Source organism: Centruroides vittatus, unplaced genomic scaffold (assembly GCF_030686945.1).
Source record: "Centruroides vittatus isolate TY-2023 unplaced genomic scaffold, ASM3068694v2 contig_874, whole genome shotgun sequence".
In the NCBI taxonomy this organism is placed as follows: domain Eukaryota; kingdom Metazoa; phylum Arthropoda; class Arachnida; order Scorpiones; family Buthidae; genus Centruroides; species Centruroides vittatus.
Genome location: NW_027122566.1, coordinates 1915241 through 2045491, shown reverse-complemented (window position 1 = coordinate 2045491; position 130251 = coordinate 1915241). Strand labels below are relative to the sequence as shown.

Genomic DNA, 130251 nt, shown 5'->3' with positions numbered 1-130251 from the left:
CTCCCTTGTGGGACAGGCCGAATCTATGCCTTGATTAAAAGGCCCCATTGACAGAGCGTAAAGAGTAAAGAAAGGTTCTTCGTACTACCAGTATCATTTTCAGAAATCTTTAACATGCCTACATTTTTCTGTCCACTTGACGTAATGTAATCTGACTGTTACATTGTTTTCCGATCCACTGTTCAAATCAGACAAATTAACTCAATTGGATTCAAATCCGGGCGGATGGCCGAGTGGTCAAGGCACTCTGGGGGATCCGAGATCGAATCCGAACAGGTCGAAAAATTCCCATCTTCACACTCCTAGACGATCCCGGTCCGTTCCACTAAACGAACAATTTGGATCTCCCGTTTTGCAGTCTGCTCGCTCTGAACTCCTTACCAAGAATGACCGTTATTCGCCTATCTACGTGTCTCGGGGTCTTCGCTCTCTATTGTCTTTTCCTTTAGTTCCTGGAACAGGTCTGCCCCACCCGTAAGGAGAGTGAAGAATCGAAAGATCGAGAAACGGGGGAAATAAAGAACAAAAGACTGAGGAATTAATATTAGGCTTACAACTAGCGCGTATATACAAAATCATGGCGTATCGCTACAGTGCAGATGAGCGAATTACGTAATGTATACAGTATTTGTAGAATATTACAAAGAAAGAAATAAACTCAAAAACGAAATTCGGTACTTATGGCAAGTGTCAATATATATTTGTATTTTTAATGAAGAATACTGTGCAATAAGCTCTTAGCCATAAAAAATTAATTGCCAAAGTCTTGCGTAATGCCAAATTTTAAACCATAAAGGTGTGCTTGTTCGAACAAATAATTACAGTTTTCACTACATGCTGAAGCCTATTCTTCGTTTTTCATACTATATCACACACTACTCGACTAACCGAACTTCTTATTTACAACTAGAAATGTCTATTTCCCTTTTCTCTTTCCACTCTTTACACAGTATTCTCTTCTGAGCATGTCATGACAATTATGACGGACTGTATACCCATGTTGGTAACAAATAAATGTGCAGTGTCATAGAATACGTTATAATGACGGCCGGATGACTGCGAGATTAAGGTGACAGTCTACAGCTCGGGGGATCCGGAATTGAATTTGGATGGGTCGATAAACTGCAGAAATTTTTCGGGGTGTAGCACATTTCTCCCTACCTGTTCGAACTCATGATCGATTTGCTAAAACGATTTTCTTAGTGCCCATACGACGGAGAGAGTTTAAAAAAGCTTTCATATCGGGTCCAAATTCACAGCATTTCATCGATCTCCTTGAGTTCACACAGCTAGGTATTTCCAAATAGCTGAGCTTTGCCAAATAATACATTGAATTCGTATTACTATCAATAATACCGATACTAACTCATTTTGTCCATTTCCACCCGAATAAATTCTTATTAATATTAAAGAGTCAAATAAGAAATTTGGTCGGCAAGCGTCCTACTACCTATCTCGACTTTATAACCGATATTATTAGTTAACGCGTCTTATTCCAACACCGAAAATGGGAACGACACTTGAGAAATGTAATTTTATCTAAAGTAGGAGAAAATAATTCAATGCTAAAAATGATATCATTATTCTTAAAATCTATTTTTTCTATCAAAAAGATCATTTTAAACACAGTAAACCTCAACTAACTCGGACATTTTTTTTTCGAAAAATTGTACAGTAATTTAAAATTTCTTCACAATAAAAAAATGTAATTGATAATTATCGAGTATTTTCGATATCCAGATATCTTTGATATACCGTGCTTTACGTTACTGTAATCGGTAAGTTACTAAAGACAGTATATTGATTGTATGCTGCACTGTCACAATATGTTTTAAGTTCATTTGCTGTAATAACAAATTCAGCAGTTTAATCTACTAAAGCTCAGTAAAACTTCTGTATAGTGCTGATCGTAATAAATTGCTGTACTGTATATATCCATCTTCTCTTCTCCACGACGTCGGAGAAAACATCCCTCTAACTCGGACAACTTTCACCCCTATTAATCCGAGACAGGAAGTTTACTGTACACCCGAATAAATATATTTGTTTATATTATATATCAATGAATAAGTTAACTATAGATTACATGACAAAACATGAATTTAAACAATAATAATGGTTATCAATCAAAATTATATTTTGTTAACGGTTATTGCTATAAAATTCTATTATCCATTCTTTTGTCTTTATTGTTCAGATCTGAAAAACATAGCAGAGTAACAAAATACTTTTGTACATTATTCATACATGATAAACTCATACATTTGAGTCATTTAAATAATAAACTAAAAAATCTGAGTCACTGTAATTCGTATTTATGTTTTTGCAATATAATTTCGAAAAATATAACTTGATGTAATATAATCAGCAGCCTCAAAGTTTATTCATCTCCAAATTAACAAGATGAGCAATTATTTTTCTTTTCATATTGAAAAAATAATTAATAAAAATTCAAATCTTTTAATAGCAAATTTCCGCTATTTATTTCATATAAAAAGACAAGAAATCCAGCAACGAGTTGCGTAACTTTCCCGGCGAAAAATATTTAAGAAAAACGAACTCATTCTCACGAAGTTAAAATTGTGTATGACGCCATCCGTTGAGATTTTATTAAAAAATAACTTATTATAATTAATAATATTAAAGACATGGTTTCATTTTCAAGGAAGAAACGAGTTTAAAAAATTTGCAAGTGTCAATTATGAGTAAAATTTCAGTAAGTCCGACCCCACTCGATATTTGACCCCTCTATCTCTCACACGAACCACCAAAATTCAAGTGTCAATGCTCTTTATAAACACTTTATCATCTCAAATTTCATTTCTAAATCTTTATCCTATTCTGAGACATAAAACTACACACACAACAGACACACACAGTGTCAGTTTTTTTGTTTGTTTGTTGCTTTTTTTGCGGTTAGAGGGTCTCAAAACCAGTGTTGTGGAGTCAGAGTCGGAGTCGGTAAAATTCTTCCAATTCTGGCTTTAAGTTTTCTCTATTGGTAAAATATGAAGTATGAAAAGTACATAGCTTTTATTAATTTAATCGAATATATTCACATCGCCTAGAGAGCTAGTAGCCTCTATAACGTATGCCGGGATCGGTGTTTTTTTTTTTTATTACACAACCAAAAATCAAGAAACATTGCGCAATACTTGACTGACTTTGTAAAAAAATCTTAACCTTTATATATTATTATTGTATTGAGCAGTGATATACTACGCGAAAAGGAATTAGAACTAAGTAGCGTATTTATGACTATTTACTCTTGCTTCTATATAACATAATTTATCTTAATGAATTAAAAAAAATTAATCGAGAATCAATGAAAAATAAAATAAAACCAACAGCAGGATCTAACTGCAACAAACCAATGCCGATTCTCCACTTAGCGCTATTTTAATCGCCTTTTCACTGCTCATGTGCAGTAAAATCGCCTTCAAGTATTTTGGTGACAGAGTAATGGAACAACGCATGACGATTCTGTCGCAGCCAATCAGCATGCAGCACCTATAATTCCAAGTGTACGTATCATATTTTTACTCATCACCCTTAGCACTAAATACAACGTGCGGCCGGAAATGTCGAAAAGGTGCAAAAAAAAGAATAGCAACTACCGCTCTGGGGACCCGGATCGAATCCGAACGGGTCGAAAAAATCCCCAGGAATTTTTCGGGGGGTGGTCCGTTCGGATATGTCGAACCCCGTCCCTCACCACCCGGTCGCCCCATTGTGGGCTTGGCCGAACCCATAATGGGCCTACTAAAAGAGGCCCTCTTAGTGCCCACAGGGCGGAAAGAGTTAAAAAAAAAAAAAAAAACTAAATACAACGTGGTGTGGAAATTTCGAAAATGTGCAAAAAAAAAAAAAAAAAGCAAATATTAGATTTGAAAAATATAAAACTATTCTAAATTCTGTCGCCATTTAAAAATTTCCCATAATTCATTGCAAATCGCTTTCCATTTTGCGCGAAGTATGTAGGCACATAGAGCAGCAATTGAATTGCTCTGTGAATCATCGGGTGATGGTGACGCGTTTGCGCTATGTGAAGAGCCAGCATAAAAGGAAGAAAGGACTGCAAAATGTAATAAATAGAATGGTTCCAGCTTATTATTCACTAGCTTAAATTCTCAGGGCGCGAGTGTATGCCAGTGGTTTGGTTTGGTTAAGTTATGGCAACGCAACACTTGGGCGATCTGCTTAGAGGGAATGCCTTCCGGGAGGTCTTTCTAAGGGTAACGAGCCCTATTCAGGAGTTAGACGTGGAAAATACCCGGAAAACGCCACGTGGCTAGCCCGTCCGAGCGAGAAGTGAACCCACGACCGAACTTCCAGTGTTTAGGAAACGGAACCGCTTGGCCGCTGATGGGCTGTATGCCAGTGGCGCAACCAGAGGGAGACCCAAGGGGCTTTGGCACCCACAAAGGAAAAAGAAGAGAGAACAAAATAGTAGAAAATTTTCCAAAAATCTTTTCCTAATTAAAATTCTTTTTATTTATTTATATTGCGTCGTGTCTTCTATTTCTATGTTACCTATGAATTAGCAGTCACATTAGGTGAAATTTTTTATTGAATTCGCATTAAAATTTTTTTTATCCGTTCAACTCGGCTCCTCCAAGACAAGAAACCGAGTGCGCCACTGTTGTACCCATTGGTTCATGATTGATATATATATATATATATACTTTTTTTTTCCAAAATTCATACTTTAAAATTCTATTGTGTACTTGAGTTTAGTCAATTATTCCCGTAGTAGCTTTTTCTTTTGTTTTTTTTTAAACTCTTTCCGCCCTGTGGGCACTAAGAGGGCCTCTTTTAGTAGGCCCATTATGGGTTCGGCCAAGCCCACAATGGGGCGACCGGGTGGTGAGGGACGGGGTTCGACATATCCGAACGGACCACCCCCCCGAAAAATTCCTGGGGATTTTTTCGACCCGTGTTCGGCATATATATACTTTTTTTTTCCAAAATTCATACTTTAAAATTCTATTGTGTACTTGAGTTTAGTCAATTATTCCCGTAGTAGCTGGAGCGGGAGAAATTATTTTACAGGCCAATTTATTACGCCATCCAAATCGTTATTTTTGCGTTTTATTGTATTTAGGCCTAATTTTTTTCTTTAAAATGATTAAATTTAAAAAATTTTTTTGACAAAGCAATAAAAGTTGAATTCTTTTGGCTGATGATGATGATGTAGTAAGCTTATTTATGTACTCGAAAATTTTTCCAAGTTAAATTCGTTATATCCGTTCTTTGATTCCCACCATAAATTTTAGTACAACTTTTTATATAAAAATTTTAGGTAAAAATATTCAGGTACCAAGTGGAATCTTTATTATAAAAGGAAAGGTCAGAGTCGGACTACTTGTTTTCCCGATTCCACCACGCTGCAAAAGTAAACATTTAAAACAATTATAAAAATAATTATATTAGTCGATCCGAGTTATTTACATTTTATTCATAGTTTTATACTTTCCCGGCTGGTGTTGTAAAACAGAGGGAAAATAGAGAGATCGGCCAAAGAATGACTCTCCTAACATTTTTAATTTTAGAGGACCTCCGACCTTGAAACGTCGAGAAAAGAAAAACTGGGATTTTTTTTCTGTATGTATGATGTTAGTGTGGGGGCATTAACTTTATTCATCTCTTGAAACTTAACTCCTGTGCCTTTAGTCGAAAATTTCTGAGTTTTGCAGGGAGGTTTGTGTATTAGTAGGCTGACCATAGCATTTACAATCCAACCGGAAACATATTTCAGAATTAGTGAAAATAGAATCTAAAACTGATTTCTTTGGTAATTTTTTACAATTTATTTATTTATTGATCTATAAATTCGTGCTATTATATTGGGGTGTTAATCAAATCTATTTAAAGATTGATTAATACAATCAAATATTAAAAACAGGCAAATCCGGGGACGTCTAGTCACCTTAGTATTAAGGGCATTGATGCTATTAAATTTTGGTTGTTAAAGGTCGAGGGAGCGGAGAGATAGAGGGGAAAACGTGTCATATTTCGAGTGGGGTCGAACTTAAGATTTTACTCGTTATTAGCATTTCCAATGTTTTAATAAAACTCATCTATTTAAAAAAATCCTCAAAATTAAACTTTGTTGTAATTTTTATAATAATTAATAATATAAAATATGATAACAGAGATATCACACACAATTTTATTTTCTTTTTTTTATTTTGTCGGGAAAGTTACGCAACTCGTGGCTTGATTTTTCTTGTTCTGTTGCTGTAATTGAAAATTATAGAAAACAAAAAGCACTTCTGATTATTTATATATTTTGATAACACTACTAATTTATAAGTTGTATTTAAATCAAACATCTTGACCTGTCCGAAGTAGTGGACAAACTTTTCTGTTTTCACTGCAACGGATTTCCCCCCCCTTTTCATTCCTTCTTCAAATATACTGTATCTTTATGCCAAATATAAAACATGGCATAAATACTTATATGAAAAATTAATTGAAAGAATGACGTATTCATGTGGTTCTAGAAATAACTGCAGCATGAATATCTGGTTTTTAAATTAATCTTTTTAATTATTAACCTGGAATTTTATATTGATTATTTATTCAGTTTGAAATTTAACTTCCATAATTTTAAAAATGTAGAAAATTATTTAAAAAAATAAAATACAGTACGTAAAGTAAGTAAATTTATTTGCCATCATAACACTATGACAGTCTCAGCAAAAGGCACAATGGAATAATCTACTATAATTTATAAATTTTGAAAATTTTCTAAACAATCTAATGATGTATAGTGTTAAAAATATATAATTAATGGAAAAAAATTAGATATTTAATTGCTGTTCCTCCTGAGTATAACTAAAAAATGAGAACATTTAAAATTTTTTATTTTAAATTTTATGAGAAAGTTCAGATCACTAAACAATTAATACATAAACATAATATTTTAACTGTTAAGAAATTTAGTTTAATTTATTTATTATTTTTTTTAAATACCAGAGAGAAATATAGCTAATTGAAGAATAAGCAATTATTTATTATGACATCGTCACAATAAATGTCGATGTCACACTGCAATTTTTAATAATATTTTAAATTTAGTTAGTTTAAAATATTTGCTCTCCACCTCAAATTAATAGTGTCTTGTCCCTGTACATTATACTTTTCCTGTTAGCAATACAGTCGTGCCTATCATCTATTTAACTCCTTTCAGGAGAAAATTTCTGAATTAAAATAACGTGGCTTTCGGTGCATACCAGAAGTTCGATAAATAGTTAATCGGGGTCTCCTGCCCCCAAGCTTTCCATATCTGCTTTCAATTATCATCTATCTAACTCCGTTCTGGAGATTAAGAAAGAGCAGACAACAGTAGGACAACAGTGAAAATTTATGTCTACAATTTTTTTCAAATTGCACCCCAATAGTAATAATACAATCTTACGTAATTGTATTGTAGAAAAATACAGGAAAATTCAAATTTTCTTCCTTTTCTGACTTACGGAGGATAAACAACTTCCAAATTCTAAAACATTATGTTAATGATGAGATAAAATTAAAGTTAAAAAAAGTAAAACAAACCAACTTTGCAGAGAGAAACACTAATTACTTTGACATGTCCCCTAAATGCATTTCTCCAGTAATGTTGGCCTCTTCAGAAGGGTTATTTTGTACACAGCTCAAATTCCGACAATTATTCATCATGGGATTCCATTTTAAGTTACCACTTACATATCCCACAAAAGTTTCCCAGCATGCTGCTGTTAACACGCTGGTATTTAAATTAACAGTATTATTTTGCATAATTATAGCAAAGTGTTCTTTAAATAGTTTATTTAGAATAATAACACAGTTTATTTTGTGTAAGATTTGATTAAACAAAGTTATATTCTGCTTTACTATTTTAGATATTTCATACAGATTATTTAAAAATGGGAATCATATTCAATTTCTGTGTTATACAAGGAAAAATGTATTTCAGATTTCAGATATTTCATTATTTCCTTCAGTGTTAAGCAAAATTTTCTCCTCTTTTTTCCACAGCTAAATATAACACATTTTAAAACTACTAGTTTTTACCTTATTTCATATTCTTTTATCATTAGTTAAAATGTTTACACTTTAAAACAATTTTATATTTCATAAAAGTAAAGAGATTTACTTTTATGAAATTTAAAATTGTTTTACTTTAGATTATAACTATCTGTTTCTCAAATTACTGGAGTAATCAAATAAAAATAAAAACAAAACCTGGAATGTTAGAACATTATTGTTCTAACATTCCAGTTGGAATTCTGTTTTGATAAAAAAAAAAAACCTGAAGCAGGCCTTGGTGAAGGCAGAAAACATTCGAAATTTGTCATTAAAGTTCTGTTACTGGTTATTAAAGGCTTTGTTTTTATTTTTATTTATTTTAGAATTTCAAAAAATGAAGTCAGTATATTTAAAAATTATTACAAAAAACAGAAGTGTTATACTATAATTTATAGAAAATGACTCCTTTATTATATACAGTACAAGACTTTTAATTATATTTAAAAGGATAACAGAATAGCTTCTGTAAGTAAAAGTTAATAAAAATATTTAACCCCAAAATATGAAAAAATAAATAAACAACAGAAACATGCTTTTTACAAAGTAATAATTAAGAATTTTTTAGTTTTTAAGTTATCTAGTAAAAGTTAATGTTAATGCTATTAGTTTCTTATCTTTTTACAATAATTTTTATATAAATTGTCTTCACTTTTTAAAATATGAGGATATTTTAGTCTGGAAATTTACAATTTAAACCTGTTTAAACTAAAAGTTATCTTATATTTTAATATCCTTAAATACCTTTTCAACTAGATGCAAATACTTCTTTGTTCTTCTTACTTTAAGAAACAAGATGAATGAAATTCATACTTCTGAATATGTATTCTGTATGAACTTTCCAAAATAATAAAGTAGAATAAAGTTATTTAACCAAACAGTATGTAAAAAAAATAAGTTAAAGAAATACATGTATGTTTCATAACTGAATGCCTAGATCTAAAGTAAATAAATTTCAAATTTAGATAAATAATCATTTGGCTAGATTATTATGAAAAAATACATTTTAAGAAAATCAAATTTTAAAAATAAAGTATTTTACTACCTTTTCTTTAGTTAAAATTTAGTTAAAAATGTATAAATTTGCAATATCAATTTTTAATTATCCTGGGTTAATTATGATTATTCTAAAAATTTGTTGCTATTGTCAAAATATCAGTATATTTTTTAAACTATCTGCTATTAGAAAAATTTTTCAGGAAAAAATCAGAAATTTAAAAAATTCTTTCATTAAATGAGGCTGTGTATTCAGAGTTTTTAAACTCTCAAAAACATTTTCCATAAACTATCTTCAAAACTTAAAATAATACTAAAATAACTGTCTTCTAATAGCATATACTGCTACTGTTTATTACAAATCTAAATATATACAAAGTATTCAAATATTAAGTTCATTAAAATTTTATTTGTTATATATTAAAATATAATGCTTAAAATTTGAATGTATAATTTAAAATTGACTTCAATTTTTAACAAGTCTCAAAAATAACTTTTAATTATTATTGCAATTACATGGTATAATATTGAGACATACTATAAACAAGTAATTGTAATTTTGAACAAGCCCATTGTGATTAATTTTATTATTTTTTAATTAATTATGTTGCCATCAAACAATGTCTGTCAACACTTCATTATTTCTTATTTCATTCTCTTATCTTTTAATCCTGTGTTTTATTAAATATAGCTATCAATAAGTAATAATGTAGAAACAAAATATTTTCACAAATATTCATTCAAAGTATGTATAGACATTAGTTTTAACTTCAATAATAGATTTCATTCAAACAAAAGTTTGCTTGGAATTTAAATCCATTTTTAGTATTCCTTTTTCTTTTCCTATCATATTATTTTATAATAACTGAATGAGTTTTTTATATAAATTTCCTAAATTTGCAAAAGTTTCAATTTAATAGTAAAATAGTAATCTGAAAATTTTCCAATTTAATGGGATGATAAACCTAATTTTAACAATAACTAAATAAAATTCTGTAACTTTTATGGCTTTGGATTTTAAAGTTCTTATAAGTAAATTTGTAATAAAGATTATAAATTATTAAAAATAAAAGTTAACGTTATGTTAATAATAATAAACACGAGTCCATATTCTGCAAAGAAGCACTTCTTTACATTGTTAAAATTCAACCAAAAGTAGCTAAAAGAACGTGCACAGTTCGGGTTCCTGCTGCAATACTGAAAATATGGACTCGTGTTTATTATTAACGTAATGTAAATTTGTAATCTTTATATTCCAGATAATTATAAGTATTGTATTTCTTTTTCTTAAAATTTGACTTCAAAATTTCAAGAAAGTAGATATTTAACAGTCCAGAAAATAAATGAGGATGTTTAAATCTGTTACTTGAAATCTAATAACAGACCATAAATCAGAGCAAATAAAAATATTTCACCACCATAATAATGAAATATAAGACATGGTCCATGGATACAGTTCCTAACTAAAATATTGATTTTTTAAAATGGAACTTAAAGATTATCATGTCCAAACAAACATGGTAAATACTGAACTTTAACTACAACAATGTAATTCAACATTAGTATGTTTGAAATTCTGTGAAATAGGAGGGGATAAGAAAAATTAATAATTAAGAATTTAACCATTTAAAATTTTTAAAGAAAATGATTTTTCTAACTTTAAAACTTATGCTGTTGTTTTCTCATTATTGTATTAAAAAAATTAATAGTTTCATTGTTACATAAAATCTGAAATATGACAATAGTAGTAGATATATATCATCTTAAAATGTAAATTTAAAAAATTGTATAATTCAGTCTAATTTGAATATCTTTAAAGTAAATTTTTCATATGTTTAATTTGTTATAATATAAATTAATAGTTAAAGTTTTAAATCATATCTCATAAAACAAAATGTTCAAATTTTAGCATTAAAATTATCATCACCACTTCAAGATTTCTGAAATATTAGATAAGTTGTGTTATACAAGTATTCATCATAGAATGTTAAATTTCATAACGAAATCCAAACCTCATTTCATTACTATTTTAAAAATTTGGAAGGAAACAACTGAAAATAAAATATCAATAAAATAATTCAATTTTAACTTTTCTATATATATTACTTGCAAATTCAATTGAAAGAAACGAATGAAAATAATAAAAAATTTCAAGTTTTCTCTTTTTGTTTTCTCCAAGAGTTAATAACTGACATTTTAAAATATCTTTTTTTCCCTCTCTCATTATATGCAAATCCATGAATTATGATTTGCCTCCCTTATGATAATACTTTTTCCATAGTTGCATTCTACTTAAACAATCAAGTTGTAAATAAAAAAATATCTTAAGCTTTTATTTTTATTTTATATTGGAGACTGTCTTTTGGCACTTCATTATGCAATAAAAATTTGTTGTTGTTCATTCTAAGATTTTTCTGTATCAAAATATTGCAATATTTTAATTTTTAAAAATATCATTCTATGGTAAATACTTGAAGATAACATTCTGTTTATTTTTAAATAAACACTAAATAACTATGGACAAAAATATCTGAAATTAAAGAATCAAAAATATTGTTTCATCTAAGTGTTATAGAATAAAATGATTGATGCAAAACAACATCTAAACATTCTGCTGATCAAATCATATTAATAAAATATATGCAGGGAATGAGTAAAATTTAACCATAAAAATTGTATAAAATTATTTGTTCACTTCATAAGGTTATAACTTAACAACTAAGTTAAAAACATTCAAATGTTTACAACTTAATCAGGATTGTAATAAGAGTATTTTTCTTAATTAAAAAGTTTTTTCAAAATTACAAAATCTGGAATTATAACTTTTTTCATTTTATAATGTCTTACTTTTTCTTTTTATAAACAGAAAAAATATAATCAATCTTTAATATAATAATGTTTATAGATAAATTATTACTATAAATAATAAATGTCACAATACTAATCGGATGCAGATATAAATTATGTTAAACATTCTGATAATTTCATTCTTTTGAATGAAAAATCATAAATGTTAAGAACATTAATAAAAGAGAAAAATTAAAAATATTTGCAAATAATTACACTTACCTGTTACCACTTACATGTTGTAATGTTCAGTAAGAACATTACAACAAATTAAGAGTTCTAAAATTCCTGTGATCATAAAAGTATGAAAATTTGCATAACATGCCATAAGCTGATTTGATAACAAGGTTAAAAATTTCATTCATAAAAGAACTTTTTCTAATTCCTTGTTTTTTCTTCTTTCTATCTTTTTGAATAAAGATATTTTTATGAAATCATAGCTTAATTAGAGATTAGATAACAATTATTTAATAAATAGTAAATTAACAACAGTTTAATATTTTAAAATAAATCAAAATTTAATCTGCATTACAATATCTTATTTGCAACTGAATCAAGGTAATGAATTACAACATAATTATCTAATACGTTATATTTTAAAGATAAACTTTTATAGGAATAATTTAATTTTTAATTTTATTGTGTTTCTTCCTCATGTTTTGTACAGAATAATAAAAGCATACTAAACAAATTTAGATTAACATAAGTTATTCAACTAAATAGCTTAAACTAACTAAAAATGATTCATTTAGAATAGAAAATTGAAAATTTGGATCTATTGGAATTCATTACATAAATTTATACTGAAAATAGTTCCTTAAGAATATAATTACTTCTTCAGAAGCAGAAGTAATTATATTCTTAAATTACTATTTAATGTAAATCACTTATTGCTAACATCTTTACAAAGTTTGTGAAAATTTATTTGCATAAACTTAAAAATATGAATTAATATAAATTGATATAAATGTACTTTGTGCATCATACTGACTATTTGTTATTAGATATTAAAAGTTTCTTTTTTACATAACTGACACCCAAGAAATTAATTGATGTCATAAGCAACATTGTTATTTTTTAATCTCAAAGAATTTAATTATATTTTACTTAACTTGTATTACAATTGAATAAAAATAAGAAAAATTGTGTGATTAGTAATAAAGAATTTTGCTGAATCAATTGATTTGGTAAATAATAATAATAATAATAATAATAATCTCTTTACTGTTACTAATTTAAAAAAATAAAAGTAACAATCTGAAATCTTTGAATATCAGATTTTACTATTCATTTCATTTTATTCATATAATAAACAAGAGAATTTTCAATATAATAATACTAGAAAATTACTATTAGTTTTTTCATTCATACCTAACTTTATGCTTAGTATAAACTTTTTGCTATAAAACTTGAATTCAATATATAAAAGTTCTAAGTAGATATATCATAAATATATATATATAAAAATTAACGGCTCTTAAAATAGATTTTTATGCTTACTATTATATACACATATTTAAATATTTATAAGTATAGAAATACTCTTTTTTACAATCCTGGTTAAAGTTTCATATAAATTAAATATATCTTATATTTTTAACAGTGAAATAAAACTGGGTCACAATTCACATATTATCCTTAATAGCACCAATATGAGATTTTTTTCTTTCCTTTTTTTTTCATACAAGCTTCTTATACACACACATATATATATATATATATATATATATATATCATATCATAAAATAATTGATTTTTCTTTGAATATTGTTTTAAAAGAATTCTAATATATATCAATGCACAACATTATCACATAATACATAAATTATATATATATTTTCTTTCTTGCATACTTTCACAATTGCAATTGAAAATTCCCTAATGGCAAAAAATGTTTTCAATTTATTTTGGCATTTATAACTGTACTATAATACAAACATACATCTTTAAATATTTTCTTTAACAGTTTAACAAATTTCTAGTTTCCAATTAATCAAATACAACAATTAATTACTAAAACATTAGAATTATCCTGGTTGATTTAAATTATGTTAATAATTAAGATTTTGATTTTTTAATATTAAATGATTAAAAGAAAAAAAACTAAATTTTCAAAATTATAATACTTCATTATGAAAACTGAAAAATTTAAAAATTAAATGAAAACAAATAATTTTTCATTATAAACAAAAATATCAAATTAACTCATAAATCTATATAATAATTTAGACATTGATTTAAACTATTTCTAAGATATAAAATTATTTTGAAATAATATGAACATACATAGGAAAAATTGGAACTAGTTTTCTTTCATGAAAAAATACCATATATTTTAAAACTTTCTCACTACATTAAGTGCATTCCTTATTGCACCTAAAGTTTAATTTTTCAAATATTTTATCAACGTAAAGATATATAACAGTTTTCCAATCAAACATTTTCATAATGAGATAACAAATAACAGAATTTTCTTAGCTATAATGATAGTGTATTTCAAAATGACATTCATTTTTGGATGAATTATGGTTATTCTAAATCATCTAATGATCAATCCAATTACTTGCACATAGGATGAATATGAAGCATTTGAGGTAAGTACCTATACATAGACAAAAATCTACTGTTTAACATCTTTAAATGTTTTTACAGTAGTCTTTAAAATTTAACACAAAATTTTCACCTTTGTAATAATCTACCTGTCATTTAGTGTTTTCCATTTCACTTGGAAAACTGATTTGGGTGGAAGATGTTGATATTTTATCAAAAGGAACAGTGTAGAAAAGGAATATCTGTCCACGGGTGCATACAAAACTAGAGGAACTTCTATAACTGCTCTATGATTTATCACAAGATTTCTTCCAAGTATAATTTTATCATCTCACTGCTGTTTTCAGAAAGGCACAGCTTCAGCACAAATATTGGTGACAAGCAAACAGATGCAGAATACCACTCATAACATATATTTTGATTGAAAATTTGCAGACATTAAAACTGATGCAGAAAAAATGCATCAATATAGCCATTTTTTCAACTATTATTTACACTTTACATTTTTTTTTCACTTAAATAATGTTCTTCTATCCGGTTATGATATTTTCATTATTATTATTACGGATTGCACTGTTAGTCCAATGGATGTTCAGGACATGATCGATTCACTTCAAACCATGCATCAATGCAACTGTAAAAATATTTTAATAAATTTATTTAATTACAATTATTATATATTTAAATAATTGATATTTTCATAAATATAATTAAAGATTTTTTTATTTTCCAATTTTATTTTTTAAAAGCATTTTTAATTGCCATTATTTTAATAAAATATTAATATTTACATAGATGTCATTTGCATGGATGTTCAAACAAAACCAAGAAATTATTTAACATATTGACAAATAGACCAAATATCAATAATCACTATCAAATATTTGCTGTACTTATAAATTGAATTACCAGTTACATCTGTTTTTTATGAACATGCACATTTAGCAATGAATAATCATTAAATTACTGAATATGGAAAACACAAATCCATAGAAAACTTCAAACAGAAAAAAATATTTAGCAGATAAAATAAACTTAAAACTTAACAATTTCAATTTATATCTGTTTATATACTTTAACATTTAACAAATAAATCAACTATATCTTTATTATACCATGTTTCATAAGCCTGTTGAAAGAAAACTTTAAACAAATAATAATGCCAAAATAATTTTCAGGCTAAAGGACTAATTTGGACTGAAGTTAGGTGGTTAAGCTACTAACCTTTAGTCCAAACTATGTAGTATTTATTATATTAGCCAAAATTCTAATCCAAAAATTAATCCAGCATTACCATTTGACTATTAAAATAATTCAAGCTTGGTTATCTACCTCGTATATCTTTGAAAGCATTCAGTATTAGTGGTCCTGATATTAACATCCACATCTATAGTTCCAGATGATGTTTGAATAATAAAAAAGTCACTGCTTTACATTAAAATGAATGGTTATTCCTTTACAAAAATTTGAGCAAAATTTTATTGAAAATGAACAAATTTTTGTAAATTAAATAGAAATGATACAATACTAAATTCTGTCAATACAATCCAATACTGATATCTTTCAACCAATCTAATCAAATCCAATACTTGCTTCTACCCATATTCTTCAGTTGTTTGCAATAAATGAAAGACTGAAAGCTCATTAATTTAGAGAATACTCACTTTGTTCATTAACCACTTAAATTCAAATATAAAGAAATAAATGTTTACAAATCAATGTATGGGTGCCTTTCAGATCTGGACTTTGGGCAATTGTAATTGTCTAATTTGTCTAGATCTGACTCCAGCCCTAATTTTAGCCCAAATAAACTTTGATTAAATAAATGTATAATAGTATTTTAAAAAACTGCTAGATTGAAAAAGTCATTGCCAAATTTCCAATTGGCTGGAAATATCATATTGTCAAATCTGGCAATTTATTGCCATACCTGACACTATCACTCATACATTGTCCATCCATTGCTAAAAATGCATCTGAACTTCCATAAAACAGTGCCACCTACCTAGATAGTGCTTGCCAAAAGTGACAATAACCATACATCACATTGCCATCAGTGGCAAATCACTTGTGGAGAAGACACCATCTGCCATGGGTTAAGCTTTATAGTACAATATGTCCATAACAATGTTTGAATGCCTGCCATGGCAAAACAATGTAAAGAATGCATATTAGGGAAAAAAGATCAGAATATCAGTTTGTAAAATAAACTGATGCCAATATATTGGGAGCATTCTGAAATATTGATATATCACTATTGGTTACATTATCGAAGTTTGTAAATAGATTTCCAGGCTGCCAATAAAGTGTCCATATCTCTGTGGTTAATACATGTCTGTTTCTGATGTGCCTTATAAATTTCAAGGCACATCAGAAACTGGGGTACATCTCTAGTATTTAGCTAATAGATTAATGATAAAACATGAAACATTAACCTATTACTATATAAGTTATTTTATTCAAAGTTCACTAAATAAAAAAATATAGGGCAATTCAGATTAAAGTATCTTTATTCAAAACAATCTGTAGAGAAAAGCATTGGGCAAAATGCCATCATACTTGGTGTTGGATTAGGAAATGAACCATATTTGATGGAATATAAAGTTTAATTGATGAATTTTATCATGTTCTATGTACTTGATTAATGTAAGGAATAAAGTTATTAAAAATGATAACTACATAATATGTGAAAACTGGATTTAATTAAGTCCAAAGCATGTCATTGTATCAGAAATATCCAGCACAAATTAAAAAGTAATAAAACAAATATTTTTGGCATTTTTTTTATTATTTTTCTTTATATCTTTATTTTTATTGTTTACCTTTATATCATTTTGCATTAGCAACATTCGCATCCAAAAACAATATAAAGGTACTTCTCAATAAAACAAGTTTAATACACCACAGTAGGGACTGGACCAATCTGAAACATTTAGAGATACTTGAAATATACAAAGCTTATTTTTGGAACAAGGCCCTAAATTACAAAGATGCTGAAACATTCCATTTGGGTTGGTGTTCATGTGTTTTAAAAACTTCCCATATCAGGTTTTGACTCCACATGATAAAAATGTCATTGATATACCTTTTATATATGATTATATCTAGAATTTTTTAAAACACACAAACTGTACACTTTACCACTTAAGCAGTAACATAGAAATGCATTACTTAGACCTCGTCATTAAAGTTGTCAATAACAGCATAGAAACTGCAATATACAATAAGCTGGATTATTGCCCACTACACATCCCTGCTGACACCTACAATCCATTCCAGTACAAAACTGCGACATTCAAAACTCTCATGTGCAGGCAGGGCCGGAATTACCAATCCAGAGGCCCTGGGCACAAATTCGGTGGGGACCCCCTTTAAGAGTAGGCAAATTTGATGATTTAGAAAATTTACACAAAGTACTGTACTTTCAACTAGATTTCAACTAGGAAGTTGTAAATTTCATTCAAAAATAAGGTTATTGTAAACATACATGTATATTTTATTGTGTAAAACGAATTATTTTAATTTAATTGAAAAATACCTATGTAAAATTTTTTCCCGAAATTTTCCGATGCTTCATAGGTTTTTTCCCGGGTTTGGTTTTCTTTGCCTGTGGCCCTCATGATTAGGCCACACTAGCCTGTCGCAGTAATAGGAAAAAATTATGTTTAAACATAGTTTTGTGGGGGCCCTGGGCACAGGCCCCAAATGTCCTTATGTAAATCTGGCCCTGTGTGCAGGGCATATACACATTAAACGAGGATTGAGGACATGAATGCTTAACTGACACATATTACAGTAGAGCATCGATTATCGAGCATCAACCATCACATCGGTTGATCGGGGGTCCGCATTCAACCACATTCTAGTCGGCAAATTCAAATGTCTGCTAGTGATGTGGCACTACAATATTTGGCTATGTCTTGGCTACTTTAATATTATTTTTGTTAAATTTTTGTGTGTTTTAGCTGGCAACACTGGCTTGACCATGAAAGGGAGGCCAGTATTTAAATGAGGCTTAATCTGACTGTCAGATTGATTTAATCAGTTAAAATTTATCAGTAAAATTTTGTTAGGTTTAACATCGATGAAAATCCAACGCAAAGTAGGTTAATAGCGATATACTAATATACTAATTACATAGGATATACTAATATACTATACTAATAATGTATTTTTTCATACTTTTCGGTTATCCGCTTTTCAGTTATCTGACCAACCCCCGTCCCCGAGTCGGATAATCGCTGCTCGACTGTACTGTACTTCAATTACCAAGATGTGTAGTTTCTATGAAAAAGTGATTGAGGGCTTAGCTAGAAAATGCCTATCTTAACTTAAAGAGCTCCCCACTGCTAGTAACTGAAACATAAATGAAATGGAACAAATGTATGTTAACTGAATAGTGGTGAGGTATAAATGCTACATAGACACAATTTATACATAAATAGCCGCATGCAAAAGCACAAACAATATATACAAACAGAACCCAACTGTGCACACTACGTAAAAATGGGAAAGACCCACTAAACACAAAGTCCCAGGAATATATATGATACCCCTAAGGGATCACAGGATTGACAGTGATCTAATATACATTGGATCTACCACCAGATCCTTAAAACAGTGGTTAAGGGAACATCAATATGACTTGGATAAGGGAAAACTCCCTACTGCCCTGGCCACGTACACGTGATAAAGACACAGTGGCTTTATTCCACCAGGTGACACTGATACATACAGCCTGTAAAGACAAAGTCATCTGGAATATTGAGGCCCTTCAATTTTTAAAGCTGAAAGGAAGAGGACATGCTTTAATTATAAAGAAAAACAAATTTCACATGCTTGGCAAGCAATGTATGGACTGGCACTATCTACAGAAATCCAATCAACATAGACCACACCAAATTATGTCATGATTCAGCTTCATATGTCCATTGAACCATGTAGAATTTTAATTTTTAAATTTGAATGTTAGTTTCAATTTATGTTCCATTTAAGGGAAAGCAGAAAACTTGGAGTGCTCAGAAAGAGCCTGAAAACATTTGTTTACATTTACTCTTGAATTTTGTTGTTGGGCACCAGGAGGTTTTTTCGGGCTGCAATTTGAAAAAATTGTAGACCTATAAATTCCTGCTGTCATCCACCTGACTGTCTGTTGGTCTTTCCTTAATCTTAAGAATGAAGTTAGATAGATGAAATCCAAGATCAGATATGAAAACCTCAGGGACAGGAGGCCCCAATTAACTATATATCTTATTTACTCGCATATAGGACGAGGTGTGACTTTGAAGATCAAAATAAAGAAAATTAGATTTATTAATACAATTCTAATTTTATTTCGTTTAATCACAAGTAAAATATCAAATGAACATAAATGCACACATTGTCCTGCAAAAATTACTGGCATTTTAAACTTCAAGGAAAAATCTTGTAAAATTGACAACATAATTTGTTCATGTAAAGATTGACAATCAGGAACCTTTTTTTGCCAATTCTTAACAGTCAAATTCACTCTCCATCAACTACACTTACGAATTTCTTTGAATTCTGATTTCTGAATTATCATCTATTTTCACGTGGGAATGGATTAAAACTTATATCGGGTTTTCGTGTGATTTTGGAATTTGAATCTGGAATTCAATTCAAAAGCTTTGCTTTTTCTATTGCTATTCGTCTTTACTCCTGACAATACACAAGAACAATTCAAATGACTTAGATTGTACTTATGTTTTTAAATACACAAGGGTAAGCATCTGATAAAAAATGCAAATACATGGTTCACAAAAATTATTTGCAAAAACGAAAAGAATCTTTCGCTCGCGTATATAGGACAACCTAGGAATTTGAAGCTGTGATAAATGAATAAAAACCTTGTCTTATATGCAAGTAAATACAGTAAGAACTTCTGACATAAACCAGAAGTCTCTTTATTTCAATTCAAAACTTTTCCCCTGAAAGCAGTTCATAGATGACTGGCACAAGTCTATTGCTAATTGAAAAGTATGATGTACATAGGCAAGACACTACAGTACTAATTTGAGGTGGAGAGCATACATTTTAAATTAAATAAATTAAAAATATGAATAAAAATTGCAGTCTGGCATTGTGACAATGTCACAATAAATAGTTGCTTGTTGAGGTGTGTTATACTATTTTGGTTAATCCAGTGGGAATGTGTTCGAACTACTATAAGATAGTTTACATCTCATCAAGCTCCTTGAAAGATTTCCTGAATTATCAACATTTCACAACAAATAAGTAATTCATAATGCTGATTGAATAGGCAAATCTTTCTATGCTCTAACAATATCAATCTGTAAAAATGATTCCACATGCATTTCTGTACAAGAAAGTTATATTAAAAAATAAAAATATTTTTGAAACATATCAATTTTAATACAATATTTAAACAATTCTTGGTTTGATTTGGACATCCCTTGCAATTTATAACATTTTATCGTGTAATTGTTTAGATTCTAGTAAAAGTATATTATTTATTTAGTTGTTAAAATATTTATTATTATAATATAAATTATAGAAATTAAAATATTTATTCATGCAGAATAAATATTCAAAATAAATCAAAATAAATTTTCTGCTGGATTTTAAGTTTTTTGAATATTTATTTTAACGACTGATCTAGTAAAAAATATAAACTGATATAATATATCACAAATATTCATATTTACATAATATATATATAAATTAAAAAATATATAAATTTTCTAATTTATAAGTGATTATAAATATAATTTAAAAATTTTTAATGATGCCATGTCAAAATAAGTTACATAACATTCAGCATGCAATACAAAGAACAAACAGTCAGAATACACCTAATGCAGACAACATTCACAATTTTTGATACAAAACACTTACATCACTGCACCAGAAACTAGCCAAATGTTTTACTCAATCAATAATCCATAACACATGCCAAAATTTTTTTACACAGATTATCACATATATGAAACCAAAAAATAACAACACCAGAGATCCTATACAATTCACACCAATCACATGCCTTCCTACACTCTACAAAATACTTGTCTCAAGCATCAAAAACGAAATATATCATCATCACAAAGAACAATATATTCTCAAAGAACAACAAAAAAGCTGTAGTAGAAATCACATGGGTACAAAATCAAATCATGGAACAATAGATTCAATTCTGCAACAAGCACATAAACAACAGAGTAATATGTGTAGCATACACAAAATATAGGAAGGCATTCAACATCATCCCATACTCATGGTTATTGCATACACTACACCTATACAAATTGAATCAAACACTCATTATATTTTTAAAAAACAATGCAACACTGGAGAACTACACTACACCTCAGACTTCACAACACATACATCAAAACAAAATACAGAAGGCAAGGCATTTTCATTAAGAAGACCTCTTAAGTTTTTGTCTAGCCTTGAACCCATCTCCAATAGATTAAATATGGTTACAACATCAAAACACAACAAAACAAGTACAGTACATGGCTAACATAAAACTCTACACTTCCACACAAGCACATCTAAATCATCTATCAGATATTATACACACTCATCTGACATTCAAATGGAGTTTGGTCTAGATAAATGCAGATCACTTGACATAGAAAATGGAATCCTGAAGAAAAATAATATTAGACTTGGAAATGGAGACATCATTGAATCCATGGATGAGGGAGAAATCTACAAATATTTCCATATAATGATTCCAATAGATCAAACTTATAGAACAAAAACTTACACCTTTATAAATCCAGCAATGAATTTAATAAAAACTAAAAATGTATTAGAATTTGAGCTGAAGATGCATAACATCTACTTTAAAACTGCCAAAAATATAAACTGTAAAATAACCTACACTCGGCACTCTACTGTTTTCAAACTTTCAACAAATGGAAAAGATGCGACAAGCAAGTTAACAGCCTCTGAAGTTTGACAGCAGATTTAATACTCACCTGACCTAACTGGAGCTACATGTTGATCTCTGACATGTAGAATTAACAAGCACATGTAAGATATTGAGAAAAAGAAGCATGCAATGGCTTTGGCCCAATATGCATGTGAAACAGGTGTAATACCAAACTGGAATGTGGCTAAGCTTTTAAGAACAATTTTTGACAAATCTAAACTCAAAACATTGGAGGCCATAGAAATTTACAAGTAAGAACAAATAGGAGGCTGCATTAACAGTAAAGACAGATTAAGTCTTCCACAAGTCTGGAAGCCTTACTGAACATACTTAAGATATACAGTAGGAATAAGGAATTGGTTGTAATGTAATATAACCAACTCGTATATTCATTTTGTATATCATTTTCATTTGATCCAGTTTTGAATTCTATATGAAAAGTTTTTGAAGCTATTTTTAATCTATTTTTGAATCCAAAGAAATTAAAATATAAATACTTCAGATTTATATTCAAGTTTCTTTGAATATTGGCCAATTTAAATTTCTGAATATATAGAACATTCCAATTAGCTGAGTTAAAATGCCTTTGAACTTTTGAAAACTCATTCAAATTCTTTAATATATAAACATCTCTTTCAATAATAAATATCAGTACATATAATTATCTCTTCCAAAACCTTTAAATTTCTGGTACAATATGAATATAGTTACTGAAATAACATTTTTGATCTTTTACAAAGATCTTCATCAGGTTCGTTGTCGTTCCAAATACAGAATGTTAAGAATATAGAACGTTTTTGAATACAAAATTAATTTTTTCCAGGACATAATAAAGAGCCAAGATTATGAATCAATTTAATAGACAGAAGTCCTCCATATTAATGATGTGGTCTATCATCCAGGAATAATATAATTACCAATGCGGATGCTCTTCACAGCTGACTTAAATAACACCAGTCTCATAAAAAAATCATTCAAAACAGACCACATCAGGGCCTTAGAAACCCTCAAAATTTACAAAGCAACCACGCCGGGGAAATGAATAAATTTCAAGAATAGTAATGTAATATCTTATGCATGGCGTTATGCTTATGAAGAGCATCCACATTGGTAATTATATATTATTCCCTGGAGGATAGACCACATCATTAATATGGTGGACTTCTGTCTATTAAATTAATTCATAATCTTGGCTCTTTATTACGTGCTGGGAAAAATTAATTTTGTATTCAAAAACGTTCTATATTCTTAACATTCTATATTTGGAATGACAACAAACCTGATGAAGATCTTGGTAAAAGATCAAAAACATTAGTTCAGTAACTATATTTGTATCATACTGGAAATTTAAAGGTTTTGGAAAAGATAAATATAAACATCTAAAAATCTGACATTATCAGTCAGAGCCAAACAACCGCCATAATATATTGGGCTATTTTTCTGCCATTATTAAAAATTAAATTTTAAATAATTTGGTCTTAGAGGCAGGCATTAGGCACCATCTCTTATTAAATAATTTAGAACATGGCATTTAACTCAAATTCTTTCTTTTCTTTATTCTGCTGATATACCTAAAGAGGGTCATAAAGAGGCGATACTAAAAATTATGTCACATAGTCAAGAAATTCTTAAACACAGATATATACACAAACAGCATACAAGCAAAACCTTTGTTTCCTGTAGTTATGTCTTGACTTTGGTCTGGCATAGCAGTGGGCACTGGTATATATGCTGTGTAGGACACACTACCAACATTGTAATAATAATAAGTGATAATAAATGCTGTAATAATCTAAATAAACAGAAAAACTTTTAACGTCAATATCTGTAGTATGTTTTTGAAAAGTTTCTACAATCGAGACAAAGTCAATAGGCTACTGGTATGGCTTCTGGCAGGAATGATTACCTAATAGATATACAATAAGTAATTGTCATTATCATCCTCATTATTAATTTTACTAAGAAAACTGCACACCAACTCTACAATAACTAATGACAATTCAAGTAGCAATTGTTTACTTCTTATTCACTCTAGAAAATTAACATACACAAAATCTGACAGTCAACTTCTAAATAGTTCTCTGAGATTCATTATATGTAAAGGAAGAAAACCAGAAATTTATCAGTTTTCAAGATACAAGTTCAACTAAAAATGTCTAATATTATTAAAATGTAGATTGAAGTACAGAAAACGAGAGAAAACTAAAGGTGAAGCACACATACATGTCTGGTAATACCAAGAAAAATCACAACAGTAGATTAATAGACACATACAGAATTTTTTAATGTTTTTTAAAAGATATCCTTAGTAAGTTTATACAATGATAAAAATTGGATAACTTCATAATTGCAATTTAAAATCAACAGATAACATGAATCCACTTTAAAACACAGATAATCCATAGTTTATTTTCAAGAAATTACAGAAATGTATATCATACAGATTTTTTTTAATTTGTTAAAAAATATTGTTTAAAGTATTCAAAAAAATCAGAAAAAGTTTTATGAATTCACATATCTTGATAATTTAATCACTTAAATTAAAATGTGAATCCATATTGGTAAATATTTAAAAGCAATATTAGTAAATTAATATTTTTAATTCGTCTATTATCTATTACTTTTTTAATGTACCAAATTCTATTCAAATCAATATTTAATTTTATAACATTAAATGAGTAATTCTTCTGGGTTATTAAATGAAGATATTCAATAATACTTACGATTTATGATATATACACAAACAGGGTAGTCTTGCAATTGTATCTCCCTGAACTAATTCCTCTAAACATATAACACATTCACCTTTATCTTCAGTCAGAACATCCTCTAAAATTAATATTAAATTAATTAATCATCATAATTTTTACTATTTTCATGCAATAAAACAATTTTTATAAATTTCAATTATTCAATAAATAACATAACCATATGATTCTGGCAGGATTCAATTTAATAAAACTAACATTTTTCAACCATGTTTTAAAGATCATCTTCAGAACAAACAAATAGAACATAAATCAAAACAAAACTTTTAGGACATTTGAATGAAAAACAAATTTAAATAGTATTCCATGTGTACAGTGGTGATATTCGAAATATTTAACAAGGGGTTCGCTAGCAGAAAATTTTTCCCTGGCAATCACTGACAAACGAAATGGAAGTTTTGGCTAGAAATAAATACAATACCTTTTCTTGCAAACATTTATGTAACAATCAGTGGCGTATTTAGGAACGTAACGAGCCATTAGAGAAGGCCAGGTAACAATAGTATTTTAGAGTTGTTGACCTTTTTTTTTTCAAGGCAGAGAAATTCTTTACTGCAATATGGCGCTTCTAGAAATAGGCACATGTCATCATCTCTCGAGATACATTATACTTTTTCTTTCCCTGTCCATAGCCTGACACGTGTTCCACAGCCATCTTGTATTGTCTCGCGCGCATGGCATTCTGGGATCTCTCTTATGACTGGATCTACTTTCAAGAACACTCTTGAATCGATCGCGATTAAACCTCATTTCAGTCGAGATTAAAAACAGTCGAGAGAGATCGCATCAAGACATACACCCTGACCTTGCTCACAATCTAGATTGAAATGCTCGGTGCAAACGGGGTATAAGGCCCTAGTTTAGTAGTATTACAGAGTATAATACGCATATTTTAATATATTTAAAAAAAAAAAAACCCACTGAGAAATGTTCCGTGTGTTTAACAAGGTTCGGGAAACTGAAAATTTTAACAACAGGTTCGCCCGGACCCGTTCGGAAAACTTTAACAATGGGTTCGGGCGAACCCGCTTGGAAAACTGAAAATTTTAACAATGGGTTCGGCCGAACCTGTGCAAACCCGCCGAATATCACCACTGCATGTGTATACATAAATATAAACCTATTAAATGAGTGATCCGAACAAATATAGAGTAAGAGAAAAAATACAACACAATTAATAGAGTAAAATATATGCAGATCCATAACAAATAATAAAGGTAAAAATAAAATAGGTAAAAAGTTATGTACAGTGCCAAGTGGATGTGTTGTTTTAATGTAGTAGGGGGGAACAGTTTTGGAATGTTATAACAGGATGTCCATGCATTGGAGACATTTTCCATATCTTTTGTGTTAATTTTCTTGCAGAAATGTACATTTCTAGAACTTCAATCCCTCTTAACTCTGCATAATTGTGGTTGGTTTTATTAAGTGGGCTCCTTGTAGGTTAATATGGATATCTGGTTCCAATGCAAATTCTACCAATGAAATAAGTAGAAGTTTCTTTTTTGTGATGAATTCATGTTCTTTCAGTCAAGTCTTTAGGGACACTAGCAGGGGACTCTGGAAAATTTTTAAAAAATCACCAACCATTTCACCAGTTTTAAATTTTTTTTCACCACCACTTTTACTTACTAATTAATACAGGTGCTGGTAGCCTTATTGATTTGGAGTTTGGAAAGCAAAAGTAGCATGTTAAGCTGTCACCTAGAAATAGGAATCATTTTTGAATAATTTTTTAATGAATAATTCCAAATAGCACATTTGATCACAATGCTTAAACAATATTACACATGTTCTATCATGCCAAAATTCTTATGCCTTAGTCTCCTGAAGAAAGTTGAAAGTGAAAAAAATGTCATCCCAAAAATCCCCCATAATTTTCTATCAGTCTATAAAAAATCCCTGTCTGGAAACACTGGGTGGCATTGCATTAAAACTACCTTCAGTTCTCAACATCATTTCTTGCTTTCCTGTCTGAACTTGCAGCATGATGTGACATTGCTAGGTGTGTGATGCACAGACTCCTATTGCACAGGAGCTCAACATTCTGCTGTTTTTCATGAAGCATGCTGTGTGATTCAATTTCATGCCAAATGTTGAAAAATAAGCAGACTAGATTTTTTTATCACGAGTAGTATATTTTTTTATTAAAGTGGTAATAAAAATATCGCCAAATGGCAAATTTGGCACTATGCAGGCCTCCCTGCATTAGACCACAGTGATGTAGCTCCAATGTACTCTAAATCTTTGTTGAAGCCATTATCCCTGATAAGAATGCCACATACTCCAGGTGTAAGGAGTCAATTCTGGACCATTCTATTTTGTTTAGAGATTATTTTTAGTTTGTCATTCTATTTATTTTGGGGCATTTTATTTTGTTAAGGGTGGACTAATGCATCTCCCTAGACAAAATTCTAAAAGTTAAAAACTAACCTTACAACAACTGAGAATGGGAAAAATGATGTCATCATCTCAATACGACATCTCAGGGTTGGAGACTTTCACAGGAAGTTAAAAGAATGATCTCCCATCCCCCAAATTATTACTGGACAACATAAAAAAAGTATTATAAAATTGTGAGGGAAATGTGAGTAAAAAAACAGACTACTAGAACAAATAAATGTCACTGTGTAAGTATGTAAATAGGGCAAGTGGGTGATACATTGTAATGTCACCATGCCTGTCATATAAAAAGGAGACAAAGAGATGACTCAGATGAGGCAAAGCTTAGATTCGAATGAGGTGGTGCTAAGAATTGAGTAATCAACTAAAGGTTTCCAAGTTCCAGTTCCAATAACAGAGTTTTGGTGACATATAGTCAAATTTGTAAAATTCATTGCATTTTTTTGATAGAATTGATTCCTATCTTTCTTGTTGGTTGTGTGGAGATAGGATTAAGATAGTTCTAATTTGATTTAAGTTCCCAAATTGTTGGGAAGGTTTTGTACATATTTATTTTAGTTTGATAAAGTATCTTTTTTTATTTTACAAGATTTTCTAGCATTATTGAATGTATATATATGGGCTTTACTAATAAATATAATTTTTTATATTATAGTAATTCTTTCAATGTTTGATCTTTAGTAATGATATTTTATTTTTGCCCATGCAAGTCCAGGTCTGGCACACTAACAACAAACTTTAGTATGTAATGCATTGTTAACATATTTTTCCAGGCTTTTGCTTTACTTTCATATAATAAGACATTACACAGGAATTTGTCCATCACTTCCCTGTCATTTCTGAGGAGTCTGTAAATTGCTGGGTTTCTCCAATAACAAATTTAAGCACTGATGTTCCTTGTTATGCCTTTGTATATTTTGAAAATTCTTGTTGAGGTTTAAGACTGATCTTGTCTTCGCATTGGGTATGACAGCACTTATATGACAGTTGTCAAACTATTGAATATACACAAATTCAAATAAAAAAGAACATAAGATAAAATTTAAAACATAAAATAGAACACACAAAATTTAAATATAATGGAAAATAAAAAAATCAACACAAATTAGGAATAAACACAAAATCAATACATTGTAGTGATAAAATAATAAAAGCTTGACCAATTTTGAGTTCATAAATAGATTTCCATGTGATAGATAAAGTGTCGGTATCATAGTAGTTCATGCTGCCATATTTACTGTTAGCTTTATAAATTTCTAATATATCCAAGTATTTAAGAGAATTGAGGTCTGGCTGGTCTGATAATCTTAGCCTCATGCCAATTAACTTATACTTCCTGCTGGTTAGTGTAAGTTGCCAAACCTTTATTGCAGAGTTTCCTGCCAACAGTACATTTTTGCTTAATTCACTAAACACATCCTTTAAGCACTTTTCCAGCAGTTTTTTCCCTTTGACAAACATTTGCAGCTCACTTCATAAGACAACACTGCTCACTTTTAACAAACATTTGTAACTTTACTCACATATACTGCATAAGACACTCAGAATCACCTTGCAAAATACAGCCACAAAACTGCAAATCAAGCATGAGTGACTCTAAACCAGTGATTCTCAAACTTTTTCGATCCACCGCCCCTTTGTCTATAAAGTTATACCCAATGCCCCCTAACCCATTTTCTCTTGTGTGAGAAAGGATTGAAAACATTTTTAGGAAAACTTTTCTACGAATCTCACACTTTGTGCCCTTACCGTACATTGTTCTCAACATCTGGAAACCATTAAACACAATGTTTTCTCTTAGCCAGTTTAACAGAGAAAAGGGAATGGCTGTCAGTGACTCCAACTTTTGCCTTTGGTCACCGTTCAGTACCCTGCCTCCAGCGCTCTCCCTAGATTTACTCACCGCCCACAAGGGGGCGTTATCACCCACTTTGAGAAACGCTGCTCTAAACAATTGATGTATTTCAAATTTCTAAGGAGATAGTTTTTCTGATGACAACTAAATGGCATTAAGACGCACACACACATAATTCATCTATATCAGCGCTGTCCAACTTATCATAGCCCGCGGGCCATATTTTCTTCACCAAACATTTCGGGGGCCAAGAAGGTTGATAAATGAAAAGTCAGTTTATGTTAATTAAAAAAATATTTTATTTATACTAAAAAGAAAACTTTAAAATATTCGTAATATATTAATGAGAACATTGTGGCCGTAATTGTTTAGCAGCAATATCTTTTTTGTCCACATCAATATTTGTTGTGGCAAGTCTAATTATATCTTCAAGAGTGGAATCTTTCAAACTGTTTCTATATTTTGACTTCATATATTTCATATCGGAGTATGCACGCTCGCAGATATATGTACTTCCGAACATTGATACAATTTGAAGTCCAAAATCTCTCAATTTTGGATATTTCTCTTTATCTAAAAATTTGAATATTTCTATTCCAGTTACTCCACGAGATGTAAAAAATGGGTCAGTCTGCAAGTCGCATAATTCTATTTGATATTTAAGATCAACGGAGTTGATATCAATATTAATTGGATCACAAAATAAATCAATAGACTGTTTAAGATCATCAAATTGAGAAAATCTTTCATTGAAATCTGTAATTAGCATATCCAATTTTGGTAGAAATATTTTAAAATTCACTTCTATATTACATTCTTTCATTTCTTCATAGATCTCTTTGCAAGATTCAAAATGAAATAAATTATTTTGCTCCAAATTAAACCTTAACAATTTTAATTTGTTTCTAAATCCAGTAACATATTTATAAAGGCAACACACATTTTGATCTTGTCCTTGCAAGGATTTATTCAAAATATTTAAATAATTTGTAATGTCCATTAGGAAAGCAAGTGAATCCAACAACTGCCAAATTATCGGGCTAGCAAATGGCTATAGTAATATTAATAATTTAAGTTAATTTGGTACTAGAGTTAGGCGTTAGGCGCCATCTCTTGCTAAATTTAATAATTAGAAATTTAATTAAATAATTTAAATAAATTTAGGCTTAACTGGAAGAAAAGAATCGGCCCGAAGCGGGATTCGAACCCGCAACTTCTGCTATCCGTGCAGACACGTTACCAGTTACGCTACCCGGACCTTCGGTCCGATCTCCCCTTCCAGTACGGTATATCAACTGGAAGGGGAGATTGGACCGAAGGTCCGGGTAGCGTAACTGGTAACGTGTCTGCACGGATAGCAGAAGTTGCGGGTTCGAATCCCGCTTCGGGCCGATTCTTTTCTTCCAGTTAAGCCTAAATTTATTTAAATTATTTAATTAAATTTCTAATTATTAAATTTAGCAAGAGATGGCGCCTAACGCCTAACTCTAGTACCAAATTAACTTAAATTATTAATATTACTATAGCCATTTGCTAGCCCGATAATTCGGCATTTGTTGGTCTTTATATATAACGGGTTAGTTGTTGTTTATTTATATGGAAAGCAAGTGAATAAATAAAATTTTTATCAACTAAATTTGCTGTCAGATTTTCATCGACGGCAATTTCTGTGAGAAAAAGATGAACTTCTTTTCGAAGTGTAAAGAATCTCCTCAAGCACTTTCCAGCACTTAACCAACGAACGTTACACTATGTAAAAGCAGATCTCCATACTCAGTTTCCAATTCATCCAAAAATGTTTTAAATTTTCGGTGTGTAAGAGAATGATTTCCGCCATGAATTAAATTAGTAATTTTGCAAATCTTGTCCATTACGTCTTTTAGTTGTAGAGATAAACCACATAATGCTTCCTGATGGATAATACAGTGTAACATACAACATGTTATTCCTTCTTTTTGCAAAAGTCCCGCGAGCCCAATATTTTTGCCGTCATAGCTCTAGCACCGTCGGTTACAATAGCAGTGCACTTGTCAAATCCGCCATACTGCTCTACTGCACATTTTAATTGTTTGTAAATATCTTCACCTTTTGTTGTTCCGTGTAATGATTGTAATTTTAAAAGTTCTTCTGAATAATTATAGTTTTCATTTACAGTTCTTATAAAGATAAGCATTTGACTTGTATCGGAAATGTCTGTGCTTTCATCCAATGCTACCGAAAAATAGCAGCAACTATTGATTAGGTTTTCTAATTTATTAGTGACATGCATGCTAATCTCGTTTACACGTCGGCTTATAGTCTGGTGAGAAAGTGATACTGTTTGAAATTTTCTTACCATTTCGTTGTCATTAAATGCTTCAGCCATTTTTATGGCACATTTTTTAATTTTCCATCCAAAAATGGCTTCTTTGCCTTTACTATTTCTAAACAAACTTCAAACGATGCAGCTACAGATGCTTCTTGAAATTTTGGTTCTTGATTAAAATAATTCGTATGATGATCCAGCTGCTTTTTTATTTTTTTCACTAGTGGTATTTTCATGTCTCGCATGTACGAATGATACTTTTTTTCATGCATGGAAAGATAATGGCGCTTCAAGTTATATTCTTTACACACAGCTATGATTTGTAAACATTCCAAACACTGTGGTTTACCATTCTTGTTCAGAATAAATAAATAATCTATCTCCCAGCAATCTTGAAATTCTCGATTTTCGAGGTCTATTTTTCTTTTATTAGTAGCACTCATATTCAATAATTATTTTAATTAATAAATAAATATGAAATTAAGTTAATATTATAACACAGTCACCCCTCAACAAATTCTAGACAAGACTACACTCGCACGATTGCATGAATTAACCAAATAGCGCAGGGTAGTGCGCGCATCACGTGCGCCAACCATAGATAAACAACAACCAACCACAAATATAATATGTGGTGCCAATGTTGAGCCAACCATCATCAGACGTTAAACGAATTGCTGCTGTATTCAGCCAGGTTAAGTGAAGTTGCGCAAACTAAATAGTACCTACTTTAAATTCAAATTAGATTTAAATTTTTACATAGTAAAATAATTTTAATATTAATAATAATAATTTAGTAACATAAATTTATTCATAGTAAATGTCCTCGCAGGCCGTAAAAATAATTTGGCGGCCGTACACAGCCCGCGGGCCGCCAGTTGGACAGCCCTGATCTATATCATGCTACAAATGTAATGTTATGTTTTAAACTCAGGAATATCTTGATATATCGAGAAACAATATTACAGTTGTTGCAGTTTTTTAAAAATTCCTCAAAGCATAATATTACATTTGCTAAAAGTTGTATTAATGTAAAATTTGACTTGTTGTTTCTCTACAAGAACATTAGAGAATTACAATTCTCAATTACAGGGTGCATTTAAGCTGCTTCAGTTTTGTGAGTCTTTGCAAAAGATGGAATCTTAGGTGCCAGGATGACAGAATACTGCTTATGAAAAGATGCACCAAAAAGATGGAAAAGTTTTTAAAAGAATTCAAGCAGTTAGTAGGTGCAAGCTGACATTTTGTGCTTGTGATATATATCCTGTAACCTTTCAATGTATACTGAGCATTTGACTTATACAATGTTCTTGATAAATCATCTGCTCTCATGATAACAATGTTATGTTGTCTTAATCATAGTTTACAGCAACATAAAATATTCCAAAAATGCTTAGCCTTGATATCTATTCCTTATTACACCTCACTTGTGGAGCCATCCTCCAATGAAAAAAATCTCTGTGCATCCAAGTCCTCATTAATTGTCTCAATATTCAATAAAAAGACTTCTGATAGAAAAAAAATGAAGAAGGGGCATAAAGAGGACCAGACTGTAAGACCTTTAAAATGCATTGCAGAGGTGTTATGTTATCCCTTGCAATTACATGGGAAATATTATGTCATCATCTATAAGATGAAGACAACATAAATAACTATTTTGTGGTTATTAGTGTTTTTACTTTTATTTTCATTTCATTAACATTTGTATTTTAAGTTTGTATGTCATTTTTGTTTTAAATTTTGTGTATTCTTTTATCTTTAGATTTTTATCTCATGTTCCATTATATTTAAATTTTGTATATTTGATTTAGTGTTTAAATTTTTGTTCTTTTATGTCTGAACTTCGTATTCAATAGTTTGTTAACTGAAGAAGGCTAATTAATTTGGTCAAAAACATTATCTTCTACTCATCAAAACCAGTTAATGAACATTATTATTCAATTAAACTCATTACTGGAGTTTAAAAAGTGTGAATTTTTAACTACGAGTAGCATTTCCTCCAGTTGTTTATGATATTTTTGACTGGATCAAAGATTTTATTATTTTACCACTACAATGTATTCATTTCACATTTATTGCTAATCTATTGTTAATTTTTTATTTTCCATTGTATTTAAACTCTGTATGTTCTATTTTATGTTTTAAATTTTATCTTATGTTCTTTTTTGTTCAAATTTGTGTATATTTGATAATTTGACAATTGAAGAAGACCTATCAATTTAGGTCAAAAATGTTTTTGAGTTATTAAACTCGTTGCTGGAGTTTATAAGATGTAAAATTTGTCTTTCCCCCCATTATTTCCTCCAGTTTACACAACAGTTTCTTTAGTGCTTATGTCTTTTGTTGGTAAACTTGTTCATCAATTGATCTATGATCTTTTTAGGTAGCCATGCATAATGGCAATCTTTCTGATCTGGTCTAATTCTTTTTTGCATATCAAGGATGTTTGAACAGTGGGTGTATATACACCATATAAAAGAAATGAATGCAGTGATCTTGAAATGGTACAGATTATTTGAAACAGCTGGTATGAGTAAATGCTGGTATTGCAGTTTTCAATACACATTGGAGGTTATTAGTCCATCTTTAAAGTGTATCTTCAAGTTTAAAAAAATCCACCACATATCACTTTCTTGTTCCAAACTCAGTATTAGTCCATACTGGTTGTTCATATCATGAACAACCAGTATATATTAGTGTAAATATTTTAGTGTATATATTAATATAGTGTATATATGTTTAAGTTTAATTAGTTTAATTAGCAAAAATTAGTGTATATATGTTTTTTTTTTCATCATATAATGAGAATATCATCAGCATATCTGGAATAGATAGTAGGAGAGAATTGAGCATTCTGAAGTTCAATATAACAAGTTCACATAAGGCCCTTTAAAATAGAATGCTCCTTGGCACTCCTGTTTTGCAAAGTTTTACCATTATATCCTACTGAATATGATATTAAACTCCAGTAGGATGAAATATGATGCAGAGATTATATGCTATTCATAAAATTTTTTTGTTATGTAGGATGCAAAGATTATGTTCTATTTATTGGTTATGTCGTGTTATTTATTCAGTTGATCCCAGTTTTAATTTATTTGAATTCACATTTATTTATAAGAAAATTCAACCAATTAAACTGATATTGAAAATAATACAGTTTTAACAAAGTTTTACATTAAAAATGAAAAAACATTTACATTAGTAGTTAGAAATATTTTAAAATAAACAAGCAATTATTTATTATGACATAATCACAATGCAAGGTTGCAATTTTTAATCATATTTTTAATGTATTTAATTTAAAATATATGCTCTCCACCTCAAATTAGTAGTGGCTTGTCCCCGTACATCATACTTTTCCTTTAACAATAGAGTCATGCTGGTCATCTATCTAACACCTTTCAAGGGAAAATTTTTGAATTGAAATAACACAATTTCCAGTTTGCATCAGTTAGTTCATCTGGGCCTGCCTGTAAGGTTTCCATATCTGGTCTCGTCTTTCATCTATCTAACTCTGTTCTCGAGATTAAGGAAAAAAGACAGACAGATAGACAACAGTAGAAATTTATAGATCTACAATTTTTTCAAATTGCAATCAAATTATTCAGGTTGTGTTAGAAAATACAGAAATATAAAGAGATACTGAAAAAATTAATGTGGATAGTTAAATATTATAAAAAAGATATAATCAACTGAATAAATAAATTAATTCTAATAGTAAGAATTAGTAAATACATTATCAGTTATATAATCCTAAAACAAAGTAATGAAAAGTGATTAATCAAACTCAAGATTACTATTAAAACATAATATAAAGTATATTATATATTAGAAGATGCTATCATTAAATAAGACATCTAAATCTTTTTATAGTATTAAGATAACCTATTATACAAATGATTTATTATTCCCTATTATTTGATTTATTAACTGGACTTTGAAAGACTTCTGTAAATAATTTTCAACAATATCATTTCTACTTACATAAACAAAAAATATTTTTACAATCGCATTAATAAAAAATTTATCAATCATAAATATATCATAATGTTATTCAATAGATTATATTCCAATAAAAATAAAGAGAATTGAAATCAAAGGGAATAATTGTCTGAGTTAAGAATGCTTCCTATTTTTACTTTTATTAAATACTTTTGAATAAAAATAAACTAGAAAAGAATCAATAAATTATTGCAAAAATGTTAAATGAATTATTTAAAAATGATTTCCTTTTATTTTTTTAATCTATCTTCTGAAGTAATACAAGTCAACTTTAGCCATTTTAGCATATATTGGAAATCCAGGACTACTCAGTGGTATTGCCTGGGGTGAAAATTAAGAAGAAAGTTGTTGAAGATGAGGATGAAGGTGAAGTTATAAAGGAGTAGAATCTAAGCTTAAAAATATTATTTCTGTTTTCTCCTAAACAGGAACAGTATTAATTTGAATATTAACAAAACTTTCTAGTATTAAACTTAAACAAAAACTTCTAAACTCATTTGAAAATTTGTTATGAAAATTTACATATCATTAACACCGTCTTACTAGGAATTAACTTTTTAGTAATCTATATGTATATAAAATTGAATTCATGTCTGTGTGTTTGAATATCAATCACATGAGAATGGTTGAACCAATTTCTATGAAACTTTGTATATATATATATATATTCAAGATAGTATACATCATTTTCCTGTGCAAAGTTGGTTACTCAGCTAGTTGGTACACAATCACATGTTCTGACATACATCTGCCTCCTTTTCCAATATATGCTTCAGTTTTATTATAATTTTAAGAATCTCAAGAATTTAAGAATTTTAAAATTAGATTACTTTACATTTATAAGTCAAAGTTTGTGCATACCACTGCTGGATCTTTTTAATCATCTTGATTTTAGAAGATTATACATTTATTTCAGTGGTAGTGCTCAAATTGAAGATTCTTAACTCAAAATACTCTCTGCTAGTTTTAACTGCTAAATAACATATTTTTAAAAAAATTCTTTCTTCATCTAAAATTTCACAGGGCATAATGACAGAATGAAGAAAGAATATTAGTGCTAAATTAAAAACAAAAAAACAAAAAACCTTGATAATTCCAGCAAAAAATATTTAATAAAAACGTTTTCGACTGTTTTAAACAGCCTTCATCAGTTAAAACGAACTTAAAAACAAAAGAATGCAGAAAAAGAACTCAAGCAAATATTTAAAATTCAAATTAATTCTAAAGTAAAAATGCCGTTCTGAATAAGAAATTAACAAATTGCGCATGCGCAATATATCGCAGTGAGAATAAAAATAAAAAATAAAACAAATAACAAAATATTGCCGCAAAAACTATATTAGTGCTACTCAGAACAGTACTAGTGTAAATGATAATGAATTTTGAGCTGGTCTAGACAACCACTCAAGACATGATTTGTAGATTTCAACACAGAATCATCTTTTAAATGAGATGCATAAGTTCATATGATACTCATTTTTTACTCAGAGTTTTTATTTTGTTACTAATATTATTTCTATTATTTTTTTTCCACTATTCAAGAATTTTTTTCTTCTGTCATATTATTGTCTTCTTCTGTCTCTATGAACAATACATTGCAAGACCAGGTAGTTACATAAATAACACAGTTTAATTATTATACAGTATTAATATATAGCACATTGAAAAAAAAAAAAAATTACTTGTCTGCCATCTCAGATAAGAAGCATAGATTTAAATGAGTAACATCTTGCCATAATCTAAATAATGAACTTCTGTATTTTGATAAATAATGATGCCATCAATGAAACAAATCACTCTCTCTGAAATGTTTCAATAATAGTTGCATCATAAGCTGAAAAACAGCTTTGGCTGATTTTAGAGGTGAGCCAGAACAAACTCAATTAACTCAGAACAAGCCTCGATATGTAATAAATGTAGTTAATGCAGCTCTGTTCATGAATAGGTACTTGATAAAATACAGATTTGACATTAACAGAAAAATCTTTGATTCTACTTTATTCTGAATTTTCTCCCTTTATTCAGTAACATTTTCTCTTCTACAGTAACATTATTTACATTATGTAAATCAATAGCCAGTTTAATACCATCAGATTTGCATTACAACTGCAAAGCCCAATCCATGACTGCAGTTTTCACTTCTTTGTTGTCACTGAACCGTTGACCACCAAGGAACTCCTTTAATTATCGAAACAAGTGAAAATCACTGGGTGCAAGGTCTGGACTGTAGGGTGGATGATCCAGTTGTTCCCATCCAAAAGAACTGATTAGACCTTGCATTTGTGCAGAAACATGTGGCCTTGCATTGTCACGGAGCAACATCACACTGGAAGACAGTAGGCCACGCCACTTGTTTTATATGGCACGCCGGAGTTTTCTCAGTCACACAATACACATCAGAATTGATTGTTGTGCCTCTCGGCATAAAATCCATTAACAAAATCCTGTTCCTGTCCCAAAAGACAGTTGCCATGATCTTTCATGCTGAAATTGTCTGTTTGGCTTTCACTTTGGTTGGCAAAGATGTGTGTTGCCATTCCATTGACTGTTGCTTGAACTCAGGAGTCATGTGAGACACCCAAGTATCATCTCCTGTAACAATGTGGTTCAACAATTCATCTCCTTCCTGATCATATCAAGTCAAAAACGATAAAGCACTGCCCAATCTTTTTGTTTTGTGATCATCAGAAAGTAGTCTTGGAACCCACTGAGAACAGAATTTTCAATAATTCAGTTTCTCCAAAACAATGGTATACAAAACTGATCTTGAAACCTGTGGAAATTCAATTGATAACATTGAAATCATGAATCATTGGTCCTCTCAAATTTTGTTATCCACATCACAAACCAAATCTTCAGAAATCAGAGAAGGTCTGCCGGGGCATGCACATTAACCTGCCCATCTTTGAACATTCTCACCCACTTTCAAACTTTACTGTCACTCATAGCATTATCACTGTAAATTTTACAAATCTGACAGTGAATTTCCGCTGCTGCCAAGTTTCTTGCACTCAAGAATCGAATAACAGATCATATTTCACAGTCGGCGGGCAACTCAATTTTCTTAAACATTATAAACTTCTACAGCTCAGCACACAGACAGACGATACGGCTGCAAATGGCATCTAAATGTGTGCCAAGCATGCTCACAGCAGACAGGCATGAACACTGCTGCAATCGCGCATCATTCTCACTCTCATTCACAAATGAACCTTATTTAAAAAATAGCCCTTGTACTAATAAGAAATAAAATTAGAAACAGCAGTGATGCCAATCAAGTAACTTCCACAAAGTTTTTGCCAAACTGCATTCTAGATAAATATAACAATACTAGCAAATGTAGCAAATGAGCCCGGTTTGCTCAGGCAAACAATTTGGATGATTTGTTAAATATTGTAGGTTTGAAAATTAAGTTATTACTATCAAAAACAAAAAAATGCATCTAAAATAGCACAGTAAAAGCCATTCTTCAGGTTAAGCCTTAATCCTCTCCCTCTTCTCCATAGGGGAATTTCGAAAAATCCCTTCTTAGTGTGTACCAAATTTCACCTTGTTAGGTTCAGCGGTTTGCTCTGGGCGATGATGAATCAGTCAGTCAGTCAGGACATGTAATTTTATATATAGATTGATAGATGAAAACATATGAATTTGCAGGAAAAGTGTGAATAGTTTTGATTTTACAAGTTATTTTTTCCAAGTTTGATTTTGAATTTTAATGTATCATTGAGCCAGAGTGATTTAAAAATGGTTCTCAAATGACTGCAAATTATGAAAGAAGCTACACGAATTCTTAAACAGCATATTTAAATTAGTGATAGGACGATACCAAAATTTCTCCTGATTCTGCCAAAAACTCCCAATTCTGATTCTTTTGAATACTTTTCAAAGTTTATTTTAGGTTAGAAAAATTAATGATTTATATTACAAGCACAGTACATTCATTAATTAATAAACATCAAACTTAAAAATGGAAAATGATCAGAAAATCCAGAATCAATTTTTTGAAAGAAATGTGAAAATTCTTTATTTATATGTGGATACACATGCTTTTATTGTATATCATAAAACAAATTTGTAATCTTCTTTCAAATAAAGTTAATATTGCAACACTATCACAGCTAATTCCCTTTTACTCAACAAACTATCCCATCATGCCATGTAGGGTCGCCATATTTGAAAACTGCTTCGTTGGCTGATACAATGACCAAAGGAGAGGGTATAGTAAATGAGAGATGCACTTTTTTCACGCCTTTTGCAACAGGCATGTCTTGTAAATAATTTAACTCCACCGTATTCAATGCTAAATAAAGTTTGGCAAATTATGCAATGAGCTGAACAAATATCATCATCACAAGTTAACCGATTTTTAAATTCATTTGCTTGAGCCACAAATATCTAGACTGACTCTTCTTGAAAAATCAATTTTTAAAACTCAAAATGGCATTAAACTTGGCTGTATTTTTACGACTAAGTTTAATGTTGTAAAATACTCAAAAATAAAATATTTTTACTCAGAAATGCACAAATCGCATTTGAATATTTAACGTATTACAGTATCATCTGTGAATCATAACAAAAACTTTCCATAATTATAATGAGAAAGTCATTTTATCATTATAAGTAAACATACTAAATATTAAAAAATAATTTTATATAATATTTCTTTAATCAAAATACCATTTTGTTTATATTTTAAACTGTTTTGCCAACACTTAAAATATTTTTGCCAACCACTGGCCTTAATTTGAAATTAGATAGCCCAATAGTTCAATCAATGTTAACATGCTTATTAAAAAGCAGGCAAATTTATAAATCAAAAATTAATAAAAATTACTAAAAAATTAAAATAAATTTAAATTTAATTGTTTTGTGCAAAACAACACTAAAACAAATTTCTATAGTTGTATCGCAAAAGAAAAAAGTTTCAATTAATTTTAAAAATTGTAATTAAGAATTCAAAAAATGCATGCAAAAATAAAAATAAAATTATTAAAAAATAATAATTAAAACTCTGGCCTTTATACTGAAAGCAAAAGTAAAAATAAAATAAAATTAATTAAAATTAAAATCAAATCAATCGAAAATTAAAACAATGTTTTTGAAAACTGCTTAAATGTTTTTTGAAATTTTCAAATTGTAAACAAAATTAATTAAAAAATTTACATTATTTGTGTGCGGTGGCTTTTAATATTTATATAGATATATATTGTAGAATACAGATTGCTGGTAAAGCTGGCCCAATGCCAGCCAGATAGCAACCCTAAAATGGGAACAGTTAGAATCAACCAAGTGCCATCTCTTGTCACTGACTTCACAAGAAAAAGTCCACCGTGATAGACATCACTTCACGTATGGGCTGTTGTGTACTTTCAGCTTTATTGATGTGAAAGTTTTCAATAAACTAATATTTAATTGCTAATATTGCAATTTTAATCATTTTTAATCTTTGACCAAAACAAAAATTAATTTTCTTATAAAATGTGGAAGAATCATTTTTAAGAATTGGAAATTATGATAAGGTTTTCTTGACTCCAATTCCTGGAAAATATTAGATTTTTCTGATTCCCGATTTATCGTCCAATCACTAATTTAAATGAAATATTTCAATAATTATTTAAATACTACAATTAAAAAAAAAAAGAGGGAAATAGAAAAGATTACATTAAATAATAAGAATTTTATATAATTTTATTTTTCTCATTATACTGTAGGCATAATTCGCTTTACTTTTTAAACCATCTTTCAACTTAAAATAATTATAAAACAGTAATTATTCCTCCTTCCTTCTTCAAAAAAATGTATAAATAAATTTTATATAATTACCATAAAATTTTTTATTAGAATAATAAATACCATTATAGCTAATTCTAGGTTTAGTAAGACACATCACCAAATGGCACTCAACATCATCAGGTGGCACAAATTTGGAACATACTGGACATTTAATACCTGAAAGATATAAATTTAATTTAATAAACTATAATCAAATAATAAATTTAATAATCTATAAATGAAGATTTTAATCTTAATTTACTTTTTGAATATAGAGAATTATTATTACAATCATAATGTCTATTATTACTAAAATAATATGGTCAGTCTAAGAAACGAATATTCTTTTATCAACTAAAAATTTAAAAATAATAAAATTAGATTTAAATTTATTATTCAGTTCATCTCAATGTAAACATACTTATCTGACTTCATAAAATATTAAATATATATAATGAAAATAAAAATAACTAGATAAAATGAAAGCATTTTACATTAGTAAGAAAAATAGCAAGCCTATTCCAAAAAATTATATATATAAACTTAATTTTTTAATTGATAACTGATCAATAATAAATTAACAATTTAATCAGATTAAATAATAGATTGAAATGCATAAAATTATAATTTTATATAAAAATATTTTCATATGTAATTTATTTTTTTAAATATATAATCCAATATATATTAACTTTTTATCATACAACTAAAAATGTTTTTGGATTATTATCCATTTTCAAAGATTTAAATTCTCAAATATCATATTTTCATAAAATAATAATAATAATAAAAATAAATAAATCAATGACATCTGTGCATTTAAAGTTTAAATTAATTAAATAACCACCTATGTTTAATAAAATTAATATACATTAAAACAAAAAAAAACCCAATCAAAACAGCATTATTAACAATTTAATCGAACCAAAACTAATCAATTATTCATATGTAATGTGAAATTAAAAAAAGATCCTTGAAATTTTATGAATGTTGATGTTGCAGAGAACAGCTGATTTTGACAACAGCTTTGAGTAATGTCACTGATGAATAATGTCAGTGTCTCTAATCATATCATTTTGCAGATTAAGTGACATCAATATGTTTTAGAGCAGTTTGTTTTGCTAAGATTCTTTCCAAGAGAGCAAAACTTTTATGTATCATATCAGTTATAGTGAAATAAACTCTTGCTTTCTACAAGTGATCAAATCAAGGATGGAAATTTTCTGACTTGCTCTTCCCTGCTGGCATCCTATATCAATGTCACAAACAATGTAGGTTAACAAAAAGTATAACTTTAAATAGATTATTTTTACTTATTCAAAATCATTTAGTAAAAGTTGTTTTATAAATTCCAAAATATTAAAATCATTTATTAAAAAATAACAACAATAATCAATTAATATAGTCTTACCAGTATATAAATCTGTTTTTTTAATGTTCTTTTTATATGCTAAACAAGAATGTCATTAAAAATATGCTGTCAATGTAAGTCTATTATTACAATAGTTCTGTTAAGTCATATTTGCAAAAATAAGTTTCCTAAAAAAATGAAAAATTGAAACCTCATAATAGCAGTAAAGTTCAATAGACAAATGAATTTTAAATTTTCTTCATTGTTTCCTTTATTAAAAATATAAAGGCAATATTTTTAATAATGTTCTTGTTTACTATATAAAAATGATATAATAGAAATAGTAAATCTCTATTAGTTTTCATTTTTTAAAATATTTTTAAAGTAATGTTTATCATGAAAAAATTTCTATTATTATTGCAAAATCATTTACTGTATTTACTCGTGTATAAGACAATCTTACATACAGGACGAGGTGTGACTTTAAAGATCAAAATAAAGAAAATTAAATTTATTAATACAGTTCTAATTTTATTTTGTTTAATCACAAATAAAATATTATTAAATGCACATATTATGGCAGCACGAACTATACACGGTTCACAAAAAATGTTGCAAGAACAAAGAATCCTTCACTCACGCGTATAGGATGACCTAGGTTTTTGAAGCAGTGAAAAATGAATAAAAACCTCGTCTTATATGTGAGTAAATACAGTATAGCAGAAATTTTTATGAAAATTACAAAATTTAAAAAACCATTTGTAAATATCTTTAGAACATTCCAATATTCCAAAAATAGAACACAAAATAGTATATATGCCAACCTAAAGTTAACATGTAAAGAAGTTTGAAAACATTTGTCCAAACATTAAATAATTGTTGTGGAAAGTGAAAAGGTTATTTGTGTGATATATTCAAGTTATCAGATATTTCTATATTTGATGATAAAAGTTTTGTTGTTCACTGTCAATTTTGTATTTGACACTCAGGTATTAATTTTGGTATTCATTTTTCTGTTTCACTTATTTTATAGTTGCATTTATAATGAACTTCTAACAGGAATAAACATAAAAAGCAACATTTTAATGTTGCTTTTATACTATGTAGTTTAAACTTTTAACAACAATTAAGATGATAACTAAGTACTGAACAAATAGTCAAATCAAGTTTTTTAATTAATGAAACTAATATCAATGAAAATATTTATAGAAATAAAATGCAGTAAACTACACAACTGCATTAGACTGAATGGTAGTACTCTTAACAAATGAATATACACCGTGAATAAAGCAAAGAAAATGTAAAATGGAATCCATGAGTCATCTAATCAGTGTGTATCAAAATTTCAATTTTGTTATACTCGTTATTAGAATACTTTGTTCTTGTAAATACTGATCAATGCTCATTGTATTGAATATTTTGTCTAAAAAATTCAGAAGATAAAATAAAGTAGCTCACTGTATTGAATTCTTGTATATTGAGTATTCATAATTCCTGCAGTATACATTAACTGAAGCTATGGATGGTTAAAACTAACAACTGCAATTGTCAAATGTATATAAATTTTTTATACTCATTGAAAGAAGATTGACGATGCCAACAGCTATCAGATTATATTGGACTATTATATCACAATTATTTTAAATAAATTACTAAATAATTTGTCATTAATTTTCTAAATTATTTAATTTAATTATAATTATTAAATCTAATAAAAGATGGCATGTAATGCCTCCCTCTAGTGACTATGTCATAAATGTAAGAAAACTGAATATCTTCCTATACCTTATTCCTTACACTTTAAAATGGTCAGCAAATTGCCTTTGTAACACAATCTTTGAACTTTCACCAAATAAATGCTGTCGTCTTAATTAATCGTTCCATTACTGGTCTCTGTGGATTTTTTTAAAAACTTAAAGTTTTTGGCTTTTTTTTCTTAGTAACTTATACAGACAAGAAACTCTTATTAATATAAGGCTTTATTAATGACCCCTCTTCAGCCCTTATTTTTTGTACAGATCTTATCAAAAGAAATAATACATATAAATTACATCACACGTACTGTTTACAGATAATATTTAAAAAATCTTTTTTTTTTACTTAATAGATTGGTCAATGATTCTTCCAGAGTTTTAGATTTTATAGCTATCCCAAAAGACTGAGAACTCTTTTCAATGGTTAAAACTGTAGGGTAGATGTACCAGTTTTGGCCAGTGTAGTACCAGTTCTGGCCAGAAAACAAATTTAACTTAAAAATATAATCACAAATGAAACAAACTTTTATTGTTAACTGTGTGAATAGTTAACAATAAAAGTTTGTTTTGTTGGACAGATTTGAATATGTGGTGATTATATTTTTAAGTTAAATTCGTTTTCTGACCAAGAACTGGTACACTGGCCAAAACTGGTACATCTAAAACTGTACTAATATTTTTAATATATAAATATACAATAATATTTGTTGATTTGTTTTATAAAACTGTGTCTTGTTCTATAATTTAGACTTGATAAACACTAATGTTGTGTGTTTTTTCTTCAAAGACACTTGGCAAGTTTTCTATCAGATATCTTTATTTGTTCTCGTTGATATAATCTTGATGTTGACTTCTTCAAGTGTCCAAGAAACTGTCTTTGAAGACGCCAAGTGTCTTTGAAGAAAAAACACACAACATTAGTGTTTATCAAGTCTAAATTATAGAACAAGACACGGTTTTATAAAACAAATCAACAAATCAAAGGAAACTAGAAACGGCAAGATTCATCAAATAAAATGCAAAGAAGTCAACATCAAGATTATATCAACGAGAACGAATAAAGATATCTGATAGAAAACTTGCCAAGTGTCTTTGAAGAAAAATCACACAACATTAGTGTTTATCAAGTCTAAATACAATAATATATTTATATGCACAACTAAACTGATTCAGAACTGAACAAAAAATCTACAGTAAAACCTTTGATAAAATCAGCACGTTTTAGTTTCATAAGCTTCAGCTAACATTTTCAGCCATGCTCAATGGCCGTCATCAGGTTGTTCAAGTGGATCAAACAAATTTTAATTTAAGTTCAGTTTGCATTTAATGTTCCTTTTTTCCATTACATTTGTAAAATGTGCATGATTCAATCAAACAGTTGAACAACCTGATGGTGGCTAATGAATATGGTTGAAAGCATTAGCTGAAGCTTATTAAATCGAATCTGCTGATTTATCAAAGGTTGTATGTTTTCATGTTCAGATTTAATTACCAGTATATTTTATTTCTTTTGAATTATTAGTCATTAAATAATATAATATAATACAATAATGATCATATTATCATGTATTTTTTTTGTCTGTAACATGTGTTCATTTGCTTGTGTGCACATATTTACATGCATTCAATAGGTATAAGCATATATTTAATTAGATAAAATGCACTTTTGTTATTAATATCTTACTAAAAAATCCAACAGCAAGTTGCTTAACTTTCCTGGCAACATCTGGTGGCACCATCTGTTATGATATTTTATTTAAAAAACCATCTTATATTTTTATCTGCTATAAAATGGCAAAAACCTTAATTTTAAGGATAGGGATGGGTTTTATAAAAAATTGTAAATACAAATAACAAGTAAAATTGTCTGACTCTACTGGAAATATACATGACCCTCTTTATCGCCCTACCCTCTTAACCTTTAATTGCCAAAATTTAATAGCATCAATCCCCTAATAAACAAACCTCTCTGCAAAATTTACGACAAAAAACACAGGAGTTATTAAACTTCAAAGAGGGTAAACAAAATAGTGCCCCCCCAAAAACATCCATACATACAGAAAAAACACCCAAATTATATTTATGTTTCTCAACATTTCAAGGTCCTGAGTGTAAAAATGTAAAAATCTAGGTTATTTTTTAACCAATCACTATACTTTTTCTCTGTTATACATAACAGCCAGGAAAGTAATAAAATTTAATTTCTTGAAATAAGTAAATTCAAACAAAAATCATCTGAGATGTAAAAAAATTATGGTAAGTAAAAATTTATGACAATTTAGACAATGATCAAAATTTTTCTTAGCAGTTTTTTTTTTTTGGTAAAGATAAGCTTGCACTTAAAGGCAAAATGTACAGTAAATACAAGTAAAAATCTTGTGGGTATCACTTTCCAGTGCTGAGCTTATCTTTACCAAAGAAAAACAGCTGTCTAAATTGTTATAAATTTTTACTTGGCATATTTTTTTTACATTTCAAATGTTTTTGTTTAATAATCAAGACATACAATCAGCTGGCACCCCAAAAAATGCATCACTGACCAACATACACAAACCAAATGAACTGCCAACTGACACTTTCAATATTAATTTCAGTTTGCATCAACTGAACATGGATATAAAGCCAATTAAACATGGCTAATCAAACACGTCACCAACTGATGCTTTTGATATGCCATTTATAAAAATTTTTAAATCATTATAAAAAGTTTTAATTCACCTAAATTTTGAGCTTTTGTAATTCTGAAGAACATTTTGAAATAAAATTAATTTGTTTTCACACAATTTTATCTTTATACGCATAAAATCAAGCCATACAACTGAATTAGCACTATGGGAAATCCCCCGTGAACTTTGACCTATTGACTTGGAAGTTTCACCAGCACCTCATTCATAATGAGAAAGGCTTAAGTTTAAAATTTGAGCTTTCTAAACCCAGTGGTTTTTCTCTACGAGTGTCTGCAGTGCTGGATGGAGAAATAGAAGCAAAAGAAGAAAATACAGCTTTTTTGGCAATTTTTGTATTTTTTAATTCTTATATTTTGACAACTGCTTTAGAAAATATAGAAAATATTAAAATTTTGCACATTACCTAAGAAAACAATTTTCTTTCAAATGAAATATTCAGAATTACTTCAGATGTTTGGAAGCAGAGAAATTGACCTCCAAAAATTGGCAACTTTGATTACACTAATACAGTATTTAAAGATTTATATCACAAATCATATTGTATATGTCTGAGATTACTCTAATATTAAAATTTTAAATATCTTAACAGAAATCATTAATATCTTATCATCAGTAACATTCATTATCTCATTATTAGTTTTTCTGGTTTACAAATACAATAGACATTTATACATCTGAAGATAGATATCGTCTGAAAGTACTTATACACATTTTTTGTGTTGGTTTCATTTCATTAAAGCATTTCTTTTTGTTAAACATTTTGGTAGCATATTCTTTGAATACCTAACTAACTACTTTTCACTGCTTTGTCTTAGTCTCTTTGCACTTAAAGGCTTAAGTAATCCAATTCACCATGAATTATTCAAAAACAACTTTTAAATAATTATGTCCATCAACAGGAAAAACTACAAATAAAATCTAAAGATGACTTTATCTGAGAACTAAGACTCTTCTCATTTAGAATTTTTCCATTCTTTGCCTTTTTAAAACTTCTCAATGCTTGATTACCATAGTAGATGAACATTAACTTTCAGTAACTGGCACTCCCTGTAAAATGTTTTTTCTTTTTATTTTCTACTAGCAAACGAGCCTGGCGTTGCTCGGACAAACAATTTGGGTAATTGGTAAATATTGTACGTTTGGAAATTAAGTTATTACTATCAAAAACAAAAAAATTGCATCTAAAATAGTATAGTAGAAGCCATTCTTCAGGTTAAGCCTTAATCCTTTCCCTCTCCCTTGTGAGGGGAATTTTGAAAAATCCCAAAATCCCTTCTTAGTTTCACAATGTACCCTAACTGTGTACCAAATTTCACATCTTTAGTTTCAGCAGTTTGCTCTGGGCGATGATCAGTCAGTCAGTCAGGACATGTAAAAACAGGTTTGACTGTATATAGATTTTTTAATTTTTATTTTCTTAAACCATATCAAGTTCAATACCTTAATGATTAAAATTGTTTAAGACTATTCTTTAATCAAATTCCCTTCCTGAAAATCCATATCCATGATCTCAAAAACAATTCTGGGTTCCTATTATTAACTTATTTCTCAAACTCTTCTCATATATCCAAAACTTCTGTGTTCCAAATCTCTTCTCATTTCTAAAATCCTGACTTTCTCCAATTCCACTTTTACCCCCCTTTTCACATGTTAACTCAGTACTGTTGCAACTTTTTCTTGATATCTCTCATGATGAAAATCAAGAATATCTTATCTTGGAATTGAAGAACATACTGTAATAATGTTCTTCTCCAAAAGAAAAGAAGCAGAATAATGAAATTCTAAAATCGAATTCCATGATTACATTCTTCAATTCTGGTTTGCAGTGATCTCATCATGGTCCCAACATAAAAGTTTTTATACAATCACATTTTCTATCAACATTACAGTATGTACAATCCGACTATGTCTAGATCTCTTCTCTTTCGTTTTTCTTAAAAATAATCCCCATAATTTTTTCTAGCTTTCTACATATATGTTTACTACCCAAGTAAGTAATGCATGGGTGAGTTAAAAACTGTCATACACAGAAAAAACTGTATATTCTTTTTGTCTCCATATTTTCTTCATACTTCAAACCATGTCATCACATTCTTCCTAAAATCTTTTTTCATTTCCACTATCCAATGCCATTCATTCTCTGTTTATCATCTCCCAATCTGCAGACAATCTGAATGCTTCTGAATTTGAATAATCATGATTAACTGTGTAAGGTTATATCTAAAATTTAAATTGAAAGCAAAGACTTGCTTGAGGTTCAGGTGGCACAACTGGCAAACACACTGCACAGGAAGCAGAGGTTGCAGGTTCAAGCCTCTCCCCGAGTCAGTTGTTTTCTTCCAGATGGTTCTTAATTACAGTGGGTGATCGGTTAACGAACATGATCTGTTCCAAGATTGTGTTCACTATCCGAATTGTTCGTTAACTGATTATCAATTTACTATAGATTTTAATGGGAATTTGATTAATTCGTTCTGGAGACTCAAAAATAAAAAATTATATACAGTAGAGCATTGATTATCCGAAACAATTCAGGACTGGGGTTGTTTGAATAACTGATCATTTATGAAAAAATATATTAAACACAAAACTGTACTGTATATATTTTGTATCACATGTCTCACAAATACTTTACATAAAGTAGTACATTAAAGTAGGCCTACAGTTTAGGTTGGCAGGGAGGGGGAGAGTGCTGCAGTGCCACAGCACTAGCAGAAATTTGAATTTGCTGATTGGAATGTTTTCAGTTAACTGATTTTTCGGTTGATTGGTATTTGGATAATTGATGCTCTACTGTACTTTCTTACTATGTTTATTTATATGTAATAATAAAAATACATGTATACACAGTCTTGCATTTTTATCAGTCATGTTTTTTCTGTTTGTGAAAAGTTAAAGAATCTGTCCAATGTCGATTGCTTTTCTCTCTTCTTCAGGATTTTTTGGAAGTAATTAATAGCATTGTCGTTGTAGAGATCCCTAACCCTATTAACCTCAAACTGGTTTGGATGCCATTCTAAGACTGCTGTTCTGACATCCTCCCACTTTTTCAAAAGATGTTTAATAGCAAATGTCAGCATTAATCCTCTTTTTCAGAAGAAAACATATCTCACCGAGTTGCTTGGTGTTTTTCATTAAAGAGTTCTTGGCGTTCTGTCGTTAGATCAGTTTCAGATTCCATTATGACCTCTTCAATGTTCTTTATTTCTAAGATGTGATTTTTGTTACTCCTTCAGCTGCTTGAGTCTTCTTGATTATACAGTATCTTTCTTAGATAAGATTGAACTGTGGCCTACTATAGACCCATTCAAGCCATATTGCCCAGCAACATCAGAGATGATCTGCCCACTCTCTACCTTTGCTATTATACTCTCACCTTTCGAAAATAAAAACCAATGCAAAACTTAATGAATACCCACCCAACAGTCTCACAAATACTATAAAAAAATTCTTTCTGTCAGAAAAATAAAAGGCTGGAATTACAAGGGAGAGTTTCAAAATTTGGAGGAATACTATCCAATCAGTATATACTGAGTTGAGCGTCGATGTTGACATCTCCCACAGTCTGAAAAGTTTCTAGTTGTTGCCTGAAGACAAGGGAAGACCAATCAGTATTCATTATTTTACGTCGCTTCTTCTTGTGTTTGTTCTTGAGGTGTTCATTGTCCAAACATAAAAATCTTTTGCGAAAGTGTTTGTTATCCGATTTGTTCGTAGTCTGAACTGTTCGTTAACCAATCACCTACTGTATTTAATAAATTATTAAAATTATAATTATTAATTTAGTTAAAAGATGATGCCAATGTCTACCTCCAGTAGCAAATTACTTAGTATTAATCATTAAAATTAATGAAATTATAGTCCAATTATTTAGGTGATCATTTGGAGAAGCTCTCCCTATTAACATTCATGGAGAAGTCATGCTCCACAATCATTAATAGAGAGAGTTAAATGATTGTACAGTAGTCATGCTGCAATCTTGTACTAGTGGGGATCTGTTTTTAGAATCTTGTGATATATTATATATACAGATCTACATGTATCTTTCCTGTATTCTTTTTATTTGATAATGCTAGCCATGCAAACTTTGAGACTCAAGAAACTTAATGGTACAATTACACCTCTGAATGAGATGATCGGACCTTACCAGAGCTGTAGACCATAGGAACAAAAAAGTCAAAGAAACCGTGCCTCCACATGCAATCCTTTGTGAGATACAGCCCCACAAAATGAGCCTACTTATAGGTCACACGTGTTCAGGAGTCATGTTGCTCTGCTAAGACTATCACATTTAACTATTTAGCTCATGTGACTATGCCAGCTTTGAGTAGCCTACTTCACTGTTCATGAAGTATTTGATGTTATATAATTTAGGGGTGTGATGGAACACCCTTGTGCAGCACTGAAGTGCTTGTAAAGGGGTGACAGTGCAAGTGATAATAAGCATCAATGAACACAACTAATCTTCACAGTAAAAACTGATCTTTGGAGGCAAATATCTTGCAAAGGGTCACATGTACACGTATGCTTCCATTGACTTTTTGCTGGACAATTGTATAACTCTGGGTGTGGAAAATCCCTCATTCTGAGTTCACATCTTACCAACTTAACAGTGGTAGAAAGAAAATTCCTGCAAGCATGTAGATAGTTAATTTTGTTAGATTTGGTCACTATGAAAACAGTATTCTATGTTTCAATCATTTCTTTTGTTTATGTATCTGAAGATGGGCAATCAGTCCAAAAATATTTATACATATTTTCTTGTGTTGGTTGAGACTCCACCAATGCATTTTTATTTCTTTTAAACAAAATTATTTTGTCAACATTTATAATTTTCAATAATCCATAATTGAACAATATTCAAAAATATTTATCACTGTCATATATTCTATATATCACTAAATATCATAAACGATGAATAATGTTTAATCATTTTACAAACGTTTAAGTAATTATGAAATATAAATAATAATAATAAATTCAAAGTCAAAAATAGTTCTTAGAACTAACAAATAAGAAAACATTCTGTATCATATGAATCACTTTTATTTTAAGAAACATAAACAAAACAATGATTCATAAATGAAAAATTTTTTGTTATTGCTGTTTTAAAAGAAATTACGCTACAATCTTGTAAAACGGATTCAAGGCTAAATTACAATCCGCTTCCATTTGAAAATGTTAGAATTCTCTGCTAACTGGAAAGACATATCAAAAGCACTAAAGTTAACTTACAAATATAGAATACCGGACCAAAATCTGTTATATATTATCGTTATCATATTAAATCAATAGAAGTCGAAAGAAACAAGTTAAATATAGATCAATTATTTGATGTTACACGATAAACAGTAAGTAGCAGCTTTTAAGCAACTATTAGAGGAAAAAAGCATTAACATTAAAAATTTCAGATCCAATATAAAGCAGTTTTCTCTCAACTCGAAGATAATCAATCTGTGATTTTAATATAAACATCACGGTATCCAAATCTCGTAAACAAAAAACGAATCCATTCCAAAAATATCTCCGACGAACTCTCGGAAGCTATCTATTAAAACCGAAAAGTGACGAAATCGGCCGACATTCACTTTTACTGAAAACAAAATCAATCATTTTACTTATTATTTAGAATATAAAATTTAAAATCACTGAACAACAACTTATAATCAAATTTCAATGGGTAAATATCATATATTCATTATAATAATGTAAAAAGTAAAGAAAATAATGTTGTTAGAGATCATTCACAACTTGTTAAGTACATCCATTAAATCCAATGTAATTAGCTTGGAGTTAGTGATTATCAGCGTCATTAGGTAACACGGAATTTCGAAACTCACCATTTATTGAGACCAACTGGACAGGAAGCGAGTGAGCGGCAAAAACGCGTCCAATAGGTATCTCATCAGACGTACTTGTGTCAGACTCTGGCGAACCTGAAATACCAAAAGCACCATGGTTCGAATGAATTGTTATTGGCTGACCCGAATGCCCATTGAGTACGTTGGACAAACTTCTTGCTCTTTGCCTTGCATCCGTATTAGTATTGCTACTTCCAGCTCTATGTCCGATCAAGCTCAAATCAGCTGAATTGGCTGATGTCGTATCATTGTTCGAACTGGGGACTCGAGGGGGATTGCTGGTACTTTGTTTACCCCCCATTTGCAAGTCTGATATCGTCAAACAGCGATAAATATAACTGTAGACATGGATATAATTTTGGTAAATTAGACTCGCGTGACATCAGATAAAAATTTTATATCCAAATTATCGTCCTTGATTATGCTCTAACTACTAAATGACGTCTGACATCCATCTTTGAATCACAAACCAACTAACAACGTTGCCAGATTTTTTTACTCGTTTTTCAAAAATTTCTCTGCTAGATGTCGTCGAAATCATTTACTTCGTTGAAGGTCTTGTCTTTTCTTGTCTTATTCCTTTCCGGGTTACTAACCGTTTGCGTTAATAAACTGAGAAGGATTTTACTTAAATCTCAAGGGTCCTTGAAGCAACGATTAACACCTCCAATTCGGTTGTGTTACTGCCGATTTTTAGTAATTAGAATAATGTGGCCGTGTTTAGCTGAAGGACTAAGAGCGGAAATAAGTGATGAAGTTGGTACATAATAGAGAAGGTAAAGGAGGATGCGGAAGGATCGGATGGCGAATGGCTAGACTGGCAGTCCACCGCTTTGGAGGATCCAGGATCGAATCCCGATGAGTCGAAAAAACCACCCGGCCTGGCCGAATTCATAATGAGCTTGCTAAAAAGAAAGGACCTCTTAGTGCCCACAGTGCAGAAAGAGCTTCTAAAACGGGAAGGATGGCCGCCCCGGACGGCGCTTTTGATATACCGCAATGTTTTTTCGGAATAGTAGAAAGATACGAAACGCCAGACACAATTTTAGTTTTTCATGAACACATTGCTTATTGTTGAAAATTTCCTACAATGATATTCTCTTGAAGATGGCCTCGTTGACCCTCATGCCTATTTAATGGTCATGGATGAACAGAAATAAAGAAAAACCTAAAATGATATTGTACTGCGTGATTAAAAGGATAAAGATCTTTCAATCAATCTTGTATGGATTTTTGGTATTTACGTATCCATTCATTTTTATAAGGAAAAAATATATTTCCATGAAATAATTTAAATTGAAGATGATTAACAGCCAAAAGGTTGAGATGGCTAAAGCGAATATTTATCACCTGGCTTTGAATCCGGGTCTGATCCTTAAAAGATTTTGCACCTAATCCGAACATATCTATCTAATCCAGTTCCTCCTCATTTAGCTGTTTCTTTGCACAAGTTTCATTTGTGATGGGACAGTCACTGTTCCACCAAATACTTTTTATAAATGCAGAACGGAAAGAAAGAAAAAGAAAAATTGAATTAATTATCTAAACGATATTTTTTTAGTTACAACAACGCAACACTTGGGAGATCTGCCCAGAGGGATGCCTTCCAGGAAGTCTTTTAAGGGTAACTGGCCCCTATTTAGGCGTTAAAAACGTGGAGAAAGCCCAGAAAACTCCACGTGGCCAGCCCATCCTGGCGAGGCGCGAACTCACGACCGAACTACTAGTGTTCAAAGAATGGTTCCGTTCCTTGAACACTAGCTTGCCCATTGGTAGGCCAAAAAGCCGTTTGTGGCCGACCTTATCTTAAAAGCGAAAATATCGATGGTAGAAAGAAAAACACAAAATCTATAAAAATACATTTCACTACTTTAAAACGTGTTTTATTTTTAATTAAGTTTTAAAATCACTTAAATAATCCGTCGAAAACGAATTATCGAAATTGGAGAATGATACATTTTTTTTTTTTTTTTTTTTTTTGAAATTTTTCAAAAACTTTATATTATTATTAATTCTATAAATTTAAACATCTGTATATATTATCAAATACCAAAACATTTTAAAATTTAGCTGCTTTTGGGAAATTTTCGGCCGCCGAAAACTAAGAAGCCATTCAATTCAAATGTTCGAAACGAAGTCCGAACAATTCTTACCACGTGCGGTAGTATTCGACGACGAGTTTTTTACATATAAGTAATAAAGAATTATACTTCAATATCTCCGAGGATACGTAACCGTAACGAGAATCATGCCCAAGAATGGTATACCAAAGAGATGGGAAAGTTACACTCCTTTCGGTAAAGTGATCGGACAGACTCGATTTATCGCATTTAAAGTGCCTCTAAAGGAAAGTCTGTGTAGAATATTGCCTGCGACGATGAGATTTACGCCGTCCAACCTAATTTCGTCCGTCAACAAATTAGGAATGGTAATCGACCTGACCAACACCCGCAGATACTATAATTCCGCAGAAATCACCGACTGTGGAGTGGCCTATCTGAAAATTTTCTGTCGGGGAAAGGTTGTTCCCGACCGAAACGTCGTCCAGAAGTTCTTCGAGGCCGTCGACGACTTTTTAAGGAATAACGACGAAGATCTGATAGGAGTCCATTGTACGCACGGCGTCAACAGAACCGGGTATCTAATCTGTAAATACATGGTCGACAAATTACGGTACGACGCCAAAGACGCCATCCTCGAGTTTAATAATGCTCGGGGTCACGACATCGAAAGGGTGGAGTACATAAACCATTTGTGCGGAATAGAAAACGACGAGTCCAACGGAAAAGATTACGAAACTTGGAGAAAAAGTAGCGGTTGGCAAGCGGAGATTAAATCCGACAATAACTGTGGAAAAAATTACACCGGAAACGCAACGAATTACGGCAGAAATTACACGAGAGGCTATTGTTATGGAGAACTCTCAGTAAAATGATTTTAATTTTAGAGAAAGTAGTCTATGCGGTTATTTGTACGGACCACTTCAAACGACGACTGGTACCAACAGTGGTGAAACTCGAACCACGACGGTCAGAATTCCTTCTTCCGTTCTAGAAGTGAGGGCGGTTTCAGGACTTAATCGAGATTCGAATTATCGCCGGTCGTTGGACAATTTCCACACGAACCGTCAACCTGTTTCCGACAGAACTTTTTATTAAATTCCGATGCATATTCGCCTGTATTTGCATAAGTTCCTTCGAACATTCGTAAATAATTTCGAAAAAATTCAATTTTAAAAGTAGAATATGTTTAAAAATGAATTTCTTTCATAATTGAGGATAAACTATCTTTGAATTAAAATGTTATTATTGTAAATATGTAAAAATACGAAATTTTTTCAGAAATGTATTAAAACAGATTTTTTCGAAAATGTCGAAGTCCCTGCTTATTCGATTCGTGGTTCGAATAAACTTACCGTGCAACTTCATTTTGAAGGTAGAAGTTACCGGTAGTGGTATCGACTCGAATGAGTTTAATTCCTTACGTATCCGCCTGAAGAATATATGCCGTGCATATATACGGACGTGATTTACTTATAAGCAGTGGTGATATTCGAAATATTTAACAAGGTGTTCGCTAGCAGAAAATTTTTCCCTGGCAATCACTGACAAACGAAACGGAAGTTTTGGCTAGAAATAAATACAATACCTTTTCTTGCAAACATTTATGTAACAATCAGTGGCGTATTTGGAACGTAACGAGCCCTGGTGAAGAGCAGGTAACAATGGTATTTTGTTGCTATCGACCTATTTTTTTTTCTTTTTTTTTTAGGCAGAGAAATTCTTCACCGCGAAATGGCACTACTCGAAATAGACAGATGTCATCATCTCTCGAGATACATTATCCTTTTTCTTTCGCTGTCCGTAGCCCGACACGTGTTCCACAGCCATCTTTTATTATCTCGCGCACGTGGCATTTTGGGATCTCTCTTATGTCTGGATCTACTTTCAAGAACTCTCTTGAATCGATCGCGATTAAACCTCGTTTCGGTCGAGATTGAAACGGTCCAGAGAGATCGCACCAAGACATAGTCCCTGACCTTGCTCACAATCTAGATTGAAATGCTCGGTGCAAACGGGGTATAAGGCCCTAGTTTAGTAGTATTACAGAGTATAATACGCATATTTTAATATATTTTTTAAAAAAAAACAAACCCACTGAGAAATGTTCCGTGTGTTTAACAAGGTTCGAGAAACTGAAAATTTTAACAACGGGTTCGGTCGAACCTGTGCGAACCCGCCGAATATCACCACTGCTTATAAGTGACCATTTAGAGCCCGGTTCCCGAATGGTTCCGCAAATTTATACTTTTAGTAACTTTCATCATAAATAGAAAATAATACAAAATATTTATTTCTATATTTATTTTGTATATTTATCTCTGTCCTTGTGTCCCGCAACGCCTGACAATACAGTCTAGTCTTAAGACTAGACTGTATTTTGACTTAAAAAAAAAAAAGAAAGAAAAAAAAGGATAGTGCCGAGATATCGAAGCTTTCGAAGTTATCCTTCCGTTAATACAATACTGTAAAATAACTGTTTAGTAAGAGAATTTGTCGCCCTGGTTTAAGAGGAATTTAATACTACCAATATACAATGGTCGACGGCCGGATGGCCTAGCGGTAATTACTGGACCATTACCTATCATGCCAATGATTGAAAAAATATTCGAAAAGACATTTTATAACTTGCATAAAGTAACTCACTCCAGACAATTCGGGTTTAAGCAAAATACCTCGACGGAGATGCAATAGAACATTATTATACATTTCTGTCGGGCGAGTTAGATAAATGTGACATAGTATTAACAGTGTCTTTAGATTTAATAAATGAAGTTAATGAACCGTTGGATATACCAGCGGTTCCAATCTTTCCTGTAGTATTCCACCTTCATCGGAGCTTACGTGCAATGGCGTCTTTCCTCGCGCACAAGTGTTTATTGCTCTGTATTCAGTATTTATTTTCTTTTATTATAAATTAAATGATACCGATAAGATTTCATTGAAAATATGAAGCAAAATTACAATTTCACACTTAAAACCTACAGATATACCTACCTACACACTTTGCACAAATAAAATGGGTATTTTTTTAAAACTCTTTCCTCCCTGTGGACACTAAGAGAACCTCTTTTTAGCAAGCCTATTACGAGTTCAGCCAGGCTCATAATGGGGCGGCCGGATCAATGGAGCCCGATATATCCGGTCGGACCACCCCCGAAAAATTTTTGAGGATTTTTCGACCCGTCCGAATTCGGTTCGGACGGGTCGAAATACGATAGACTGTTACCTTGGCCGCTCGACCATCCAGCCACTTATAAAGAGAGGGTAGCATCTATACTTCTTCCTGTAGACTGGATGAAACTTAATTCTTTCTTACACGAAAAACCTTGACAATCCAGTGTTTTTATATACAACTGCTAACGTTTTCAACCCCTTCGGGGTCTTCTTCAGGCACAGCACAAAGGTAGTTTCAAATGCCCGTGAATGGAACCAAGAAACCAAAGCGAGTTCTATTCCAATTTTTGAAATCAAAGAAATTGGAAGATAAAAAATCAGAGTTTTGAGTTTGGAGAAATTGTGCTGTGCCTGAAGAAGACCCCGAAGGGGTTGAAAACGTTAGCAGTTGTATATAAAAACACTGGATTGTCAAGGTTTTTCGTGTAAGAAAGAGGGTAGCATATCGCAGCTTTTTTTTTTTAAATTGTTAATGTTATAGACAATTTTCTCGTGGCTCGTGTTTGTTACACTTCAAATATAAGAATGCAATCCTATCTAAAAATTAATATGAAGAAGTAAAAATTTTATTTAATGACATACGAGTTAAATCTAGACTTCGTTTTTGCTAAACAGGAAATGGCGTCACGTTTTTTAATCTCTTGTGTTATAAGCTTTAAACGCGAAGAATAACAATAGTAACAATAACGCTAATGATACAGCAAAATAATAAAATAATTGTGAGGTTTGCCGATTGGGTGAAAAGAATGTCACGGCGGTCGAGCGGTCAAACGGTCGTGTGGGAGTGGAAAAACTCACTAAGACAGGTTACCATCTAAAAAACCGTTTAATAAAAATATAAGGTTCTTACAATTCTCCTCAAACCTTGGACACAAACCAATTCAGGGAAAGAATAAAAAGTCTCTTTTCCTTCTTTTTGATGGAATGTCCCGCGTTCGGTTGAAGGCTCACTCGGTCCCACGTCGACCTACGTTTCAGTGGAAGCCCCGGGGCGTGTGGCACAGTCTCGAATTGAAGATTGGAGAGAAGGATGAATCGGATAGGAACCTGATGTCTCCGGTGGCGAAGGTAAATCCGGGCGCCGACTAGACGGTGGTGGTTATTTCGCACGGTAGCGAATTCAGATGACTCGCAATCACAACAAAAAACAGACAAGCACGAACTGCAAACCAAGAACCCGGATGTCCTTGAACGCGAGGTTTCTAAGCGTTTTGCATCAAAAATCGCCTCTCCATTGGTCTTTCCTTGTCACCTGGTGACAATTCGAAACCCGATGGAGGGTGCGGGAGAGGTCAACATCGCGACTGAATATGATGCCTTTCCAGCCGCGTTTTCCTCGACTTTATTCCTTTCTATTGTTTAGAATAATTTACACAAAAATCTATTGTTCGATCGAGACATCTAATCTCTCCCGTTCGTGTCGGGAAAGCTCTTTAAATTCTTGATTGATATTTTCCTTTCGGACCTCCCAGTCGATCCCCGTTCGGGTCCTCACATAATTTTGTTACACATTAAAAAAAAAAAAAAATCTGAAAGTGTGAAGGATCAAATCTATATCGCACAGCTCATGCACCTAGCGTTCTATCCACTCGGGTATATAAACTACCAGAATTGCACCTTCCAAAGACTTATAAACTCAATTTTCAGAGGCCCATTTTTCGGAAACGCTTGAGAAGTAAGTCCTATAATTTGGACAAGGATCTGTTTGTGTTTGGGCTACGTGCTAACCAAGTTTCGTTCGAATCAGACAACACGGCTCTGCTCCCGGGACTGAAGGCCGTTGCCACTTTCCACTTTTTACCACTGCGGCCGTCCGGCCGTCTTTTATACCGAACTATGTTTCTTGGCGTACTAAATATAAAATCAATCAATTGCAAAAATTCTATTACTACCTATTTAAAGTTAGCATTTTATTTCTAAAAATAAATATTTTGAACTTTACGAAAAATATTTAAAATTAAATTTGAAAATTTTTCTTCTTTCTTTTTTGTCTGAATCGATTGAATGTATCGGTGAAGAAAGCGTCCACCAGGGTGGGAGCACACGTGCGAAAATGGCAGTTTCGTCCAGAGAATCAGGTTGGCCGAAAGGAAATACACAATCGCAATATTCCGGAAGATACATTAGTAGTAATAACAATCGTAGCATGGCTTTAAGTCGAACTGTTCCACTGTAAGTAATGTATATGTATTTAAGAGGTTTTTCTAAATGTATACAAAGCTGTCATATCTTTGAAATGGTACAATAGTCGATGATAATAGTGCTTATTTGTGGTTGTTGTCATTCTTTAATATTGGTTATTTAGAACGGATATTTTTCAAGTTTTTTTGTTATTCTGTTGTAAGAAACCCAATTTTGACTACGACTGAAGAAAGAAATGGTTTTAATTTTCAGAAAATTGACATAAAAATTCCAGTTTTAAAAAATAATAATTATGGAAATTGCACGAAAAGATATGGTTAGACTGAAGCAAAAGGTATCCAGCTAAAAAAAGGGTCTTAAATTTAATATTAACGAATAGACATAGATACATCTAGATGTAATTTGACACGCTGAATAGATTGGTATTAAAAAAAATTATTTACGTTCAACCGTTTAAAAGTTACGATTTTTTATTTCCGGCTATTTGCTTCGTTTAAGAACAACTTTATTAAGAAATACGCAGGCACTCATCGATATTAACAAAACGAATTACTTTAATTCACCATAATAAATTCCGTCTACGAGAGAAAGCGATATTAAAAATGCTAAAATGGTGTCGTTAGCCCGCGAACACGCGTACTCACGACAAGAGTAGGGACAACTCGCGCAGGGAAATTTTCCCTGACCGGTGGGGAACATGTCTAGCGTGACGTCACTTCCACATTTACCTACACACACGTGTGCTGTAACAGAAATACTTGACACGAAAATATAATTATTATATATTATTTAAAACAAAACTGAAAATTTACTAACAAATTTAGTTTTCCACATGTTACTTTGTAACAACATTAACGTCTTTAGCTCTTTATCCCCAGATATAGGCTGCTCTGTACTACTACCATTAGAACTGAAGTAAAAGGTCTCCAGCTATAGTATATATTTTATACGCATTCTTTTCTCACTGTTTCTTGTATAGGAGTTCAAATAGTATACATATAGTACACACTCGTCATTAAAGCCTTCCGACGCCCATTTTATATCACTTATACTACTACGAACGCTTTTACCCTGGATGCTGGCTGCTCTGTACTACTAACATTAAAAAGAAGTGACAATTGTAAAGTACAAACATAGTATTACGTTATGTATGGATGATTTTGTTATAATGATTTTATAGAATTCGTAAAATTTATTATGAGCAATGTGGTAAGCTTAGGTTAATATATTACGAAAATGTTTGTGTTTGAGGCATGCCAACGTTTTGCTGATTTCTTTATTAATGGAACTTTGTCTGAGCTGTAATGAGTGATAGTTGCTATCAGGAAATGTGTAAATACTTTCTTCCACTGAGTAGAGCATAATGTTGACAACAAAAATGAGATGCATATTTATAAGCTCTTTGAAAATCCACATCTTGTGGAAATATGAATTTTATTTTTTGTGCCTGTTATAATTGATGTGTTTTGAAGACTATTTGTTATAGAAAATGCTAGACACTTTTCCTAAGCAAGGTTAATTTAAAAATAACTAATTCTACACAATTCGATTACGATGATGTTTTGTACTTGTTCATATCGTTTGATTTGAGACAGTCTTTTGTCTTCTACATTGTTAATTGTACTGTCATTTTTTATATTTTGATTTAATTCATATCACAATTAGACAGAAATGGCTACCAGTGGTCAGTGTTGTTATCCATTCAGCCACTGATAGAGCCGAGTTAATGATAACTTATTGCATACTTCATAATTTTGAATCACCTAAAGTTAGAAATAACTTGGTTGAATAAGTTAAAATCTCCCTCCTGTATTGTAGTGTATTAATAAGTTTAAGTGCAGGCTGCACATAATATGCAAAAAAAACCACAAAAACTTTCAAATGAAAACTTACTTGCCATAAACACTTTCAGTCTTTCTGGTTCATAATGAGATGTCATTAGTTTAACAGATAATTACAACTTCTAGTTCTGACAGAATACTACAAAGTTCTTAAACTCCAATATTTTGTTATTAAAAATATAAGTCAGAACCAAAAGTTTACACATCAGTGTTTTCTTTCATTAGATAATTGTTATATTTTATTTCTGTAAAAGTTTACATATTGTTATATCTAATAAATTTCAGTAATTTCATTTTATTTCATTTGTTGTAATTTCAGCAGATGATTATCTGTTAAACATTTTGTTGAAGATGTAGAATTTTTCATTGAATTTGTTAATATTTACCAGTAAGTTGCGAGATTGCACTAGAGACATCAAAATTCTCAATGTAGAATTTTGTTACAAAAGTATCACAATTCAATAATTTTAACTTTTGTTTAAAGAATATTTATTTCTTCTTAAACAACTTTTTAGGAATCAAAAAGTAACTAACAACTTTATGTACAATACACAACTTGATAATCAATATATATTATAAAAGTAAGTGTACGATGTGCGTGCCGCTAAAACTAAAAAACGAGTCCTGGTACGATTAAGGGAGTTATATGGTGTGGTAGCCCTCTATCCCTCATCCATAAAGAAGGTTCCCGTTTTTACCCGAAAGGCATGCTGTTAAAGATATAATGGCTGGAAGTTTCGCCCTCTAGAAATTTCTAGAACAGTCCAGAACATTCGAGAACATTCCAGAATGTTCTGAATGTTCGGGAACATTCCAGAACACTCCTGAATGTTCTGGACCCAACACAGAGCCCAAACAGTTAGATGCTGAAAGTTGAAATTTGGTACACAGGGTATGTCATGAGAATGTTTAGAAGGGATTTTTCGAAATTCCCCCACGGAGAGAGGGAGAGGATTATAGCTTATCCTGAAGAACTCTGCTTCTACTGTACTATTTTAGATGCAATTTTTTGTTTTTGACTGCATTTAATAGGGTATGCTACGAGAACACACACTAAAAAGGGATTTTTGGAAATTCCCTCGCGGGGAAGAGGGAAAGAATTAAGGCTTATCCTAAAGAACTCAGCTTCTACTGTACTATTTTAGATACAGTTTTTTGTTTTTAACTGCATTTTAGTAGAGTATCATGTGGGGATGAAAGAAGTTTATTCCTTAACAATGGAAGTGTTAAGAGAAAGCAGTGTGCAAGATTTACAGGCGTAGATGCGATTTTTTGCGGGAAATCGATCATATTTTTAGACCCATCTAAAAATTCTCTAATTAGTCTGGAAACAGGGGACCTAATTCTTGCATTCTGTGAAAATGGGTAAGATTGGCTATAATGTAATAATTTTAATCGTCGCTATTGTTACTTTTTGCCCGAACAACACCGGGCTTATCTGCTAGTATTTGAATAAATTTATGATGACTCCACTAAATATAGTAAATGTTCTGCAATATAACAAAGTTCATTTAAAATACTTCAACATTTATAATTTAGTTTTATATCATAAATATCTATCGCTCTGAAAAGTGTCCAAACAGCAGAACTTATTTGCTGCTTTAAACATTAGAAGAGACTTTAATCTCACAGTTATTGTTTTGAATTGTAAAACACCATCACCTCCCAGAAGTGAATCCAATTGAATATTCACATAAACACTATTAAAATTTTATTAAATTACTTAATACATTAATTAATGTTACACAAACAATCTACATTTAAATAGAAGTTATCTATACATATCTTAAGTTTACAAAAGGTTTTAAGAAATGAAGAGCTTAAAATCTATCTCAGTGTGATGCATCCACTATACTGACTCCTCCAGAAAAACCAAACCACCGGAGCAAAATTTATACATTAAAATTACTTTTATATTCGTACCTCGTTTTTATCATCCTCGTGAATGTTATTACTGTATTTCTGTTCTGTCTTGGTGTTTCAGTTAGACCAGGGGTCACCAAACTTTTTTTCACAGCAGGCCAGATAACTGAGAGAATGACGAGCATGGGCCGCATTAATTAATAATTCTACTTTCTTTCAATTGTATACTTTCTCTTCGTTCATATCTTAACCAAAAATGAGATATATTTTTTTATTTTATTATCTTCTAGCTTTTAAATGTTTGGAATTTTAAAATAACTTAAACATATTGTTCTACGCATTTCATATTCAAATTGTACTGGTCAAAAGCTTGAGGAAGATCATGATTATGGTCGAAATTTGGTAATGAAATCTGTTATTAACATTTGCTTCTGATATCTTGTTAGATCTTTATACACCTCCTCATATTGAGCCAAGCAGTGATTTAATATCACGGAATTGAAGAGCCCATTTAACATTTGAGTCATTTTGTACAAAATAAATTGGGAAAAAAATTGGGTAATTGAGTCCTTCGCGGATGATTTTTGCTGTAACTGCAACTGATTCAAATTCTTCTTCATCAGGATCATTGTCACAATCACTAGTTTCATTAAATCATTTTCACTTAGTTCTTTATCAGCTACTAGTTCTGCAATATCTCCTTCAGTAAAATCGTCAAAATCTTCTCCACCCAATAAATGTGCCAATTATACTATCTGAGAATATTCATCCTTTAATGGTGAAATAGAAGCTTCACCTTTTACTACATTTGGTCCAATCTTCCAACAGCCATTGAGCATTGATAGCTTAATCGTGGTATATGATAAAGCAATATGCTTAACACGTTCTAAGATTGTAAAATTTTTCCAAGCATTAATAACTGTTAAAGATTTGTTATTTTTCATTTATTCTAAAATGTGCATGATGGCTTGTTTTATGTACAGAGCCTTAAAAGTCAAAATTATTCCCTGATGTAATGGCTGTAATAATGAAGTCGTATTCTTTGGTAAAAAATATAACTTGGTCATTCTCATGCTGTAGATCTTGTGGATGACCCGGTGCATTGTCAATTAACAAATGCGCTTTAAAAGGCAGTCCCTTTTTATTTAAATATTTTTTGGCATCTGGATAAAACATTCATGAAACCATTCATTAAACATTGCGGCAGTAACCCGCATTTTCTTATTGGCCCTCCAATAAACAGGAAGATGGTTGATGTTTATTCCTTTAAATATGCATGACATTTTTGATTTGTTAATAACCAATGGTTTCATAATGTAATCTCCTGAAGCATTGCTACAGAAAAGAATTGTTATGCGATCTTTTGCTGCTTTATGACTGCTAGCTGATTTATGAATTTTAGACACATAGGTCTTCTCTGGCATCTTTTTCCAAAGTAACCCTGACTCATCAGCATTGAAAACCTGATCAGTAGTATATGAATTGTTGGCAACAACTTCAGCAAATTTTGTTGGATATTCTTGCACTGCACTTACATCTCCAGATGCCAGTTCACCTTTTAATTTTAAACTATATAAAGAGTGTCTTGATTTGAATCTTTCGAACCAACCATGACTTGCTGTAAAAGTCTACTTCTTTTCAGATAAAGAAGAGGATGGTAACTGCTCTTTAATTTTTTCGTAAATCTGCAAAGCTTTATTTGTAGTAGCATTGGCATCCATTTTTTGAGTTTGGTCCTCTATCCAAATCATTAATGCTTTCTCCATGTTTTCCATTGCAATATCTCTGACATATGAAATTGTGCTCGTACTAGTGCCAGCTGCTACACTCTTTCTAATTGAGTTTTCATTTTTTCTTATGGTTCTTATTGCAGCTTCATTCATGCTATATAATCTAGCAACATCTATTACTCTTTCTCCATATCGTAAACGATCCAAAATTTTTATTTTGGTTGCTAAAGATATAACTTTTCTTTTTACTTCTTCCTTATTTATAATTTCTTTCGACATAAAAAGCCTACAAACATTACTCAAGATATAAAATATGTAATTAAAAATAATGTAATCGTTTGTTACTTACGAATATGAAATATTAAAATTTTCTGGTTAAAAACGATGTGCAATGAATGCAACTTCACGCCTATGGGGGAATACCCTATATCGGTTTATCGGTTACTATTTGACAGATTGAAATAAAACCACCACCTAGTGTCATAAATATCAACTATATCTTATAATTAAGGTGGATTGGTATATAGATTGGAGTTAAAAATTGTTCCTTTTGGTCATAGCCAGTTTATTTTCAACATTTATTTTTAAATTTTTTTTTAAACCGTTTAAAAGCGAAAGCGTGTTATAAAAAAAGTACCGTGTAAAACGAGGGATAGGTGTACACGAAAATATAAATTAAAAAAATATTTTTACCATAACAAAAAATAATTTCACTTCTTGACGTTGCACAAATAAATATATTACTAAAATAAAATAATCTACCAACAACCATCCACATAAAGACCAATTCTTTGTGTGGATTAGTTTCCATATTTATCTTATACAGAGGTTCCAACTCTTAGGTAATAGCTAACAGTTCAAATAATTCTCCCTGAAAAATATGCATTTAATATTTATATGAAATTAAGAGTGTTTTTCGAGCCTTATTTTCTACGATCGATTTGTGGGTTACGGTTAAAACGTGCAGTACTGTACGTACTGTACATTTCGTGTATATTTTGATCATCAACCTTCTTATTACGGATCGACTTAAATAAAAAGTAACAATTATAAAAAAGTACCAGTTGCGTTTCCATTTTAATTTGCTATAAAAATTCAACTTGCGTATAAGAACAGCCAGCATCTAGGGTAAAAGCGTTCGTAGTAGTAAAAGCGATATAAAATGGGCGTCGGAAGGCTTTAATGACGAGTGTATACTATATGTATACTATGTAGGTATATATTTAAACTGCGTGACAAGAAACAGTGAGAAAAGAATGCGTATAAAATATATACTATAGCTGGAGACCTTTTACTTCAGTTCTAATGGTAGTAGTACAGAGCAGCCTATATCTGGGGATAAAGAGCTAAAGACGTTAATGTTGTTACAAAGTAACATGTGGAAAACTAAATTTGTTAGTAAATTTTCAGTTTTGTTTTAAATAATATATAATAATTATATTTTCGTGTCAAGTATTTCTGTTACAGCACACGTGTGTGTAGGGAAATGTGGAAGTGACGTCACGCTAGACATGTTCCCCACCGGTCAGGGAAAATTTCCCTGCGCGAGTTGTCCCTACTCTTGTCGTGAGTACGCGTGTTCGCGGGCTAACGACACCATTTTAGCATTTTTAATATCGCTTTCTCTCGTAGACGGAATTTATTATGGTGAATTAAAGTAATTCGTTTTGTTAATATCGATGAGTGCCTGCGTATTTCTTAATAAAGTTGTTCTTAAACGAAGCAAATAGCCGGAAATAAAAAATCGTTCGTAACTTTTAAACGGTTGATCGTAAATAATTTTTTTTAATACCAATCGATTCAACGTGTCAAATTACATCTAGATGTATCTACTATTCGTTAATATTAAATTTAAGACCCTTTTTTTAGCTGGATACCTTTTGCTTCAGTCTAACCCATTAATCATTACTGATTTTCTATGAAAAAGTAAAAATGAATTTCAGAGTAATGTACATGCACAATTGCATTTATAAACAATTTTTTTTTTTTTAACTTACAAGATATTCTAGTAAATTCTGAGGTAATTATACAGATTAAGGAAATATACAAATAAAGTAAGAAAAAACTCAGATTCCCTTATCTGTATAATTACTGATTTTGAATTATAATTAGAAAAATGATCGTTGTTTCCTGAAATACATCTTGCATAACTCCTGCAATATATTTAATTAACTGAAAATGTTTTTGATCTACTTTCAAGGCCTTTGGTCAGAATGTTAAACTTAAATGAATATTTAAGTTTGACGTTCTGACCAAAGGCCTTGGATGTACAGTACATTGGAACATTGGAACATCAATTGGAACATTGATGGAATATTTCGATTTAAGTTTGATGTTCCGACTGAGGTTTAAGTAGGTTGAAAATGTTTTTGGTTAATTAAATACACATATCCTTTGTATAATGCGGTAGATACATTCCGAAAAAGTGCTGTTATGCAAATTTGTGCTATACGAAACAAAGGATAGTGCAAAACATAGGATTACATTCCAGAAGTTAACAAAAGTGTAGTATTATTTTTCATTACTAAGAGAGATATGTTTATTAAAGCAATTGATAATTTATTCTCAATCAATAATTAACTAACAAGCACAATTAAAAGTACTGTGAATATTAATTGTAGTTAAACAAGGGCATTTTCTTTTTTCAGCTTCTGAGCTTTTTTGTTGACCTTGGTCAGAAATATTAGCAACATCATTATTTTTCTATTTTTATGATAATTTTCTATGAATGAAAAAATAAAAATGTTATTAATTGATAATTTGTTCTAGCAAGTCAAGTACTGAGAGCTTTCTTCCAGAATAACACTTACCTAAAAATGTTTAAATAAATTTTACTAAATATAAAAATTTATCTATAAAAACAAAATGCAGTGAGTCTTTTGAGCTAAAGTCTGAAATCAATGACAACACCTGGTTGATAGGAAAGCTAGGACAAGAAAGAAAACATTCTACTATCAGTTTTCATTAAACCTGACGAAAGGTACAAAACAAATTGAAAATTTCAATATTCTAAAATTCTTGGGCAAATTTGCTGCTTATTTAAATAAAAAATAATATTGAATAATGAAGTTTACACTTAAATATTATGAAATTTTGTACAGAGGATTTTCAAATTGTGTTAGAGCAAAACAGTGTCGTAGAAGTACCATGTTGTTGGATACCTGTATATTTCTGTAAGTTATACAAGGTGTACTTACTTCTTCATTTTGGTTACTTTTCCAGTTTTGTCAAATTATTTTAAAATATAATATAATAAAATAAGGGAATTCAAGTTTAAAAATATTAGTTCATTACATAATCTAAAGTTTCAAAAAATATATATATTTTTTACGTTTAATAACTAAAATTTTATTTTCAGTTTTGGTAAATTTTTTTTTTCATTAAACCAATATTTTTATTTTGGTTTAGTGAAGTAAATGGAAATAACTAAAATAAAAGAAAAAAGATTTTTGCACAACTATCAATCTCCCATCATGAATATACTAAAAAACAGAGCAATTAAGATGCACAATTGAATTATTCAGTTGTGAATCATCTTCAATGGGATTTTGCAAACTCTGCTAAGAATTTACAAAATCCAATTGAATTGGATTTTCAATTGAATTTCCAATTGAATTGTGAATTCCTTCTAAGAATTTACAAAACCTGATTAAAAATCCAATTCAATCAGATTTGTAATCTCTGCTAAAGATTACAGAATTTAATCGAAAGATATACAACAATGAAAGTTTTCTTTATTTTGAAGCATCTAAAAGAAATCGTAATGACAAAGAAAAAGAAAATACAAATAAACCTGAATAAAATGGAAACTTGTCTAAGTAGAAAAAAAATTCTTTAGAAGAGAGCAGTTTTCTATGTTAAATAAAACCTGTTCTACAGAAACATGGAAAAACTGTTCAATATCAGGTAATTCTGGCTTATACAAGTTTTACTGTATTAAGGACATTTCTGTAATAAATATAGGGTGTCTAAGGGTATACCCCTTTTAAAATGAAGGGAAGAGAGTTTCATTGAAAAAGCCTAAAATTTTGATAAGTAAATCAGATATGTCCTATAAAATGATGATATTTTCGACTTTATACACTGGCCAGAAATGGGCTATATGGGCCAAAAGTCAGTTTTGAAATGGTACAAGGTATTTTCTATTTTAGATTCAGATTAAACTTGAAAAATAAGACAATTATGTTTCAAACGTTTATTCTGAAATCACCTTCATTGACCATAAAATGATTCTGAAAGCATGAATTCTTCTTGGCAAAATGTTATTACAAGCCATTTTGTTGCAATATTTTTTAGGTAGCTGAATATTCATTTTCAATTACACATCTATTAAAGATGTCGTAGTGATCTGCATAGCTGTGTTCTATGAATTTTTTTGAGCAACAAATTCTTTTTTAGACAGAGTAGATGCTTGTATCAGTGAAAACAATGCTTAGGTTTGAACAACAGTTAAAATCAGCACCAAATAAATTACATCAGAAGAGTTTATATGAACAAAAATACCAAGTAGCACTAGTAATAATTTTTATTAGTTCAGCATTAATTACATATGATTATTGTGCCAATATTTTTATTATTTTTGCCTAACTTGACAGTACATTAATAAAGGTATTTTGTAACATACTGTATTTTCTGATTTTCACATTATTGTTTTTCTCCATGCATCACATGTCCAAGGTCATTTTATGGTCAATGAGGTGTTTACAGAAAACTTGTCTTAATTTGGAACAAAATTGTCTTATTTTTTTCAGTTTAATCTAAATCTATAATTAAAAATATGCCACATTTCATTTCAAAAATTTGACTTTTGGCCCATTTCCAACCAGTACCAGAAGTCAAAAATATTACCATTTGATAGAGTGTACTTGATTTACTTATAAAAATTTGTGAGATTTTTGATGAAACTCACTTTTCTTCATTGTAAATAGGGTGTACGGATGGTCTGAGACATTCTGTATATCATGTTCATTAATTAATAGAAACAGCACTAGCCAAGAATATTAAATGTAAAATAGGATATTAAGTGAAAAAAATCAAGAAAATTTGTCAGGATATAAGAAATGGATGAAAACTTCTATTTTTAATTTGTTCTATTCTAGCTTCTTGTTTCATTTCAATTTCAGTTTCAAATTTAAAGCTTAAGAGTTTTACTTTTTTATGGACTTATCATACAGTAAATGTTGGAGACAACAAGAATGAATTTAGACTTTATTGATATTAGCTACAAGAAAATGCATTTTAAGTGTCATACCAGTCATCAGTTCTTATCTCTTTAATACCTAGTATCATAAATATAAAAAGGTACCATATTACAGATTACAGTAGAGCATCGATTAACCGACTTCTCGGTTAACCAACCGCGTTCTAGTCGGCAAATTCAAATGTCCGCTGGTGATGTGGTGCTACAATATTTGGTTATGTCTTAGCTAATATTATTTTTGTTAAATTTTTGCATGTTTTAGCTGGCAGCACTGGCTCGACCATGAAAGGGAGTCTAGTATTTAAACCAGGCCTAATATGCTATACTAATAATGTATTTTTTCATACTTTTCGGTTATCTGACTTTTCAGTTATCCGAATAACCCCAGTCCCCAATTGAGTCGGATAATCGATGCTCTACTGTATTTTAGAGTTTATCACCACACAATTATAAATAACATTTACCTATATTCTTCAAAGATGTTTTTTAGTTGTATTATTTCTAAAACAAGCAGATTTTTTCTTAAACATATGTTATAATTTAAATACAAATTGTGATAAAATAGTAAATAACACCAAACAAAGCCTTCAAAATATTTTATCAAATATAATTTAATATAAAGACATTATGACAAATGTTTTCAATTTGAATTGGATCTACTTCAGGTCAAAATGTTTGATAGAATTAGAATGCAAAAGAACAATTTAAATTTGTGATAAAATATAATTTTTAAATAAGAGTTTTTGTATTTAGACTATAACATAACTAAAACAATCTGTCGTATGGTACCTTGTTATATTTATGATATTAGGTACTAAAGAGAGAAGAACTGATGAGGAGTATGACACCTGGAATGCATTTTCTTGTTGAGACAGAACATTAGCAAAGCCTCTTCTATGTGGCTTATAGAATTGTTTGTTCTCAAAATTTGTTTGATCAATTTTGATTAAACTTTGCCATTTTCTATAAATTGCAACAAGAAATTCAAAAATGCAATAAAAAATGGGAATACATGACTTTGTTTTCAATATATAAGGTCATTTTACAAGTGCATGCAACAAAGTGATATTGCACAACAAAGTCGTGCAATGTTTCACGGTCACTAGCATGTATTCTATGGGCTTCACTATAGAGTCAAGTTCATTCTCAAAATTTAATGGGCTGATTTTGATAAAACTTTACCATTATTTGAGACAAGGAATCCAAAAATGTAATGAGGCTCTATTTAAATGTAAAAATATTGAGAGAGGGACATTGTCAATTTAACTCCTATGTATATTAAAAAGAAAGTTCTAATGCCAATGAAGAACTCATTTGCCAATATCTCTGCATGTCTGGTTACATAATTGATGTTTTTTTATTTTTTACTACAATTGTCAGCAGTTATTTTGAACATAATGTATATTCTTTTAATACAAGCAAGTAGAACACATGTTATAAATATTTGTTTCTCATTTGAAACAACACATCAAAGATGGTAATGTGTGCTTAAAACATACAGCTGATTGCAGAGACAGAGTTTACATTAAACGATGTTTAATAGCTGAATGATGGCTAGACATTGGCTGGCTGAACCACGGTTTAAAATGCGTTGCAAAGACTACGATTGTCTATTTCCAAACATCGTCTAAACTAACCTCAACCAAATGTCGGCTATTACGTTCTTTGTCATTACTCCCTTCTTTTAGGAATCATTCAGCCAATCAGGCTATTTGTTTGGGATGTCAGAAAAAATTCTGATAAGGACACCAGCTATCTTTCATAAGCTTCTGGCAGCATAAAATCTTAAAGCCATCAACAACCATTGTTTGGCAGTTAACAATGATCCTTTTCCATTTCTATAGAATCATCTTTAGTTATAAAAAAAAACATAATTTATGAATTGTTATTATTTTTAATCTGAACATAATAAGCACATAAGAGTGTACTATATTATTAAGTAATATTCAAAAACATAAGCGATATGGTCATTCTTAAAATGATCTCATTTTTTACCCTCTTTGAAGCTTAATAACTCCTGTGCTTTTTGTCAAGAATTTCTGAAATTTTGCAGGGAGGCAAAATTTCAGAAATTCTTGTTTGTTAGTGGGATTGATGCTATTAAATTTTGGCAATTAAAGGTTGATGGGGTGGGGAGTTAGATGGACATGTGTATCTCCAGTTGAGTCAGACGTAATGACAATTTTACTCATTATTAGTATTTACAATTTTTCATAAAACCCATTTCTACCCTCAAAATTATGGTTTTTGCCATTTTATAATAATTAACCTGATGCAGGTCACTGAAGGTAACCGAAAACATTTGTTTTTAATCAGTGAATGCTGGAAAGTGAGAGGAAGATGTAAATTTTAGTATTTAGAAGGTAGTTTCATCTTTAAAATTAACAAATTAATTAAAAATATAAAGTTTTTTTTAATAAGATAACACTGGAAACATATATCTTCAGACCACTAAGCCTCTTCAGCTTCTAGCAAAACATTTTATAATGTTTTGCTGAAGAGGATTAAGAATTATGTATAAGAGAAACCTGATGACATTCTTAATACCGAGAAATAGGAGAGTAACCCAAACTGCCAAAAACTCCTGGGAGTGTATAGAGTTTCAGTAAGATATGAGAGGTTTGGCATGGATCTAGTCTAAAAGGTTATTACTACCCTGACGTTTTAGACTAGATCCTTAGTTCTAATGACCTTTTAGTACGTGGGTTGTATCAAAAGGTCACTAGAATTGAGATACATGAACACAATTATGATATAGCTTCTTTGGATACTACACTTGCATTAAATAACCACACCATGATAGAAACCGTAAAATCCACTGATGTTTGTAATTTTTGAACATTTTCAGTTGTTTTTGATCAATCTTCAGGATAAAATGGTGATTGAATGAACAAAATTTTGATTGTTTTGTTCAAAACAAACTAAACATAAACGTTTTTCTGATGCATGTAAGTGTGGGTACCGAGGAGGGTCGACGAGGTCAGACCTCTGGTTAATGTCGGCAACAAGTCGGAGTTGGACTTGCCCACTTGTCAGAAATGGCTTAATTTGTCGGTAGGGATCCCGTAGGGACGGGACTGCTTTTTATCGGGTCGAGTGTAGGAGGGAAAGTGGAGTCGTGGTAAGACGATAAGCGAATATTCGAGCAAACAAGACACCATTTAACAGGTTAACAAAGATTTAATGGAAAACAAAGTATACGTACAAAAATCTGCCATTTAAAAGGGGTGACATATATATATATATATATATATAGCTCTATATATCCCTATCACGCGACGGGAGAGAGAGAGTTCACATAAGTGGGTTCCATACCTCTGGGACAATCCGTGATTCAAATATGCTGTTCGTAACGATGGTCGAAGATTCCTTTCTTTGAAAGGTTCGATGGCACTTACGGCACAATAGTCAAATATTCTCGCGACTCGATCTTAATCGATGAAAGACTCTCCACCCAGAGGGAGGAAGGGAGCCTCTTATATATCTTTTTCTGCTGGGAATTTTTGTCACGTGCAGGTGCTTAGGCCATAGGTGTTCCCGGGATTGGAAACAATACGGCGAATTCGGACGCTAACTATAAACTTAAGTTGCAAGATGATCTGTACGCAGCATAAGAACAATGGATAGTTGACAGTTATACGGCCGGGGACGCATATTTTCTCGTCCGGGACCGTTTTTAGGCAGGATGTTTACATCCAAGTCAGTTTTAGACGGGCTGTTTATAATAGGAGAAATTTTCGATTCGATATAGGGATTCATTTTATTATAATTCGTATTATATTCGGATTATAACCGGATAGAGGAAAGGGGTAATTATTAATTCGAATATAATATATTACAACGTTCGTTCCAGGGGATTTCCAGATCTCACATAAGTTTTGTTGTATATTTTTCATTATAAAAGTTTGGCATTCATTCATTTTGAATTTTTTGTTCTAGAATTACAATATTTAAATTACATGCTTCAGAAATATGTTTGTGTTCTGTTTGTTTTGAACGAAAACAGCTCAGTGTTTCTGTGAATTTTAATTATATAAACTAATTGCTGTATAACGAAATTAAATAATAATGAACCTTTAATAACTTAATATAATATAATAAACCTTTTTGTTGCTGTTCAAGGTTGTATGTGATTGAGTGCATACTATAGTAGTTATGTTTTTAAATGATAATAATGAAGTTAAAAATTCTTAAAACCTTTTATTTAAAAAAATAGTTATTCATTTAACTCTAATTTAAATACTTAAAAAATTTTGTAATAATATAGTTGTGTAAATTATAGAATTTTAAGAACATATTAAATAGATAATGACAGAAATACATACAAAGATGTATTGAAATGTGAGTTTGAATCAGTGAAGATTAAACATTGTTAAATTACTAGTGTGAAATCTATTTTTGTATAATTTTTAATTCTGGATAATTTAAGTTCTAAGTCATCTTTTTCTCGTTTATATAACTAAATATGTAAGAATAACATTTTTAGATTTTTAAATAATTGATTATTAATTAGAAAAAACTTAAAAATGAAATATCTAAGCATTGAAAGATGAAAAAAAAAAAAACAAATTTGAAAAGAACATTAGTTTACTATTTTAACTGTTTCCTATTATTTGGTTTAAATATACAATAAAACTAACTATGCAATTTTTATTTTAGCTATCCTTTAACAAACTATACATTTGGAACAAAAGAACCATTATATGAAAGAGATAGTTCTGTTCCTGCAAGATTTCAAAGAATGAGGCGTGAATTTGATAAATTTGGAATGCGACATTCTGCAGAAAGTGTATTGTTGGTTCACGAACATGGTTTGCCACATGTGTTGTTACTTCAACTTGGAACAACATTTTTCAAATTGTAAGGGTCTCTAAGTTTTATTATTTTTTAAAAGTAGATCCTAACAAATGTAATTTAAATCTAATTTAGCATTTTAAGTTATAAAAAGCATATTAATTATTTTGGTTTCTACGTATTTGTGTGAATGAATTTACTGATAGTAATTTTAGTTTTGCAAATATATTATTGTCTTTGAAATAATAAAAATAATGTTTTTCCAGTATTTTGTGCTTTATTTTCTAGTACATGAAATATTTTACAAAGTAATAGAATCCATGTATGTAATCATAAATGTTTTATTGAATTATATGCTTAAATTTAAAAAAATTAAAATATATTAACTCAACAGTCTGTGTTACTGGCAAAGTTTGAAATTAACCTGTTTTATGAAATTTCTAGTAATTTAATACAAAAAAACCAGATAAAAGAATACAGGATAGATTGAATTGGATAGAAGAAAATAAAGTTGATATCAGAATTTGAAGGATATGAACTGATATAAAACTCCTCTAAAAACTAACACTTCTCCCACACCGGGTTGTATAAACAAAAAAATTAAATACCTTCTAAAACCGATAACCAAGTACGGAACACGTTCCATTTATTTATGCTGTTCGATTATCAAATCCAGAATTGGCCTGAGGAAGAGCCCAGGAGGGGCAGTGAAAACGTTCGCCATTTCGAAAAATAGTTCGCACCGGTTATCGGTTTTAGAAGGTATTTAATTTTTCCTCTAAAAACACCGGACTATAAGCATATCTTCAATTCCAAACCTAATAACCGGTGCAAACAATTATATTTCTGGCTAACGTTTTCGGTCCCTCCACTGAGACCTTCCTCAAGCCTATATTACTTCCTACACGATCTTTTTCAAAACGATTTTCGAACAATCGAACCTTTAAAATTTAAAATTTTAAAGGTTCGATTGTTTGAAAATCATTTTGAAAAAGATCGTGTAGGAAGTAATATAGGCTTGAGGAAGGTCTCAGTGGAGGGACCGAAAACGTTAGCCAGAAATATAATTGTTTGCACCGGTTATTAGGTTTGGAATGGAAGATATGGATATGAACTGCTTTAGCAGAATATTCTTCACAAAGAGATGTTATGATTGAATGGCTTAAAGTAGGCTCAATATAAAAAGAATGACCTTATTATTCTGTAAGGATAGAGAAGAATTGAAATTTGCTATAAAAATACATATTCTTCAAATTTTGTAATTTAATTAATTAAAAAGTAATGTAAATGAAGCTAAAAAAAATCTCACAGTTTGTTTTGTTTTTTATGACAAAAGGCCGAATGTTGAGTTTTTTACATTTCTTATAATTTCAAAAATTGTCTGAAATAGATTTGTTTAAAGTTTGCTTAGGCATTAAATATTTAATAATACCATAAAATACCAAAAATATTTAGATAAATCATTAATAAGAAAAATATAACAGATCAGTGATTACAATTATATTGAAAATAAGAAAAGACTATTATTTCAGATTTCTATTTTCAATATTTCAGTTGAAAATACAAATGGTGTGAATACAAGAAACTGCACCTATGAATTTGCTGAATGGAAATATTACAATATTTACTCATGTATAAGACAATCTCGCATATAGGATAAAGTGTGACTTTTAAAGATCAAAATAAAGAAAATTAAATTTATTAATACAATTATAATTTTATTTTGTTTAATCACAAGTAAGATATTATCAAATCGACAACATAATTTGGTTCATGTAAGAGCCGCCACAAACTACAGGAAGCGGGAGCTAGCGTATGCTCAGTCGCGCTCCCAAGCTCTGCCTTTCTTCCCATGAGGCTATGAGCCATTTTTGCTAGGTAAGCTATGCTGGTACGAAGCAGCCGCAAACTACACAATGTTTGCTCGTGTAATGTAGTCCACATGACATGGATTCCACACATGTGGATTGGCTATATTTTATTATAACCTATACTTGTAATCAGTCAGTTTTCGTTTCGAACTTTGAAACAGCATGGGAAAAACATGCCTACTAGTTAAGCCTGTTTAGGCTTAACTAGTAGGCATGTTTTTCCCATGCTATTTCAGCTAGTTAAGCCTAAATAGGCTTAACTAGCTGAAAACTATATATAATTATTTACTATTTATATACAACGTTTATACTATTTTCAGTACTGAATGTATTAATCATATAATTTACGTGCATCAATAAAATTCTATTATTTCGTTTTCGACATGTGATGTGTTCATGTCATCTATCTTCCCCGCTCTCTTGCTAGTGTGACTGCTCTCGCTGTTGAATTCTGTGAACAGCGAGCATACTCTTGTATTGCTGTGCTAGCAAAGGAACAACTGCGTGGGCAAAAAGAAAGGGACAGAACCTTTGATGTCAACCTTTAATGCATGTTTGCTAATGTTTTGCTCTCACAAAGCACTAGTTTGCAGCGACTCTAAAGCTGGATAATCGGGAACCTTTCTTTCCAATTCTTAAGTCCAATTCACTCTCTGTTGATTATACTTACAAGTTTCTCCGAATAATCATCATGGTAATGGATTAAAACTTATATTGGGCTCCTGTGTGATTTTGGAATTTTTGTTTGTTTTGTTAAGTTATGGCAAATGTAACACTTAGGCAATCTGCCTAGGGAATGCCTGTCGGGAGGTCTTTTTAAGAGTAACTGGCCCCTAGTCAAGTGTTAACATGTGGAGAAAATCTGGAAAACTGCATGTGGCCAACCCATCCTGGCAAGGTGCGAACTCATGATCGAACTCCCAATGTTTAGAGAACGGAACCACTTGGCCACTGGTGGGTCGATTTTGGAATATCAATTTGGAATTCAATTCAAAAGCTTTGCTTTTTCTTTTGTTATTTATCTTTATTCCTGACAATACATAAGAACAATTCAAACGACCCAGATAAAATAGTTGTTTTTAAACAGGAGGGCGAACATCTGGTAAAAATGCGAATACGCGATTGACAAAAATTATTGCAAAAAATCCTTTGCGTATAGGATGACCTAGGTTTTTGGAACAATGAAAAATAAATAAAATTTTCATCTTATATGCAAGTAAATAGTGTATTAATTTTTTTTTATACTATTTACAGTGGGTGATCAGTTAACAAACATAATCTGTTCAAAGACAATTGTTCATTAACCAATTATTGATTTACCATAGATTTTTATGGGAATTTGATTAATTCATTCTTGAGACCCCAAAAAATAAATAAATTATAATTTCTTACTATGTTTATTTACATGTAATAACAAACTAAAAGCAATTTCTCCATTTTTTCATGGATGGCACATGCTTTTTTCAGATGTGATTTTTGTTACTCCTTTATCTGCTTGCGTCTTTTTGATTATATCTTTCTTAGCTAAGATTGTATCTACTGTACATACATGTACTGCCTAGGAACATCAGACATCTGCCCACTCTCTACCTTGGCTATTGTGAAATTCTGAATTTTACATAAATAAAATATTCTAGAAAATTAATAGAAAATCTTTTAAACTAAATGTAATAATTCAAAATTTTTATCAAAGCTATAAATCAAAGAGAACAAGGAACAAATGTTTCTTGTGTTGACAGTCAGTTCCTGAGAGAGATTTTTATCTCCCATGACTAAAGGGCTGACTAAGCCAAAAAGACTCATTATGACATCCAGTCAAATGATCTTATTTCTTAATCTCTATTGGAGGTAAAAAAATAATATAAATAGAGGATATGTGCCAAACTTTGTACACAGCACAACACATCATTGTATTCTCCATAATGTGAACCTAGTGCCATACTTCTTCAGATTGAACTTCCACCCAAAGAAATTGATTTGCATAAGTCAAGTTATTACAGAAGTAATATAATATCATTTGTAAACTCTCTCATCTCCCATTTTAGGGATTATTGTATTGTTAATGCTCTCTAAATTAGATGGACTATTTGGTTATTTTATTTGTAATTTCTTTTATTTTTTGTTATTAAAATTTTGTTGTTTACTTGTTCAGTTAGTTTATGTCAACTTACCTATGCACTCCTCACTCACTTAAAACTTTAGCCCTCCTTTTTAATAATAATATACATGTGTTAGTCCGTGATAGATCGACTAACTGGTGTTAGTCCTGACTTGATCGGGATTTCACAATCTTGGTCATCCATTACCGCTCATAGAAAGGCTATCCTTTGATGCAGTGAACAGATCTAACGATTCGATAGGGTGAACGCATTACAAGGTCCCAGTAACAACCCCTGTATTCTCACACTATTATTTCTTGCTTAGTTTATGTAGTGAACACAGTTCTTGACACTCCACTTTTTTTAGGCTCCATAATCATATTAATTTTTTTAAATAAAAAGTTTAGAAAAGCACTTATGAAAAATTCAGAGAACAGAAATCAACTAGTGCAAAAAAGGTTATGTATACTGTACAACTGTGAAAGTCTCATTCCATAAACCATTCATAGATTCCAGTAAAATATAGTTTTACAAATCTTAAATGCAGTGTCTCTTCTTCTTGTGTTTGTTCTGTGAGGTATTCGTTATTCAAACATGTGTTTGTTGTCCAATTTGTTTGCAATCTGAACTGTTTGTTAACCAATCACCCACTGTATTATTATAATGCAATTTTGAATAATGTTTTGATTTATAAGGTTTATAAGGCTTTTTTCTTTCATATTTTATATTCTAATGCTTATTTTACATTTGCATCTTATAAATTCTTGCCTGATGTTCTGTATATTGTTGAGTTGTTACTGATTTCACAGTATATCTTTGTTTTCTAGTTTCCAACTAATAAATTTATCATTACTGCAATAAAAGCTTATCTCGTGCATTTTCATCTTTGTCTTTTATCAACCTCCGAAAAAAAGGAATCCTGATTGTTAGTTTCTAGATTAATAGCAGAAACCAGGGCTGTGGAGTCAGCCAGGAGGAATTTCTGGCCAGAGGAGTTTGAGTCGGGAAAAATGTGTCGACTCTGACTTCGACATTTTAAATTTATTTTAGTTTTTTTATTTAAATGAAAGAAAATTTATTTCGTATTTAATAATTTTTTAAAATGTTTTTGTATTTTGTTATAATTCATTTATTTTAAATACAAAATGCATCAATTTAATTTATGAAATATGTAGTATTCTTTGTAGTATTTGTGTTTAGTAGTTAAATTATTTTGACCCAATTGAATTTGAATATTTTTGAATCATTCCTTTATATCCCTGCTCTAAATAAGTATTCTATTTTTCTGAATGAGCCATACTAATTGATCAGAGTACATATTTTTCTTTTCTGAACAAGGGACTAAAGTAACTAGCTAGATCGCACACTTTTTAGTTGGACTAACTCTTCGGGAAGGGTGAAATTGAAGTGCAAATGCTGTGGAATATATGTAGATGTAGAATTTTAACGCTCTCATTCTCCTCTTATTATTAAATATTTGTTAAAAATTAATTTTTTTGTACAAATAAATATAAGTTAGATATTAAAAATACTAACTATAAAAGTATTTGGGTAAATGTCCCAGGCTCCTTTCAGAGTTCAGAGTAGGGTACTTTTACGAGCACCTCTGTCCCCCATAAAATGACTTGGTATTTAATTTTGCCGGAGTCGAGTGTTTTTTTACCAACTCTGCAGCCCTGGCAGAAACTTTTCATTTTTTAAATTTTTGTTACATTCATTAGATAGAATATCATCAGACACAAAAGGCATTTCTGTTAATATAAAATGCACAAAGAGCATGGAACTCTACATCTCCTTTTTTTCTTGACTGGAATGATTTTCAGAAGTTGTGTACATGATATCTAAAATCTGGATATTTGAGTCTCAATAGTAACTTTTATGCAAACATAATAGTTGTAGTTTTGTAAATCTACTTTAACAATTAATTATTGCCTTCCTATGTAATCTATTGTTATATTTTATGGACAAATAAAATACGATGATGTTCTAATAAGACACGCTTTTTATTTTTTTAAACAAATGTTTTAATGTGTATGCAAAACGTGAATATAGTAAATGAAGTTTGAATTTCTGGCAACACTATCGCATGATAGGAACACTTGTGTTGCCTGTTGGACATTTCTGACAAATGGAAAGAAAAGAACAGTGAAGTGTTATTCATTTTCTCTGGGCAAGGGGCAAGAAATGTTAACAAATTCATGCGGAAATGCAAAAAGTGTATGGTGATGAGTGCATGGACTATTCAAACGTTCATTGATGGTGGAAAATGTTTAAAGATAGTTGTCATGTATGATTGATAAGCACAGATCAGGTTGTCTGGTAAGTGCAGCTTTGCCTCAAACAATTGCTACTGTTGATCAAAGGATTCAAAGCAACTGCCACATTCGCTTGAAGATGCTGTCGTAAATATTGCTTAGTGTGGCTAGAGAGAGGTTTTATTTTGATGAGGAGGTTAAATTGGCTCTTTGCAGATGGTTGTATGGCCATGAAATGATGTTCTACAATGCAGGCATCTTCAAGCAGGGACACTGCTGGGACAAGTGTTTGAATCTGAATGGTTCCTATGTCAAGAAATAGCCTAATCCACATATTTCATTTTGTATATTCTGTATTTTCCATATGCATTAAAGCTTTTGCTTAAAAAAATAAAAGGTGTTACTTATTGAAACCCCCTCTTAATTACATTATACTAGTGTAAATAAGTAAATATGAGTTTATCAAATATTTGAAAATGGTTTATTTAATAATTATGATTAAAAAATTTCCTTGGTTTTTAGTGTTGGATGTAGAAATGTCTTTGTATTTATTATTTTAAAAATATATTGTTTAGTTATGTACATTAAAATAGTTTAAATAATAACTTTCTACAAAAATAGTGATAACATTTCAATAATGTGTGTGTTATATTTTAAATTTACTTAAAATTAAGTATTCTTTAAGAAACAGTTTAGCAAAACAATTATTTGTATTATTAAAAACAAATATTTTATTATTAGACCAGGAGGAGAGTTGGAAGCAGGTGAAGATGATGTTGAAGGCTTAAAACGATTGATGACTGAAGTTAGTATAAATTTTATATTGGAAATTTCAAAAAATAATAGTAATAAAAATTAAAATATTTGCAATAATATTAATATTAATATTTGTCTTTTAAATGTTAATGATTTATTTAAATTAATTGTTGCTTAATTACAGTTTTTTATCCTTTATTTTATATTGTACTTTGGTGATAGTTTTATTAAAATAAAACTCTTCTTTCGTGTTGAAAAAATAATGTCATTAATTTTTTTAATGACAAACAGAAGCAAAATTAATATGTTTATAATTTTAAAACATAACTTTGAAGAGTTACAGCACAAATTTTGAAAGTTCTAGAAAATGATTTTATATAATTAGAAATTTCTGAAAATAAACAAAGAATAAAATGTTTCAAATTTTCTGTTAACTGGCTATACATAAACTTCTAATTAAGTCACTCTTGAATGGCTGGTGATAAATAAGTTAGATAAATTTTATTATATATTTCTATTACATTAGCAAAGTTAAATAATCACTTCTAAACTATATATTTGAATTGAGATATTATTAAAACTGCTGAACAGTCTACATTAATATCTTAAAATTATTTCATGAATAGTTATAAAATTAATAGCTTTTTGTAGATTCATATAATTAAATTTTTAGAGGGTCATTAACTCTCTTGACCTAGATTATATTGATCCAGGCAACCATTTTTCCATGTTATTTTAGTTTTCTATTGCTACTTTTGTGTTTTTATGTATTTTTTACAAATGACCTTAAGAACAAATATACAATTTCAGGAAAAAATAAACTAAAATGTTATCACTGCTTTTTTAATGCATACTCTTCAAAATGTACAAGTCAAAATGATCCACATCCATGATGTGGATCATTTTGACTTGTACTCAAGAATGAACAATTTATATCTGCAGTACACTTTTTTTTTCCCCCAAATTGTTTTGATTTTGTAACATAATGTAAAAAGCTTTAATTTTCACAATTTGCATACACAGTTTTTTTCCATAGAATCTTCTGTTTGTTTCATCTTGATAATTTTTCTTCAAAGGTAAAGTGTAGAAAATTGCTTCCAATTTTCATATCAATACATACAATAAATTTCAAAATAATTAAAAAAGCAGATCTTGTAAATTGCTAGTATATCAAGGACAACTATAGGCCATGATCAAGTTTTTCAATGACTTGAAGATAGGCTTAGTGGAGGAAGTTCTGAAGAGGAATCACATGAGCTTTTTCAATAAAGAAATATGGAAATATAGATAACTTTTGAGATGAGGAAAGTCAGCAAAATCATAAGTTACTTGTATCATCAAGTTACATGAATGAATAGTACCCAGGCATGGAGTAGCAGCTAACATTCCTACACAATATTGAAATTTATTTATTTCACCTGATATATTGGTTCAATCATACTATGAACAAACTGTGAAGAAAGAATACTGTTCGTAGGAAAATGATTTTGAGTGGAAATATGTTGAATTAGATGAACTGATTGTATTCATGGAAATGTATTTGGTTGCCGAAATTGAGAGAAATAGAGATGTTCCAATTTGTAAACTTTTTCTTAGTAAGATTTCAAACCCAATATATCATGCAACCATATCTGTAAGAATATTTGAAAGAATTTGGGGATGAATGTCTGTAATTTGATAACAGAAGAACAAGATAATCTTCAATCTGATAAATTGGCAGCATCTTCATACATCTTTTAAAAAGTGGTCAAAATATTACAGGTGATGACTTCATTACAAGCATTACTATTGCCAAATGTTTAAAGGAATGGAAACTAATGATCTTTGGAACATTCAGTCAAAACAAACCATATATTCCACTGTGTTTTTAAGCCATCAAAGGATAGACCAGTTGATTTCTCATTAATGGTTTCAGTGATGGTAAGTTATGATGCTAGTTAGTTGTTTTTTTTTTCTTATGTAATACAGTTATTTTTCTGAGTACAAGGTATCAAATAGCTGAAATCAGTAGTAATAAAAAGAAAAAGTCAGAAATTATATTGTATTATAATAAAACAAAAGGTGGTTGATATGATAGATAAGTGTGTCAAAATATTTTTCTTATGGAACTTGCCAAAGAGCTCATGTTACCATGCAAAGGTCAAGAATACCAGGCTTGACAAAGCAAGTCTTACTCCAGCCATGAAACTGTCTGGAGTAAGAGCAGAAACAAACTTCCAAGCTGCATCTGTGTTTCTGATTGAAAGTATCAAAAAGAAAAGATATTTGCTAATATCAAACTACATTGGATACTGCACTTGCATTAAATAACTACACCATGAAATGCAGAAAATCTTAAAATGAAGTGATATTTTTTAATCTTTAACATTTTTGGTAGTTTTTTTATAAACATTTTTTAGTATAAAAAACAGCATTCAAGGGACTGTTTTCATTCAAAATGAACAGAACACAAATTTATTTCTGATGGATGTATTTAAATATTACTATTCTAGAACAAAAATTCAAAATGAAAGGATGCTGTGCTTTTGAATAATACATAAATGAAAAATGCAAAACAACCAGAATACCAAAAATGCATAAATAAACTAAAGAGATAACATTAAAAATGTAGAATAAATACTAAAAACAATGAAAATAAAATTAAAAATATACACAAATATGTGAAATAAGTGTCATTTCATACTTTTCACAAGTATCATTTGCTGATGTCAAAATACTGAAAATATTTAACTGTGTGCTTGAAATGCAATTGTTTTGATCATGCAGATCATTACACAATTATATGATGTATGACATAAAAATGATAACATTAATAGATTTCAACGTTAAAACCTTGCTTTTTTAATGTGTACTTAATTATCATTAAACCTACTTATAATTAAAATTTGTTGAAATTTCAATATATGGATCAAAATGACCAGTGTGCGAGTTAGTCAGAATTACTTCAGTGAATTCACAGTTCACATCAGTTCTTCTGAAACTGTGTGTTCATGGAGCATTTTTTTCCATTTCAACTTCCTTGCAAATCAGTATTTTTGTGAATTTAAATAAAAATAATTATTTTTATTTAATAATTTAGACTGAATTAGTAAGAAAAATATAATAACGAAAAAATGTTATAGGTGTCTTGAAAAAAATGAGTTTCTAGACCATTTTCAAGTAATATCCTGGGCTGATTTTAATCACTAGTCCATTCCTGGCACTAAGTGTTTAAATAATACCGTATTTTATGGACTATAAGATGCACTTTTTCTTCGAAAAATTGCTTCCAAAATTCAGGTGCGTCTTATAGTCTGTAAAATACGGTAATTAAAACAAAAGTTATAAAATAACATGTTTTTAAAAGAATTTTAAAGATGTTTTAATAAAAATTAAAATTTAAAGCAATTTTTTTCTTGTGTATTTGTAATTTCTGAGAAACTGTCTCTGATATTACAAATACACTTTATTTGTGAAAGAAAAATGCAAATTTTAGCAATTTTTTGTAATTTTATATATGATTTGAATAGTTAAATTTAAGAAAATAGTGCTATTCATAACTTTAATAATAATGATATAGTAGAGCATCGATTTTCCGAATCAATTGGGGACTGGGGTTGTTTGGAAAATCAATTTTTTGGATAATTAATTATATACGAAAAAATACATTATTAATATAGTATATTAGTATATCCTAATAATAGCATATTAATATATCCCATGTTGAAATTTTTTTCCGTTGCGTGTCACTTCGCATTGAATTTTTGTCGATGTTAAGCTTAACAAAAATTTTTATAATAATAATTGTAGCTATTGTATCGTTAAAAATTATTTCTTTATTTTGTACAAACAAAATTAATATATTGAAAAATATAAAAACAAAAAAAATTATACTTAAGAAGTTAATCTAGTATCAAAAACATTCAATTCAGCATGACACATCCTGACACAATCCAACTGGAACGCTTTTGGGTAATCAATGTTTCGGTTGATCGGTGTTCGGATAATTGATGCTCTACTGTACTTATAATAGTATGTGATAAATTCACTATGTAAACATATATAACTTATTATGATATAGTAATAAGATTACAAGTTACAAAGAGTTAAAACTACATTTGAATGAATGTTTTTGGCCATTCAAATATAAAGATATATGATTATAAAATGATTATGTTATGATTATAAAAAAGTTTTCAATTATACATCACAAATATAACAACTCTTTATATAAATTATCTTTTATTTATAATTGTGTTTGTGTGTGTGTGTGTGGTTTTTTTTTTTTGCAAGAATATATTAAGTTTTTTATTTAGAAATAAAATTACTTGAAAAAAAATTAAAAGTTATAACTGATATAATTTTAAATTATAATAAAAAATGATTTGAGATAAATTTTATTATTATTATAGATTTTAGGACGTCAAGATGGAGTACAGCAAGATTGGTTAATAGAAGATGTTGTTGGAAATTGGTGGAGACCAAATTTTGAGCCTCCTCAGGTAAATTTAATTTTAATGTGAGGAAAAGCTTAATGGATATTTTGCTGATTTTTTTGTCAATAATGTTATTAAAATTGTCTTTCAGAGTGAGATGCAAATAGTCTTAAAATATTTTATCAAATAATAAAAGGCCTTCTTGATATTTATTAGTGTTGGCGTATTATTGATGATATAAAATGGAATTACTTTTTAACAAACAATTTCCAAAGATAGAATAGTTAAATAGTAACATTCTTTCTGTGTCTAATATATCTCATCCTTTAACTAGAAGAATGGAAGATGCTTTATTAGCGAGGTTGAGGTCAAAGTTTTAAACGTGAAAACGTGTATGTCGGATGTTCAGTGCCGCTTTCCTGTAAGCCTAGAAGTTTGACAGTGGTGTTTGGAAAGTCAGTGGAATTATTCTTGACATTCCAAATGCCATTGTCAAACTTCTAGGCTTACAGGAAAGCAGCACTGAACATCCAATGTACACGTTTTCACATTTAAAACTTCGGCCTCAATCTCACTATTGTAATGTATGAGAGAGAGAGAGAACATAATAACTGGAAGGCATGGAACATTAATCTTTGATCCATGGATATTTGTACTAACATAAATATATGCTATCTTTTTGTGTTGTTTTCATTATTGCAGATGGGTGTAAAATATATCAGCTCTAAAAATAATTTTTAAAAAAGACATTTACAGTTATTCATGCTTATATGTTTCAGAATTTTGGAATCTTTTCTAATGCTTAAAGCAGTGATTCTTAACCACTGTGCTATGGCACTTTAGTATGCTGTGAGATTTTTGAAGTGTGCTGCCACTGCGAATATCCATACCTAAGCAATGTCAGACAAGTAGTTTAATCAGTTCTACCTTCCTAGAGTGCATTTAGAAATTGTAACCAGCGTAACCAGTAACTGCCGTTAGTTACCAAAGTGTTTAGAAAATGTGATCTAAATAACCAGTTGTGTTTAAAAATCACTATTATGATGTCACCGGTTGTCCTGCAGTACTTACTGAAGTAACCGTGTGTGCCGCCAAATTTTTAAATTATTAAAAGTGTACTGTGACAAAAAAAGGTCGAGAATCACTGGCTTAAAGAACTGATTTTTTTTTACTTTTTAAAAAGTGTTCAATTTTAGAGGTGAGGCTCTGAAACTAACAAAATCTCTCAAAACATTTATCCATTATTAACTACAAGACTTCTTTAAGGGAGTTATCTCAAATCTGTAAGTTATAAAAAGAAGAAACAAATCAACTTTTATTTGAATCCTGCAGTAAATTTTCACTAATGTTTCTGAGTTATTTCGCAACTTGACTTTAGGTTCAGAAGTATTTTTAAAATACACCACACGTGGGTGTTTGAAATAAAATACATACATGTGCGCTGTATTCTAAAAATATTTTTGAACCTGAAGAAGAGTTATGAAATAACTTGGAAAATGTTAGTTTAGTAAAAGTTTACTATTGGATCTTTTGTTTCCTTTTTTTACTAAAATTCAGTTGAAACTCCTTTAAGTTATTTCATTGGCTGAAGTTTTTCACTACATAATTTTTTGTATAATTTGAAAATTATTGATTAAGTATTGTAAATTAATTAGTGAATTGTAGAAAATTTTGGAAAAAATGGTTTATTGTGAAATTAAATAGTATGTGATAAAAATAATTATATACTTACATATAATTATACACTTTAATACTGGTAATATAGTAATTTAGAAATATTTTTGTAGTTTTCCAAGTTTTATTTATTATGTATAAGCTCATAATGTAATAGTTATTTAGATTAATAATGAAGTTATGATCTAGGCGATGAAAATACTAGATGTAGTAATTAATCATAAATATTAAATTTATTTGCTTACAGAAAAATGTAAGTGTATCATCAACTATTGAAACATTAATGTAGAAAATCTAGAAAAAAAACTGAAATGAATACATTATAAATCAGTATAGTATTCTAATTAAAATAAATGTAAATACTGTATCAGTGTTAATTAACTTCAATTGATAAGCAATTTCACAATATTTGCAAGTACTTTTGAGAGTTTATGACCATCATCTTCAGGTGAATTGTTTTTTTTTCTAACATTGCCCTGGTCAATAAGATGATTTTTTTTCATACCCATCATGAGTTTGGCAATGCTTACAATGGAGGAAACTGGGTGGAAGGGACAAGCCCTATATATTCAGGATAAACTGCTCACAAAAATTATTTGGAATTTCCCACTTGGATGCTCTTCATGGTCAAGTGAAGATGATGGCTGTAAATTGTCAAAAATGTTTATCAATTAAAGTTAATGTTGGTAAACAGTATTTATGATTAGTTTGTATTTTGATGTTGAGTCATCTTTGAATAAGACTAAGCATTCTAAGTTGGATTGTTAAAAGACATTGAAATTCAGGTGAAAATGTAACTATATAGTTTGACATAAAAGTAATTTATTATAAAATATTTATTTGCATATGCAAATCATTTGAGTGTAAATTCTACTTAATTATAAAAAGTTTTTATTTAAATGATATTTTAATGAAATATTATTGTTTATGTAAATAGTATTCTAACTATCCAAGTTAGTTTTTCATATAAAACTAGGAATTAAAATAAAACGTTAAGATTTTAAAAATTTATCTGTTTAAATATTCTAGAATTTATATTTTTGTAATAGACTTATAATAATACTGTTTTCTATTGATTTTTTAATATATACAGTAGAGCGTCGTTTATCCGAATCAATTGGGGACTAGGGTTGTTCAGATAACTTATTTTTTGGTTAACCGATTATGTACGAAAAAATATATTAACCATATCCCATGTTGAAATTTTTCTCTATTGCGTGTTGCTTCGCGTTGAATTTTCGTCAATTTTAATGAGAATTTTTATAATAATAATCGTGGCTACTATATTGTTAAAAATTATTTCTTTATTTTGTACAAACAAAATAAATATATTGAAAAATATAAAAACAAAAAAATTATACTTTAGAAGTTAATCTAGTATCAAAAACATTGTATTTGGCATGACGCTGACTGGAAAGCTTTCGGTTAACCGATGTTTTGGTTGATTGGCTTTTGGATAAACAACACACTACTGTACTTTCATTATGAATTTTTATGAAATGAATACACATTATTTGTTATTTCAGTATCCATATATTCCCCCACATGTAACAAAACCAAAGGAGCATAAGAAATTATTTTTTGTTCAACTCCCAGAGCGAGGTAAACATAAAATATTTATATTGTTTCTTTTGTTTTATAGATAATTTTTTATTAAAGATAAGAAGATTTCTTTTATTATGGAAAGAATGATTTTTGATTGTTATAGTTTTTTATATTTTATATAAAATATTTAATATTTTCTCCTTTCTATAGCTTATATATATAGTCCAAACATATGATTCAACAAAATAGGATGCTTCAATATTTACAAAAAGTTTTAAAGAATAGAAATGACATTTTTCTTGTGTGGATTTTCTATTGATATATAAATATAAAAAGTTTGCATAGCATTTGATACAATAAATATTAGTTGAAATGCTGGAAGCATTGCTGATAATGAATACTTGGCAATTTTTGTTTTGAGTCAGTTCTAATGAACTTTCCATTATTTTAAACAAAAATAAATAATTATTATTGTTGAATTTACATTATTTTGACAAACTGTTTTGTTGCATAAGTACAATAGAGCATTGATTATCCAAAATAATCAAAGTTGGACAATTTTGGATAACTGATTACGATTGGTTGGAAAAGAATGAAAAGACGAATACCTTAAACAAAGTTAGAATAGTAATTTTAATTTTAGTACAAAATTAAAAATAAGATTAGGGATGGATATTTAATACTTATGAATGATAAGAAAAAATTGTCTAATAAAAATAAGTAATAATCATTTATTGCAAAATACTGATAAAGCTTTGAATATAAAGTAAAAAATACATAATAATAAAATTAATATTAAATAATGTACAGTACTTACACAAAAACTAGTTATTACAGTTTTTTAAAGCAGTCACTTATTTTGCTTTGTTTTACATAATTTTTTTTAAAATTTTGCTAAATCCCTTTTTTGCTTGATTGTCATGAAAGCTGAAAAATCTGCTTTAGGTTGCATTTCTAAGCATGTCAATGCTGTTTCTAATGCATTAAACTGTTATTCATTAATCATGTTTTTCTGTTTGTACTGTAATAAATAAAATCTACACTACTGTTGATAACAAGAAATTTCAGTAGCAGGCCTACTAAAAGATCACCAACAATAGTTGTTACTAAAGCTAGGACATTTATATACTAAAAATCATACACAAAGAAAAGCCATTAATTAAAAGCAATTTTGGTATAATGGATATAAAACTGATGTTTTCCTAAAATTTGCTTGATGATATAACAAAGCAGTTATCTGGGCACACATTGATTTTTCATGTTGACAATCTTGCTATAAGCACATGCTCAGTGTCATATCAAAGATGGCTACCTCATTGTCAGAATGCACCATCAAGGAACAATAAAGTGTTACATGTTTTTATGATTGAAAAGTGTGAAAATGAGTGAAAATTTATCACAGGATGATGTCTCAGTATGGAAACAGTTACTTAAGTTAACATAAGGCATATGAGATTTAAGATTGCAGTCTTGAGATTTAAGGAGGGCAGGTGCTTTGTCTACAATGAGAAGCACCTGCTTCTCATTGTCTGCTGGTTGATTAACAACTGTCACAATGGACACAGAGCATAAATTGATATGAGAATTAAGGAGTTCTGGAGAATTACAATTGATGACATCTCTGCCAAATTCAACATGAGCATGGCTATGCATTTAACATTGTCCACAATGACCTTACATACAGAAAAGTTTGCAACAGGTGGGGGGTACCAAGTGAGCTAAAGCCAGATTACAATGTTGTTTTCACAACCATGACTCATGTTGAATTTAGCAGAGATGTCATCATTTGTGATTTTCCAGGACTCCCTAATTCACATCTCAGTTTGCACGTTGATTGTGTCTATCCGAATTGTTGTTGGTCAAGATGCCTGCTTCCTTAAGTATTTGGACCCAATCATACACCATGCATTGGCTTAACTATTTCCATACTGAGTCACCATCCTGTGATAAATTTTAACATCTCATTTTCACATCTTTTAATCACAAAAAAAATGTTACACATTTTTTTGTGAGGCAGCCATCTTTGATCAATAACATTTCTGGAATTAGCACTCTCTGAAATCAGTTTCTGTTAATTGACTTTTTGAATAATTTATTTTCAGGTGATTAATCTCTTGGTGTAAGTATAAATAATAGTAAATTAAGAAAAGTAAATCTCTATTTATTAATCTTGTAATGTAAATATGATAGTACAAATGATGTTATGATAGTGCAAATTTTTTGATATAAATATCTCATTAGATATGCAAAATAATTCAATGACAAAATGTTTTATGTATATAGTATACAGAATATCTATATAATATATATGTATATAAATATAATATATATCTATATTGCATTTATATGCATATACAGTAATACCCCGAACTTACGCGATAGGTGGGACTGAGCGATAACCGCATAAGTCAAATTCGCATAAGTTGGGGTATAACTTTGCATATAAATACATACAAATTATTTTTAATTGAGGCTGGAGACTAAAGAAAACAAATTTAGAAAAAAATGTTTAATAAAATCTTAGATAACATTGTTTTCCATCTCAGCGATAATACTGTGATTGAGTATACATAGCAATGCCGGCTAATAATTATCGCAAAGTAATACTGTGATGTTTACGAATGATGCTTGAATTTAAAGAATGAGCATTTTTCACAGCTTCAAGAATTTTTTCTTTACCTTTTATAATTGTTCTGACGGTTGATTCCGGTAGATCAAACTTCTTTGCCAATTCACAAATTTTCATTTTTGTATCAAAGTCTTTAATAATGTTAACTTTACATTCCAAAGATAAAGTTTTTCTTTTCTTGTTTGATGCAGAAGAATCAGTTCTACTTCATTTGGATGACACAATAGAGTCTGTCAAGTCTCCATAGATATAACAAACACAGTAATAAATAACACAAAATAAATTGTAGCTATTCATCGATTTTGCGTGACACGTCCGAACATGTTAGCTGAACAATAGTGTGAGGGGAGTGAGAAATCAACAGTTGCGTGGCACTCAAACAAAAGACGAATCATCGAGATTTGAAAATCGCATAACTCCGGGTTCACATAAGTTGGGGTAGCATAAGTCGAGGAATTACTGTACATGATAAATATTGAAATAGACTAATCTTGTTGTGGTTATTGACCAGTCAGGCAAGGCTATGACTTTAAAACATATTTGAACAGTGATTGCTCATAATGGAATTTAATTTTGAATTCTTCTGCAATGGACTGTTTGAGCAAGCTATTCCAGAGTTTTAAAGTATCTTGTTTATTTAACTTTCCTGACCAATGTATACGATGCATATAAATTTTTTCTATATTTTGTTTCTAATAATATAATGTTAATTTTATTCTAATAATGTAAAGTTTTATGGAATAGAATTTTATTTGTTATTTTGTGAATTATATAAATTAAAAGATTAGTAAGTACATGTAGAAACTTAAAAAATTTATATATTGAAATCTTATTTCTTTCAAATAAGAATATGTTATGCTTTTCATTAAATAAAAATGTAACTTTTTGTAATATCGAATTTTCTGTTTATTAACATTACATATCTATAAGTTATTAATAAACAAGGAATGATGATTATATAAATAACTGGTTGCTAGACCATTTTTTACAGATTCAGCATACTCTGATAAATTTATTTAACTATACATACATATATATTTACCAGAGTATGATGAATCTGTAAAAAATGATCTAGTAACCACATACACTCTTCAAAACTGAAATTGCAACACTATGAAGGAATGCATGTAGCTAAATGCAAATTGCTGAACAAAGATGCGCAAGTGATTAAATTTGCGTATGCATCGGATCATGTAGTATCCAGTCACGACCTCTAAAGACCAGCAGCCAGCTTGGGGTGTAAGTGCTATTAGCAATGTTTCATGGCAGCCAAACTTTCAATGAAGCATAAAGGCTTTGGAGATGACAGTGAACTGAATACTACTACTTAATGGATGGGGAATGAGACTGTATCCTAGAGCTGTATGACCTCAGTTTGTCAATGCACACAGTTGCCAAGTATTTTTTGAATAGTTTCAACACTTTGAGAATCGAAGAATGGGGATAGAGGAGTTACAGCGACAAATAAACCGATTGACGATAGATGTGAACTACTTCAAGTGCTTCTTACGAGAAGAACATACACCGGTAACCTTCCGTTTACCTGAGTCTATACGTTCTAGTATTCAACGGTATGCAGATAGATGCATGCTGGGAAAACATCACCCAGCATAAAAGGAACGGAGGTTACCAAAACTCAACTACCCACTGATGAGGCATGGCGAAATGCATTTGGGGAAATGAAATTAATAAAAATATGAAAGTATAGCATCTTTTTCGTCCTTATTTGTCTTCTTAACTCACTCGAAGTCGGATTTTAAAGAGTAGCTTTTTACTCGGATTTTAATTTAAAGTTTTTAGAATTGAAATTTTTTACCGATCCCATTGGTTTTTAAATTTTTTGAATAGTTGCCAAGTATGTTGGACACGATGAGAGTCCATCCAGCAATGTGTGACACAATGGATGCAGGAACATCTGCAAACATGCCAAAGAGGGAGTGGATCACACTGGTGCATGACAGAGCACACAGATGGCAGATTTGCTGAACAGCTTTTCAGGACCCATTTGCTACAGTACATGACATCCAAAACTTCCTGTCACAGTCAATGAGTGTATCTGTGTTTACCCAAACCATTCACAACAGGTTGCATGAAGTCAGGCTGTACACATGGCAACCAGCAATGGGTATGCCATTAACTGCTCAACACGACTGCATGCCTGGCAAGGTGGTGTTGTTATCGCAACTGGACTATTGAATGGCATTGGATATTGTTTATGGATGAATCCTGCTATGTCTATGGGGGAATGATGGCCATGGATGGATGTGGCGGTATCCCAGGGAATGCTATGTGCTAGCTGTTTTTGCCAAGTGTAACACCAGCCCCACATTGGGCATCATGTTTGATTAGTGGACAGTCCTAGTTATGTACCCTTTGTATTTCTTGGTACCTTACAATAAAAATAAATGAATGAAATGAAATGAATGAGTCCTAGTGCTCATTTCTGGTACTCTGATAGCAGATCAGTATGTAACATGAATTGTGGGGCCTGTGGTTTGGCCACTAGCGAAGATTTTACCAACCCAGTGTTCTAGCAAGACAATGCCTGACTGCACGTCACACGGCAAACTCTCACCAGCCTGAACAGAATTCACATCTTTTCCTGCAGGACTGTGGAGTTGGTAAAGAAGCATTTGACTCCAACTCCCGACTCTGGCAAAATTAAATACCAAGTCATTTTATGGGGGCAGAGGCACTCATTGGGGTACCTTACTCTAAAAGGAGCCTGGGGCATTTATTCAAATACTTTTATAGTTAGTACTTTTAATATTTAACTTACATTAATATTTATTTGTACAAAAAAATTAATTTTTAACAAATATTTAATAAGAGGAGAAAGGAACAATAAAATTTTACATCTACATATATTCCACAGCATTTGCACTTTAATTTCACCCTTCCTGAAGAGTTAATCCAACTAAAAAGTGTGCGATCTAGCTAGCTACTTCAGCCCTTTGTTCAGAAAAGAAAAATATGTACTCTGATCAATTAGTATGGCTCATTCAGAAAAATAGAATACTTATTTAGAGCAGGGATATAAAGGAATGATTCAAAAATATTCAAATTCAATTGGGTCAAAATAATTTAACTACTAAACACAAATACTACAAAGAATACTACATATTTCATAAATTAAATTGATGCATTTTGCATTTAAAATAAATGAATTATAAATTTTAAAAATTATTAAATATGAAATAAATTTAAATAAAAAAACTAAAGTAAATTTAAAATGTCTGAATCGGAGTTGACACATTTTTCCCGACTCAGACTCCTCTGGCCAGAAATTCCTTTTGACTCTGACTCCACATACCTGCTTTCCTGACTGATAACCTCACCAGATCTCACTTCCATTGAACAACTGTGAGACCTCGTCTGACATGAGGTGCACTGTGGACTATCGGCACATACCGTGGACAATATTTAAGACACAGAAGATGCGGCTTGGCAAGGGATATCTCAGGCAACCATTAAATGCTTCATTGATAGTATACCTCTGTTTAGCAGCCTGTTTTTAGCATTTTGTGAGGCCATATTTATTACTGAAAAAACAGGTGTCTGTTGCATATCGTTGTTTTTTTAATAATTTGTATATGTCTCTCACCTCTACCAGTCCTGCAATATGCATGTGGCTACATGCATTTTATTGTGGTGTTCTGATTTTACTTTTGAGGAGTGTATTTATATAATTGCATGAATACAGAAAACAGGAAGGTATTATTTTATAAGGAGTGATAAATTTTCTATAAATTCAGATGATTATAAATTGAAAATATTAATGCATTTTAAGTTAACTGATTTGAGATATCAAACTATGAAAATTTATTTTATTCTCTTATTATTACTACCATATTTTAAAATATGAATACAATGTTGTAAGTTTGAAATCAGGGCTGTTGAGTCATGTAAAAATCTACTGACTCCAACTCCAACTAGGGACAAACAAAATAAGGGGCCCAGGAATTCTGATATCATCATGTGACCTCAGAATAAAAACTTTAATAAATAGAGTTATAATAAAGATAGAACATAGAAACTTTTTTATTCCAAAGCTAAAAGACTTCTCTAAGTAATGACAGTCAATATATAAATATGTATTTTACTTTCCTGGCTGTTACATATAACAGAGAGGAAGTGTAGCGATTAGTCAAAAAAATGACCCCCTCCCAAATTTTACATTTTTGATTTGGGACACCTTGAAATGTTGAGATATGCAAAAGATTCAGTTTTTTTTCCCCCCTGTATGTATGGATGTTAAACTATGTGGGGGACATGATTTTGTTCATTCTGTTTGAAGCTTAATAACTTCTATGGTTTTTGAATCAGAGTTGGATGGTTTAACACAGGAGTGTTAAACCATCCAACTCTGACATCTGATCCAAACATCCAAAGCTTCAAATCGTGCCCCTACATACATTCTAACATCAGTGCATACAGAAAAAACCCCGAATGTTTTTGCACTTTTCTATGTTTCAAGGCTTCCCAAGTCTAAAAGAGTAAAAATCTGGGAAGGTCATTTTTTGACTGATCGTCATTCTTTTCCTTTATCAGCCTATACTGTATAACAGCCAGAAAAATAATAATGAAGACGATTCTGATTATTTTAAAAAAAAAATACAAAATAAAATTAATTAAACATTAAAATTTGACACATCTATTTAATATATAAATTCATATTTATTGATTTGTTTGATGATGGCAATGGTATTTGGTAAGCATGTATAAGTAAAAACAGTAAATACATTTATACACAAACACATTTGTAGTTTAATAAAAATGTTGTACATAATATATGAGTATATTAGGTAATATATAAGTATGCACATACATTAAACTAAGTCAAGAATAAGAAATATAACATTTAGACTGGTAAAGAAAAAGGTTGCTTATTTTGCCATTTTCCATCTTTGTTATCCAAATTTGAAGAATGATTAATGTGATTTACTTTTTCCAGTGCATTGTAAAAATCATCATTAAATTTTGTAAGATTTCCTTTTTTGTCTGTGCTCATATTAGAACTCAAGCTTAATTTTGAGGATAGAGATGAATTTTATAAAAAAATTGTGAACACTAATAATGAGTAAAATATTTATTGTTCGAACACACTGGAGATATGGCACATGACCCCTTCTATGACCCCTGTTAACCTTTAACTAAGAATCAAAATTTAATAGTATTAATGCCCCTTTATACTCAAGCTACCATGCCAAATTTTGTTTCTTGAACTTCACCCATTCTAAGATATTAAACAATATCTCAGAATGGGTAAAATCAAACAGAATAAAGAAATGAAACAAATTAGACACCAACAAGCACACACGTGTGAATTTTCCCTCTTCATTTGACATCTTTTGGGTTCAGGAGGTCTCCAAAAGTGTAGATTTGCAAAAAATTTGGAGGGTCAAATTTGACACAATTCCAATAGTTTTCTATTGTTATATATGTTACACAGTAAAAACCCATTTTTAGTTAAAACGCGTTTTAACTAGTTGAAATTAGTTTTTACTGGATGTCATTGTTAAAACCCGTTTTGTCTAGTTAAAACTAGAATTTACTGCTGTACATGTTTTGATTTTAGATAAAACTAGTTTTAACTTTTAACATTAGTTAAAACTAATTTTAGCTACATAAATATGTTTGGGAGAAATAAATAAAGTGATGATTGGGATTAAAACATTTGTATTATTTAATACAATATTTATTGAAAATATTGGTCACACATCTGTTATTAACATTAATTAACCTTTTGTCCCCGAAGGCACCAATCGATCGGTACCCTGGCTTTTTAAGCAAAACTTCGAAGGTACCGATTCATCGTTACTTTGGTAATTATCGATTTTTGTAAAATTTATTAACAACAGATATAATCTCGTTTGATATGAAGTGAATAAAGTATAATAATTCATTATATTAGTTGATAGCAGTATAAAATTTTGATTTCAAACAAATGTTTGATATAATGTGCGATAATTTCACAACGAATAAACATACATGCATAAGTGTTATATCAAATTGTACAAAACAATATTCTACGTCTTTCTGGCTCAGTGCCAGCAAACAACTATGTAACTAGACAATGTTAATTTTCACAAAATCTTACAAATTATCAAGTTTATGTGTCAGTTCTGATATATATTATTTTTTTTCTTATAAATTTTTCTAATAAAATGTATTGAAAAATATCATATTTAAAACTAAAGATATTAGTAAATGTAAGTGATTTTTTTCATATAGATATAATGATAATTTGATTTTTGGTGAATTTTTAAAATAATATTGCCTGACTGACCTGTATTGCCTTAGGAGGGATCGCAAAATAAACGTAAACAAGATGTCGGGGAAAAAGGGTTAAAGCGATACGAAATTCATCATACACTATAGGAACGTGTTAGCTGAATGACCTTGGTTGAAACAGTTTTTACTAAGCCATTTTGTTAAAACCTGTTTTGTCTAGTTAAAACTAGTTTTAACTCAAATTCATTTTTGACTAGCTGTAAATTCCAGTTATAACAATGACATCCAGTAAAAACTAGTTTCAACTAGTTAAAATGCATTTTTACTGTAACATATTATATATACTAATTATAACAGGTTAAAATTATACATTGTTTGATAAAATATTCTACATTAATTTTAATATTCATATTGATGGATTTTGACGACTTCAAACTCTGACTAAAACACCAGAAACTCCACGACTTTGACTCCACAGCCCTGTTTGAAATATTACATAATTGTAAAAAACAGCAGTATTTATTATGAATCATTCTGAAAATTTATGAACTTTCAAGATTTTTAATTTTATCTTTGTAAGATATATGACATTTATGAAATGAGAATATATAGTATATGTTTCATTGTAAGCAATTTTATTTACAGCTTTGTTTGCAGTTCCAAAAAATTACAAGTTAGTAGCTGCTCCTTTATTTGAATTATATGACAATTCACAAGGATATGGACCAATTATATCTAGTTTACCCCAGTCATTAAGCAGGTAAGAAACTTGTCACTATAATAATTATTTTAATTTTAATTTTCATATAGTATGTTGTTTATATCATTTTAAATCTTTGTTATTAAAATTTCTTATCAACTACTAAGTTTTCTGTACTGTATTTAAAATATGTTTCTAAAGCCAGACAAATTGCTGAATTTGATTATATGGGTTATAATATGATTATGTAATTAATTAAATAGTAAATAATTTGTTTAGAGTAAGCAGTTTGTTTAGTATTTAATAATGTAGCTATGTTATAGCTGAATAATTTGGCAGCTCTTTGGCTTTAACTATAAATCAAGTTTTTGAGTTTATGTTTATATGTACAGTATATACAAAGTCTGTTTCTTTTTCAACCTCTGATGGTCCATAAAACAAAGACAAATGTAAATAACAAAATGAATTTATTACCAAAAGTTAGGTACAAACATGGTTACTTTTTGACATAATTACTGTGTAGATTGAGGCATTTGTCGTATCTGTGAATGAGCTTTTCCATCCTTTCTTCATAGAATGATGCTGCCAGTGAATTGAGATGGCCTTAATGATGATGTTTTGAAGATCGTCATTAGTCTCAAACCTCTGCCCTTCTGGCCACATTTTCAGTTCAGGAAAGTGGTGGAAGTCTTCACACACAAAAAAGTTCCAAGCTGGGTAGAAGTCTGAAAGGTAGAAGTCTTCACCACCTTTAAACATCCAGTGTATAGCCCCGATTTAGCGCCGAGCAATTTCCACCTCTTTCCTGAACTGAAAACGTGGCTAGGAGGGCAGAGGTTCAAGACTAATGACGATCTTCAAAACAACATTAGGGCCCATCTCAATTCACTTGGTCATTGGCGACAACATTCTATGAAGAGGTGATTTCAAAGTTTGTCCACAGATAGACAAATGCCTCAATATTCACAGTGATTATGTTGAAAAGTAACCATGTTTGTATCTAACTTTTGGTAATAAATTTATTCTGTTATTTACACTTGTCTTTGTTTTTTGGACCATCGGAGGTTGAAAAAGAAACAGTCCTTGTATTTCTATATTGATTTTAACCAATAAGATATTGTGATAAAAAAAATGCTATTAAAAAGTAATAAACTATATTTCTTTAATTTTTTATCAATATTATTTTAGTAAGTAAAATTAATAATTGAATAATAATGATATTTTTAGTCATATAAAACAGGGGTGGCCAACAAATCGATCGCGATCGACCGGTCGATCGCCGAGCCAATTTTGGTCGATCGCTAGCGATGTCTTGACTTAATGTATTATATTTGTAACCGAACGCAACTGTATGCATGCAGTTATGACTCGACTCATAAGCAGTGAGTGCACTTCGTACTGAAACACAGTGTATAAACATAGTATGTATTTCACACTTCCCCCTCCCCACTTAGACTATGCCTATGACAACAAGTCGATCGCGACACATTTTTACGATAAAAAGTAGATCTTATGTGCACAAAAGTTGGCCACCCCTGATATAAAAGATTTAAGTCACGGGTGGTTAAACATTGGGGCAATACATTAGAATATTGTACTAATAAAAATAATACGTGGATAAGATTTTACTTTTTTTAAAAAAAAAGATTTTTTTGAAATACTTATTTAAGCTAATTTTTACTGTTAAAATTATACATTGTTTGATAAAATATTCTACATTAATTTTAATATTCATATTGATTCATAATAAATTTTAAACATCACTAAAAGATAACAGATATTTAAATAATGTCAAGAATTTTTTAAAAAATTATAAGATATAAATCACACAATTATATCTCTATTAAATCAACTACAATAGAAATTTTGTTATTTGAATTGATTGAGAATCCTGTTGCATTGGAAAATAAATTCAAACAATCAAAATTTTTGAGTGACAATCTGTTAGTTTTTTGTGTGAAAAAGAAAAGTTTTATATAAAATTATTTAACGAAATTAAATTTCAAATTTTATTGATTGGTGTAGTTTTTAAAAATAAATTATCTTTAATCAGTACTAATGTTAATGTCAGCAAACAATCCTTCTCTGTAATTCAGTTGTATTATTGATTACTATACTAGAGTATTCTCTAGTATAGAAGGTCGTTTAACATAACCAAAAACGTTCGTACCGAATAAACACGGCTGCATTTTATAAGGTGCCATGTGTGTAGTGTTTTAATACGATATGCAGTCTACGACGAGTTAGAGTATTCTCTGTTTTATTTTTATTTATTGCTTAAAATATGAACATTTGATTTCCTTAATTAATGCCTTTGTGTTCTTAACTTAAACGTATCTTGTCTACTAGTATTTCATCAATTAACAGGACTTATTATACTGGATTTATGGATGCAGCAATTAGGTCTTACAGATCAGAAATAATAATGTTTAAGTGAATGTGAACAATCAATGATGTAAGTTTTGGTGTAAGTTAAACCAAAAAATTTATTTAATTTAATTATTTATGTTTTTTAAAAAACAGGAATACATATGGAATTATTTGATTAATATTGATTTTGAATATGCTTGGAATCAGGAATGTGTTTAAAAAACCCAGAATTTGTAAGAATTTTATTGTTTTATTGTTGGGAATTTTATGTTTATTTATGGTTGTAACAAAATTTATTTTAATTGTAGAAAATGTCTTTTAAATGCCTGCTGATGAGGGACAAACAGGTCCAGAACACAATGTTAAAGTGTATGTGTCCAGGTGATTTAAATAAACAATATTATTTCTGATCTGCAAGACCTAATTGCTGCATCCATAAATCCAATATAATATAATCCCTGTTAATCGATAAAGTACTAGTAGATGAGATAAGTTTAAATTTGATTTCCTTTTTCATTCATTATGCATTTAGTAAATAACTATCTTATGTCTTACAATAGAATTGTTTATTCAGAAAAATGGACAAGAATAGAGACTTGTAAATGTTACTGTGCAGTTGCAAAGCTGTACAACAGAAGCTTGATATTTATGGGGATTACGTTTTTTAATAGATTCATTTATGATGATAAAACCAGCAATAATAGCTGTTGAATTTCCTCTATGCAAAAGATCTACCATTTCAGTTGTGTTTTTGAGAGAGACATTACTTGTGTGGTGTTTTTGCTGTTTTGTCACTAGAGTCTTTACATTTAAATACATTGTTAATTTGTAAGGATAAAAGAAATAATTATTAATATAAAACATATTTACTCTGTGTAAATGCTATGCTGAAATAATGCAAGAAACTACAAGATAATATCCACTAGCACAGTTTAACAGTAAACAATATGAATTACAATAGAAGTGAGTTTCAGACAATTAAATAATTTTTAATGTTTTTATTATATTTTTTTTTTGTTTGTTGTTTCATTATTATTGTTTATCCTTTCCTGAATTTTAACTTAATGAATATGAAAAATTGTTGCTAATAACAAACTGTGAATAAATGAAATGTGAAAATGAAAGTGTGTGCAAATATGAAGCTTTTATCACATCCATCCATTTTCTTGAATAAAATATATATAATATAAAATACAGCAGTAGAAGTTTGTTAATCTGATAACTACAGGACTAGAATGATGACAGATTATCAAAAACATTGGATGATTACTGAATGTTTTTGTATTTATACAAAATTTGATAAGTTGTATGTGATTTGAATGATGCAGACATTGCTGTACATTTTGTATTAGCACATGCTGCTGTATGCTTCAAATTTGTTTATGCACACACTAATCAGTCTGAAGATGATAAGTGCAGGATTGTACTGTGTTAAGATTGATTGAAAAACTCGCAAAAATGTCAATGACTACATTATTGCACAACATAAATATTCACATGATTCACAATGTTGTAATGATTATTTTTTAGACATTTATTGCACACACATGATTTGTAAAAGCTGCATAAGTTCTGATTATGATAAATCCAGCATGTAACAATGTGCATGACTGCACCCTTACATTTGCTTCATTTTCTGTCCAGGGTTTTCAGTCACCAAATGCCAAAACATATTCCAATTTGCAGAATACTAGCATGCTCGATTATCATCAGATAGTTCTGGATGATTATCAGCTACTTAGCACACCTACTTCATAAAGATCTTGTGGTCCCTGGTTATCATAGAACCATCATTGTTGTCATAAAAATTCTCATTTTGGTGACTGTTATTATTAATTGCATACTCCAGTGCATTGGTAGACTTTTCTCTGCCTATAAATAAAGGCACCACTATATTTGGAAAAATTACTACATCTTCTAAGGATAATAGACAATGTAACAAGGAGTATACAGCACATTGAACATTCATAATTTTTGGTTAATCACAAATATTTTTATTGTAATTTTGTCATTTGTATAAAAGTTTTCTATTTTAAAAATGAGTAACTGATTTAAAAATAAAATGAAACCTTAGAGCTGCCTATCTTTGTCGGACAAAAATTATCTTGATCCAATTTGTTTTTTCTTCACATAATGCATACAGAAAACAATCATCTTGTTGGTGACAAAACTAAGATTTTTAACAATTTCTTCCCGAAATTTCTCTTTTTCAACAGCTTTTGGGCATCTGGTATGTTTTATATGCTTTAGTTTAAAATTTCCCAAATAAAACTTTCCAAATCACACTTGACATTCCCAACATTTACACCCATACACTACAAGTATTTTTTTATTGTTTGTATAGTGTTATATGCTTTACGAAACTTAAAAAGCATATATGACATGTATTTTATCTGCAAACATATTGATCTGATATACACAGAAAGTGAAGCAAAGTTGTAAAATAAGCTTCTAAACAAAGAATACAATAACACATTAACAGTAATGTGTTAAATTTCACAACTATTGCAATTAAACTACATATCTACTGTATATCACAAATCACACTCAGCACAAAAATAGCAAATTCACCAACATCTTATTTGCTGGGAAAAAGATATCTATGTTAAGTAAAACTGCATTAACCCTCCACCTCTTCCCCACAGGGATTTTCAAAAATTTTTTTATTAGGGTGCATTCTCATTGCATACCCTACTAAAGTGTAGTTAAAAATAAAAAATTGCATTTAAAATGGTACAGTAGAAGCTGTTTCTTAGGATAAGCCTTAATCCTCTCCCTCTCCCCACGGGGAATTTCGAAAAATCCCTTCTTAGTGTACATTCCCGTGCTGTACCCTAACTGTGTACCAAATTTCAACTTTCAACTCCTAACTGTTTGGGTTCTGCGCTTATTATTATCATTGTCATCAACCCAACTCAATTATATTATAAGATTGGAAAGACAACATTAGCAAATAATATTCATTAGTTTTAAGATAATCATCCTTTCCAGAATAAAGCTGGCTAATTAAAAATTGAAAGTATAACTGTCTTTTGATGTTAATACACTTGAATTATCACAAAAATTTGATAGAATACATTACTTCCACAGACTGTCATTAGTATCTGAACACTTCCTTCACAATCTATAGAACTGGGTCATCAACTTTACCAAAATATCTCTTGCAAGACAATTAAATTTTTTTATTGTTGCTCTGCTCTCTGTTGCTACTCCAAGTTGTTCAGCTTTGCAAAGATCTGAAAGCCAAGAACGAAGTTAAGGCCAGTACTAGATAAATGTAGTTCTCCTGTTATCCTAATTAAAAGTACTCTCCAGAAGAGTCTTGAGAAGAAAATCATTGTCTACATATGTACAATAGCAAACCCATTGGAACTCGTTGATAGGTTATGTGACATTCACCTTGACAATGAAGAAGTGATCATGATCACCATTATGGACTTTATCTAACTTTACCTGTCTATTTATATAAAGCTATGTTTCTGCTGTCTCATGGACTTTCTCTTAAACCCTGAACTTACACACATGTCATAAGCAAGTGTTGGAGCTAGCTCACCTAATGTGCTATTTTTCTTCCTTTGATTTCAATGGTAACACCCATCTGCAGGGCCATAGCAAGCTTGCTTTCATGTATCCTTTGGGCACTAGTCATAAGAACTTTAGAGCAGGAGGTCATTTAGGACTAGAAATAACATATGTTTTTGTATACCAGAAATATAAATGACATCCTTATAATACAATGCAGAAACCTGGCATTCAGCAAATATTGGATAGCTTCTACAACAACTCTTATGGTCTTACTTTGCATCTAGAACAGATGTGCCACTTCCTGGAAATAAACATCACATTTAAGAAACATAGGATTGCCATCAAAGTATACAGGAAACCTGCACACAACCCTCTTTACATATCTAAAGAATTTCATGGCCCCTTTAATATAAATTGGCACTTTCCAATTGTCCATTAGAATGGTATTCACATATTGCTCTGAATCGAGAGAGAGAGAGAGGAGCTTATGTAAGCAAGCTCCAAAATTGTCCTTACATTACCAAAATTGTGATAGAACAAGGGTATGTGGCCTAATACTGTATGGAAATTAGTACAAAAAATATTCAAGTTCATAACATAAAGATAGTCAGCCTGAGGGCAACAATGAGTTTTAGTAGTGTCATACAACAAAGAACTTAATACAATATGCAAATGGATAATTATGACTGTCTATCAATTTTTAAACTCCTTAGAAACAGCAAATAATCACTTGACCTGAAAAGAGTCCATGGCATATACTATATCTCTGCTCTCAATCAGTTTCAACATCCATTGGAGTATACAGTATACCCTCCATTTCAATTAGAATAAATGAGCACCAACATAAGGAAAGGGAATCTGGCAGCTAGCAGCCTATGTGGTCAAAAATGATAGGGTCCACCTCCAAGGGGATGATGACGAAAGCACATGATACACGACCTTTATCTGCTTATAAGCATGGAACAACTAGAAATTTACAAGCTGGCACTAAAGAAAAAGCAATTAACCATAAGGATGCCAATTTAATATAGTGCATAGAGAATGTGTTATAAAAATGATCACGGCATTTTAAACATAAACTCCATTAGACGGATAAAGACTCCATTTTATTATATATTAAGTCAAATAAGAAATTACTTTGATAATATTAATTAGTCATATATCTCTTGTAATTTTGACAAATATTATTGGAGTATTTGGCCAATAGCACTATAAAAAATTTTTTGTTCATTCCAAACTTATGTTCAATTTTGTAATTTTAAGTTTGTCTTAAACTAGGCAATATTGAAGCAAACTGGTCAAAGGCAACATTGAACAAAATTCATTCAATTGTCACAGGACTGACCATTGATCGCCCAGTCATTAATTCAATACTACTATATATCATACTCTTCAACAGAAAGTAGGGTATAACATAGAACACCAAAGGGTATGACAGTTCCTATGTTTCCTATGTCATAGTGTTTGGCAACTCTCAGATCTAAGAAGTTGGATTTTTCAGGCGAAAATCGGTGATATTTGTGTGCATTTAAAAGTTCCTGAAAGGAGCATGTGCTATAGGCCACAAAGAAGTCCTTGCATGTTTGTACTGTAATTTTTTTTTTTTTTTTGTTTCAGCCATGTCTTCACTATGCTGGAATTATGAAACCAAAAACTGTTTGATAGATTTTCATAGATGTAAAAATATAAATTAATAAAAAAAAATTTCTCTTCCTATATCAGAAAAAAAATTTTAAATTTATATTTTTGATGAGACTATGTCTTGTCTATAAAATTGCACTGCTGTCAACAGCTGGACACCTTAAAGGTATGAAGGAGTACATGTCAAGAGTTGATATTTGGCACAGTGTTAGGTGCCCAAATAATGTTCGCATAAAAAAAACCAGACTTGTAGGTAGTCGGGGACCGAGAACTGAGCCAAAATAAAATACAAAATGGTGACACTGTTTCTGCAAACAGTACTAGTGCGAGATTTGTGCATGCATTGCTCATTGGAAATTTTGAAATGTGAATGTTGCAAAATCAAATTTTGACAAACATGACACACGTTACACGTGTATTCTTTTGCTCTCATCGTTTCGCCATCCTGTGAAATGATGAGAGCAACATCGGGACAATTTGGGTACAAATATCTTCCCGCTTACTGTAGCCAAGAACAGGCCTGTGACAACACAACCTTCTGTAACCACAGTAGCAACAAAGCTTGCCATAATCTATGCCAGGACCCTGAGTACTGGTGTCGGCTTTTCCTCATTTTTCTCTTTTCCTTAGAAAACAGTGCACAGTCGAGCCCTGAGTCTTTGAGACAGTCTTGTCCCAAAAATGGCCTTGCCGTTTTAATATTAAAGGAAAGAATACCAACTTCATTGGTAAAATCTTAAACTTAATTTTTATAATAAATTATTTCATTGATTTTATTGAAATTATAGAAGTTATGTACAGTGCATATCATGATCATAAATTCATTCTTCCTGGTCTCTGTTTTTGTTTTCATTTATTTATTAAATTTCTGCCAAATAGGCAATAAATGAAAGCAGTTGGAGCTAACATCAACAGATTGCATCACTGACTGTCACCATTTTACAAACTTTCTAGCAATAGTTTGTAAAGGTAGATGAAATGTTTATTGGTTCTTTAGAACTATGTCTTAAGTGATATCACAAGAGGTGACATCACCAGATCATTGAAGTACAACAGTCACATGACCATAAAAATTGCCTATGACATTACACTGAAAGCAACCACATCGACTAGTTTGTGGAGGATTTTAGAACATGTTTGAAGGTGGTCATTTAAAACAACTAAACACGACAGCAATTTTTTTTAAAGAAGTGTATTGCTAGAATTTAAAGATTATACAGTAGAACATCGATTATCTGAATCAATTGGGGACTGGGGTTGTTCGGAAAATCGATTTTTCGGATAACGGATTATGTGTGAAAAAATACATTATTAATATAGTATATTAGTATATCCCAATAATAGTATATTAATATATCCCATGTTGAAATTTTTCTCTGTTGCATGTCACTTTGTGTTGAATTTTCGTTGATGTTAAACCTAATGAAAATTTTTATAATAATAATCATGGCTATTGTATTATTAAAAATTATTTCTTTATTTTGTACAAACAAAATAAATATATTGAAAAATCAAAAACATTTGATTCAGCACGACAAACGTCCTGACACAGTCCAACTGGAACACTTTCGGTTAACTGATGTTTGGATAATCAATGCTCTACTATATATTTTCACTGCATTTACTCTTTGCCTGAAGATAATGAATTTGTACTTTCATTAAAAGTACTTGCTAATATAAATTCATTTTTTGTGTATTTTTGTATTAATTTAAGTATATTAGCACAGAAAGTAGTTACTCTCAGTTTTGAATTGTAAAGTTTGATGTGCATTGCTATATTTTTAGATATCTGGCTAATTTTGTTGTAGTGTTGTTAAAAAAGCTTACAGAATGTTGTTCTTTTAGATCAGAGGTCTGCATGTTGTTTGGTAAATTTTGTAAGCAAATATTATGCACAAATTTACTGTATATATACAATATATATGTTCACTTTATCAGTTATCCAGACTCAAAAGAGATTTTTTTCAACATTGCTTGAGTATGTTCATATGTTGCATTAGTTTCACCACAATGTTTAGATTTAAAAAAAGGGACAAGTGTAATTCATGCAATAGTTTCAAGGCCATCAAATTTTTTCAAATATAAAAACAAGATGCAAATTAAAAATGTAATCTTGACAAATCAAACAAATCACACATTACATCACTCCAGAAAGTAGATTTTAATAAGGTAAAAATATTTTTTATCTAGTTTAATGGATCATCTTCAGTTAAAAGATGATAATAGTAAAATAAAAACACAGAATTAGATGTTAACATTGAAGTAAAATAATAATGTAAACAAAACTATTTAAAATAAACTACATTTTGTATAACAGTTTCCAAATGGTGGACAAGAAGTCTACAACATGATAGTTAACACATGCCTAGTCTTTATTTGCTTTGTAAATTTCTAAAATTTCAACTGTTTTAGGATAATTGTGTTTTTAGGTCCAACTATCTTAGCATCAATCTAAGATGACTTTTTTGTTTGTTAACAAATGCCAATAGGGCAGTGTTGGTTAGACCTTCATTCCCAGACCATTTATGTTTCTTAATCCTTTTTTTTTCTTTAATACTAATTTTCTCATTCTGTTGTATTTTAATAGTGTTCCCTTTTCTTAAATTTTTTAAAATTTTAAGTTGTGTATGTTCTATTTCATTTATGTGTTTGAAAACTGAAGATGATCCATTAAACTGGATTGAAAAAATTTTTGGTCTATTAAATTTTACTTGCTGGACTGATACAATACTCAGCAAGTAAAATTTATAAGGTTTGATTTGTTTCTGAATTCTTTCTCTAGTTTCTATTGTTGTTTATTATATACTGATTCCCATGTTCGAGAATAATTGGGACCGAATCCTTCAAGAACATCAAATCCTTGAACTTTGAGTTCCATTTTCAATGTTAAATTCGTAATTTGTTTCCTGACTTTATGTATTACTGCTGTTTTAAAACATTTTCAGAAAAATGAATGGTTTCATTAAATAAATATACTGTGCAATAAAAATTAATCAATTCTAAGAAATTTTTCGTTTAAAAAAATCTCGAGAATTACAAGTGAAAACCCTCTTTAATTCCAATTTCGATAGACTTGAAACAAGAGAAAGACCAGTAAATTACTCTGTGATTCTTACTTTATTCTATCCATATATATTTCGCTTACACAGCCTCTTCAGTGGATATTACAATGTTGCATTGCCGGTACTTTTATAATTCATCAAGCAATCCCAGCATGCATCAATACATACGCCGGTATTTAAATTTATACAATTTGCATGTTGTTTTATACAATAATGTTCTATAATACGTCGTTTTTCGTGATTTTTTACTTTATACAGTATTTTAATATTATTTCGGTCAATAATACAATTTGTTATGCTGCAGTGCTGTTGCCACGGGATTCTATTCTGTTTAATCTAATTGCCGCCTCATGCTCTTTCAGCCTCACTTCCAGTTTTCTTCCTGTTTCTCCAACATAGTATTTCCGTTTTGTGCATGTACACATCAATTCATATACAACTTCAGCCATCTCCAAAATGTTTTTGGTTGTATCTCATTTGCTTTATTAATCAGACAAATACCTTTGTTTAACTTATTTCATTGTTCGCCTACTAAGTTAACAGAAAATAATTCTTTAATATACAGTTTATATTTTTCATAAAATTTTGAAATATATGGTATTTTAATATATAAATTTTCTAGTTTTTTATTCTTAACGTTATATCTATTATTAATATACATATTATGCCACTTATGTATAAGCTGTTGCGGATAATCATTTAATAGATATTTTTTAAAAAGGTTCTTAATCTCAATATCAATATATTCTTTTAAAGTTGTTCTATTAAGTATTTTCTTTAGTTCCATCAAAAAAACATTTTGTTTTATTCCTATAGAACAATATGATTTATAATTAATTACTTTGTTGTTATTGCATATTTTTTCGTACTTATGGAACAACAATGCTTCATTTTTTCTTGTAATTGTTACGTCTAAATAATTAATTTCGTAATTTCTTTCTTCTTTATAAGTAAATTTTATATTATTATTCAAACTATTTGCGTAATTCTTGATGTTTTCGGCTGTAACGTCATTTGAGTCGTACAAAATTAGTATGTCATCTACATATCTAGCATAAAAGACAATACCTTGAAACTGGAAGATTTTTTCGTCTACTGATGCCATGCAAATGTCTGCAAGTTTTGGGCCAATTACCAATCCCATTGCAATCCCGTCTCTTTGACGATAATATTCTGTAGAGATTTTAAAATAGTTATTTTTAAAAGTAAGATGAATAAATTCTAAAATATGACAAGGTAAATTATATTTACTTAAACTTTCTGTAATAAAATTCCAATTTACTGAAGGATACATAGATTTTACGTCTAAGGATAGAAGTCTATAAGATTCTCTACTTTGACCTTGCATTTTTTTAAACGAAAAATTTCTTAGAATTGATTAATTTTTAATGTCGTATTAACCAATCCCATTGCTTTTATTATTTATTTACTGTGCAATAGTTTATAGTGCTGCAAAAGTCATTTTATTTAAACTGTAGTGAGTAAGAATCGCCAAGATTCAGACCAAACGCTGGTAAGGAGTACAAGGGCCATACAAAAAAGAAATTGTACAAAATACAAATTAAAGGAATGAAAAACAATATTATATATCTTACAAAGATTCGATAATTAACACACTAGTACACTAATTACTAAGATTACAGTGACACTTAGCCTAATAACAATATTTACAATATATACATACAAGGCGAGTACATGTTGGGATCACTGACACATTCGTTGAATCTCGTACAATCCAAACACAAATAAAAAGGAAAGAAAAAGGCAAACTATACACAAGTATGAATTATTTCCTTAAATTTCCTTCCTTAACCAACAGTTCTTCCACTTTGGACACAATCTTCCTCTCGATGCAAACAGATTTTCCTCTCGTCCAAAAACAAAAAGTCCAGCGTCTTGTCACTACTCTTCTTCCTTTCTTGCTTACCCTTCCACTAAAGAACTCCTCGCCTTATCCCTCGAAGCCTTCCTCTGATGTGTTCTCAACAAGTCACAGGATGAAAAAAAGGTGCTTACACAAGTTTTTCACTCCTTTTTATAACCCCCACCATCCGGGGCTTCCACCTTAGTCACACGATGTCATTACAACCAACCCTAAGCCAATGAGTGGTTGCCGAAGATGGAGGTACTCAACAAACAGAACGTTTTACAAATAAACAAGTATTGCAACAAGGAAAAAAAAATCTGATGCAGAAACAACACCAATATATAAAATATATAATTACAAAAAACAAAAAATAAATAAATTAGTGATGGAGCACTACAAAACCAAATGAAAAAAATAAACAAAACAGTAACATAACTTATAAATTAATGGACACCATATGACTGAGTGAGTGCAGTAATATTTTAGCATTGCATCTACTCAAAAATCTAGTTCACACAGGCTCAAACTCCAGTTTACAGTGGTATGTAAACTGGAGTTTGAATGGAAGAAATGGAAGATTACACACAATCTTCCATTTCTTAATCTTCACGTTCAAGAAATGTAATCTTCCATTTCTTGAAAGCTCAAAACCTTTAATGAAAGTTGAAATTTTGGTGCATCCAATCTTGAATGATCAAATTCCTGAATGACGACTTCCATGAACATTGAGGTGTAGTGTACTTGACAAATCGTGTGATAACTCATGATGCTGTGATGCTCTTATGAAAGTGCCAACATCATGCTGTCTGTTAATTGGTAGAGCACTGCAACAATGTCTTATATTTATGAACATTACTATGAAATGATTATACTCTTAGGGTGCGACTATGCATATGCAAGTGAGCAAGACACGATAAATATCAAACCCTCTCAGATATGTGTGAGAACCAGAAATTTGCTCTTGCCAGCGAGATTTCTCAGTTGCGCATGGTTTTCTTTTGTGAGAACTATATTGCTCACAACCTCTCACTTGCAACTAAATTCGCATCTGCATAGTCACACCCTTATACTTCATGAAATTCAGGAAAACAGAGATTCCACGAGCACTTTCCAGCTGCAAGACCTATATATATGACAATTTTGAATGTAATATACATTACTTGATGCAAACCTGTAATGCAATTGGGGATCATGGCTTGTCTTCACAACATTGAAGTTTTTGTGTACTTTCGTACATATCTACATACAAGCATAGATGAAGCAGCAAGACAATGTGGACTGCAGCAGTCATAAATACTGTATATCAAATGTTACATTCATTGCCATGATGTACTCATTCAACTGCTATCTGCAACTGGCACAACATACAGTGGATGATGAATAGCAATTTGACTGATGGTGTAACATGAGCTTAAATTTATACCAGAACAAACCACAACTGCTTGAGCACATTTTGTTGACTGATGGGGCATTTTTTCCTGGTATGAAGTGTGTAGCTGTTATATGTACACCATTGGGCATAGCATGTCTCATGATGCATACAAAATATGTGACTAATAAGTTTTACATGAAACATCAAAAATACAAATATATGTGAAAGCAGTGTTTATGTGTTTAGTGAGATTTGTGTGTGCTCGGTGTAACCTTGGATCATGTTCGAGGATGATACATTTTCAATTTCTTGATCCTGGCCTTACTTTTTCATTCTTATATGGATATTTAATGTTATTTTCTACTTTACATGCTAAGCTGTTGAGTTTTGAGCAGTAGCCATACCTTATTGAGATGTTCTTTATATGCTCTAATTTTTCTAACGGGTCTTTAAAATTGAAGCAATTCTAAAAGCCACTGTTTTGTACAATTGCTGATTATTAGAGGTGGAAGGTATAAAGAATGAGTGATAAGAGGGTTTTTGATATATATATATATATATATGTGACTACTGATCCCTGTCTGAGTGTAATGATGAGGTCCAGGTAGTGGACCTTCTCATTACACTCAGAAAGGGATATTCTGTTATTTTGGCATAACAGAATGGAATCCAGTGGTTGTTTGGTGTAATACAAATTTATTTGAGATATGTTGTTTATAAGAGAATATTAAGCACCATAGAGAATTGATATAATTGAGATATTAAGAAATGTAGAGAATTGTAATATTAAGTACCAATGAGATTTTATTAAAACTCTTATGTTACTAGCAACTTTTATAATAGTATCATTAATAGAGTATTAAGTAAGAGATGCAGATACATTTGATCAGCAGTTAAGTAAAAAACTTGTAAATTACATATTAATCAAATTACCCTTGTCACTATTTTAATTACAGTATTTGATCTGTTTCTGAGTCAAAATCATTTAATGTTTTTTGTGACTACCTTCTCTGTCTTCAATTACATACAGAATGTGAAGTAACAATCAATGTTAGTTGTTCTCAGTATGGAAAGGTAGTCCTTGTAAACATTAAATTACTTAATTCCTTGAAAGAAAACTAAGTTTTGTTATTTATTGAATTTATACTTATTATTGAATATTTTGCTAAATTAAATTATATTAAATTCACAGTTTTAATTGATTTATGAAAACAATTTATGAGATTATTTCCAAAGGTTACTAATTTATTCACTTCAAAATTTTGAATTTATAGACTAATGACTATCAATACTTGCTTTGAGGTGCTTTGCTGATATGATTCTTCTCAATTATATTTTGTTTATTTTTGACACTAGCTTTGATCTTAAGAAGCTTTTGAAGGTTATTTTTATTTTGCATCTTTTTTTAGGTGTAGCACTATTTTGCACTTAATAAATGGTAGTGCAAATATATTTTTAGACTTTTATATGCATTGACAATTGGAGAAAAGACTGTATTTTGTTTTAAGGTAACATTTTCTTTATGGCGATGTCTGGAACTTACCACTGAAAAATATACTTGTATTTAAGTTAATGTTTTCCTACAGAAAAAAATATTAAAAATTGAAATATATCAGAGATGATGTATAGATATTTATTAGATATTCAAGGATATTAATGAGATGTGAATTTGCATTACATTTCAATTCTATATTTTTAGTTTGAGATCTCAGCAGATGTATTTAATTTATATAAATAAAGATGATCCTTATCTAATTTTGGGACTGCCTGTAACATATAACATGATTAAATTTTCATAAAAAAATAATTTGATTTGTTTCATAATGATACTAGATAATAATGCGTGCAATAATTAAGAAATGATATTGACAAAGTTATAGCTTAATGTAATATATTAAAATATATATTAAATAATATATAAAGTATATTTATTATATATTGGAAAGAAACATTTTTTCTTCATTCAGAATATTCACTTTCTACTCTTTCTAGTAAGAAAATTATTTTATTAATTTATGATTATTTAATGAACATTTTAAACCCAAATATTGTTACATCCAATTAAAATACGAGCACTATATTTTTTTTTTAACCTCCACTAATGCATGAAAAATTTGGAAGCATGTGAGACAGGCACAGGGTGCATACCTAGTGAGTAGTATATTCCCTCATCACTTAGCGTTGTGCCAAGCTATTTTAGACACAATCCAGTCTCTTGCCAACTGTGAAGTACGAGCAGTAATACAATTTCTACAGGCCAAAGAGCCTAATGGAGGTGAAATTCATCGAAGGATGTGTAATGTGTATGGTGAGAATCTCATGAGATACGGATGTGTGCATGAATGGTGCAGGAAATTCAAACAAGGACGTGACAACATTTGTGATGAGGGCAGTCAAGGGAGGAAGCGTGTGATGACCGACAGTTTGGTGGACAAAGTGGATCAATTGGTGTGAGAAAGGCGTCGGTTCACGATTTCTGAGTTCAGTGAGGAGTTTCCTCGAATTTCAAGGTCCACACTGTATACCGCTGACTGACAGTGTTAAAAATTGGCTGAATGGCCTGGCGTCAACGTTCTTCGACATGGGTATACAAAAGCTGGTGTCACATTATTATGTCTGGCTGAATTGACAAGGCAATTATGTGAAAAAATAAGTGAAGACTGTAACTACCTTCTACAAATAAAGTGGTTTTGTTCTTCACTCTAGTTTTTTTATTCTGGGTCGGTGGATGTTGAAAAAAAGAAAACCCTCGTCATTAGATGAAACAACATTTGGGTTGATTGATTTATTTTGTAGATACTTTTTCTAAACATTTTTTAAATATAATTTTATTATATTATTATATGCAATCAATAAATAATATATTTAATATGATTAACAATTTAATATTTTCTCTTAAAATTAATATAATGTAAAAAATTTCAAATATTTATTAAACTGTTATAAAATATTTTATTTTAAACAATAACAATTTTTATTTTGCAGATTTAATTTCATATATAAATGAAGTATATATTTTGTGTCACTAGACAGATATGCAATCATATGAATGTGGTTTGTGTATTTTTGTAAGAAAACAAAATGGAATTTTGTGTACCATTGACAAACTATTGAACATCTTTACATTATGAATAAATCATCATCATTGTTTACATCTTTAAGATATTTCATTTTACAATAAAATTTTATCAATATAGATCTGTTTTTTATCTGAAGAAAGCTGTTTCATAATATTGGTTTTTCAAATTGAGTATTTTAAACAAAATTTTGGTAAAATTTATTTATTCAAAAAATATTAACTGTTTTAATAGTTTTTACATACTGTAAATTACAAATTTTATAATATGCAGTTGAAATATAATTGTAAGCACGACTTAAAATTTTCAAATTTTTAACGAAATAAAAATTCAATTTTTCTAAAAATATAATCATATTTTAAGAAATTTTCCATAAAAAATTAGAGTAAATTGTTTCATTTATTTACTTCTACTACATTAATTATTATTTACATTACATTTAAATGAAATAATTTTAAATTTATATATATACATATTCCTACTTTTATTTTTGCTTATTAAAACTTCATTGTCTAAACATCAGAATCAAATAGCATTAAATGAATTAAGAAATAATAATTTTTTTTATAATAAAAATATTTTATTTAAATTAAACAGTTGTTAACTATTTACAATTAATAGTTTAACATTATTAATAATTAAATTTAATACAGTTTTACAATAAATATAAAGTGTTCTGACTTTCTACCTACTATCATTAAAAAATAAATTTTTTTTTTTTCAAAACTTGTTAAATAATTTTAATTATATTGTAATGTACAAATTTTTCCATTTTTGCTGTTTATAATTAACTATTTATTATTATTTTTAATATTTTATAAACAAAATCAATTATAATGAGCTTTTTACTTGGGTTTAACCAATATTACTAAATGTTAAGTTACTTGAGTTTATAGTATTACAGTATTTATATTTAAAAAAACAGTGAAATTTTTTGCAGATTTTTTAGAATTTTATTAATTATTTTGATGAAATAGGAATTTATTTTTCAGATATATGTCAAAAGCTATAATGTGAGTTCTTTAGTATTTATAAATTCTATATTCACTGAATTAGATATGTTGTGTAGATAATTGGTTTAGTTACTGAAATCTGAATGAAATTAATTTTTATTGTACTTATAAATATACTAGTTAACTTTTTAATACTCTATATATCAATTGGAGACAACTTTTAATTGCAAAAATGAACTACTTTATTCATAAAAATTGAAATCTTACATGTGAGAAATTGGTTTTGTTAGAAATTGCATCTAAAATATGAGATGATAATCTTCAAATAGATAATATTTCATTTGATGAAATGTATGAATCACTTTTTCTCCATTTTATTCAAAGACCAATTAGAAAATAACATAATAAAAGCAAATATTAAAAAATACCAATATCAATTTCCTTTTTACAAAAAACTAAATTGATAACAATAATTTTAAAAATAAATTTTTTGAGAATAAAATGAAAAATTTTCATTAAACCATGTTAACTATCATATATTGTAATTTCATTGAAATATCTTACCATTAACTTTGTATTCTCAGTATTGCAACAATTAACAAATACTTTTTTTTTTTACTTTTATTATATAACAGGAAGGGTGTTTTTTGAATAAGATTATAAATTTTTTACTGAGATAAAATTTTTTTAAAAATGTTTTGCTGTTTAATATACAATAGCTAGATAAATATGTTATATTTCAAATAGTATAAGTGGAGTGTTATAAAAATTTTTCTCTTGTATTATCATCTATTGATGAATCACCATCCGGGTGAATTTTGTATCTTACCAGATTGAATTAGCATATCCTATTGAAATTTCATAATATAATAACAACAAACATTTATCACAGAAGTAAAAAAATTATTGAACTGCATTTTTTTTTTTAATTTTTGCAAGTATGCTAAATTAAAAAATGAATATTTGAATTAAGTATATATTTTCTGAAATGACAAGAAGCATTAAGTAACTGTGAGATAAAAAAGTTTTAGGAAAGATTCCTAAATATTGGCATATTATGGGGGCATATCTCAACCGCCAGAGTTGCTGATGACTTGTTAAGCACTTCATTTGTGACATCAGTTCCTAGATTATCAATTCGACTTATCACGTTTTTCTTTCTGATTTGCTAAAGAAGACTAACAATTGGATATACTAATATGGCGTATTATTTATGATTTATATTTTAAAATATATTTTACTAAACTAATTTGGTAATAGATACAAGAAGAAAAATGTTTATAGTTTTATTAGAGGACAAGCTGTTGAAAATCTCTAAAAGTTGCAGCAAAATTTTCAAAATGAATAAGAAAGTCAAGATAAAATGATCTTTATCTTCATTTTGCAAGCTTACGAAACAGAGAAAAACTTGAATTTTTTCCATAAAATTGACTATGCTAGAAGTAAAAAAGCACTATGATCACTGAGAGAGTTTCTATTGTGAATGCTTTCAAAATTTAATTAAAAATAATGACAGTGATACATGTGATGAACATTCTTTGTAGACAAAGCATAATTTTATCTTTCAGAGTATATAAACTCACAAAACAAATTATTTATGGTTATCAGAAATTTTTTAGGAAATATTTTAAATGGTCAGAAAATTGATATTTGAACAAAGATATGAAGAACATGCATTACAGTTTTCAACAGCTTTCAGGAAACAATGTATTCTGAATGTTACTTTTTCAAAATTTTATAATTTTTATAGTGTAACTTACTGAGATTAATTGCAATGAATGCACATATTCATCAATATGTTATTACGACCTACATTATAAATTGTTTCATTGTCCTTCTTAGAAAATTATTTTAACAAATTTTCATAATCATATGACTTGTAGGCAATAAAATTCTTGTAGGCAATTAAAATTCATTTATGTAGATAAGCTGGTAGTTAAGATGTTAAAACTTCAATATTAAATTCATTGTTATTTCAATTACATTGGCAATGTTAATAAAAATATTCGAGAAAAAAATTAAAAATTAATACTCATAAAATAATCAGCACTTTCAATATAAAAGTAATTTTTAGTATCCATTTAATGTTGTAATAATATACAAATAAAATTACAATGTAATCCTGAAGTTTGTTTTCACTATACTGTACTTGTAATTTCACAATATAAAAATAGTTTTATTGTATAGAGACTCTTCTAATGCATTTAATATATTAATAAATTGCTGTCATAGGATTGATAGGAAAATACAAAAAAAATTTGTTACTACACAATACATAAGTTGTTTTTATGTTCATGCATTTAATGTAATTATATTTAATATTTATACACAATATTTTTAATTTATATCTCTGATTTAAATGAATTATTTTCATGAAGACCAAATCTTAAATCTACATTTTTATATAATCCAATACAGTCAAAAAATTTCATTTATTTTTCCTTTACTATCAATAAATTCTTGTCAAATTGATTGAAAACACAGTGTTTCTTGGTTTTTTTATATCTACTTTTCTTGACTTATCATCTAGTTCTGATGAATTTCTTCCTGATACATGCTTCTCATTTAATATTTTTAATTCAGTTCATTTTTGTTTAACAAAAATTCAAATTTAGGCTTAGTTTTATTGCCAGAACTTCTAGTTCTTGAAAGCATTTTGTGTCCATCCCAACTAAACTTGAATTTAAATCACAATGGTATTATGATTAGTTTTGTAAATGCTGTATTAATTTTTTACCAGATTATTTCCTAAATTTTTATCATAAATGGATTTTGTAAGTTATCAGCCAAGAATCGTTGCTTTCCAAATTGCAGAATCAAATAACTTGTCATTTAAATTACCCTGTTTTACAATGTGATTGCTTATGAAAAAGCTAAAAAAATTATAGTAATAATAATAATTATAATTCTCCTAGTATTATAAAATATGACTATTTAAATTTATGTTTTAATTTAATAAACATAGAATAATTGTAGAATTGAAATTTTATAGAATTTAAAATACCTGTATCAAATGCATTTTAAATGTGAATTAATTTAATATCTAATTTGAATGCTCTTTATTTTGATTTAAAATTCAAACCAATCATTTCAATAAAATAATAGATATAAATTTACATGCAAAAATAATATAAATAAATTTTATTTACTTATGTTTTGTATGTAAACATGCTAATCATATGTTGTTTATATTCATCATGTTTAGCACATTATCTAAACATTAATTTATTATTAATGTTTAGAAAGAATAATTCCAAAACATTCAGTAAATGCAGATATTCTCCTTAATGTCAGTAATCCATTTCTGAAAATAAGACATTCTGCAAGAAAATGTTAATTGTGAGCCAATTTCCCAATGTTTTAAATAGGAAAAAAATATGATTGATTGCAATATCAACCAAAAACTCCTAACTAATTCCCTAAAACTTAATACAAAGCTTCTCATGTTAAGATATGAAATGTTTAATACATCACTTTATATTCAATAGTTTCTAATAAACAGTTGCTTTGTTAACTGCTATATTAATATAGTGTAATCTGCATACTTTACTGCAAACATTAATATACAATAAGATAGTGCATATAATATATAGAACTAAAGAGGTTTGTTTAAAAAATGCAGACAAAAATTTATAATATAAAAAACAAGGAATAAATTCTAACACATTCTTAACAATGTATCTACAGTTCTCTAAATTGGACGATTGGTTGACTACACTTCATGTTTCGGCTTTCTGCTGTTAAGAGATATTGCTATGAGATGGTGCTATTATACTTAAAATGCATATTCCATTTATTCATAGTTTGAGAACTTCCCAAAACATACATATACAATTTTATTAATCTAACTAATTGTATTTGGAAAATACCTTAAGACTGTTCTCATTTATTGTTTTGTTAAAGATGTTTTGAATTTGTCTCAAAATGAAATGCAATTTGTTCTTTTACTACATAAACCCATAACATTTATGAAAAATAATCTGCAAATCATATCTTTGATAGCATTGCATCTGTCCCGATACAATCAATTACATATTTGATCTGCAAATCATGTTTGTTGTTCAAATATAATTTGCATATCAAATAATATAGTCTTACCAATGGAATTTTATACAATTTTTTTTTTTTCCATTTTTGAACAATTCATGGTGAACATGAATTAACTTTTAGAAATTAAGAAATTTTATCTGATTAAAATTAAAAACAAGTACCGTATTTTACGGACTATAAGACGCACTTTTTTTCTTTGAAAAATTGCCTCCAAAATTCAGGTGCGTCTTATATTCCGTAAAATACGATAATATATATACATACGTATATACACACATACATGCATTACATTTTGTATAGAAGATACAAAATATGTTTGTATTTTATTAAAAAAATATATGTACTTGGAAATTTTCCCAATAATTATGACATTTGTAATGTTTATGATATTTAAATTTTAAAGAACTCAGTTTATTAAAAAATTTTTAAATGTTCTTGTACATGCAAATAATAAATTTTTAATGAATAAAAAGTGAATATGATGTTTTTTGTAATTTAATTTATTGAAATGTAAATTTTATAGAAAAATTAATCAAAGCATATTTATATCTTTTGAATATCATAACTTGTGATGGATTAAATGAGTTATTTACTTTTCCATTTTCTTCAATATACGGTATCTAGAATTAACATTTTATTTAAAAAAAAGAAAGGACATTGTATTAATTGATCATTGTTATAAATCATGATTTAATTAACTAATTTGTTTTCATTAATAAAACCTTCATAATAGAAAATACCTCAAATTCAGAAGAAACTGTGTGTGTGTGTCTTTTTTATAATTCAAATTGTCTAAATTTTTCTAAGCAAAATAATAATGAAAGTTAAAAATGCAAACATTTTTTAAAACTTTTTTCAATAATGAAAGACAAAATTAAACAAAGTTATAGTAGTTAGTTAATTTCTTATTTTTACTTTTCTGAAGTAAGGATAGGTAATTGGTAATTAAATATAATTCATATATGTACAGATTTATTTATACTCTCTATATATGGAGTATAAATGAATATATATATATATTACACATTGTTTATTCCCTTCTGTGTACACATATACTTACACGAAAAAACCAATAATTGTTGTTTATATATATTAATAGTTTCTTTCCCTGTAAATTAGATATATTTCCATTCTAAACAACTGATAGTATTATGAAATCTTTCTTTTTTTTACAGAAAATCACATTTATAGTTCTTTATTTTTTGATATTTGATAACTTAAGCATTTTGAAAATTTTCAACAGAAACAATTTTATTACAGAACTTATAATTTACTTATTTACACTGTTAAAAATAAATCCAAACTGTACAATAGAACATTTAAACATTTTTTTTTAAATATACACAAAGAATTATTAAATTTCTTTTGTTATACTAAGAATTGCACATGTTAGAGTTTACATTATACATTTATTCTGAAATTTAATGATATTTTGTCGTTTCTAAAGTCATTTTAAATGTATCTTGAATTTCAATTTCCAAATGCTTTGGGATTATTTAGTGAATGAAGAATTGCATTGGGAAATGAAGCAATAACATGTAATTATTATTGAACCAGAATATGGAATTTTTAATGATTTGATTTTTAAAAATTATTATTAAAAAAATATAACGAATATAATAATTATTTATCGAAAAAAAAAAAAAATGTATTTTTAAAATTTGTTTAATCCAATTGAATGCAGGAGTTGTGCTATAAAATGTTTAAGCATTGAATAAATACAGAATTAATTTCGTAAAGTTGATATAAATTTTTGTAATCAATCAAAACTAACATAGACATTAATATATTTGAAATTTTATATTAAAATTGAAGACCCGATATTTATTTAAGGAAATATCTATAAAATTGATTTATCTGAAAGAAGTCATTGAGGAGATTGTCGCTTAATCGACTATACCAACGCTAAACTTTCCACAAGTTTCCTTTAAGTGGCATTGTTTAAACATAGTCCGATAATTGATTTTTCCGAAATCGATAATAATTCGGTGTTGATAAATCTCTCTCTCTCTGTATTCTATTAAAATATTTCAATTTTTTGCCACCAGATGGAATTTGCCTCTCGTCCACCCTATCCTCTTGACATTTTACGAAATAAATGCCTTTAATTGCCACAATGCTGCTTGTATTATTTTCTATTTTGTTCTTTATTTCGACTTGGTTTCATTACTTTAGAAACAAAAGCAAGCAATAAAACTCTATTAAAACATAAATATATATAGTTTTTAATATTTCTTTCCATTTCACAAACATTTCCGGAGGGATTTATAACGTTATTTTCTCACACGAAGCTATTAATTTTAGTTTTAAACGAAGTTGATATGACAGGATCCACCCAAATTTAGATTAAAAAAATTTCTTAGGTGATTAAATTCAAAGATCAAAAACACTCAATATACTACATTATATAGATTAAACTACTATTGACTCAGTTTAATTGATTGATTTACTTATCAAAAGTATTGCATTTAGAAATAAATTATAATTCTCTTTCTTGATAGGACGAAATATGAGGCTTTTATAATGGTTAAGGAAGATAAATGACATAATTTTTAGGCTACAATTAAACCAAAATAGAGCTTTTGGACAATTTAAAAATCCAGTCTATCAGTAAGAATTCGGTTATAATGTAGCTTACTACACGTTTTATTTTATTGACAATTTTCCGGTAACTTGTTTCTTTTTATTTACGTGATTATAGAGAAACATTTCAGGACCGTTTTAAGCACTTCCCAGGCCCAATTTCTGTACAGAATATAGAACAAAAATAGTAATGAGCAGTGAGATGAGGCATGCGGGTAGGCTCATGTGTTAGTGGTGGTTACAGTGGTGTTCTCTGCATGTTCAACTTTAAACGTGTTAGAATAAGTTTAATATAGTTTGCTGGTATAATATCTACCTTTAAAAAATCGTAGGCAGGAATAATAATAAATTTTTATTATTAAATTCACAAAAAGTTTATCGGATAAAGTTGAGTACTACGCGACTGTTTAGTAGGTTTTACAGCATATTACATTTATATAAACCGGAATATTTTTTCCGGTTTGGCAGGTTTTGCTGTAATTATTTGTAAGTTAAACAATACTAAATTATACAATTATCATCAATAATTCTGTATTTAATTTTCAGTTAACTATTGTTGCATTACACGCCGGTAAGAATTGACTATACGTTACTGGCCAATAAATTTTTTAGACTATTATAATGTTTATTGAAAATATTTGTATTATGCAGAATTCTTGAAATACTCAAAGTGCAATCAATTTACTTAATTAACTAAAATAATCAATTATTAAACTCAAACAGGTCAAGTAACTACATTTTTAAATTGTTTAAATGCCTCTTAGTGGCGCGAGGCGATCTCAAATTTCAATCTATAAGACACTCGTAATATAAATTTTTTAAAAAAATGGAGCTGCATAAACTTTAAATCTGTTGAGATAATAAATTTTGACATTACAAACTGTAATTAACATGATTTTAGGAAAAAAATGGCGTAAAAAACACAAAATTGAACAGTGTATTTTAAATTCCTTCATTTTAAAAGGGGGGTTTTTTAATCACTTATTATTAAAAAAAATGCGGCATTAAATAAACTTCATCTGTTTAAATTATAAGCTTTATGATTATAGTGGAAGGTAAAAGTGCTTAGAGAGGCAAACACTTTCTATTTAATGACACGAATTACCAAATTGATGATAAGTTTTCATGTAGGCATTTTTTTGCATCCTATTCTTCATTCATAAGCCATAAAAGCAGAGCTATGGAAGATCTATTAGGTGTACATGTCTATAATGTTATCGGTTTTTTTCCTTTCTTTTTTTTCGGTAAGAATAAAAGGCTATTATTATCCGGCGCAGTTACTTAATTCATTTTCTAGGAGGAGGGGAAAAATATACCGTGGGTTGTAAAAAAAATTCAGTCACGGGATAACAGGTCACGTGATCTAATTCGGTTCAATAATTGTTTACTCGGGTTCTATGCACAGATTAAATAGAACGTTAAGACAAATACATAGTGATGGCGGAAGATTAGACAATAATTGGTGACCGTAGCTTTGGTTAGCCTCGATAATTAATTAGGAGTGGGTAAAGAGAACGGTCGAAGTTGGCGGACTGTTTACATTTCATTAGGCATACTGGAATGTATATTGTACTGTGTCAAGACATTAGACCGTCGGCTGATTAAACTGTTGACTGTTTTGACAGTTTTTAAACTAGTTTAAAGGTCAACGACGTTCGGCCCAAGTCGTTAAGAAAAGTTCTTGGAACTACGGCGGAGGGTTTAAGTTGACATTTAATGGAGAAGTTTTTAGTGAAGTCACCGGTAAAATTGTGCGGGTATTCTCCTCTTTATTTTTTTTAAAAGTCGTCTCGTAGCCTTGACAAATGACGAGAGACTTTTAATTACAACATCTCTTGTCACCCCGAGAAACGATCAGAAGAGCGAAGACAAATGACGATCGGGTGACATCTTGTCCTGAACCTGACAAATGTCTTCATTCATGTCAGGTTAGAGAATCCAGCAAAGGAAAAAAAAAAAAAAAAAAAAAATAACTCTTGGTCATTAGATATTCCGGCTGAATTACTTATTCGTGTGTAACTGGAATGTATTTTATAATGAATGAATCGATGAATTTAATTTTTTCATTGGAATGGCGTTTCCATTTATAAGTATTTATAATTGTCGAGTTTATGGAAGGGTGTTTTTTGTATTCTAAAAAAAATCCCAACCTTTTTTAAACGCTTCTTTCAAACAGCACGGGAATTAAATCTGCATTCACCTTATTTTTTTAGGAATTTTAATATTAAAATTATTTATTGGTTGCACAGAATTGAAGTTTGATACGACAGAATATCTTAAAACAACAGAATATCTTAAATTAAGATATTCCGTTGGGTTTATTTCACGTTTTAATAGAATAATATGCATCAATCTTGTTCGTAGATACAATTCGCGGAAAAAAACTTGTAAATTATATTAATTGATCCATAGAAATTGTTAAAGTGATGTACATTATTTATAATTGTCGATTTATGGAAGAATTGTTTCTAAACTTTAAGGTCTTCGGTGCGAATCCACGACTAGAATTCTGTATTATTTTTCTAGTATTTATCTAGTATTATTAGTTTTACTTTAGAGCTTTATATAAATTTAAGTTTTAGTTAATTAATTAAATAGAAGTCATTATTGAAATTAAGACAGAGCGGACATTTATTTTTTAAAGAAAATGGCAAAAGTATTCACACATTAAGATTCTGTTCCGTGAGGATTTCGCTTTATTCATCATTATTTTAACAGAATAATACATATCAATCTATTCCCGCACCGGACATAATTCGTGAAAAAAACTTGTAAATTATATTAATTGAAGATTACTGGCCTATATGAAATTAAATTATTAATATGGTCGACTTTGGTTCTCTCAATTAATTCAAACGAAAGCTCTGCGGAATACAAAAATTTCCATCCGAAAAAAATTATCGAATTCGTACATTATACATGTGAGTTAATATCAACAATACAGAAAATTGTTATTCCCACTAATCTAAATTATTACGTCGCTTATTTAAGTAGTCTATACTCTTCGATTAGTGCAAATTTTAAATATCTAGAACTGTGATTTCCCAAATTGGGCGCTGTAGGGGTGTTGAAAGACAAGGGAACAAAAAATTATATTGAAACAAACAAACAAAAGCTGGTAATGTCGCTGTACTTTCCTGGCATTATGTTTTCACCTCTAATAATTGGTGTTGTTACCTTTAAATTTTCGAATTGGTTCGGGAGATATTAAGATGATGGGAGCCATAATTTCCCAACCAATAGTCCGATTTTCCTGAAAATTTCTAGAAACATTCCCCTCTAATAAGCAAACCTTCCTGCAAAATTTCAGAAAATTTCGATAAAAAACACGGGAGTTATTAAGCTTCAAAGTTGATTTTAAAAATTGTACTTCTTACACAGAAAAAAATCCGATTTTTTGAAGTTTCTAGATGCCTTGAATCCAAAAATAATAATGACCTCCCCCTAAGATTTTATTTTGGCCGATCGACATACTTTCCCTCTGTTATATAACAGTAAAAATATAAGAAATATATACACTAAAAGGGGGCGATATCCTAAAATTTTAGGAAACACTGATCTAGACACAAAAAAGAGGGAGGATAATGAAGAAAATGATATTTACGACATTTAATTTCGTATGTAAATATGTTTGCACGCGATTTTATGATCTTGTTTGTAAGTAATTTAGAGAAATGTCCTCTTATAAATCTCGTCATATTAAGTCTGATTAGCTGCTCGCACCGGTCGGGAAAACAATCCCGGTAAAGTCGACAAGATATTTAATTAAAAATTAGCATTAAGACGAATTATAAGAAAAGTAGGAAGGACATTCCGGATTTGTAAATCGTCTCATTTTAGACTATATAATACTCGAAATCATATGTCATTTATCTGGTGATCCTATTACTAAATTGATGACCAGCAGGTGCCAGCACCAGTCGGCTAGTGATGTCTCCACTAATGATAATTACATCAAGTAATTGTTACATTAGGCTAGGGACGAAAGATAAGGAACTGGTACGTCTGACAACAGGTAGAAAATATGATAGGACTTGGTAATTAAGTGATAAGCTCAACCTCACCATATCCAAATTACTTCCAACAGTAACTGGATCTATTTATGCTTTACGTACACTTGGGAATTGCCAGCCAACCAATGGTTTATAGTCGTTTAATGTTACCGAAAAGTACGAGGTGTAAAAATAAATCTAATCTGCATTCAAAATAACTAATGTAATAAAATCTGTAATATATTTATTATTCTAGTTACTGTATTATTTTATTTAAGAAAATATTTGTTCGTCTTCATTATTTTTTATTGCGATTTTAATTTTATTATCTCTAATAATTTCTTTCTCTTTTTTTTTATTTTGTCTTCCTCCTCTTCTCTTTAAATGTATACAGGTGAGTTCTGCGTGTCTGTCCGTATAAAGTTTTTATGGCGAAAAAAGTTGTTTTCGCAGCTACTTGGGTAAACACGTTCGTTTTTTCTTCTACATAAATTAAAGTTAGTGAATTTACTTTTGGGTGTTTTATGCGGAAAGGAAGATTTAAATAACCTTTTCTCGAAATTTTAATTAAAAAATAGATTACCGCATACAAAACGCGGATGATTAAAATTCTTATTTTGTACTTTACGTTTGTTTCTGTTTTTTTTTTTTTTTTTTTTTAATTATTCAAATTAAGTGGGAAATATTTTCGATATTCGTTAATAATTCCGATTATTCTGAAGAATTTTGATTTATTCTCTTATTTTTTTCAATTATTTTCACTCGTAAGTATTCCATCTGGAACAATTTCCTATCAATCGAACTTATTGTCCCGTTTTCCACTTCAATTTTCATCACATTCTCTACTTAAATATCTATTTTCTTAACTTCATCCTTACCTGTTTCGGTTATACACTTTTCTTTATTTCTCTTCTAAAATTGTATAAAATGCGCCTGATTATATAATGTAAATTTAAACCGACTATAAAAGGACCATTTATCCAATTCCATTTCGATTTTTCCAATAAGAAAGCTGTCATAAACACCAGAGAATCATTATTACATTCATCCAATAGTCTCATCCATTCACTCAGACTTGACCAACAGAAAAATGTTAATGATTCCTTTAACGTTTTGTCCCATATTTGGAATTTTTTTTTCTCTTCCTCCTCCTCCTCCTTTTCCCCCTCCAAGTTTTCCCAATCTCTGAATATATATATTGAATGGCTTTGTTTCGTTACGCGTTTTCCCCCTCTCAATCCCTTTTCCATCATTTTCCGGAAGTAGTAAACGTTTTCTACTCCCGTTTCGACTACAGAATCCTCATTAGGCGTGTTTGTTGAATCAGGAAGGAATACTGAGTTATTTTTAAGCAGTTGTGCCTTGATAGATCGACAACGCGTGGTATTGACAATAAGATCTATTCAGCGATATCATTAAATTCCATTGTTCTCTATCAACACAATAGTTTCGGTGATCTGCCTTTGGATAGAGATTACTTCAAAGAAATATGCCCGCACCATTGTATGCCAATGTTTAGCAAATCTTTGAAGAATGTGCTTGTTACTCTTCAACTTTGTCTGGATGTCATCGATCTCGTCAATTTCATTATTTCCATTGCCGTATAAATATATGCATATTTATATGCGA

General features: G+C 29.8%; 3 protein-coding genes across 6 annotated transcripts; 2 read left to right on the top strand and 1 right to left on the bottom strand.

Annotated features, from left to right (window-relative positions):
- Nucleotides 1–13730: 13730 nt before the first annotated feature.
- On the bottom strand, nt 13731–53644 carry LOC136982928 (E3 ubiquitin-protein ligase ZNRF2-like). 3 transcript variants are annotated; one of them, XM_067279506.1, is made up of 5 exons: nt 53299–53638; nt 53125–53220; nt 41574–41669; nt 25108–25213; nt 13731–15097 (listed from the first exon to the last, which is right to left on the bottom strand). In XM_067279506.1, the coding sequence occupies exons 1-5, from the start codon at nt 53444–53446 to the stop codon at nt 15040–15042; spliced, it is 504 nt and encodes a 167-aa protein (XP_067135607.1). In that variant the 5' UTR covers nt 53447–53638; the 3' UTR covers nt 13731–15039. The 3 variants fall into 3 exon arrangements, with proteins under 3 accessions (XP_067135607.1, XP_067135606.1, XP_067135608.1); XM_067279505.1 differs by having other exon boundaries at nt 53125–53638; XM_067279507.1 differs by lacking the exons at nt 13731–15097; nt 25108–25213 and adding an exon at nt 26296–26856 and having other exon boundaries at nt 53125–53644.
- A 1604-nt stretch (nt 53645–55248) lies between these two features.
- LOC136982947 (RNA/RNP complex-1-interacting phosphatase homolog) lies at nt 55249–56497 on the top strand. Its single transcript, XM_067279523.1, has one exon. The coding sequence runs from the start codon at nt 55394–55396 to the stop codon at nt 56078–56080; it is 687 nt and encodes a 228-aa protein (XP_067135624.1). The 5' UTR covers nt 55249–55393; the 3' UTR covers nt 56081–56497.
- A 3899-nt stretch (nt 56498–60396) lies between these two features.
- LOC136982925 (cleavage and polyadenylation specificity factor subunit 5-like) lies at nt 60397–117340 on the top strand. 2 transcript variants are annotated; one of them, XM_067279500.1, is made up of 7 exons: nt 60397–60554; nt 75818–76018; nt 82919–82982; nt 87325–87414; nt 90549–90624; nt 100076–100190; nt 116953–117340. In XM_067279500.1, exons 1-7 carry the CDS (start codon nt 60436–60438, stop codon nt 116972–116974), a joined length of 687 nt encoding a protein of 228 aa, XP_067135601.1. In that variant the 5' UTR covers nt 60397–60435; the 3' UTR covers nt 116975–117340. The 2 variants fall into 2 exon arrangements, with proteins under 2 accessions (XP_067135601.1, XP_067135602.1); XM_067279501.1 differs by lacking the exon at nt 116953–117340 and having other exon boundaries at nt 100076–100194.
- Nucleotides 117341–130251: the final 12911 nt, after the last annotated feature.

Bases quoted from the DNA above. Each gene is read 5' to 3' on its own strand.
- LOC136982928 (XM_067279505.1), bottom strand. From the start codon at position 53,446: ATGGGGGGTAAACAAAGTACCAGCAATCCCCCTCGAGTCCCCAGTTCG. The intron at 41,670-53,124 runs GTGAGTTTCGAA...TATATCTTTCAG, and splicing joins CCAGTTGGTCTCAATAAATG to GTATTAAATGTCCAGTATGT. The intron at 25,214-41,573 runs GTATTTATTATT...TATTAATTTTAG, and splicing joins ACCTAGAATTAGCTATAATG to AGGATGTTCTGACTGAAGAT.
- LOC136982947 (XM_067279523.1), top strand. From the start codon at position 55,394: ATGCCCAAGAATGGTATACCAAAGAGATGGGAAAGTTACACTCCTTTC.
- LOC136982925 (XM_067279500.1), top strand. From the start codon at position 60,436: ATGGCAGTTTCGTCCAGAGAATCAGGTTGGCCGAAAGGAAATACACAA. The intron at 87,415-90,548 runs GTAAATTTAATT...TTGTTATTTCAG, and splicing joins CAAATTTTGAGCCTCCTCAG to TATCCATATATTCCCCCACA. The intron at 100,191-116,952 runs GTAAGAAACTTG...TTTATTTTGCAG, and splicing joins TTACCCCAGTCATTAAGCAG to ATTTAATTTCATATATAAAT.